General features: G+C 39.2%; 1 protein-coding gene across 5 annotated transcripts; it reads right to left on the reverse strand.

Annotated features, from left to right (window-relative positions):
- Nucleotides 1–1,446: 1,446 nt before the first annotated feature.
- Nucleotides 1,447–107,868, reverse strand: ATXN10 (ataxin 10). 5 transcript variants are annotated; one of them, XM_030040978.2, is made up of 12 exons: nt 107,716–107,733; nt 105,399–105,540; nt 101,792–101,983; nt 98,682–98,764; nt 78,564–78,660; nt 77,463–77,627; nt 64,996–65,076; nt 58,971–59,136; nt 53,909–54,017; nt 50,455–50,624; nt 21,012–21,075; nt 1,447–1,989 (listed from the first exon to the last, which is right to left on the reverse strand). In XM_030040978.2, the coding sequence occupies exons 3-12, from the start codon at nt 101,977–101,979 to the stop codon at nt 1,802–1,804; spliced, it is 1,311 nt and encodes a 436-aa protein (XP_029896838.1). In that variant the 5' UTR covers nt 101,980–101,983; nt 105,399–105,540; nt 107,716–107,733; the 3' UTR covers nt 1,447–1,801. The 5 variants fall into 5 exon arrangements, with proteins under 5 accessions (XP_029896838.1, XP_029896837.1, XP_029896834.1 ...); XM_030040977.2 differs by lacking the exon at nt 107,716–107,733 and adding an exon at nt 105,880–106,697; XM_030040974.2 differs by lacking the exon at nt 105,399–105,540 and having other exon boundaries at nt 107,716–107,868.
- Between the last annotated feature and the right edge of the window lie 22,015 nt (nt 107,869–129,883).

Consider the following 129,883-nt stretch of genomic DNA (forward strand, 5'->3'; position numbering starts at 1 on the left):
AATCATATATCCTTTTCCATTCATCTAGCAAAAGGCACCTACCTGCACAAGAAATTATTTTACAAACCAGCACTTAAAGACAACAGTTTTTAATATCTGCTGAAATGTTCCTGTCAAATTATTTTAAAAAAGCAAACAAAGCACTTTCTTTATATTTGTATTTATTCTTTGCTAAAACAAAGAACGCTTTTCTCCCCCATTTGTTTTTACAGTAAGAAGTCACTAAAAGCAAGAAAAGTTACAGTCTTTGTTCCTATTGCCATTATCCCTCTATATACATCCTTTACTTAATAAATGGCTAAAGACAGCAGTTTTGTATCATTGCCTTTAAAACCAAGAGGTAATAAAATCCCACTAGGTCAACTCCATAGTCCCACCTGATCAGCATGGTAGACACCAAAATATTATGGTTAACTTGAAAAGATCTTAGTAGTCCAGCTATACTCACCATCAGTTTTAAGTATTACTATATATTTCTCATAGTTCAAAGTACCATGTGTTTTTTTCATTTTTAAATGAAAACACGAATTGGAGGAGCAAAAACTGATGCACATGGCTGAATGTCTGTTACATGTACATGTAGTTTCAGGACATAAACTTGCCTTTCTGTTTAAGAATGGGATTAAATGACGACAACAAAACAATTTAACTTTTCTGGGACCTTCCTGTTAGACACAACTGAAGATAACCAAATGACAGCAATGATACACAAGCGCTAGTAATATTAAGCTGTAATTCTTGCTTTGCTTATGCACGGAGGATTACATTTCTTGGCTACCAGGGCAAAGCTATGGCACACACAGAGTTAACCATGCCCCCATCCTTTCTTCACCCCCCTTCTCCCCCATCTCATTCATGCCACATTCCACAGTGGCAGGGTCCAACAACAATATAGGAGGGTACCCAAAATGAAGAGGCAGGGCCTTCCATTCTTCTGCCTCTCTTGAATTAATTAACTGGAAATGAGTTTTGTCAATGTTTTGGAAAGGCAGAGGGGTGAAAAGAAACTGCTAGAATTAATCACAGTGAGAAACTACCTCTTCAGCAGTCTGCCAGAGTTCAGAAAACCCATGAGAAGTGCAAAATAAAAGGAAAGTGGGCTGACTTACCATCCAAAGGAACAAATAAAATTCAAACAAACACCCAAGTCTCCAAAACAGAGACATGCCCCAGTGCAAAGGAATGTAGCATCTGTTGCCACAACAGCTTCAGCTTTGTTTTTAATATACTTGTCATGAAGACTGAAAGGTAACAAGGTAGAAAAGATAATTTAATAATAATTTAGACACACAGGAGGCATGTTGTATTTAATTCACTACATATTTATGTACAGCAATGTTCCAGTGCAGAGATATTTAAGCACTATGATTGAAAATGAGTAACTTTCATTGTTTAGCCCTGACTCAGCATAGATCTTTTAAACAGAGAAGACAGACTGCAAAGCAGTTATTTCTTTGTTGAGTTTTTAATGATAGTTATCTCCAGATTCAGCAATGGAAATTATAACAACTCAATACCGCACGCATGACATCTTTCTAACAAAACAAGAAAGTAATGAAATTTCAACCATCTGAAAAGAAGGATTTTTTTCCATAACTTAATTTACCTAGGTATTTAGAAAATGTGTAGGTGTCCTTTTGTTTACAGCAGCGAGGCAGAAGTATCATTTGGCAGTTTTTCTGAATGCAACACTTCCAGCAGACTGGAACTAAAACTGAAGAAATCTTGATTGCCTGAGCAGGGAAAAATATTTTAAAAGAGAAATCCTCTTTTAATGATTCAACTCTTCTTAATGTTTTGTTCATGAGGGCTTTTTCCTGACAGATCTCAGAATTAACTTGTCATCTCGTTTCTCTATCTCTAAACCCATACTCTCAAGGGCAGAATTGTCTGCCAGCCCCTTCTCCTCCATCTGTGCAATAAGCTCTTGGTTTCTCTCATTCTGTTCCGTGAGATTTCGGATAGCATATACTGCCCACTGGTTCACAACTGTTGGACAAAGTTAAGGATCATTTATTTATTTAAAGATGAAACAATGCTTATTTTAATTTATTACTGCATTCCCCTCCCCCTGCTGCCCCCCCATCCCTCAAACCCAGAAAAACAGTAGAAATCAAGGGTTAGAAAAAGACATTTACAGGCAATGATTCTGAACCTGCAAATACTTGCATATGAGGTAATTTAAGTTTAAATGAGGTATGTCCGTTAACTTCAGGCAAGTTTACTAGGTTTTATCTTGAATTAAAAAAAACAAGACAAAACTCAAATGAACTGCAGGAATTAAAAGGACATATTGTTTTAAACCAAAATTACAGTTAATTGAAATGTTCCAATGATCTTCCTGGTGAGATTTAAGAAAAAATAAAAAAAAGTCAGTCACTGTGTTTATGATCTGAACACTTCAACACTGCAGTTCCAAGAACTGGCAAACACAATGAGCTATAAATCAGCTACAAGAAAGACGACAACTATTATTTTCACTGTACAAGCTGAAGAAATATAGAAAGAGAGAAACATATCCAGGTTAACAACTGAAAATAGCACAAATAACGTGGGAGACACTTAAAAATATTTAACTTTTAATGCTATCTAAATTCGGTTCTTTGTGCCTGGGTTCTTTTACAAACTTGCCAACGGAACAGACGCTAAGATCACCAGCAGGTAGCTCCTGCTCCTGTTTAAATGGGCACAAGCTGCAACTCATTCACCTTCTAAGGTGGTCCCTCGAGGCCAGGATTGAGGCACATGTCAGGGCCATAGACGAAGGATTTAAATTCCCAGGATTATCAGTCAGGCATCTTCCAAGTGAACTACAGTGTTCATTTTATGAAGTGTCAGAGATGTTAGCCCCAATTCTGCAGCTGAAAAGCTATGTTATGATATAATCTTTCCCGAGTTACCCATATGGGAGGGCAAGCCATTCTGAATCACACAAAAGTGGTTTGCCTGCAGGGCACCAATTATTTACTACATGTAGCTTCACATCCAGCAGAAGAATATGCACAATTTACTCATCTCCTTGACGTCTTTGGGGTTGGACAGTGTCTAAGCACAGAGATACGATAGTGTTCTTATGGGCATTTGCCAGGGGGTGACTGGAGGGGAAAACTCCTCAATTGGGGAAGATGGGAACTTCAGCCAGAACAGTAAAATACCGGAACTGGACTTTCTTACACAATTTATCATGACAGCATTTGGAAAATCCAGTACCACTGCACGCACATTCTTACAGTAGCAGTCTTGCCATTTTCTCTGCGCACCTTGCACTGACTGCTGCGCCTGCCTTGCTGCCACCTCCAGCTGGCCCTTCGGCTTGCACGCTTTGGGCAGAGGCAGTCTCTCACGCTTGGTCGTTGGATGCACCAGCCCATGCGGATGGATGAACAACCGCATGTAGCAGAAGCAGCTTTCTTAATATAAGACCAGGTCCTGCCTTCACAAGCTTACATTTTAAGAGCGGGGAAGTGATAAACTGAGAATACAGGAGACCAAAAAAAAAAGTTTATGACCATACCTAACTACAGCGCTACTTAGATGCCAAAGGAGAATACAGAAGGGACTGAAATAAAAAGCACACGAGGAATCCTCAACAGAGGGAGAAGGGCTTAGACGAAGAGTAGCTTGCACAAAGATCACAAGAAACATACATGCTAGGGAACAATCCTGCATTGGCATGCATCAGTAAAACAACCCCCTGCCTTTAACAGCAGTTTATATTTATTTTCACATTCAAGCAGCCCAGAACTGAAAATCAAAAACGGCAAAACAGTAAGAATTATGGGGCTTTTTTCTGACAGAGTTCTTCAAACTTTGTTAGGAAATATGCTGCACACCTCCTTCATTTAAAAAATTCTGGCATGAGGTAATGACAGAGGAGAGAAATTAAAAAAAAAACCCAAATTACGTATCACATCAAAGCCTTAATAGGTGAACGTGACAGAGAATATCAATGTATTCTCTTCTTTCAGTGCATCACTACTATAGTTAAGTGAGAAGACAAGTGCGAAGCTACATTTAAGTTATATAAACTGAGTATTTCCACTGCAGGTTATGTTTGAGTATGTAAAACAACAGTAAAATACCAAAGAAATAAAATCATGTATGAGCAGAATCTTACTCATCAGCTCTAATGGTAAGAAATAAATTTCAGAACAGTAAAGTATGCAAGCTGATGAATGCAGATGAACAAAGGCTGATACCCAGCAGGTCCTTCTGAGGTCTGATTTAGGGCACTTCACGAGTGCCAAAAAGTAACATGAAGTTCTCCCAATGGACTGTGAGAAACATGCTACTACTCTCCCTGGCTCTGCTCCTGGGACGAGGAGCAGACTTTTCTTGTGTTCCTAAAATACAGCTCTGCATAAAATACAGCACTTGCATAAAAGAATACCTCCTAAAAAAATAGAAGTAATTTTCAAAGAGTGGCAGTTCTTGATCACACAAAGTGCCACACAGAGAAAAAAGTACTCTCAAAATTTTTTTTTTCTGTATTAGCCTTAGCAATAATCCTGCTACCATCACCTTTATCTCCTTCAACACAAAAACACTGCTAAACCCCACAGCAAATGATGTTTTCCTACTATCGTATCCATTCATGCTTACATAATATCTAAGACATCCCCATTATCTTATGAACTCTATCATCATTATGGCATTTATCATTATTGACTACTGTAGCTGAAGCTGCAAAATGGTTTCAATAACGTTTTCACTCACTCAAAAACTCTTTTCTGCATGTAGGTTTTCCATTGTAAATTCAGTCATGAATATGCATGATCTCCCTTGTTCACATGCTGTGTGAGGCTAAGACCTTTGGATGGCTGTGTGCAGACCTAGACAGACTTAAGTGTCAGCAGAGATTAAAGCTAGTCCCCAGCTAATATTCACATTACCTTCTTGCTCCTCTCCAAAGATAGAGACAGAGAGAGAAAATTAAACATATTCTAGAGTCTCTAATCCTACCAACACTTTAAGCACTTTATTGTATGCTCAGCTTTAGAAAGAGAGCTTCTAAAGTTTCCATAGTTACTACAAATAAGAGCATGAGCCTGTTTGTTGTGAAACTGCATAAAAGAAAAGAAATGCAGCAAGCACAGTAGATCTGATTGCATAGACTTGTCTAGGTTTTTCCAAGAGGACATATTGCACTCTCAAATTAATTAATATTATAGACAAGGAAGTGAAGATTACAGTACCTCTGTCACAGTGCAGAAGGCATACAAAAGAAAGAAAAATTTTCATTTCATTTTTCAGGAGCCTCATTACAAGACTGCGTTTAGGGAATGAAAGCAAACATTGGTATGCATTTACAGCAACTCTTTTTTAAAATCCATCAGTACTGTATGCTATGGGATTCCTATGTTATTTTGACTTATACAAGCGATAACAAAACTGAGTCAGCTTGCCCTGTGTTCCATACTTGTGTAACATCTTCATACAGCAATTTAAAATTTATCATCTAAACTCCTCTGGGTCACAACTTCAATTGTCAGGGAGGGGAGCATACAGGGAGAAAGGAAGAGAGGTAGAGAAAATGTGCTGGCAATCTGCCCCAGGAGATGAAAAATTTTCCTATCTGGAATCAACATAAACCATGAAAATCTATGCTACTAAATCCTGTGGAAGTTTTGCCATTGACTGCAAAGGGAACTTTTCACAATTCTCTTGTTTCTTTTCATATGGATTCTGCTACCAGAGGTTGCTAGAGTCAATGCTGGCAATAGCACAGTGACTGTTACAAGTTTAATGGTGTATGAAAATACAACCACATACTGTCAGGAGTCACTAACCAATATCCTATTGTGATGCATTACTGGAGAGGAGGACTTACAAACCACTTCCCGAAGAGAGTATTCTGGCTTTTCATTCTCTTATTAGGAGGTCCAATTTGGACTAAATGTTATTGGCAAGTCTATTGCAGCCATCAGGACCCCTACAAATTGTTCTACAAACCAATTTGGATTCTACGGATGAAGGATAGTAGGCATAATTATTAATGAGGTTTGAATCTGATGAGATAGATATGCAGCAATGCATAAGTAATCTTGAAAGTATGTTGCTTGAAAAAGGCAAGTAGTAAGTTTTAAAAGTTAAGTATTATCATTAACTCATATAGGATACTGAAGAGTGGCGACAAGGAGAATGAAATACACACATCTGTTTTCTTAAGTCCCCTTGATAGTTATTAATACTGAGGAATTTTTAAATATAACATCCTTGGTGCAGAGTTTGATTTATTACATTGTGTAGATACTTTTTTTTTTTTTTTTTTTTTTTTTTAGTTTTTTTTCCTGCACTACAGGTGGTTTTCAATAATTAAATGATTTCTTAGGAAACTTTCTTCTTTAAGAGTAATTTGGCCTAATGAGAAAAAGAGGATATTCTTTGCCCAATTCCATTACCTCATTTAAATCAGATTTTTGACTATTTAAATATTAACTACATTTCAATCAAATATGGGAAGAGATACAAAACCTTATCAAGAAAGACAACCCACATGGGATGGAACCCTAGTCAAACGGGCTGTTTATGCAACAGCTAAAGCCACCCAACTTCTCTAAGAGCTTTTCTGGAACAGGTTTATAGAGCTAGAAACCAGAGATAATGCAAATATAATTCTTGTTAATTATATTTCTTTCTGGTCTTCAACAAGTAATCCAACTATCACTAAAACTTCTGCAGACAGGAGTGAAATACTAAAGCGTCACGTTAGAAGAATCACTTCCACTTACAGACCTGACTGGACCAAACTGAAAAGACATAAACCATTTCCCCTTCAAGTCTTTCAGTCCTTTTAAGTACTTTTGTTTCACAGCAACTTGAAGATAATTCTTCTCACCATTCAAAGAGGTCTCTAGACAGCTACTGCAACTGTTAAGTCACAGTTTGGATCAATGTGCTGTGATTGACCACACGTAGTAGACAGTCAGGATTTTGGTCCCTCGCAGTCAGCCAAATTACTTACAAAACTCTATAGGTTCCTTCCTGTTGGGGGTTTTAGTAGTTTTATGAAGTCCTAGAAGGCGTGCAAGATGATAGCAATTCTTTACAACTGCTTTACCTTTTTTACATAACTTTTACTTGTGCTTAAGACATTACCAAAAAAATAATCACAGGAAATGTAAGGAACTGAAGGTTTTATCTTAATTTATGTACTTAAAGAAGCTAATTCATATTTTTAGAATTAATGCTTTGGACGCTATTTATACCTGACATTAAATTATGAGCATCAGAAAGCTTTAGGAATTTAGCCTATACAAACTTAAAATACTCTGCCTAGAAGTTAGAATACAAAGGTCTAAAATATTGCAGTTGCCTGTATTTTTATTTATTCCATAGCAGTTATTATCACCTATGACTGCAGTCACCACATTCTGGGTTTAAAAGCTAGAAACAGGCAGTGCTGTTTTCAGCTGGGAATGTCCTTCCTTCCTTCCCCTGCCTGACCCGGCCCTTGCAGAAGAGACACAGCACAACCCATCTAACCGAGAAGCCTCCAAGGTGGAGAGGCACCACTGGATGCTGGAAAAGGCGTTTATTCCTGATCACACTTTTTAGGGATAAGATTTGTAACACTGGGGAACCTAAAGCAGAGGTTCATTTCTGCTGCAGGTAACTCTCACCTGGTCCAAGAGATCAGTAGGAGGGTTGGACCATCCACCACCAAACAAGCTTCAATCTCCACCACTACGTGGCAGCAAAGCTTCACTGGACAAGCATGAAATGAGATGCCTGCAGCCAGCCCTTTCCTACTCCTTACTGGGACAGGGAGACCAGGGTGGGCTGCTGATGCTTACTGTGAGCACTCCTCGTACAAATTCGCTGCCACAAAATATTTTGGTAAAGACAGAAAGCCTATCCCCAAAAACGTGAACTGGGGTTTGCAGCTCAAATTCCACTCTGTAGAAGAACATTGCTTTGCCAGAGGAAGATCTCAAATGATACCATCTCGGAATAGACAAATGGGCAAAACTACTCAGTTTAAAGTCATCGCAATAGTTTCAACACTAAGGCAACATTCTCTGTAATTCATAGCCTACAAAAATTAGGAAACACCCATAGCAGAAAATAACTGTAGATTAAATATATTTTTCCAGTTCCCAAGCCTTCACTACCCCCTTGCACCCGTAGTTATCGCTTCCTTTAGCAGACAAACACCATCTTTCTGGCTACCTGTGTTTCTGTCAGTCTCTAAACATCCTACCCATCATCTGCAATGATGAATCCATTTCTTAAAGTGCGCCTGGTAGGATACAGGTTTTTGGGCTGATATCTTCCGTATAATCAACAGACGGGCACGTTGTATCTCACGTATAACTTTCAGTGAAAGTTCATCCATTTAAGTATCTATGGGCAACAAATACACTTTAAGACCAGAATGGATGATTATCCCTCTTTTGCCCAACACTTCTGCACAGAACACAGACAGCCGAAGGTCAGCCACTCTTGAAATCAAGCCTGTCAATTCTGTTTCATGTACAAGATATTTTCATGCCTTTTTCTGAAAGACATCCAATGTTGACCAGGAGATTTCACTGTATCCCTAAATAAATTGTTCCAATGGGTAAATCTCTCATTCATTACAGCCTGTGATTTATTTCTGGTTTAGATTTCTTTAGAATTGTTTCCAAACACTGATTTTCATTATAGATTAAAAAAAAATAAAAAAATCCACAGATCATAATCAAGGCACTCAGTAAGCATCTTCTGCATGAACTGAAGAGAGAAACTGAGGGAGATATTCCAAGCTTTGCATAATTCTTGTACCTCTTCATTTATATTTTTCAGTGTCCCTTTTGAAGCATAGGCACCAGAGCTGTCACAAATTCTGCCAAAATTTGCTACATGGCTGATTGCAGGTGCAACACAGTTGCCTGCTCCTTCTGGCTATTAATAATTCAGAAAAAGTGAAAAACAAAACCTCAGAACATTCAGTTGCCCTCTCACTCCTAGCTATGCTCCCACAAGTAGAGTCCAAGCTCTCCAGGTCATTCAGAAACACATTTTCAGCACTGTCCAGTTCTGACATCCAGAGCCAGATCATGAGGGCTCATTTTTAGTTCCAAGGCTTGACTACTTTTAACTACATACTCACTTCAGTGACAATCAGCAAAATGGTACCCAACGTTCATTAAAGTGCTGTTTACTACTACAGCAATTTGGGTTACTAAGACATTTCTTACCTAGAGCAATGTGGGGATTTTTCTCCCCAGATCACTAGTATTTCTAGGTTAACAGATCACACAAGACACCACTGAAAAGTATTATATACCCAGATTGCTATTAGTCTTTAATGCCTGCCAGCTAAACAACATTTAATCCATATCCTATGTGCCTCCTCTCATGCTCTGTGGGACTTAAAAGCACAGTGCCAAGACACCTTAGTATACTATGAAATTAAACACAAAATTTCGGTCAAGTACTCCAGAGCTACAAAAGCCATAGTACATGTTTAGCTATGTCAGGCTATTTTTATTATAATGTCTCTTATGCCAAAACTTACAGAACTTTAAAAAAAAAAAAAATTAAGCCATAACCTCTAGTTTGTTTTACTTTTTCCTATACTCAGACTTGTAATACTAGCTTAAAACCATGAATATGACACATTCATTTTTGCTGCTTAGGCTGCCAATTTTTTTTAAAATTATGACTTACATTTTTAATAGAAACCCATAATTTATGAGTAACTATAAATCATCTGGTTTTAAAACAGAAAGAATCACACTCTTGATCAATCTCAAGCTAATGCTCCACAGTTACAATATTCTGTTCTTGCAGTCCCTTCTATTACACTAATCCCATTTTAAGAATTAATGACAACTAAATCTGTTAGTTATCTGTAAGAGGTACCAGAGAGTTAGCAGGTTGTTACATTAAAAAGAAAGAGCTTCAATTGCTGTTACCTAACTGTTAAAAATGCCTTAGCTTATCTTCTTTTCCCAGGTACAGAAAAAAATTGCAAAATTCCATTAAGTTGAAACTCATGTATCAAATTACTATCAAAACCTACCACAAACATTGAGCTGTAAAGCACTAAAGCATAGGGGGATGGTAACTGTGTTCACAAACTGACTGAGTGTCAGGCAGACTGTAGGAATTCTAAATTTCCTTGGACTTGTAAAGAAAAAAGCTCCACCTACACAAAGAAATATATTCATGTATATTTATATGCATACATATAGAAATAAACAGCTTTTCTAAACCACTTTAAAATGGGAATTATAGAAGTCAAATAAAACTTTGAAAAATTTGGCACTAGACTTAAAAACCCAACCCAGTTAATACCTGAGATGTGGTCAAACTAATTATAATTTATCACTCGAAGTACATGACAAGGTAAGCTGACTCACAATTTGGACAGAAGCTCTTTTTCTATTTATAATCTCTAGAGATTCATCTATTTATATAGATTCAACAAGGATCTGTATGCCATCTTATCTTTCAGCATTGTACTTGAGTATTTTATTGATTCAGGGTCTTTGAATAACTTACATGGCATAACTCCCACCCCTGCTGCTTTTGGTGATTTCAAACATTATTTTATGACAAATAATCAAAACAATGAAGGTAAATGAGACTCCAGCTCCAGTCTCACAGACACCAGATGATGTCTGGTGCATCCAAAAATAACAACAGTTAAATAAATGGGTGTTTGGAAAGATGCAACTAAATTATAACCAACTAACGTTTTTCTACCATGTTTTGCAAAATAGCCATTAGCCACAATTATATCTGCTACAATTTCAGGAAATGGTTGCATCTCCTTGAAGAAATCTCAGAACATCAAGAGACAAGAACAAATCAACAAGGTCAGTGGAATGGACTGCAAATATATCCTTAGTGAGAAAGGAAAGGTTACACTTTGGAAATCATTTTGGAAGTAGAACCAAGTCTAAACAAAGATCTGGGGAAGTGAGGGAAAACGATTTAAGGATTAGGAAGGAGCTACACAGGACAATGCATTCACCAGCTGAAGTTACAGCTTGTTTTAATAATAGTGACTGAAAATGGGACAACAGAAAAATGTCAGAATAAAGAGATTATGCAAAGCATTGGCCATATGACATCTGAATATTCTCTGGAGGCATGCAAGAAACAATGTCAAGAAGACAGACTGAAATATGATAAGGTGGTTGTAGAAGGCATTCCATTCTCAACAATATTTTTGAACCACTCCTAGCTTTATTTAAAAAAAACAAAAACCTTTGGGTCTCAAATTTCTAGTGCTTCGTCTCAGCCCAGAGGGGAATTTTTCAAAAGAAAGTCTACAGAAAAATCAAGCAAGCTGTTTGAGCTATAAAAGCAGTGAAATATTATATTTTCTCCATTTCTTCTTTTTTTTTTTTGGTGCTCCTGGTAACTACAGATCCGCTTTCTTTCAAGAATTCAAGCCTGTCATGGATTTAAATCCACCAAGAGGATTAGGGCAGAGGACAAATATGACAATATTTGGTTTAGAAATAGAGTTATTAACTTTAATTCTTCACTTTTACATGCATGAGTTGGTGCCTACAGAGATTACTCTTCTCAAAGGATTAGAAATATTATAATGTAACATTTGAAAGAGCCTTCCTGCACTCTGTATACCTCTGTTAAACTTCCTCCAGCTCTAAGACAGACCCTGTACATCACACATGTTTCTTAATGATGGTAGTTGTCACTTACTGGAGCTGGCTAGAAGTGAAATACTGAAGAAGAGACTTCACATTTACATCTCTGCAAATCTGCTTTAGTATTTTATATACCGTCAAGAAAATTAATACTCTCCCCCCTCCCCATGAACTCTGAATTTCAGTGTTTAATCATCCTACATAGCATGATCCTACGTCCTGCATAGATGCACTAAATAAATTGTATCCTGAAATTATGGCATCAGCAACCTGAAATATACCATTAGAAATTATAACTTTGTTAAATGTCCAAACACAAAATTTAATCTGTGGTCATTTCTGGAAGAAAAAAAAGGAACAGTGCTTTCATTTCACAGAATATCTTTTCCTGTACTGCACACTGCATTCCTTCTGTGGTCTTAAAGTCTTTTTCATATTAGGAGAATGTTACATTTGACAAGAGAAAATTTGTTCTTGGGGAACAGTGTGGATTACTGATACAGCTAGTAGATGTAGAACACCTCACAAGAAAACTTCACACTTTTGTTTTCATTCTAAAGTAAACATTTTCTTGTAATCAACATTTCAGAACTGCAGTCTTTGGGTCAGAATTTAGATCTACCAAATATCATGCTTAATGTGGTAGGGTTTTTTTGGTTGGTTCCTCACCTTTAACTAAGTTCTGTTCCAAAGAGTTTGCAACATACAGAAAAGATAAACAATGCGTTAAGACACGGAAGTTGTATTATCCCTACTCTTCAGCTGTGAAGCCAATGTCAAGAGTGAATTAACATAAAATTAGGTTACACAAATGCCTCCTGTACCCTTTTCAACCGGGAGCATGCACCTAGATCCTCCCCCTTCAGAGCTTTACAATAATCCCACTCAGGACACTTTACTCAATATCATACAGAAAAATCCTACTTAGAACGGAACCCAGACCTCTTTAGTCCATTAACACTTCTGTAAGAACAAGACTGGTTACTTGCAATGCTTATTTCAAGAGTGTAAAAACACCCTGACACATAGTGACAGAAATAGGCATTGGTGGGCAGATGACCTTCCCACCTAAAACCAAAAGCAGTATTTGGGAATAGCTGTGTTTTTCCCCCTTCACCATGAGAAGTAACAAAAAAGGTTGAAGCCTCTTGGGAATCACTTAGCAAGCCAGCCCACCACTGCAGCCAAAAAAAATCCCCTTATCATACAATACTGAGGGATTCCCTTGTGAGCCACACAGACCCCTAGGCTCCATTAGTATCTAACAAAATATAGCTATAAAGAATTTGCAGCAACTTGCAGGAACAGGATAGGATTTGGTCTGCTGAATAAGGTGAAAGGAATAAGCCCCTCTCAGACTGTTCTTGCTCAATGAATAACCACACTTGTACCTGTTCCAGCTTCTAGTCTGACCAGTTCATCTGAATATAATTGTAAGATACAGAGAAGGAGCTAAGGTTTGTGCATATGCCACAAACCAGAAATCCTCCCACTCTCCTTAAAGAAGAATTCTCAGCACATTGGAGTTGAATTAGTCTGAATTGGAGTATGGCAATACAGCAACTTCTTCTTGCTTGACCATTTCTTTTCATCCTAGTTCCATCTATGGTAGTTGGCTTCCACTCAGCTGATATTTTGTGTTGTCTTTGGCACTATGAACCTAAAGGTTCAGGCCAACAAGTTTCTGCTCTTTACCTGTGCTGACAAGTCCCATTCTTTCACTGCCAACCTCAACCACTGCTGGGTCACTAAAAACTTACTATCTACCTTTTTTGTTAAAGTCATAGTAACACAATCAGTACTGGTTTATAGAAAATAAGATTCTAATAGTGCTCTGTGTCCAAGGATATGGGTTGCAGCAGCAGCAACCTGCAATAAAGCAAAACTGAAACCTTCTTCCAAAGAATACACTTCCATTTAGCCCAGGTAGACTCCAAGCCTGTGCAGCAAAGCAAGTGTCGATAGGATGAACAAAAGGGCAATTTCTTCCAAGTGGGCAGAACTTGACTGGGCATGAGGAGGTCATTACTGTTTTCATCAGTAGTCTAGGTCCTTTGCACTGACCATATCCACTGAAATAACATGATTTTATGTATGCTTATGAAAATACAGAATCAAATAGGTCACCTCAAACTACTAAATGCATTGGCAGTGCCTGAAGTGAGCTTTCCAAAGAAAGGCAACCATTACTGATGTAACATTATGCTGTATTTTCTTGCCAACATACATGAGATAGCCACATTTACGTGAAAATGCTCAACTGTATGATGGTTTACTCTAAAAAGTCAACTCACACTCTGATTTTTGCTTTCTACTGGCTGCTATTCAGCTGTGAGGCTTTTTTACAGTATGTGGCCTGTTTTAGGTTGCACTCTGTAACTTAGAAACAAAATGTCTGTCAGCTCCCCCAAAAGTCTTTGCTGGCATCTCACAAAAACAAACTGCCATTGTTGTAGACCATAGCAACTTGATTTCTTCTAGCTTTAGCCAGAAGTTTCATGAACCACAATTATACTTGCTGCTGCCATGAAGTCAAAAGTATTTTCAATCTACCCCTCAGATGACTTTCAGACTGAATATCATAGAAGCAGCTTAGGGAAGGAGTATCTGAAAATTAACTTATATTTTCTACATTTTCATCCATTATTCAAACTAAGGGGCCTATGTATGGATATCCACAGCAACCACAGGTTTTCCTTTCACAACTGCTGAAAATTCTTACTCCTAAAACATAGCCAGCTGGGTGTTTCCTCATATATATGTAAACATTTTAAAAAAGGGAAAAAAAGGAAGACCCAGGGAACTACAAGCCAGTCAGTCTCACCTCTGTGCCTGGCAAGATCATGGAGCAGATCCTCCTGGAAACTATGCTAGGGCACATGGAAAATAAGGAGGTGACTGGTGACAGCCAACATGGCTTCACTAAGGGCAGATCATGCCTGACAAAGTTGGTGGCCTTTTATGACAGGGTTACGGCATTGGTGGATAAGGGAAGAGCAACTGATGTCACCTACCTGGACTTGCGCAAAGCATTTGACACTGTCTCGCATGACATCCTTGTCTCTAAATTGGAGAGACATGGTATCCTGGTTTTGGCTGGGATAGAGTTAATTTTCTTTCTAGTAGCTGGTATAGTGTTATGCTTTGGATTTAGCATGAGAAGAATGTTGATAATACACTGATATTTTCAGTTGTTGCTAAGTAGTGTTTAGACTAAGTCAAGGATTTTTCAGCTTCTCATGCCCAGCCAGCAAGAAGGCTGGAGGGGCACGAGAAGTTGGGAGGAGACAGCCAGGACAGCTGACCCAAACTGGCCAAAGGTGTATTCCATACCATGTGATGTCATGCCCAGTATATAAACTGGGGGGAGTTGGCCTGGGGGGATCACTGTCTGGGAACTAACTGGGCATCAGTCGGCAGGTGGTGAGCAATTACATTGTGCATCATTTGTTTTGTATATTCCAATTATTTTATTATTATTATTGTTGCCATTTTATTATTATCATTATTATTTTCTTCCTTTCCGTCCTATTAAACTGTCTTTATCTCTGCCCATGAGTTTTACTTTTTTTCCCCAATTCTCTTCCCCATCTCACTGGGTGGAGGGGAAATGAGCGAGCGGCTGCATGGTGCTTAGCTGCTGGCTGGGGTTAAACCACGACAGTCCTTTTTGGCACCCAACGTAGGGCCCAAAGGGTTGAGATAATGACAGATCTGACCAGGGCGGGTCCATCCATTTGATGGATGGACCACTTGGTGGATAAGGAATTGGCTGGATGGTCGCACTCTAAGAGTTGTGGTCAACAGCTCGATGTCCAAGTGGAGAACAGTGATGAGTGGCGTTCCTCAGGGGTTGGTATTGGGACTGGCCATGTTTAACATGTTTGTCGGCAACGTAGACAGTGGGATTGAGGGCACCCCCAGCAAGTTTGCCGACGACACCAAGCTGTGTGGTGCGGTCGACACGCTGGAGGGAAGGGATGCCGTCCAGAGGGACCTTGACAGGATTGAGAGCTGGGCCCGTGCAAACCTCACAAAGTTCAGCAAGGCCAAGTGCAAGGTCCCGCACATGGGTCGGGGCAATCGCAAGCACAAATACAGGCTGGGTGATGAGTGGATTGAGAGCAGCCCTGCAGAGGAGGACTTGGGGGTGTTGGTTGATGAGAAGCTCAAAATGACCCGGCAATGTGCGCTTCCAGCCCAGAAAGCCAACCGTACAGTGGGCTGCATCGAAGAAGCGTGACCAGCAGGTCGAGGGAGGTGATTCTCCCCCTCTACTCTGCTCTCATGAGACCCCACCTGCAGTACTGCATCCAGCTCTGGGGCCTCCAACATAAGAAGGACATGGACCTGTTGGAGTGAGTCCAGAGGAGGGCCACGAAGATGATGAGGACTGGAGCACCTCTCCTGTGAAGACAGGCTGAGAGAGTTGGGGTTGTTCAGCCTGGAGAAGGCTCTGGGGAGACCTTATAGCGGCCTTCCAGTACCCAAAGGGGGCCTGCAAGAAAGCTGAACTTTCAAGGGACTTTTTCAAGGGCATATAGAGACAGGACACAGGGTAATGACTTCAAACTGAAAGAGGGCAGATTTAGATTAGATGTAAGGAAGAAGTTCTTCACTGTGAGGGTGGTGAGGCACTGGCACAGGTTGCCCAGAGAAGTTGTGGATGTCCCATCCCTGGCAGTGTTCAAGGCCAGGCTGGATGGGGCTTTGAGCAACCTGGTCTGGTGGAAGGTGTCCCTGCCCATGGCAGGGGGGTTGGAACTAGATGATCTTTAAGGTCCCTTCCAACCCAAACCATTCTATGATATATGTGTGTGTGTACATACACACACACCCCCCCTCAGCAGGATTTTTTTTTTCTAAGTATGACTGCACTTTTGGCTAACAGAAAAACATGCCTGATTAGAGGTTAATATAATATGGATGCTTACATAAGGTCATTCAAATTAAATTCAGCCATTCACAAAATCAACTTATCGAGACACCTAATGTAAGAATCTCAAAAGGGCAAGATTGGCAAGCATCCTGAAAAAACAAGAATATTCCATCTTCAAAACTGTATTTCACTTCTGATTTTCAAGTTTTACCACTAACAGCTATTACATTGAAGTACTTTGGATAATATTTTTCCTAAAATAGCAATAAATATTTCCAGGGAAGCCATTAAATTAAAAAAAAAAAAAAAAAAAAAGGGACATCTTTGTGTGTTATTCATGAGTGTAAATGTTAGGAAGTAGCAAAAAAACAGACAACGTAGTTAAGGTAAACTGAAAAGTCTTCAATAAAACAGGTTAGTTTAAATAAAGTCTTTCATAAGCACCTTTTTTCTATGATTAGAGTCAATAGTCTTTTGATCGGAATGGGCTGGCCTCCCTCCTTATGTCTGCAAGTGGAAATCTGTGAAAGGTCAGAAATGAAGCTGGAAGAAGCACTAAGAGCTTAGGATGAGGTAAAACACAAGAACAAAAAGAATGGCTCTTGTCTGATGCTAGAGCCTGTCAGAGATGAGGAAGATAGGGGCTCAGAGAGCAAAATAGAAGATATTTTAATTTAGAACACCTTTTCAATCCAAATAACCTGAAAAACAGGATCTAGAGTAAATTTTTTACTGGTATTACCCAGATGGGGATCTCCAACCCACTCTGCTGTTCTGTGGCAGGTTTAATTCATTTGTTTTTAAACACAGGTTACATAAGTAAAGCACAATGCTTCCAACTTGTCAGAAGCAGAACAAGAAACTGAATTTTCAAAACCAAAAATTCATCTAATGAAAGAACCTCTCCTTAATCTAAAGGCAAACAAGTCCACTTGCATTTTGAAACACTCTTTTTTCTTTTGAATACAGAAGGACAGTTATGATTAGGATACAGGCCAATCCAAGATGGAAGATTTAAAGGGGACAGAAAAAGTTAAAGTGACATTCAACCTTCTCTGAAGTTTAATTCTTCAGACCCCAAGGTCTATAATGAACTGCATCTCCTCATTCTCACTCTGTTTACCTTTTCCCTTGTGCTAAAAGCCTAATAGCTAACAGCTGAAAATCTGGTATCTTTCAGCATTTCTCCATTGAATTTACTTGGAGCCATGCAAAGTTATAGTAGCTGAAAATTTAAAATACCAATTCAAATAATTGCAAGAGGTACAGCAAATTTGCTCTTAACTGCCCATAATCATCTTCATACCTGTTACTAACAAGGGTGGAGGGTTTTTTGTTGCTTTTATTCATGAAATATCCTGAAGGAAAAAAATACTATTTTTAGTATAAATGTAAAAGATTCAAGTCTGTCTCAGATGTAATTAGACAAGATAACAGTTCTCCCAAACTGGGCACTGAAAAATGAATTCAAACCTAAAAAGTTAAAGCAATGCAAACATGTCAGTTGAATTTCAGCTAGCAATCTCATAAGTGACGAAGATCCTGATATTTCTATGCACATTACAGAACTGTTTAGGATCTCAAAGGATGCAATTTTAAGGTAATGACAGGTTTACAAAGGAATTTATTTTAGGATAAGAGCAGACCCACTTCCTCTTTCAGTATGCTTCCATACGCTGCAAATAAAAAGATTTATCAAAGGATTTCAGCTCTCAAAGGTAATAAAGAGCTCTTTTAACATCTAACATGGCAGTTCAGCTTCTCCTGATGGATTGCATACTTTAGGGAAATGATTTTTTTTTTTTTTTGTCCAGAAAAAAAATCCTATCACTTTTACCACAAAAGTTACATTTTTCTTTGGAAAATTTTGTATGTGTGATTTGGAGGCAGAACTTAGTAAAATATAGAAAATCAGTATATCAACTCTGTTTTCAGTAGAAAACATAATGACATCCTAACTGTAGAGCTTGGGTGTCTCCAAAACAGATAAAGATCAAACAAAAATGTGCATCTACAAACACTTCACTAAGAAATCTAAGTTGTTCTTATATAAAAGGAATCTGGATGAAAATTCTTCCAGTCAGGTTTATTGAAGGAGAAATCCGAGTAACACAGCCTGAAATCACAAAACCAGGCACTAGAAACAAGAACACAAAGAGAAGCTTCTGGACCCGACTCTCTGAAGGAACCGTGGCTGAAGAGCTACACCAAGCTTTTCCTTGCAGGTTTCTACATCACCTTGGCAAACTGCAGCACCACTGAGTGATCCTATTAGAATTTTGGCAACTCTCTCAACAGCCAGCTCAAGAGTTGCCTAAATACTTGCTTTTAGTTAACCTTCCTTGAAAAGAGACAAAATATATTCACTCTGGATCACAAAGTGACAATACAGGCAATTTTAGGATGTTTCCATTTTAAGCAAGTAGGGTTTCAAATCTTAGTAAGAACATTGCTCTGGTTTACAAGCATCACAAAATGGATTTGTGCCAGACAGGACTGGGTGCACAAAGGGAGGAGAGAAACAGTTGAATCTCTTCAGAGGAATGTTATGCAATGGAGTCAGGCACCTACATGCTACTAAGGACTTGGTTTGTGGTGTCTAGAAGTAGCAGAATATGCTGCGAAGTAGATGAAAGAAGAGACAGATAATAACTGCAAACTCCTCTTCTGCTTCCCTGCGTGAGACATGCTGAGAACGCAGCAGATGAGGAACGTCAGAGGCAGGAAAGAAGCAGGGCAGCATTCACTTCATGTAGCACAAGAGCACCTGGAATAGCTCTAGGTCAAAATGATAAACCAAGTAGTGGCTAGCAGCTGTGCTCCAAAAGCTGATGCAGCAAACTTTGTCACAGCAGGCCAAGTCCCCCCTCTGCCCACGTGCTACTTACTTTTTCGTATACCTGAATACTGTATGCTATGGATCAGTGGTGAAAGCTCATATTAAGAGGTGTCATTACATGTAGTTAGTCTTTAAAAACCAAGTAAGCAAAGTTTTATCCTCTGGTGAGGAGTTTATAGTACAGCCATAAAACGTCAGCCTGTATGAAGAGGTGTAAGAAGTTCCACATTGCTCAAAATGCAGTAAAGGTTCCCATGGTATTTTGCTTTCATTTCATTCAAGATCGTAAATTACAACTCTACCCTTTGAAGGCCTCAAACTTTATCCTCTTTTACTAACAGCTAAAATGAAGGATTAATCCTAGAAAGAAATTCGAAAAGTCGCTGCACAGCTGTGCTTTCCAGCAAAGGAAAAGTGACTTGGGATCAAAACTCCTTACTAGGTTTTCTCAGGGCTGCTCTTCCGCTTAGGAAAGGTAACTTTCCCTGCCCTTCCCACCGCACCCAGCAGTGCCCCTCACCAGAATCAGACTGTGGAAGCACAACTCTGCTACTCGGTGCACTGTCAAGAGACACACAGTCAGGTCTCCAACTATAGGAATATGGTGAATGCAAAAACCTTGCATATAAAGCAACAAAGTGAGTAACTCAGAGGATACTTAACATCCATTGCTCCTCCACCCAGCTTATTAACATTTTGCTATCATCTGTCCCTACATTATTTCATCCTTTTAAGATATATTTATATGCAGATGATGTTCTACAGTACACAATTATGAGAACATGTAACATTTTCACAGCTTTTTTTTTTTTTATGATACTTGTTAAAAAGTGAGCTTTTTTTGACAAATTCATTTTAAAAAAATCCATTTCATGTGTTCAGTATAAGAAAGCTCACATTACTCTAGACAGGAAAGGCATTTGATTTCCAGATGCACTTATCAGAAACTTACAAGGAGCTAATGACTAGGTGACAGAAAATAATAGCTCACCCACTGAACACACCAGCAAGATTACTATGCGGTTCATGAAGAGATGGATAAGTCTGCTTCACAACTGTTTATCTTCAATATAAAGTTTTTTCCCTCTAATAGCAATCTATCTTGGAAAGTGTCTGCTCTTAAACCCTAGGAGAAAAAAGTCCCAAATATTAAGTACAATGCCATTTATATTAAAATCTCCCCAGCATTTCAGTAATCTGCATCATTAATTCTCTCAATTATACACATTTTCATTACAGCTTGCTAGCCTTAACTTATTCTAAGCACAGAGACCTCTAGTCAGATTTAGTAAGCATATAGAATTGATGGGGTACTTATTTCAGTCTACTGAGTAGACTGCAGTTGAAGCAAAAGCTCCAAGATCTCATACAATGACCAAACATAGTCTTAATTCAGATTTCTATCACAGTTAGCTCTCCGAATTAACATTTGTAAAGCAGTAATATTTGTTATTTTAGGAAACAAGAATATAACCACAGTTCAGCTTATTTAGAATCCAGTTCATGAAAGTGTATTTATGAGTTTTCTCACTTCTAAACCAAGCACTTAAATACAACCTAGAAACTCATGAGGCCAGCTAGAGTTAGGTACCAAGTGAAAGCAATGCTGGCATAAATACATTAAACCCCCACACCTTTTCTTATAAGTCATGTTCAATAATTAGAATTCTTTTGTAAAGGATACAAGGATTGTTGTCATCAATGCTGCAGTTGTCCAGGATCAAGGGGATGCCATCTAACTCATAAACCTAAATATAAACAAAAGTTTAATTTAACAGATGTCTCAACAGTACTAATGATGTTTCATGCAAGAAATATATAAAAACATAACAGGGATGTTTGTTTCACCAAAAATATTGAACATGTTAACATAATTGCAGAGTAAATCTGGTATTAACAGCAGTAAGTTTCACAAAATAGCAACACAAGCAGACATTAATTTCACATTCTTCCTTCATTTAGCATGTGTTTGACTGAGGTATTTTCTATGTTGTGCTTCTCACACTGAGCCAGAAAAGCTATTCTTATTGACAGCTCATGCTTGCTTCCAGAAGGAAGAACCATGAAAAACTACTGAGTGAAAAAAACAGGAAAAAAAAAAGTTGAAAAATACATATACACATGCACAGAAGTTAGCATGGAGTCACGTGTCTTCAGTACCTACGCAACCTTCAAAAGCAGTGTGTTACCTGTATGTACCTAAGCACAAATTCTTTATATCAAGTATGAGCCGCTGACTTTTTAACTGCGATAAGGTGTTCATTATGTTATTAGCAAACCAGCAAAGATGAGATCTTTTTTTATTTTCTATATTTACATACACATGTGAATTCATAAATTACACTAACACATTTGTGTGTGTGGATGAGATAATAACATATAATCCTAATAGATTCATACATATATATCCACACTACCAAGAACTCAGGACAAGCTGTATTGTTAACAATAAATATGTAGCATAATTACCTTAAGAAAAGTATATCCCATAAGAAATTTATCTAGACTTCTAAGGTACACTGTAACACCATACATCATCATGCATATTTATAGCTTTAGAAAGTGTTACTTATTTAAATGAAAACCTGTTCTAAATTATCTGCAAAATTTCAACCTTGGAAATACCTTCTTAAGACATATAAGCATTTTTTTAAAAATTACAAAAGTAGTTTTAAAAAGACTTGAAAGCATGAGGATTACTTTTTTATATTCTCATACCCATATATTATTTATATTCTTCAAGCCACCTGGACACAGTCCTGGGCAACCTGATCTGCAGTTAAGCACGGGGTTGGACAAGAGGTTCCTCCAGAAGTGCCTTCCAACCTCAACCATTCTGTGATTCTGATAGCCAAACCGTACTTGTCCAAATCTTAAATTCTTCAATTCCTTAAAATTTAATTTCAAACTGGCAGGCAAAGGAATTTAGACAGAACACCAATTTAGGTTATGGCTTGATGATGGGATTCTGTTCCACCTTTTTTGCCCCAAATAAGATGCGTTTTTATAAGATGCGTTTTTATATACCACGTGAAACAACAAATCACAACGTTTACACTGCAGGATTGATGAGCTTTCTGAAATGCAAGTTCTATGGTAAAAGAGGAAAGTTGGGTAGGAAGAGATTCAAATGCGAAATATGAAACAGACTACCGATGAGTAAAGTTGAATTCAGAGACAAATCTGAGCACACCCCTCTTACAAGTTCCTTTTCAGATAATCTTATTTCAGAGTCTCAAGTTATAACATGAGAAAGTAACAGTAACAGAGACAGATATACAACCAGGCAAGGCTTGCATGTAAGAAAAACAAAGAGCATTGCTAGCTCTTAAAACCTAACTGGCACATCTGTGCTAACATGCATAACTATACCTACATGAAATACAGTTAATAACGCAAGTTTTAAAATATCCATTCTTTCCATAAAATTTTTGTGTTTTCTCCAAAGGTCATGCATTAGGTATGATGTCATACTTCAAAGCTTGAACAAACAGTGACCTTTCAGTAATACAGTACTTGCATGTGCTTGGGAAACATTTCTTCTTTGATTTTCACACTGTAGGCAAACTCTGATATGCCTCCAATGTCACCTTTTATTTTCCATCAGTGAAATGCTGAACTGTACAAATTAATCTAGATTAAGTGCTGTCAACTGAAATAAACCATGCAATCTGTTCCAGTTTGATTCAAATGAGACGTTTGGTTAACAGAGTAAGTAAGTATTTGGGGAAAGTAAAATCTTAATTAAAATCCACACATGCTTCAAAAAGTTACTGTGGGAAAATAATGAGATTCCTTTAAAGTGGGAACAGAAGCAGCAAACCACAGCCTTAGTGATACCTTAATGTAAAAACCAGTTACTAACTACTGCTGCCTTACACACCCACTGAGAGTATCTTGAACATTGTACAATTAAACTGTACATAAAATTTGACCGAGTTAGGCATAGCTTTTGTCACCATGACGCCAGCTCTAGTATGTCACCTGTGACTTACTACGCAGTGAAACGAAGCAAGGAAAAGAAACCTTACAATGTACCCACCCAAGACAAATCTATATACTTCTTAGAGTGATCGATGAGGTGAGGAGCTCTGATGCCTGAGCAACCACTACTAGAGAAGTTCCAGTCCATGCCAGCTGCTCCTGAACCACCGGTGATCCACTGAAACAGTGTTTTATGGTAACCTGAAATTCATGCCAATGTACTGTAATGATCTGGGTTGCAATGGGAGCCAGTTCAGCAATTGCTCTGCGTGTAGCAGAGCCATTTCTGCAATGAGAGTGCCACAGATAGTCCAAGGAAGGAATCACTGTCCCCCACCAGGCTGTCCCACTTGCGTGCTGGGAGTCTCTCAAATCTTCTCACTCTCGTCTGCCTGTAAACTCCCACACCAGCAGATTTTGTAAAGATCGAGAAACCACCATCCTAAGTCTCAACCTCTCACACAGATTTATTGGAACTATACTGCCCAATACAAAGAGGTTAGTGAATTTTTGCAACTAATTATTGGCCTCAGAGCTTTCCCTTTGAAGAGAAATGTCTGCGAAATGCACAGTGCAGAGTAAGGCAGTGGACCTTTTGCAGGGATGTTCTGCAGGGCTTGGGAAAGGAGTCAATACTGCACAAGCCTCAAATCTCACTTTAAATAAGGTGCAAAAATGTCCTGTGAAGAAAACGTGTAGTGGCTGGTGTAAAACTGGCTGTAATCCATCCAGATTTTGGAAGAAATTACAGACAGAAACTAAGGAATAGGACAGTTCCGGTGTCTGTCTTGTAAACATAATTGCTCACATCAGCCTGTGTTAGAAAAGATAACTAAAGCTATTCTCCATTTACGTTATTGACAACATAGCTGGCCAATAACATGGAACTGCACTGGACTGTAACAAAACCACAAGGTTATTTTATTCTGAAGAACTATAATACTTTATTCTGAACTACACTGAAACTACTAGTAGGCTGAAATCTCAACCACATTTAAGTTAATTACAAAGGTTAACTAAGACACATTTAAAATAATAATAAAAAAAAAAAATACAGCTTTGCGTTAGTGATCTCTAGTGCTTCAGTCAAGCCAGTACCAAAAATTTTGCCCTAATGTTATTATGTCATTTTCCGAAATTGTTTTCTAAAAAGCAGAAAAACAGAACATCCAGCATTCAAAGGCAGGTATCCTGCCACTTAAAAAAAGATACCTTTCACAACACAGCTTTATATTGCTGTCCCACTTGTTTTCTGTACTTGCCTTTGAAACATAATGAAGATCAGTATCATGCCAGTGAGAAATTTAAATATATTGCACTTAAAAGAAAATGCCTTCCCCGGTGACAAAGTGACTGCTAGTTTTTTTCCTCTTTCTCTGTACCTGGAATTTAATAATCAATTTCAATTACCTAAAGCAGACACGAAAGGGAAGCCCACTTAGGCAGAGGTGCTATATAAATATTAAACAAAAGCTTATGAAAGTGACCAGCCCAGACCATACATGCCCACTGCTCTCACAGCCAAGGAACAATAGAGTGGTCTATTCGGATGGTTTGGGACATGTCAGCCCTGAGAAAAAAGCTATGCTTTTTCTCTTGATAACTAATGAAAATATTCAGACCAAAATTAAAGCTTTTATATTATCTTACCAAATTCACATTTATTGACCAATATATAAAATAAGGTCACTAGCATCATTAAGGGTATCTGCCTGAACAGAATTACTTCTGATAATCCTTCAGTATTTTCTTATGAAGTTCACAGAAGTAATTATCATTAACACCATCATTCACAGCAGAGCCCAGAAAAAGTATAAATTAACTGTAGACTATTTCTTGAATCTTTCCCTCTAGCAGCAATGGAGCCAAGCTCAGGGCTAAGAATGCAAATTCTCCGAGCATGACAGTGCTTGTTCCTGAAGCTGCGTGCATCTAGTAAAATGCAACTACAATCTCCAGGTCCGGCAACTATACAGACAGTAAACAGAAAACCTCCAGCAAAAATAATCTCTTCACAGAATCATTAATACTTCAGGCATTAGAAACATTACCTAGTCAACTAAACTAAAAGAATACTATTATGCAAAAAGAGCATTTATGCCTTTAGATAGCAACTGCTTGAACATAAATTATCCTTCCACCATAATGCAACCAATTCTCAGTTTTCAGTTGATGCAGAAGGCAGAATGAAAAACATGTTTGTTTCAGTCACAGAAATACTTCTATTTCTTAAATGTTCCATTTGGTCTAACTATAGACAAGCAAAAGGAAACACGTTCTCACAAACAGAAGTAGACTACTAACAGTTTGAGTAATCCATGCTAACACTCACTCTTTTTACATGTTGCTGGTAAGTACATTGACAAATAGAAAGACAAATTTCTAGTTTAAAAAGTGGTTGGGGGTGGGAAACCCATACTCTAGAAATAAGTCAAAAAATGGGAACAAGCAGGAACCATTTATATGGAAAAACTCCAGATATGACATTCATTACAGATCACCAGTTTCCTACCAAGAAAAAGTCTTGTCTCCAACAACGTTTAGCTCCAGAGTCTTAAGTTTCAGTTCAGATCATGGAAAAGAAAAAAGGTTTCTGGGAGCAACAAAACTGGCAAACTTCACATTTTTATGGAGTTGGCACTTTCACTTCACTCTTTGCAATGCTCTTAGTTCCGTCACGCAGCTAAAAGTGTTGAAAAACATGCAAGTAGCAGCACATGGTTCATAGGTACAGGTGTGCTGATCGGTTGTCAAATGTTAGCCTTAGTTTGCAGTGGATCAGGGATTAAGCTGCCACTATCCAGCTTCCCCTCTCAGGACCACTACTTTGGGTTTCTCATTTCCCTTTTTGCTGATTGTCATGAGGTGAAAAGTAGTATAACTGTTTCTGATACCCGTATTTCTCTGACAAATTTGATTTAAACTGGGTAATGGATATAAAAGCTGGAGGAGGGCAAGTAAGGGAGAAGGGGAAGAACAACACAGCTGGGATAGCACAACCACAGAGAACCTGAGGAACGTATTAAGGTCGCAGAAAACAAACCTACTGACTATATTTTCTGTTTTCTCTTAGTGCCCTAGACTACTGAAATGATAACATTTCAACATACTTCTCTAGAGCTGAATCACCAAGATATTAACAACCACCTTACATGAAACAACAGCATCCTAAACTGTATCAACAGGAGCATAGCCAGCAGATCAAGGGAAGCAATTACTCTCCTTGGTACTCATTAGACAGCAACCTACTCAAGGGGCTGAAGCTATGCCATGCAAAGAGGTTGAAGGAACTAGGTTTTTCTAGCCTAGAGAGGAGAAGCTTTCAGGAGAAGCTGATGGCAGCCTTCCCGTACCTACAAAGAAGTTACTAAGACGACAGAGCTGTTCTCCTGACTCAGGTTCACAGTGGTTTAAATAGAGACAATACGGTCATAAAAATGAAACTGAGAAGGTTCTGACTGGATACAAGGAAAATTTTTTTACTATGAGGATATGGAGCAGGTAGCCCACAGACACTGTGGGGTCTCCATCTTGGAGGTGTTCAAGACTTGTCTAGAAAAGCCCTGAGCAACCTGCTCTGAATGCAGCTTTGAGCAGGAGGTTGGACTACAGACCTCCTGAAACCCATTCCAGCCTAAATGACTGCGCGAGTCTAAGACTCTTCCACCTCACTCCAACATAAATAAAAGAGCTAAGACCATGGAAAGGAGCGTAAGTCCATTCTTTTCTTCATATTAGTTCAAGACCAGATTCCTTCTACCCTAATATGCCCTTTTCTTGGTTATAAAGCTGGAAAAACTTGTCACAAACAATTTATCAGGGTATGTAACGAATAGAAACAGTTCTAGAAAAAAATATGATTCTTGCCCATTGGTGGAATAATCTTGCATATTCACTGACTTCACATGACAGAGAAATCTTAAAATAATTTGCATTTTGGATGCCAGACTGTTCATATAAATTTGTTCCTATAAACTCACATTAACTTTGAATTAAAAAGGATTCCTCAACTGTACAAAGACAAATTCATGTTTTCTAGAGTAAAAGGTAAGAATTTTGCACAAACTAATATACTGAAGAAGTATCTGGGCTGACTGGGAAGAAAATAAAGGAATAAAAGGTCTAAAAACCACAATTCATGGGAAAAAAAAAAAAAAGAGCGAGAGCATAAGCAACATGGTTAACCTATGGCAGAAGCTTGCTAGTGAACACAGAACCTTTAATCAGCTTCAAGGAAAAAAGTATGTTCTACTACCTACATCCAGGAGGATGAGAATTAATGGGCCTAACGAACAGAATGCTCACATTACACATTCATAAAACATTTTTACCAGTAACGGTCAGTCAAGCACTACAATACACTGAAACACGAGTCTCAGACTCCTGGAGCAGTCTCCAATATTGCAAGTCTCCACGAATGACCTGACAAATCTTAACCGTGAGTACTCTAACCAGATCTGCTCTGGACAGGTGAATGGTTATGGCCCTTTGAATCCCTTCTGTCTCTAAGTCTCCATGACTTTCTCAGACAGAAAATCATACTAGAATAAATCATGCCAAAGAAAAGTGATCCAATGGTGATTTGTTGCCAATCTTTGGTCATCATTAAAGATATGTTTATTCTTATTCTTCTGAATGTACCACATGAGGACTACATAACAACTATGTAATGAGAAATACATCCTTCAGGTCCTGCCACCAAACAGGCTGACCAACAGGAGTCAATTTTCCTCCAAGACCTGCTCAACAAGATAGGTAATTAGTAATTAGACATCTGGGCAGAATCCAGCATTCAATTTGAGTAACAGAGCAGCTTAATAAGAGTAGGAATATATCAACTAGTTAGGTTCACAAATTGGCTCCTCTGCAGCTACAATGGTACTGAAAAATGTTATTTTTTTCATTTGTGAGTCTCACTTTGAGGGTGTTTTTTTGTTTGTTTTTCAAAGCAGCAGAAGTGAGAGGAGATACGCAGGAGATTCTACTTCAAAGGACAAAAGAACACTTTAATCCCTTACTGCTAGTGGATTCCTAGGTCTACTGCAGACTACAGGCACTTTGGCTTAGAACAGAGGCAGCTGTGGCTTGTGGCAATCAAGTCTATTATTGGAGTTCACCACATCCTGCAGATCTACTGAAATACTTGTGGACAGAGGCTCCTTTCTCCAGGACATCACAGCAGACTTGCTTAGCTAGTTTGAAAGCTCCTTGCACCAACATGAATGACTTTGATCACTAAGAGAGATCTTTATGTCCACCTCAGTCAAGGTAGCGTCCCCAGAATACTCTTCCACCTACTACACTGTTTAGGTAAGCATGTATTTAATATTTTAATGTTTGAAATTCAGAAATCACGGCAGCAAAACTTGTTCTTCCTGCTACATTAATTTAACATATATTCTCCCTCTTTCAGCATTATTCCCTGGAGAGACATGAGGTTTATTTCCACTCTCCCAAAAGAGGTGACCCTTGCCTCTTCCTGGGAGATAAAAAAACAATTTAAAAATATATCTTAGAATCTAAAAGTGGGATTCCTTTGTGATGTCCTAAAACTCGCCAAAGAGAACTGGTTTAGAAGATGACGGTTTTGGCCTTGCTGAGGGGGAAGGGAGGAGAACACGAAGGTACCAAGCACACAGTCAGGACTGAGCCAAAACAAGCAGAAGCTAGAGTGTCCAGCTACTAGGAGAGGGTAACAAGCCATCTCAGTTGCTTAATAATTTTTTCCACTAGTCTTTCCAAGAGCAAAACGCAGGAGTTTCCAGCCATTGAGATGATAATATAAACACTTGAGAATTCAGAATAGGTTCCTGCAAGACACAGTAACACAACTGGTTCATCTGTTCTTTAAACAATTCAGCTTTCATCACTCACTTATTTACAGTTCCTGAAACAGAAGCCACTTTTCAGTAACAAACAGGTGCTGCTATGAGGAGCAGGTTCTTAGCTCCTTTTAGGTTTAGATCTGCTACTTAACATGGATAAAATAAAGTAAGGTCCAACACAAGACGGATTTCACTTGAAACACACAATATTTGCTAGCATGGCCATTGCCTGTCCTGGCAGCAGCAGTAAGAGAAAACAACGGTGCTAAGCATCATCCAGCATTAAAGCCCTGTGCATTGTATCAGTTGAATATGTACAAATTTGCATCAGCAACGTTGTCTATGTTTCTCTACTACTACGTTCTCTACTTGTAGTCACTCACTATTTTATTCTCAGTCCACTAAACCCAGTAATCAGATGGTCTTAGTTTGCTGATTTCAAATCATTGCTATAAAAGAGGTTCTCTTAATTTTGTTCTTTCATCAGAACAAAAAAAGTTAAAGGAAATTAAGTGAAATTAGCTATGTGACTAGAACTGGGCTGAGGACACGACTCATACAAGATCATAAAAATTTCAAAATTGTATTCTGTTCCAAAGCAGAGTGAAAACTGAAGACTTCAAATCACTCCAAAGTTCTGAAAAAAATACAGAGATAAAGGTTGGGTAAGTCACATGATTAATTTCAGCTGTTTTAATCACCATTGCAATAGGAAGTTCCTAGTCATTCTGGCAAGCTGCCACTGTTTTGGTGGCTACAGTATTTTTGTCTTCCATGTCAAGATTAAAGCATTTTAGGCATCTCTCAATTAAAATGAGGGACTTTTTGTTGGTTGAGGGTTTTTTTTTTTTGGGGGGGGGGGGTCCTTTTCAGTTTCACATTTATTTTATTATGTTGGAATAGATTTTCTTCTGGAACCAAGTTTCAGGCATACCATAAAATACCCCAATTTTGAAAATCACTGACATTGACAGAAAAGCAGATTACCACAGAATGTTTCTGTTCTAGGTTTCCTCATTACCTTTCTACACACAATCACACAGTCTTCTAGCCAAAAATCAGCACAACAGTCTTGTGACTTTCTATTAACCTCTTCACTCTATTACTCATGCCAACTTTGGTACTTAATTCATTTCTCCCCCCAACAGCCTGCACACCTGCTTTGCTGCTACCTTCTCTCAACATTCCAATTGCTCCTTGAAACCTAGTTCAGCTGAAACATCCCTGAAAACCGCCAGCTGCTTACAACTTGGAGTGAGTGGGAATAGAAAAGGAGGAAAAGCAATTCAAATTCATGCCCTCTTTTGATGAATACACACCCTCACTGAGGCCACATGTGTCATCGCTCTCCCACATTACCACTGTACTCCAAAATTGCTTCCACTCCCAACACCAAGGATTGCAACTCTTCCTTGGAAACTTCCAAATTCAGCAAGCAAAAATAAATGCCAATCAGATGTTCTGTGCCCCAGTGATGACTTTTGTTGTGTCCAGCATTACTTACCATTCTCCTTTTGTTTCGCTTTGAACTAAGGGTTTAAAAAAATTCAACATCAGACATATAAATTCACCTGTGGCAAAGACAGCAACACACAATACTCAAGTGATGAAAATAACGTATGAGAAGAGATCTAGGATGGTTTCAAAACATACAATGATTTGTGCTGGTGATTGCTGCACTTCATGGTAAAATTCTGCAGCTAAATACAAAAGCATGCCACATGGAATTGCAGCGCTTGGAGTGCACTGACAGACTCAAGACTAAAAACAAAGTACCACAACCACCCAAGTGGTGGCAGCTTCCCATAATTCCCCAGAGTTTCCTATTGCAATTATGAAGTGACTTTAGTAGTGATAAATTTTTTTAAGGAACCGTAAAGAATAAGTTATTGAGTATATTTATATCACCTCAAACTTCACAGCCAAGGGCGGGGTGGAAGGAAAGAAAAAAAGGAGAAAGCTAGTAGGCTAGAAGATTGGAAACAGCACATAGACATTATTAATGGCATTCACTATTCTCTGTTTCCCCATTCCCTTGTATGCAGAGCTTTTATGCAAGATTTTAGTGACGGGTCAAAGAACAAACCATTAATTTTCTAGTACGTGTGTAAAGGACGTGCACTCTATTACATGTTAAGTATAAAACTATCCTTGACGATAACTACATTTTTCACTAGGTTAAAGCATAGTAAAATAAAGCAAGTGTTTCAGGAAAGGATTGTAAAATGCCCTTCTAGAACTCTGCAGAAATTATAAATGGTAGACTGCAGGACCCTGCTGACTACTTAAAGCCAGAAGACCGTTTAATGGTGTTTGCTGCTTCTGTTTTAAATCAGGCCAGTCAGGGAAGTCTTCAGAAGTCTGCAGCCAGCCATACAACTCCATCGCTTAATACGGCAGTAAATAATACTTCTCACTGAGCAATGCCAATTTCACACTCCATTTTATACGAAATGTTACATCTTCCAAGAAATGTATAAAACACAGAACTATGGTCCTTTTGAAAGAAAAAACAACCCCCAAATCTTGCAATTACCATAATTGCTTTGTTTCAGGACTAACAGATGTGGTCTCAATTTAGTGCAGAGCAATACATACAGCCTACTGGGGATGGTTTCAAAGGAGGCTAATGCAGGTGCAAATCAAGTCTTGAGTTGGGAGGAAAGAAGCTTTAGACATGTTCTGCTGAGACTGATTAATTTCTTCTTCCAAATAACTTTTTCCTTTATTATACCTTTGAGTCACAGTATTCTTCATCCGAAATAGAACAGGTGGCATGTCATTTCAAATACAAAGCAAAGCAAGTATGCTTTCTTTAATTTTTCAAAATTCATTTGCTGCCTTTTCATTTTATAATCCTGTACAAAATATCAATCCTGGTCTAAGTACTTCCCTGTAAAACCTCCAAGTAATTTTATAACCAAATTCAGTACAATTTTTATTTATTCAATGCTCAGTACACAAACAAATCCCAACAACTTTCACTGGAATATTCAGGAAAGGTTAAGAGAAGGCTGAAGTGTTCAGCTTAACTTTATAGCGAGGACTGGGTCCTCTTCTAAACATGATCAAACATCAAGATCCTTTCAATCCTCTTTTACAAGCTCTGTGTACTTAGCTATCAGTTTCTGCCTATGTTACCTAGAAGAACAGCGATTAAAACCTACCACATTTACCTCATATGTAGCAACAACAGACTGACTGACAGGTGCTGGGGTTCACATATTTAAGTTTCTTATGCCTCCTTTTGGTATTGTGCTTTTGTAGAAAGAATCTACTGCAAAGTAAAATTGTTTGTAAGCAGTGTCAAAAATAAGACAGTACCATAAATTAAGTGATTATAAAATGAACAGAGTAACTTTTGGTTCAGTTTAGCATTGTTTACAAGTCAGATCGAATTTATTTCTTCATGACTGAAATAATGCCACAAACTACTTCAGCAACATTTTTACTGAGACAACTATAGTCACATATTTTATGAATAAACAGCCCTCCTGGTTAAGAACTTCCCCTGAAGAAGATACTTTCTTGAAAACAGAGTATCCCAGGCAGACTAAATGATTTCTCACATGCTGAAACCAAACATTAAAAGACAGAAGACTTTCAGTGACATATTTAAAGATTTCACAGTATTAATGCAACGGAAGCTGTGGCATGAGACAAATGTTTTTCAATGGAAAAAAGTGCTCAAATACATTAAGAGAGTCTTTATTCAAGTTAAGAATCAGTAACGTGATGTATCCAGTCTTCTCACTTTATGGCACCCTGTAAAAAACAATGACTATTTCAACAAATGTTATTTTATAAATTTGATTTTTTTAAATCAAAATTGATTTCTCATCAGATCCGTCTTACATAAACTAGTCATGTAATGAGAAGTAGAGATGTACTAATGAAGGTGTTTTGAACTGCCAACCTATTATGGAGTAGCTAGCAGCACTGTATGCTAATATGGAACTTGGAAAATATCAATGTCTGGGAACATTACAAACCAGCTTCTTCTGTGGTTTAAAGAGAAAAATATTAACTTAAGGTTTGTAAATCAGTATAGTTGCATTGAAGTGTTATTCTTTATCAGCTTAACTAAATAAGTAGGGGAAATCCCTCTGCACGCATATTATTCAAACATTTAATGTTCCTCACACTGCAGAACAAAAAGAGTTTAACTTTGGTTTGGGGTCTTTTTTACAGCTTTTACACAAACAGAACCAAATCCTCAATAATTCCAGGATTTTGCTAGCAATTGTTTCATTTTTAACTGAAAAAGAAATCCGAATGTTGATCTTTTAATGACTGTTCATCATTCTTGATACTTGCAATCTCTTTTGCTAATGTAACTGCAGTTAAAAATAACTGCTAGAGAGTTTTCCCACTGACAATCATTACGAAGTGTGATTCTGGCAGCATAAAGTTTTCATAACTTCTCCATTATAGTTTTGGAAAGTCCCAAATTGCCAAACCACAAATGGATTCAGAAAGTAAGCCAAATTATACTCTAGGTTACACTAGTGTAATGCCCCTTCCAGCAGTTATCTACAAACATACCAATATGTAAGAGCAGAATAAACCCTTGCACCTTACACGACACCCCCATGACAGCTGAGGAAATCAGTTATCAAATGACATGGTCCACTTGCTTCATATAACCCAGCTCAACTGCATTCTGAAATGCCACTGCCGACTCCAAATACCTCTCCCCCAGAGCACCCTTTGACAAACAGATAAATGCAATACTTAACAAACCTCTCCTGCAGGTTGAGAGCTATCTGTGTTTTGAAAACTATTTTCAAGGAAAACAAACTGCTGAAAAGGTTAGGAGCTAGAGAATGCCATGAAGTTAATACAGGAGCAGGGCATAACAGCTTCAAAACCATGTGCTGCAATTCAAGAGATCTGCAAATGAACTATCAATGAGTTGCCCAAGGTTTACCTACACAGAACGTCTTGAGGTGGGGTCTCCATGGCCCAAGCCAATGGGACCCAAAGTCTAATTCCTCTTACTGTGGTCAAAACAAGTACAAGAATCATTACAGGAGATGCAGAACATAGGGCAGAAGGAAGGAAAAGAATCATCAGCCTCATCTTAGGTGAACAATACACTAGTGAAGTCTGAAGGCTGCAACAAACTTGGAACATTCCAACTCATTTCAGCAGAGCTTCTAATTGCATTAGTAAGAAATGCAGAGCCAGGATGCCAGGCTTCAGCACTGGCTTGCGGTTGCCATTTCTTGCTGGCCTTTCCGGACGGTCCCTGAGGGACTGTTCGCTCATGGCAACTAGCACTCCTCTGGACAACATTCAGGAATGGTTGGGTATATAGCGTAGGCTATGGGCTCTTCCCAAGGAGAGGTATGGGAAAGGCAGTTCTGTGATTTGATTTTGGTGGGGGAAGGCTAAGTTGAAGGAAGAGAAGCCCATAAAGGAGAATGCTGCCATGTGGATGTGAGCCGTGCCAAACTGTGCAACTTGCCCTCAAGGCTAGAAATGGTCCCTAACACATTTTACTTGCTGTACCCACTAGGGACTAGCCCAGTCCTCATGTGACATTGACTACGTTTCTTTGCTGACAATCCAGTCTTACAGAAAGTTGAGCAGTTATTCTCCACATTTACCTGAAATTCTAAGAATACACATTTTCTTTTAATGATTCACCAAGCATAACCTTTGCACAGGATCAGATTCTCTTATTAAGATAAATTTAGCCACCTTGTTGAGATTAAGATCAACTTTACATTTAGAAAACACAAGAATCCTGATGTTGTGATTTATATGTCTATAAAAGCCATATATTTAGTATGCATGATATACAATAACTCAGGTATGCATGCTGTAGCACTAAATTTCATGCTGAAAGCTTGCTAATGCCTCAGGCTATTGAGCGAGATGATACATGAAGCTGTACATAAGGAGATTGCAAACTAGCTTCTTAATTTACCTCTAAATTACAACTACCAGAGGTTTTTTCGAGTATTTGTGTCTCTAAATGTCTTGCTGTCTGGTAATAACAGCTGCAGGTACTATGTAAGTAAAATTCCCAGCTCCTAGCTGAACTCACATATCCATGAGGAACAGAATTCTAAGTCTTTAAATTTGTAAAGGTGTTGTTTAAATTGTTTTAAAAATTCCATAATAAATGTATCCTTTCATACGGCCAATTTACATGAAACTATTATTGTGCAAAACAAGGTGTGTGTATATATATCCTCAGGCACTAATCCAATTGTTTATAAAATTTTAAATGTTCTGTTTAGCTTTATTTATATTGTTATTTCCTTTCTTGCAACAGATCATTAATTTGATTACAGGTCTGTACCTATAAAGTCGAGACTGCAGGTTCTAACTGAAAACTAGAAGAGTTCTTGTTTCAAGATACAGTTTCATTACTCTACATTAAGTATACATATATACACCATGTTATTAAAACTTCATTAAAGGAAACCTACACATGCACAGCAACTCTTCCTAGCTAGTCCATTAAGGAAAAAAAGATCTCATATGAACAGAGCTGGAGGGTACATTTCAGTAGCTGAAATTTGTACCAAAATAAATGCAATCATAAAATTAGAAACATTTTTTTTAAATTCTTAAGATCTACAAGTCACTATGGTTTGTTTTGGTTTTTTTAAAGAACAAAGAAAACCTCTATAGGAGTTTATTAATAAACGCTGTTTTCTTTGAAGTTGATTTTCAAAGGGACAGGTCGACACTTTTATAGAGAAGCCTGCAGGAGCAAGTTGACAGTAATGGTGGGTCAGAAGGTGAGAGGAGAAAAAGCGTTGAATCAGAACCTCAATCAGCTGCCACCAGTTGATCTATTGTAGGGGCATTAAAAATGACATTTTTACTTCTGAAATTAAGAAAGCATTTTTAAGCTGTTTTTTCCTCAGCAGCTACAAATTCTAAAAGCACTTTCAAAAAATGCATTAAATGATGAGGTGCTCACGAAATTCTATGACTCAAGAGCTGGAATTAAAAGGCGACACTCCCAACCACCAAATACTCCAACTGGATCACAAGTTCCAGAAGAACTGGCAGCAGTGAATGCCCTCTCAAATTGCGTCAGCTTCTCATGACTGGAGCTGTGGGGAACAGGCAGAGCTGAAACAACTAAATAGACCTGGTTGGAAAATACCAAGATAGTGATGTCTAATTAAGTTCAAGGTGACATATGCTAGATGCAAGTTCAAGGGAACTTAGCAGTTTATTATTAATTTTCACTGAACTGTTTCCATTTTTGTTGCAGGCAAAACACTGCATTTTTTTAAATTTTTTTTTTTCCCCTACAATATGAACAATTGCCTGTAATAAAGCCCTTCAATATTTCCAAAGCCAAATGCACAACATTAACTTTGCTGGACTAAAGGGTGAAAGGATTTTTAGAAAAGTTGGAAATTGTCCTATGGAAAATTGCAAGCCCTGAAGAGCTCCATGGGTAACACCCCTCCTTTTCTAAAAAGACAGCTAAAAATCGATTTGGAGGTAAATGTTGCTGTTTACTCTTACTAAAACTCAATAGAAATGTCACCAACTTCAATATGAATTCACTGAGCTCCCTAATTGTGCTCTAGAACAGTAATTTCTAGACCAAAATCTAAATTCTTCTTATTCTGTCATAGGTAAGATTAATGTCAAACCAAAGCAGACTGTAATGCCAAAACACACACAAAAAAGCAAGCAACTCAATACTTATTTTAGTTTATGAAGAATGCAAAAACTTATTTTTCTCAAGATGAAGCTAATCCTCATATTAAGTCCAGTTTCATTGTTTCACTTGAAATATCAGTCAGATTATAACTTAAAAATATTAAAGCAACCTGAAATATTGCACATACCACCTCAAAAATTATTAGACTGAAATGAAGCACACTGGGTATTTTTACTTTAGAGGCAGTCAACTATCTAAAATTTTTTGTTACTCTTAAAAGCAGCAATATTCTATTTTTGAAGTTAGACAAGCAGAATGAATCTCAAACTCAAATTAAAATACTGCAACAGTCCATTCATACTGCAAATACCCCTTACACTGGGTGTTCTGTTCCTCAGGAAACAGTCATCAGGGGAATATCATTTCCATGGTTTGTATCATATCTAAATTGCACAGTGGGATACACACATTGTTCAAGACTCACACTTTTTTGGCACTTGTAGTTTTCAAACTGCTAGCTTACAAAGTAAGATTTTTTTCACCCTCTGTAAATTCATGTAATTTATGTTCGTATGAAATTTTTCATGTTTTGAAGTATCACTGTTGTTTTTCTCTTTTCCTTCTCAGTTCATTAAGACTGCTCCATAGCTCATTTTTTAACAAAGTTCATTGAGAGATGCCAAAAGACAATATCTTGCCACGAATGAGAGAGATCTAACAAGGTACAGAGAACTTATTCTGTTATTATTTTTTTAAAATTAAACAATACAACTTTTTTCCCAGGAATGGAACAAAAGTTATGATTCTTACTCAAGAGATTAATTAGTCTCATATTTGAAAATCTCTTTCATAGTATATATGAGTAATACAATCTAAACACTGCTTGTGGGAAGACTAGTAAATCAAAGATGTACAATGCAATTAGTTTCAACCAAAAATAACACCCCTCTTCTGTATTTTTTCCCGAAGAAGCCCCCCAACAGTAGTATATGGAGACAACTGATCAGTTTGTATGTGTGTGTATACGTATGTATGTGTGTATACAGAATCATAAAATAGTTTGGGTTGGAAGGGGCCTTTACAGGTCATCTAGTCCAACCCCCTGCCATGGGCCCGGACAGCTTCCACTAGACCAGGTTGCTCAAAGCCCCATCCAGCCTGGCCTTGAACACTTCTAATGATGGGGCATCCACAGCTTCTCTGGGCAACCTGTTCCAGTGTCTCACCACCCTCATCGTAAAAAAACCTTCTCTTATATCCAATCTAAACCTACCCTCTTTCAGTTTAAAACTGTTGCCCCTTGTCCTGTCACTACAGGCCCTTGTAAAAAGTCTCTCTCCATCTTTCTTATAAGTCCCCTCTAAGCATGGAAAGGCCACAATAAGGTCTCCCCAGAGCCTCTCTTGGCCTGTCCTCACAGGAAAGGTGTTCTAGGCCTCCAACCATTTTCGTGGCCTCCTCTGGACCTGCTCAAACAGGTCCATGTCTGTCTTGTGCTGGATGCAATACTCCAGCTGGGGTCTCATGAGAGCAGAGTAGAGAAGAATCATCACCTCCATCGACCTGCTCGCCACGCTCCTTTCTTATGTATATATTATATATTTATATTCATGAATATATTTATATACACACAGAGGCACCTATATATATAAAATGTACACATACACACATGCATATATATATATATGAAAAAATTATAGACTACAGATAGTAAACCAGAAAATAGCTGATTTCTATTGATTATCAATTTCCCTATTCCCTATAATTATGGAAAATATTCCATTTCATAAATGAGAACAATGAACAAGACAAGAATACCATCTTGAAAGAAAGGCTATATTTGCAATTTCAGAAACAATGTTACAAGTGTGTGGATTAGTGCTCAAAGTACATGCAAAACAAACTGCACCTCCTCAGATCACTAAACTTTTATACCTACAGGACATTTATGATAACCCACCAGAATGATTACATACTAGTTGTTATATTGAACTTCAATCTTGCTTTATCTTGCAAAGAATGACTTTGGTCAAATCCATCCCTTATTTGTGTATCAAAACTGCCAACAGCTTCTATACCTATTTTAGCCATTTGAAACCTGCACACAGACATTTGTTTTCTCTCAGTCTTTAATCAGTGGCAAAGTGCATTTCAGAATTTCAGACTGTGACGATGCATCTGAAAATTTATTAAGTCAAGTCTTGGAGATGAGGATTGTTGGGGCATACGATGTTTGTATTATCGCTTTCCTTTTCCAAGAAGATACAACCCCACTGGAGTCCAGCGGAGCCTGTATCAGTGTCTGGAAGGTGGATAAACAGATGTGCAAGGCTGCTGTCTGTTCAGTTACTCTCTCTCAAGCTAAACCCATGGGGATCCTCCACCTGAATATACTCCGATTATTAGCAAGCACTTAATCTTACCCTACTGAGTGATAACCTGACAAGCAAGAAGAAAAATCAGACTGGAGGCACAGGTTTCTTCTTTCCTCAAAGAAGAGCTTCGCATCGGGATATGTGATGCAAGCAACCAGTCCTGTGGCATTTTCTGGTGGAAATGCTTGGAGGGAGGATGGAAGGAATCTTCCTAGCAGACTCTAATCAACTAAAGCTTGATACATACAAGCAAGCCATCATCTTGGCTTTTGCAAATTTAGCTCATTCTGCATTTCACAAACAGCAGAGGATTAATTCAAAATCTTGGTGCTCTGACTTTCAGCACAGAGATCACTTGACATAGTTGACTTTGATGTTGCTCCCACTGCTACAGCATCTAAATATAGGCAGTGCTCCATCCAATGAATTTAAACTAAAACCCAATTGTTTTTCCAGTGTCTTTACTAGATCTTTGGTCAATGTCCCTCTGAAATCCTTCCAGCAAACTACTTCTGCCGTAACAATCTGAACATGTCTGACTGCAATTAAGATGTATGAACTTGGAGACATACAGTTCTAAACATTTAAATGCTCACTAATGAGGTGATTTTTATCTTTGCCACTTCTTTATGTAAATACTGAGCTTTTTTGATTAAAGAATAGAAATTTTTCAAAAAGCACAGCTGATGTGAATCACCAAAATAAAGATATCAATAGACTGTAAAAGGAATATTATTAACTCTGTTCTCCCTCAAAACACAGACAGAAGATCCTCACTATTTATGAAGTCCTTAAAAAATGTGAGAACTGAGATATTTTTCTAAAATCTCCTTAAAGATTACAAGAAGTTCTCTTTTCTCACCTGTTCTACCACTGCATAGATAAAAGAAGGCATGAAAACTAGTTAGGTTTCTTCCAATAATTGGCTGTTGATAGCAAGTAGATTATCTAATCTACAGTTAATAAAAGGATGCAAAAGTGATCACCACTTGGTTTTGTATTATTGCAGCCCTCTAATAATATCGGGGCTCTTCAAAGAGCCCTGCATTTCAAGTAGAAAAGATAACGGAATGGAATCCTGCAAATAAAAGCTAAACAGGCAGAACCTTTGCCTACATGGACATATGTATTGTCATTCCTCCCCCCTGCCCCACTCTGCTTCTGCAGCCTTTAAAAATTAGACTATTCAAGTACTTTGGTACCCTTTGGGCACCGGAATCACCAAACTTCACTCAAGCATTTCCATGCTGAACAGCAAGGAGCAGAATACTGCAGGTCTACAATTTAGAATAAACAGCATCACCCAATGGCAGAAATTCAAAACTGCAGATGACAGTCACTGCACTTTCCTTTCTCTTCCCAAAGATATAAAAACAGGAGAAAGAGCAAAAAAACCCTAAAAAAACCAAATGCTTGGTCTCTATCTGAAGACTAGGTGCTCTGATATGGCCTCACATACTTCAACGGTTTTAGCAAACAATTTTCAGGGCTGGTAACAGAAATTATACTGGCTCAAAGGCACACAGGCAACGAGAGCTGAAGGCTCACTGCTGCTTTTTTGATAAGGCAAAGCCAGGCTGAAGCCTGCAAGACATTACACCTCTACTGAACCTGATGACTGGCTGCCACAGGAGTGGAGGTAGTTAAGTAACTGAGCCCCACTGTGAAACAGAATGAAACAGAAACTGGACACCACACTTCTGTAAGCACCTTTGTAAGCTTCTGTCTAGCTCAATGCTTCTCTGATTTGGTGGGAAAGTTAGTATCAGGACTCAGTGGCGTGTGTTCAGCACCCTGCTTGCTGATTGCTGGTAAGGGATCTTCCACCACCTCGTTCCACAAGCCTTCACACAAAGCTTCCTTCATGTCCTCCTCACCCTGAATGTAGCACAGAGTACCACTAAAGCCAAGAGTTGCTGCAGTAAATTCATCACAAAATGTAGTGTATCACATATGTCATGTTCCATTATTTCCTCAATGAAACTATTTTACTGGTGCTTCCAAAATGTGAACTGAACTGACAAATTACAAGTAGTGATGGCCAAATCTCAACACCAACAAAACAGAAAAATCTTCTTTTTTTTTGCTTGTACCTATGTTTATAAACTTCAGGATAGTCATAAAAATACAAGCTGAGAAACTTTAATATTTCACAGTAGCCAAAACTTAGTAGCTACCCAGGAAACAGGTGGAAAGACAACTGATTCCTGTGCCTCACAGGGTCATTAAAACAGCAAACACAACCTCTTGTAAGTGGAAAGGAAGAGAAAGTTTTATGTATCCAAAAGGGATCGTGTTCAACACTCACAGCATTATAACATCAGCCCACTGTGAAGTCTGGTGCAGCTTAAAAAAAAAAACAACTCCCCTCCCCAAGAAATTGTATGTGGGATGGCAGTTAAAGAAAAGATGGGGAAACTCAAAGTTCATGCTGAGGTTAGAAGAATGAAAAACAACATAGAAAACTAATGAAATTCCTTGTTATAGTAATGGAAAATGTATGTCACTTGCATCTGACACTAGTAAAAGTGGAAAGAATTTGGATTAACAGCTCAGATCTGAGCTGGAGAAAAGTATTCAGAAAGGTAGACATTCTTCCACATACGGTGGTCTTGCTCTCAGCAATCAATAACACTGGCAAAAAAAGCAGGAAACACAGATAACCCCCTTCCTGCAATACAGGGTACAGTATGTCTTCTGAGACTTTCTTTTTAATATTAAATTAGCCACATCAGAAGGTGGTTATTTTAGTAACGGTTTTCCTAACATTGAGTACCCCCAAAAAATTCAGTTCTTCAGCACCCAGTAAACTAGCAAGAAACATTTTCTGTTGATATGGTGCTCTTCACTTAACTGAGAATGATACTTTGAACAACAACAACAACAAAATCTCTGAATACCTCAGAATATTTTGCAAGCTACTAGAACTTCAACATCCCATGTCTTACTAAAGCATCTGAATCCAAGCTGGAGAAAGGACAAAAAAGTTGTCACGACTCCCAGACTCCTTTTTCTAGAAGCTAGGCCACATCACCTCCCATGTTTATAGGCCTCAAAATATACATCCAATAAAAGCAATGATGATGATGATCAAGATCGCTGAGGAAAGCAAAGGCATTTTCTGATTTCAGTGGACTTCAAACCAGGGCATTTGCCCAACAGATGCTGAAGCTGTTCTTGAAGAGAGAAAGCTCCCGCAAAGCCCAGGAGAACACTCCTCTGTTCTACAAAGGAGGTAACACACCAAGAACCACCTGCAATATCTACCGCACAGCATAGCCCCCTCATATGGTTTACGCTGGTGTTTACAGAAATTACTCCAAGCAGCGAGGACTGCCACACAATACACCTTTCACGTAAGTGCTACATCAGGCCATTCAGCAAACCCACAGGTCTAAAAAGCCTGCAACAGGATGAAACACCCTCTGGTGAACACCAAGTTTAATTCACGTCTGCCACGTGTATAACTACTATTCGGCCCATCAGACCAGGTAAGGAGTTGCAGGAACCTTTGAGAATTCTTCCACATAAAGGTCAATACCTTATTTTCAGATTTCAGACTGGCTTAAAATGAGTATTTTTACAAGAGCTGCTCATCTTAAACAGACACATGAAATATCAATGCTATAGATGGAGTTTCAACACTTACTCTTAAGTGTTTACTGTGAGTTTGAAAAAGGTCTGGAAATGGCTGTTTGACAACAGCGTGCTGAGCTTTCCTTTAAAAAGGGCTAAAGTCCTATGCTGTGCTGCAATGGTAATAAGGTTCAACACCAAATAGGGTTCAAAAAACTGTTCAGAGTCAAGAAGAGGCCAACAAGCCTATAAGCTGGTACTGACTGTTTGGAAATGTATGCAGAGCCAGATTGTTTTAATTTTGAATGTTAGAAGACATCTAGTGTTCTTACTCTTTTCTATCTTCTCTCTCCGCTATAAATCAAATCAATTAATTTAATTTCTAGAGCTATCCAACATCTTAATTTAAAACACTATTAACTTCACAAGACTAATCCTCCTCCCACAATCTTTCTTTTACTCCAAAATGCCCAAGTCCTGTTCTTGCTTTTGGCAAGTGTATGTTGCACAAAATCTTTCTACAGACATTTTCACATTGGCTTCTGCCAATGTAGTTTACATTTATGTATATTCAAGGTTTGGTCAAAGTCTCAGCCTGTGATTCATGAGAACATAATAATATACCGATTGATCTTTATACTCCCTTTATCTGTTAGATGGTAATTATGGTAATCCTCCATGTGAAGCAGGCCAATAATATACTAGAAGGGAAGTATAGTACTGTGCGTATGTCAGCCTTCACCTAATCATTGAGGATATCCAGACAATCAATATGTAAAGATATCTCTACGTAGCATGCAATTTACATATCAAATGGAAACTGTTTAAAATAAAACCTAAAGAAAAACAAAAAAATTAGCTTATTGCAGTACTAAAATTGCCTTTAATATGAAACTTTGACTGTGCCTAAGTGCATCTACATTCCTCGCAAGAACAAACTTTCTACGCATTATATGAGCAAGGCTTCAAGTGAAATTGGTCGAACCGGACAAGTCACAACAAATGACTGGATCAACTGTATCAATTGCCAAAAATTGGTGGGGCGGAAGGGGGAATAGGAGCAGGACAAGGGGGAACATCAACTTGTTGCCTATAAAGGAGCAGATGGGTTTTTATTATTCTCTAACCGCAAATGAATCACATTGTTATAAAAATCATTCAGCGCCTTACAAACTATACTGCATTAGGCATACATCTCTGACCTCTGGGCAAAAAAACCCTCCACACCAACCCTTTATTACTCACATTGTCCCACCCCTTAGACATCTCATTATTTTTTTTGTTTAACAGTCTCTAGCACTTTGATGAAAATCTTGGCACTTCGTTAAGTATTCATGACTGCAACAAAGCTGAAGACTAACATAAAATCCATATGGGACCAAGACTAGAGACAAGTTACCTTATATGTCGCAACAGATACTTTCAAAGACACTCTTGAACCACAGACACTTTTCTACTTTGGGGTATCTCTATACTAGCTAGGTATAGATCTCATTTCCACAGCAAAACCTAGGCTTTTAAAGGACTTCTGTGAGAAAGTCCTTTTAAGCTTTACTGCTGACTTTTACAGGGCTAGACCTAGACAAAAGTTACCAATTAAAGGGCTCAGGCCTGCAACACCCTGAATGTTTTGTCCTTATCTAGCAAAGCATTAAAACATACAGATAGCTACAACATTAGAATAGCCCCATCAAACAGTGGAACCATGCAGAACTTTACAGTTAGGTGTGCAGGAGGTCACCACTTCAGAGCATCCATATCCAAAAGGCTCCTCCTTTTTTGCTCAACTCTAAACCAAGAATCTCTTCCATTTTAGGCTTATGCTTAACATTAGGAAAATATAATAATCACAATTATGTAGATTTCTAATGAAGAAATCAAAGTGGTTTATTTCTCTCCTCCCTCTCGCAACAGCATACACAGATAAATGTGGGACGATCTTCACTGCGAGTAACTCCAAATCCTGCCATGCCAGGAAGAATGTAATTACACTGAAAAGTTAAACTAATCTTGAAGAAAAAGGACAGATAAGCTCATGCAGTCTTTCTGAAAACCTTAGGTGAGAAAGAGCCAATTGTTAAACAAAACAAAGTATTTGTCTTTAGTTGGAAATTTTCTATTTTGTAATCACTACAGCAAGATGATTAAGTTAAGGAGCTGAATGGTGACAGTTTGATCTATGGACGCGGGCACCTTTTTCTAACTGTATTCTAACTGGACTCATTGTACACCCTGCCCCAGTGAAAAAAAGAATGGAAAACTGAATTCCAAACAAGTTAAATCTTGTTCATACTTTCAGGCAGAACAGTCTTCAAATTAGAGAGCTAGTCTCATATAAAACAATTTGGCTTGGACGTATATAAAAAAATAATCCAAGTTACATTAAACACATTAAACAGTATCCAGATGTTTTACTTGCTACTTTTATTAAGATTGATTTTAACTGCAGAAGCTCCCCCCCCCCCCGGCCCGTTTCTCCCAGAAGACTTCCTTTCTCAACTCGGCATTGACAAAAACCAATATATTTGCATTAGAGGAAGCAGTGCTGCCATCTCAAATAAAAAAAGGCGTGTGACAAAGTTTCCCTCATAAATTGTTCACCGCATTAGAGTGATTCCATTTAGGTAAGAAGATGCCAGGTGCCAATACCAAAAAGACAACTCTGTATTTAAAGTTTTTGCCCCTACATAAACAACAGAACCACTTTACCAATGAAACACACACATTCCAAGATTAACATCCTATCATTGGGTCCATCAGCATCCCCAGTATCTAAAATGTTCTTGGCATAAGGGTATGGATTGCTGAGGGGATCAGTTTTGCTTTTGCTGATAAAGAGACACCTCAAAAATATACTTGTGTGTATTCACTGTTCTGCAGGGGATAGAGATGTCTCAGCGTGTATCAAACTGTCCCAGCATACTAACTGTATTGCTAGACAAAGTAAGCAGGTAGCAATAAACTACCTATCAGCAACAAGAGTCAAAGACAGTGAAGCCAACGCAACCAGATTACAGCACCAAACCCAAGCTCTTTGTTCTTACCAAGTTAGGCTTAACTTGGCATTCGGAAATGTCACAATTTTTCCCTTTGAGATCCCTCTCAAAAGGCAACAGTACAGCATGATCTCAGCACGCCAATGTTCTGCCAGCTGGCTGGTCCCCCATTGCAAGGAATGCAGCTCATGTCTTGCATCTAGCTTGTTCCAGACAACGCTACATCCTTTGGTAACAGTTTTCACAGGACAGAACCTCCAGGCAATTCAGATTCCCAGTTTGATCTCAGAGGTAATAGTGAACTGAAGTGAATAGTGAATAAAGATTGCAATTAAATTTTGTCAAGCTTTCTACTTCCTTTCAATTCCCTATTTACTAACTCCAGCAAGGTTATGTGATTTCCTCTCTTTACAACAGAGGAAGGGAAACAATGCAGAATAAGGTCTACATTATTCCGTTGCTTATTCAAGTACTGATGACACTTGTAATTAAATAAAGTATTTTAAACAAGTCATACTGCATAAACACCTCACGACATAAACAACAGTTTTAGGGAAAGGTAATAAGGTTGTGCAGAGCACTGCTATCTGTCACAATAAGGCAGAGAATAGTCATCTCACCTTCCAGTACATATTCTGGTAACTGAACAAAGAAATAGGGATGCAGATTAATTGCTATGACCTATTCTGTATTTGTTTCATTTCTACAATAAAGAATTATGTCCTCTATACCTCACTGATTAGGTTTCTTTCATAAGTTTTATTCTTTATTAAAACAGTTCTACTACACTAAACCAGCAGAAAGAGCTGCACTGAATCTATCACTTCATAGCTTTAAAAGTGAGAGTGGAAAATAAGTGCCTAAAGCCCCCCGCCAAGAAAACAGTACAAATTCTGTCCAGATGATAAAGCTGAGGTGTTTAGAAGGTAAGTCAAAGAAGGTGAGGGGACTATGGAGGAATTTTCACTTTTTCCTTCTGATAACTTCATTCATCAACTACCAGCCAAAACCTCCACTCCTTGCTCAGCCTGAGAACCCACCTCCTTCCTTCCAGTGTATTTAATAAAAACATACAATGCATCTTTGTGAAGGAGACATAACAAAATACAAGCCACAGGACTGCCCCACATGTATGACAATAACTCTTGACAGCTCTTCCTCCTACAGAGAGAGAAAGCACAGGAGAACAGCACATCCATTGCAGGCTCTTGGCAGGTTCAACACGGAACTAGCTCAACACTTGGTGTCTTAAGTACAGCGCTTTTATTTGTTCTTCTCTCCTCTTTATGCAAGAGTGTGTGCAACTCAGGACATGTATATACCAAACTTTTATCAGTTCAAAATGAACATTTCATCATTTTATCATTACTTTTCTTACAAATACCAACCCATCCAGCCTTGCAAAACATGCAAGTGGGCAGTAAGCCTGGCAAGACCCATTTTAATAACTGCATCTCAGTTTACGGCTTAAATGTCTGCCCACTCCCTTATATCTTAAGAACTTATCACAATAGTGTAAATAAAACTATGAGGAAGAGAAGATGTAAAGAATGCATTCCTAATGCTAACAGAGTACAAGCTAAGGAATGCTTTTTAAAAACAAAGAATGGTTTTAAACAGAAAGTGAAGACGCAATAAAACACTAGTAAGATATTTCTCTGATCCAAAGCATTACAAGATTTTTCACCACTGCCAACAAACCAGTGCACTAATCCCCTGCAATTATTGCTCTTATAGCAGGTGGAGACCATAAACAGAGATGGAGAAGCAGCCTTTGCAGAGCAACTATCCTCCCACTACAAGCATTCTCTGTTGCTTTAACTCTGTCACTAACACCTCATGCAGTAGGACTGCACCATCGTATTGAGGAGACACGCACTGCCTGAGGCGTAGGCTGGCTCAAGACCCACTTCCCAAAGAACAAGCAGGTTGTCACTCGACTGTCAAAGGTCCTGAAGACAGCGATGCAGCTCTGTTCACCCAGAGGGCTTAGCCCAAGTCACTGTTCAAGCCCCAGGTCTTGGGGACTACTTAAGTTTTCAGGACAAGTCAGGCAGACCAATACCAAGCACTAAGGTTATATTCTAAAAATAGGGGCTATATTTTTTTATTATGTGTTATTAGTAGTGTGCTATTACTCCATTTACTAATACGTTATCATTGTTACTGGAAAAAGAGCTCTACTGGGACTGGAAATTACAGAAAAATATTAGAGAAAACAAGTGTGAAACCGTCAGTTCATTAAAGAGTCAGAATACTAACAGTGCTGTTCGAGAGCCTTTGGTAAGTGATACGCAGCCCTCTCACACCAGGCAACCAGCTAAACTGGGTGAAGAGAAAGCCACTTCCCCAGCTCGTGCCTACAGTTCACATGGTAAGACATACAAAAGCAACAGCCAGTGGTAAAGCCCAAGGTCTCTCAGATGCGTTGGTCGGTTGGCTTCTTGTGTTTTTTATATAATCTACCCTGTATTACATTAATTTGGATTGAATACAGAAAGTAAACTCTGTGTAAACCCAATAATGGATATAAAATAAGACCTATATTGTGAGATACTACTCTGAAGAGAGATATGGGAACCCAGGAACTAACCCTATTTTCATTCAGTTCTAGGTCTGACCCATGCACCACTTCGAAGAATTCACTCTCATCTCAAAACTTCAGTTTTCTTATCTGTGCAATGATATGGGCTGCTTGCCTCGTCCTCACAAGCACGTGTTTATGTATGGAAACTGCCTTAAAAATGACAAGTGCATTTATTAGAGCCAATTTAAATGTATGAAATAAACTGAAGGTACAGACAGGATATCATACTATTGGCATTTCTAAAGTTTCAACGGCACTTAAATAATGTTCCATGATATCACACACAAGAATCTAAGTAATTTTCAAGACAGCATAGAGCAATAATATTTGCAGGCAATTTAAGGCAAGTTAATACCCAACTTCCATTGAAAACACTAAGCCTGCATGCCTAATTGCTCCAGGGGCCTTTGAAAAGCCCAGCGAAAATGAACAATAAGCAGCAAATCAACCCTTTCAAAATGAAAGCAAACCCCTCCTCTCCACTATCGTAAGGTATTTCACAAAAATTTATTTCACTTACATATACACATATTACATCATAACAAGTCAGAGAGAGATATGCAAGTGATTAATAGGATTAGTAATATTTTTCAGAAATATTAAAATCTTTCGTTATATACCATAATATGAATGGGGAAAGGGAAGTTCATTACCATATTTCCCATCTACGTGCCCACATTATTAACATTTGTCAGACAAAGAGGGTAGCATTCCTCAGATTTTCCATTTCTCTACCCTGCACAAAAAACCCCAAGGAAATGGGAACGCCCCTCTTATACACTACAAAATGCCCTGCTGCCATTATAAAAGTCTAACTTGGTAGCCACTGAAGCAGTTGGAACCAGATTTGATGGCATCAGTACAAAAGAATCTATTATCTTTGTAAAACGAAGTAATCGCCAAAAAAAAATAATTTAGGAAACAGAAGCTTCCAACAAGGATTGATTTTTCAGTACTCAGTCTTGATAGCTCCTTGGCAACACAGAATTAGACTCAAGAGTATCTCATCATACGTAACTTCCTGCAGAGTAACCAATATTAATTACTGTATTTTTGGTACTTGTTGACATGGGCCTCATTTGACATCATAAAAGAGAAGTAAAAATACTACATTATCTCTTTTACTCCTTCTTTGATGCAGTCCTTCTTCTGTGTTTTTAATTTTCCAGCCTAAAAATTGCTTCCTAGAGAACAGGTGAATACTTTGATTCAAATCAATAAAGAAAGGAAAACAATCCCAAATTTCCCTGTTCAGTAACAAATATGAATAACAAAGGCTACTCAAGACCATTTCCTTCCAGGACAAGGCTGCCATAAGGAAAGACACTTCTAAGAAAAGGAAGATACAGGAATCAACAGAGGGTTTCTCTACAAGAAACTCACAAGCAGGAACTAGAGAAACAGAAACCTTTCACTAAGCTGAAGCTACTGTAATACACTATATGGCCAAATGAGAAAAGTAACCTACTTGATTTTTGTTAAGTGCTTAGATAAACTGTAAGACAACATTATTTCATGACTGCTTTTCTTGTTGAAATTAGGTTAGTCTAACAAAGTCCTGGAGGAAAACCACATCTTTTATCACTCTAAGAGAAAAAGGCTTCATTTTTAAAAACATGCTGTTGTTTCCCTCTTTTTCCTCATTGTGGAAACAGAACTAATTTTCCATACAGGAATTCTAAAGATAAAGGGTTCAAAATCCCTACATTTTTAAAGTGGCATGAATTTTTTTTTTTTTTTTTGGGGGGGGGGGGCATTAGAGACTAATTCGAAGATTTAAAATTAAGTTTATTCAACAATTCTCATCCATTTCCCTTCAAAGTGAAGTTGAGGTTTAGTCTCAGACATTTTCTTTTCAAAGAAAGTGCAAACGTGAAAACAATAAAGGAATTAGCACTAGCTTGCATTCTACAGGACTGAAGTAAAAGGTGGACAGGCACACATTACATTGAATTATTATCACAAGTATGCAGACTTTTTAATAACAAAGACACTAAAAAAAAAAAATTTACCTCCTTTACCTGACCAATTCCAATCTCTATTTGTAGATCAACAATATATTTTCATCAGTAAAGCCATGGCCAGGCATACATATCTGTTCACATGTCAGAGTCCTGCCAGAAAAATGTATAAACTTACCTTGTCTTGGTTTTCTTTATTTTTATAACACAAATTTCCAATCAAACGAATGAGATGAGATTTAAAACCCACAGCTGGATGCGAAATTTCTTCCTGCCCTGTCATAGTATGTGTGGCAGTGAAAATATTTACAGCTTGTTTCCCAGCAAGATGAGTTAATCTCAGGGTATCTACAGAAAACAAGAATGTTTTCATTAATTACCACATGAAAATTAGTATCACTTTGCACAGAGCTTTACTACTAATTATTAGGTTCCAAGTTAATCAAGATCATTTCAGATATTGAGCAATAGGTAAAAAGAACCTTGAGAGTTTTCTTAATTTCTTAATTTGTGCTAGTATAACTATAAAAGGTCAGAAGGCATTTTTTGCATCCTTTTTACATTCCAATATGAAGTCTGAAGGCTGGTGCTATCGGTCTCTACTTGAAGAGTCAGAATTTGTAGGCTGTTGATGATTCTGGCACCATAAAAATATTGCTAAAACCACATCTTTTAGTTCGAACTTGTCACAGCAACACATACTAATCACAGAATTACTTTTTTCTCTCTTCTCCAGTCTGCTCCTAGCTCTATAGTATAAGAAAAGATTTCCAGTACATCTAGCAACTTGACACATCTTTACAAATCCTTCAGTGCCATAATCTTGTCCACTAAGAAATACTAATGTTCCTGTATGGTAAATGCTATTACAGCAACTAGGATTTTTCCTACAATGCTTCAGAGAGAAATCAGGGAGAAGTGAAACTAAAATCTGTGAAAACAACATTCCACAGAGACCACACCCAGAAGGAAAGCTGAAATCATGTGAACCCCTGAGAGCTCATACAGCTGAGAAGCCAATTCACTAAAGACTGTGCCTATATTTAAATATTAAGAAGTATTTGTCCTCTAAGTGACCAGCAATACTAATAAATACCCTGGCACGCCATTGTCCCCAAGGTGCTTCACGCAACTTACATTGGAACAACAAAGACGTAGCAAAACCAGGTTATAGCACAGGGCAGTAATTATGCTATATGCTACGCTCCTTCTGCTCTAGATGTGACAACATCCATAGTGGAACGGGCACCAGATTTCCTGGATTTAAATTAGAAGAAACTTCATAGGTCCTCATATTATAGTTTCACTCCCAGATGGCTGATACAGGAGAAGAAAGAAAAAAAATCTCGGTGCTGATAAAGAGGTAACTATATTTTTTGGAGTTTTTTTAAAATATGAAACGATAATAGCGCCTAGAGGCTTCCTGTATGACAGCTACCACTTATATTTGTTCATATTTTGAACTAGGAAAAACCAATCTCCTGATTGCCCCTAAAAAATGTCATAATAAAATAGCTTTTAACACCATCTTCTTTCATAGAAATTTTTTTGCTTTTGTAAATTCATAAAAAACAGCAGTGTCACATCCTTCTCATAGCATTCCACTTTATGTGCTTCCCTGCCTTAAAGTCTTAGTATTTCCCTGCCCACAAACACATAAGAGGGAATTCCATGGTCTTCCCAAACCTTCTGCCTGCCCTTAAGAGGGACCACTGAAAGAAAAGATTATGAACAAAAAAATAACACTACTACCCTCCAACCCCCCAAGTAAATGAAACTCTTTAAATTTTATTACAGTGCAGAGAAAAATGCAATGAGCAGTGCACCCACCTGGAAAGAGAAGTACAGGAAAAGGAAGAAAAGCACCCATCTTCCATCCATGATACCAACCCAGAGAGAACAGTGCTCCTCTCAAACACTGCACATCAACACAACACAGCAACTGCTCCCACGATGTCACCCATGCTCTCAACTAAAACACCTGAGTCTGCCATTCTCTCATTATCCAAAAGAGCAATTCTTCCAAAATGCCCCTCAATCCAAACGACCATTTACCTCCCTGGTGACATTCCCCAAACACTGTCCAATCAAGCTGTTAACAGTGCTACAGATATTAACAACACTGCAGTATTAATGCCTAAATCCAACAATTACTGAAAATAGCAAAACACACTCCTTAGTTGATACTTAAAAGATCATTCAGATTTTTTCAGATCTTTCAATCAATTTTTTAGTAATTTCCAATAGGAAATTTCTCATGATATAAACTGAAGAGAAGAACTACTTCATCAAAAGATCTATTAGATGAAATCTTTTGCACTATCTAGCCTTATTCTTCTGGTCTTCAGAACTAAGTACTGAAGGTGATCTAACACATCAATACAGTTTTTCACCCTTTTTGCTAATCCAGGATTAAAGGAGTCTTGTAGCCAAAAGGTAGTCTTAAAGAGAAACTATACCAGTTGATAAATTCCTGTTGGCTGAGGGCATGTGGGAAACACATAGGATGCACATGGTAGCAATGTTCTAGCCTGCACCCATTTCATTAGCCTGGAGACAGCTGCAGAAAAAAGTCAGTCTGTGCACAGCTACAGAAAGGAGGACTGGCCTATACGCTTCTGAATTTAACTGATCCGCAGCTCCTTGAATTCCCCATTTAAGTTGTAAGACTTATAGAAGCATTCAGATGATAGAACGCATGACTGAGTTTCCTCAAAACACACAAACACATGCACAAAACAGATCTTGTTGTTAGTCATCTTACTGTAAGCAATAAAACTATGAACCTGTCATCAAAAAATAAAGGTTTGGTTGTTTTGGTTTTTTTTATTTGTTTGTTTCTTTGGGGTTTTTTTTTGGTTTTGTTTGTTTTTTTTACAGCAAGGACCCTCTAAACATCTCAAAATAGTCATAGTTAACAGCTGTTTCAGCCTTTTGCTTTTTAGCCAAAATATCACATATTTCTCTTTAAAATCCATAAACTTTTACAATTTTCTCATAAAAAGGTGGCATACATCAGTCTCAGAAAGTGCTAAGATTTAGGAAAGCACAGGTCAGTGTGCATATGTACACTTCCTTCTCCTTCCTGCCCAAGTATATAGGGTCTCTCTAGACCATATTGTCTTAATTTTGTGTACAGCCTTTTGCTTGTGGTTTCTTCGCAGAAGAAAGCCTCTTTCAAACTGACCTTTAAAAGTCACTGAATTTGGTTAAGAACATTCAAACTGTACTTAGTTTCAGTTTTCAGGGATTTGGGAAACAGAAGGGAACAGGCATGGAAAAGTCCTTTTTCTACTTCTTGAGGAAATTCTTCCACACACATTCAGCCAGTGGAAGAACATAGGAAGCAGCTGTCCTTTGCACAACTCCTACTGTACAAATAGCACATTGCTGACAGTTGAATCAAGGCTCTGTTAGGTAATAGGAGCCAACAGAGCAAGCGGAGAAGCAGAAAAATTCCAGGAACAAAACAAATATTTGAAAATGTAGATTAACTCAATCTCCTATTTATTTACTTTATTAAAAGGTCAGAATCATAATTACCACCAGTTGTGAAAAACATGTTTTCATTCACAGAGCAACATGATTTGGAGCAAGCCAACAGTTAATAAACCTCGTGGCTTTTCACTCACCTATGGCTGTTTCAAGCAAACCAGGCAAGGCCTGTAGATGTTCTAGCTGTCCATTGTTTGATGTCATTTCACAAAGAACGTCAAGAAGACGAATTGTAACCAGTGCTTCCTGTAAATGAAAATCACATTTCTAAAAATGTCTTATGAAGGATACCATAAGAACATAAAACTGATGATCTAAACGGAGGACAGGAACTCTCAGCACCTCAGGTGTTCTGCAGGTCTTCTAAACTACCAAGAATAAATTTATATAAAACGAGGACATCTTTCTACAATAACAATACTGTATTACACTGCAATAATTTCTTTTCTACAGTCAAAGAGTGTTATATGTGCCCTGAAAAATCACGGGGAAGCCAAAACAGAGCCATAAGGGATAAAATTTTAACAAAAACACAGTAGCTTCCAAAAGCAGAAATGCAGAAAATTACTAGCTGAGAAAATTATTTCTGTATAAATGTTTTCTTTGAGTTTATTCAGTAGGAGCGTCCCACTTTAAAGACACAAACACCGCCTGCAAGACACCAATTTGTTTTCCGCAGGAATTCTGTAAAGTTCTGTGGTCAAATGAACTTTGGCTGCGAGAATTTACATTATTCTTGGGTAAATAGGATTGGGATCATAGATGCAGCATTTTGGTTAGGTACGAGACACACAATTTTATTTGCATTTTATTTATTCAGCCAGAGAACTATTTTTTCTCACAGACTATGTTGATGCATGCTTATAATGACAATCCAGCACTTACAGAAACTACCTTAAGAGCGTATGGGATAATTTGGAACACCACATATTGCTCAAGAACTGGACTGTGACTGCAAGATGATTCCACAAAAGGTGTGGTACGTAAACTGCAAGCAGCCTTGAAAAGACTCAGACATAGGTCACAGTAACTATTCCTGCCTTGTCAGGTCCAGGACAAAGAGACATTTACTTTCCATATAATGAATATAACATAATTGAAATCATCAATAATAGTGTTCAGTAATTAAGCACTACGATTATATCCATTCTATGCTCCTTCCAGGCAACAAATTGGTATAGGGTCCAAGTCCTAAAGCTGTATGTGTAGGAAGGTGCAGGTCTTGCCTTAAGTTATTCAATAAATTGTTTTCAACAGCACAAAACCAGCCTCTGAATACACTGGTCATTGTCCTGTCACAAAGTAAGAATACCCCAACTGTATTTCAGAGACAGTAAGCAGGTGCTTACAATTTTTAAGCCATTTTGCATTGTTACAAGACAGTAGCTTAACCAAAAGCTCTTCAGCTCATACACTTAACACTTTCCTTTGCACAAGAAAAGGTTACCTGCTTGGCAACTGTAAAGCAAAAAAGTTTCAACAGGCAACTATAAATCACACCAATAAGGTACAACAGGCTGCCTATGTGTACCCCGTTACCCACGTACATAATGCAAGCTCTGCAAGGGCTGATATTATGAGGTGTGGCTTTTCCTTTCTGAGCCTTATCCTTTTTCACACACACGCACACACCTGCACACTCCCCATTTTCTTTTAAATGCCTTTCTTCACTGTCCTCAACAGATTTCTTCCCAGGATTTTATACTACCATCTCTCCCTTTCTCTTATCCCACCATCTGGCCCAGTTCAGCAACTGTTCCATCTAGATTTGAGAAGAGGAAAAGATTATTTAAAAAGCACAAAAGAACCCCCAAATTCTTAGCTACATTTGAAATTTGATCCTTTCAAAAAACTGTTTAAACTTCTCTGGCTGGGTTCCCCCCTCCCCAACTTTCCAATTTCTTTTTTTTTTTTTTTTTTTTCTTCACCCTCCACCTGTACAAAAGAAAGGCAATAAAGCAGAATACTTCCTTTTTCAGTTCAGCAACAAGATGCTGTTCAAACCCCAAAATATTCTGAAATCTGACAGCCATCTTGATATGGATATAATCTGAAAAGTAAATAATGAAATAATTGAAGAGTTTTTAAATAAACATATTTCGAGAGAGACTCAGAAAAGATGTTCCTTATAAAAAGATGAAATAAGAACTTAAAATCCAGGGAAGGGTTTTATTTGCAAGTATGGTTGAAAGTTAGTGAAAGCAAACTGATGCTGAAGTCAGGCTTGTAATGGAAAAGCTATTTTAAAACATTGGTTTAAACACTGCAGAAGCATATGATTAGCTTTTCATTGGTTTGAGATGGAAGCTACAAGACCTGAGGTTCGTTAGGGAAAAAAGGCAGTGTGTACATATAAAAAATTAAATAGTGGATGGGACACCCAGACAACACTTTGGGAGTCAGGCCAGTTCAAGGACTGTTCCCAAAAGGCAGTTTTCAAATGTGGCCTCACAGTTTTGGAGGCTGAGAGCTTACTAGTACAGACATAGCCTGACCAAGGCACTTGGCTTCAAGGCCACAGAAAAGTCCAGGCAGAGTTTAGTTTAATATCACAGATGTTGCCTAAAGTATTTTTAATGACAGACTCCACATGCATAATTGCATTTTTTTCAGTTATGCAAAAACTAAAATATTTTTATAATTCAGGAGAGATTGGTGCAATTTTTGATCATTTCTAGTAAGAAAAGAAACAGTTTTATGAATTTAAGCTGGAATTTCTCTTTTCCCATGGCAAGCGTATGTTATGAATAAAAGTATACACACAATATGCATATACACACTTTTTTTGTCATTGCTCTCCAATTATTAAGCTATTATATTTTGTGCTCATTAAATGATCCACACTTCCCACCAAATAGTGATACTCAACTTATCATACATCATGTTTATGTGAGAGAAGGATAAAAAGCCAGTGTCAAACAGAGCAAGTTATACAGTAATATTCTCAATACTGCTGTCCCAGCACCTTCAAGCTGGACAGAGACCTCCTCCTGCTAGGCGCAAACAAATGTTTTTTTCCAAGAACTGAAACCACAGAATACTTGGAAAGTAACCACATAGGATAAAGAAAAAAAAAAAAGGGGGGGGGGGGGGAGTGAAGGAAAAAAGAGAGCGACAGAGAGAGAAGCAGGGCAGGGGGATAGAAGGAATTGTCTCAGTATATGTCCTCTTACTGCCAAGCTGAAACCTTTTCCAGAAGTCAATTAAGTTTTCTAACATAACTTAGACTAAGCAGCTGGGGTGGGGGGAAGCTGTGCTTCTTGGACAGATAAGAAGAGATGGCTGTGTGGTTGTTTTTATGCATCCAACTATCATCTCCTCATAAAGTGATTTTTTTATATCTTTTCGTAATACCTCTCAACATACATTTAAAATTCTTGTGTCTATTTAAATAAACAAAAAAAATCAGCAAGTAAAACACTGTGTAACATTATCCTATAAAAGCATTTAAAGATCAATATTTTTTTCACTTTGATAGTAAATTAGTTATGACAGCCATTCTCAAGAGTTTCTACAAATGAAACTTACAGGTTAATTTTGTTTTAACAATAAAATGCTTCCGACTACACATACACTGGGTAACACAATTTCAACATGCCACTGTGGTCACTTGGCAAGGTAGAAGCTAGATGTGACTTTTTTTAAATATCTTTTAAAACATCTTATTAAGAAAATATGTTAATTACACTTCTGAAACTAAGCATGATTAATCAGTGAGAATCAGTGATTAACTAATTCTATGTTTGACTAAAACATATTAGATTTCTCAGGCTTTTACTTTTCTGGCTACTCGTCTTTAAAAACAAAAACAAAAACCTCACCCCTAAATCAGCTGAAAACATTAAAACTTTATCTATATGAGAGGGATCGAGAACTGAGACCAATATGACCTGGCACTGCCCGCTCACAATAGGATGACCCAACCCAGCACAAATAAGCTCACTTCAAGTTACGGTGCAAGTTGCCTCCTGTATTCCCAAAGGTGGTGTTAGATCTTCAAGCAGCTTGTGGAAAGTAAGGGGAAAAATAGAACGCCAGATTATTTTAAAAGACCTCTACCCTTAGATGGCCTAAACCTCCTTACTGCACTATATGGTGTGGCAAGTAGCCAGCAACTCTTGGATACTTCATAAGGAGGAAATAAAATAAGGCCATCCAGGACTCAGCTCTGCATCAGAGGTTCCCAAAGTGCAACCCACAAACCATCTGTGACCCATAAAAGCCTTCCTATTTAGCTTGCAAAGGGACTTCATTGTGGCCATCCTCAACAGAACCAGTTCATTAAGTCTGAAGCAATAACAGATTTCTTCCAAGTGGAGTGGAGTTGGGGCAAGTGTCTGGGTGCTCGGGAGACAGGAGCCGTCTGCCATTAAGAGCCCAGCAAGCTCTGCAACTTGATGCTGTGGACGCTAGCTGGCACCAGGACTGCCGCCTTGTCAGAGCCATGCAAGGTCCACCAGAGAGCCCCAAATCACTGGAAAATGGGGAAGAGTCAGTAACAAAAGCCCTCGCTTACAGGGAGGATCGCTATATATTTCAGACAGCAACCCTGCACTGAGCCGATCACGCACACACCACAGCTCCCCACGATCAGAACTTGCTGTTCCAGGTCCCAAACAGATCAGGAACACCTGCCTTACAAGTAGCCAAATGCATCTTCAAATAACTAGTATTTGGGACCTTAATAATGTATTAACTATCAAGTTGTCATCAGTTATTTAAGTTTAAAAAACAAAAAACCCCCCCCAAGATTTACTTACTTTAGTACTGCTAGGAAAAAAACACATTTACTCCATTTTTACCCCAATTTTAAGGGGGGGGGGGGGGGGGGGGAAGAGATGCTGCTTCCCACCTATAAATAAAATAAATATTTAAAGTTTTGATTCATATTTGAATAAAATACAATGCACAACCCAAATAAATTAATAGACGTGATCCTTAGTAAGAACATAATAAAACACCCAAACACATGAAAACTTCAACATTGTTAAAAATCTAAAAATTTAAAAATTGCGGTAGATTTATTTCTATCTCAAAGTACCGTATTCTTTGTCATCCTCAAATTAAAAGCAAAATTGGGCTGTTGTCTTACAGATTCTCCTGTGAACTCTGTCATTGCTTTCCCAATACAAAGTAAACTGGGAATGTACACAAATGCCACTTGGGATTCTATACTATAATGCTTTTTATCCGTCATACCTCATCTTCTGTATCTGCCGCAGAAGTTAACTTGAGCACAGCTTCACATTTCTCTTTGAAACAGCCTGCAAGGAAGTCGGCGTGTCTCATGAACAAATTAATTTCTTCACTGGTAACTGGGTTCTTCTCACTTACTTTCTCCATTATCAGCTCTAACAAAGTAACTCTAGAATCAGAAAACAACTTGTTATTCAAATTCACTAAGCCATATAGAATTATCAATAGAATAAGCAGATACAGTTGTTAAAAACGATACAAACTATTAGCATGCTAGTAACAGAGCTGATTTGTAAAAATTAAAAAGTTTTATGAACACTGGCCATCAGTTCCTGTTTGCTGGTTTTTTTCTGCACACCATTAATTTAATTCCTCATTCAATTAATACAATCTGGCCAGACAGACAAGTCAATATTTTTCTCAAGTCTATTTCAATTTCTAATTTCTTATGTCCTAACATAACATTACTGTAAGTGCATATTCCGTATGTCTAAAATTTCCACCAAAACCGCTCTTAAAAGCTGTTGTTAATTTCAGCAAAATAAACCCAGACTATTTGACAGCTTCCATTTGAAAAGATCAGCTTTTCACAGCCCTTGCCTTGCACGCAGTCCTTCGCTAACTCTTCTCCCCAACCCCAAACCAATTCTGAGCAGAAACAGAAGAAATAAAAATTGGTATGTACGCTCGGTTCTTTACAGCTGTTTTATAATTGCCACTAGATGGACTACAGTAAATCCAAGTTAATTACTCATACACCCAGTAAGAGTTATTCAGTGCATTAAACCAGCAAGTAAGTGGACACATAACGAAGCTGCTCTATAAAATGTACTTGGGTCATTTATTTTAACAGCTTTAATGTTGTTTTATTTCTGATATCCCTTCATGTTGTTAGGGCAATCTGGGAGCATTTTGTGGAAGCAGGACTTCAACAGGGCAGGGGCCCTCCCACAGCCTCCCTGTTCAACTCCAGCGCAGAGGAGCACATGGGTTAGTGAAGTCCCACTGTAATTCTCTCAACCTGAAAGAGCACTATTTATTGAATGAATTCAAGAGCAGGCTCAGGGTTTTCTTTCACTAAAATATTTGCAATTCAGATGGAAGGACTGACATTTAAACATGTGGAATAGTTCAAATGCTTTTTCTTTTTTTTAAATTTACCAAGCAGGTTGTCACAAGGGGAAGAGAAATGTCTTTTTCTGTGGAAAAAGCACGGTCACTGCTTTATTAACCTCCAAGAACCCACCCCTATTAATCACGTAACAGCTACTCAGTTCTTGCTAAACTCAAGCCTCAATGTCATTAATACAACTGCATTAAACAATTATCTGAATGAGGACAAAAAGCTTTTTCAACACGGTAGCACAGAAATGCGCTCAACACGTTTGGGAAAGGGTGGACTCCAGGCAGAAGGCTGTCAAACACTGGTAACCTCTCTCACAGGCTTCGCTTACGCATGTGACGCAGCACCGACACAGAACAGTCGTTCTGTTTTTCTGCAGGTTACAGCTGGCTACCACACACTTGCCCATCTACAAACTACCCGAGTCCAGTTACCCAACATCCCTAACTAACGAAGGCTTTCAGATTTGGCGTACTATACAAAAATCAAGTTAAGTGCACAGACGTGTCATTCATCCCCAAGACAGGGCTAGATTTTATGTGTCAGTTTTTACCAAGTTTAGAGCCTTTCAAGCGTATGCTTAGCTAAGAAAACAGGCTGCTCACAGATTTTACGCTTACAGGAATTATTCCGATAAAATATTATCTCCTGTGTAACAGAATTCTAGTCAGCTATTGTTGCACCAATAATCCAAGTAATACACGTTTAAAAATGGCAAGCAATCCTTCTGTAAAGAAGTTGGAGGGTCACTACATACTTCCACAAACTGAATTAGTGAGATGAAATTCTTGCCAATAGGGAAATTTTTTGCATTACTCTTCCCCTTGCAATATGATCGGGTGCCCTTTTAGACAGCCACAATCCTTCCAGAGAAATAGGAGTGACATTAAAACTCCACCTGTATATAATTTCTTTTAAAATTTTCTGTTCTCTTTAGGCATTCGTGTCAAAACTGTTTTCCTGAGTTTTCTTCCAGGCACAGTCATTCAGGACATGCCCATCTTTCCCCTGAATTTCAAGCAAGTCTTGCCATTCAGCCAACAACTTCCTGAGAGCAACGCTTTTTGTTCTGGTGCAAGTTCCCTTACATTCCTTTCTTCTATTGTTTCTCCCAGTTTTCTTCTAAGACTCACCCAAAATTTTCCAAGTTAGTTCTCCCACACAATGCAATTTGGTCACTTCTTTTAAATGATCTCACAACTGTTTAGCCATTCAGATGACAGAGTTTGCTCCTACTTGTTTGCCTATAGCTAAATACAACAGATATGACAACTGTTAGTACCAGTTTTAGCATGCCTCATCATGAATTTTTGTAACACTCTGTTCAATATCTAAAATATAATTTTGTATATTGTATTTATTATTATACTTCTATTTGGAAATGATCATGCCATCAGTGTCATCTTCCTTTTCTTTAGGCACCACTTAAGAAGACTTTTTGTCAGTCTCTTGGGTTTTTTTTCCCCTAGCCAAATTTAAACCAGTTCTTCCTGAAGTTGACCAAATTGGCAAGAACTTAGAACAACTACTGTAAAGTATATGCAATCATCAGTAAAACCCCTTGCTGTCTCCCATAGTCTGCAAATAAACCACAGAATTGAAGTGCAATTTAAATCTGGAAGCTCATTATTACAAAATAAAGTGAAGTCTTGCTAGGCCTGTCTAAAAATAGTATTGTATAATTCTATCAATTGTTATTGCCAAACAATTTTTGCATCAAGTGTGCCTGGTTTATAACCTCTTAGCAAGTGCCAGACACTTGGGACACTTTTTCTCTGCAACTAGGACTTCTCTTTCCTGAAATACTTCACTGACAGCAATGGTTCTATGAGACAAGTTAGGTCCTTCCTTGAAACTTTCAATTCTTTCATCTTTGAACAATATGTGTAAACATCCTATTGAATGAAAATTGATAAGATCATGAAGGACTATAAACCAATGCTACCTTCAGCTATTCTGTATTTGTGAGCATTACCAAGAACAAAAACCCACCACAACATTGACATTAGCAGCCCTGTAGCTGAACATAAGCAAGAAGTGGTGCCACTTACACTACTTGAGTGCCCATTTCCCAGCTGGTAATTCGATCAAAGGCTACATCATTCACTGAGAACACTTCACATAAAACAACACAAAAATCAAAACTAAAGATGGAAGTAGTTGAGCATCTTACAAACACCTGAAGCTATTCAGTTGCTATTCAGTTGCATTTTTGTTGCTGTTAATTAAAGCAAGACCCCTTCTTAAAAGGGACAACACAGAGGTACTCATTTTGAAGATTTTACATTGTAATTCAGACTATCAAGGCATTAACTTATATTGTCCATGCTCAAGGCTAACTTGGATTAAAGCAATGCAGGCTTTTTCTAAATACTTCTGCCAAATACTTGCACACATGTACAGGGAAATCGCAAATCTGGCAAAGAATTCAAAATTCTACAATCTTTTGGCTCAATGCGGTAGCCATATGTTTCTGCAATAATCACTTGCAGAGAGACAGCAGGCATTGTCACATCATCATATACTTTTCAAAGCCAGAATACCATTAAAAAAGCTGATCATATTATCACAGTATTTATTTCAGGCCATTTGCAAACTCAGACATGCAACACCAACCAAAGTGCTTCAATTTGCTTGGAAATTAAAGTTGTCCAGAAGTCAGGAATTTTATTTGAATTGAAAATTCAGATTCCAGATCCACTTCTACAAGAACTACTTCATGGCACGCACCATGGCCACTGTTTCACAAATGCACTAGATTTCAATTACAGGAAATAGTTTGAATACTGCGAATACTGTGAATAGTGCAAATAACTGCGGTTATGCAACTGCATATACTTTGGTTATCTAAGGCAACTGCCAACTTTAAGAGTCACCACTAACGTATGTATTCGCAAACTTTCTCAGCATAGTTAATTTCGTTTCAGTAAATACATTTAAAGTAAGCGTATTTAATGTGCATGATAGAGAATACTGTAACTGAGAGTTACCATATATTCATGAGCTCAAGCTGCTTTCCCCAGACACCTCAATACCACATCTGTCCTTTCTTCATTTATATGACTTAGTCAGCCTTACTGGACACCCAATGCGGCAACTCTTGCGGTGAAGGCTCCTTGTCTCGTTTTGAAACAATGAATTCCCTATGCTTTGGTTTATACGGTTACTTTTTTCTCCAGTTAATGACAGTCAAAATGTTTTTATCTGAATTGGATTTGTCTCCTCATATATCTCAAAAGAATGCATTTTTAAATATGCTAACGTTAGAGAGGAAGATGCCACGGCAGGATTTTCTTCTATAGCTCAGATGCAAAAGGACTATTTCTACACCACTCACTTCCATGTTTGACGTAAATTAAGCAGTATCAAATTCATAATAAACTGTACTGTGATTATGTTTTTAAAAAACTTAATTGAGTTTACTTGATTTGCAGAACTCTTGGGATTGATAATAAATTCAGTGAATATGCTGTGACTAGCCATCCTGCACATGATCATCCATATGATGCCTATACCAAAAGCCTTTCAGTCAAGGTAGTCCATCACCATCTGTAGCATACTGTGTACAACAAATCCAGCTGAGACCTTTCTAGAAACAGATTACATCTATTGCTGTAAGTACAACTGAACACCCTAACCGAGTCCTGGCTGTCCTCAAGGGGATTACGAAAACATACAAACAAATTGCCATTCATGACATCCCCCAAAAGAATTAAATCTAGCTTGCTCGCTCAGAACAGTCTTTCCCACTAACTGGTTAAGGAGCCCCTACCTCCAGGTATGCACACAGCTCATATTCATTCCCATTTGGTCAACCTGAATAAAGGAAGAAGACAGTATTTCCCTCCTTATCATTCCCATCCCTTGTTTTCCATCCCATACCTATACATTAATGCTATTTTGTGTATGGTTCTCAACCTATCATATACTCTTTCTTTGTCTGCCATCCCTTTTGCTTCTTTATAATCTCTGATCAGCATCTGTACCCCCATTGGTAATAACACCGGCTTTAGTCACAGCAAAAAACACAGGAAAAAAACCATTAAGGGACTGCTTTGTTTCCTGCTTTATCTCTTACCTGCAAAAACTGTAGGGGGAACTTGCAGTTTCCCTGGGCAAATGGGGAACAAAGTAGCCATGTTGAATACATAAACAAGATCACAAGATCTTCAAACAGTTGGAGGACCTTTAGAATTATAGTACAGGATCTCCTAGAGTTGATTATTCTAACAAAATAATTTTTTATCTTCCCCAATTCTGTATTAAAGCAATTGTAAATGAGCATTTTCCCAATTCTAGGAATGGCCATTTCCCATCAATTCAGCATACATTTATTCAAACACTTGTACGAAAACTAGCTAGTTTCTTTCAAGGTGAAGGTTTGTTGAAGTATTTTATATTTACAGTAGTGGAAATACTAAAAGATTAAGTAATCACGGGCATCTGCACATCTACATTTTTTAGGTTCTGCTAACCAGTATTAAACACACTTCCAAGTTCAATAAAGGCTTCCTTTTAATTTCTTGTAATTACAACAGGAGTACGAACAGCTGAGGACATTTCAAATACAGCTGTAAAACACTGCAGGGTGTGGTGCTCTTATGAAATCAAGACACAAAGGCAGAGGCATGGTCTTGTCTTTTTTTTTTTTTTTTTTTTTTTTTTTTTTAAGTATTTCTTTACCAAGTAATGGCGCCAACCTGGATTCTGCAACCCTACATAAATCACTGCCAGTTGTGGCTAAGCTGTAATGTTAACCAACCAATTTAAAACCATTACTGACATAGAAACATGTATTTAGAGATTTTGTGCCAACTATGAAACCACACAGTTTTTCAATCATGTGAACAGGATACTCTATATGGAATGCTAAATACTAAAAGCCACATTGGGTTTTGGGGTTACCTTTCTTGATTGCTCAGTTTGGCATAGAGGGCTTTTACCAACTCTGGACATTTCAGCAAATGGTCTGTAACAATCAAGAACCTAAAGAAAAAAAAAAGTGTTACTGGTGCTACAAAAACAACATCTACATTTACTCCAAATGGTGCTGGTTTTGTACAGATTTTTACTTGTAGATGACTGTGTGACATGCTTCTGGCCCTATTTGCTAATAAATACAAATTGTCACAAAATAATTGTGCATTGTTCTGCAGTACTTTTCCGAACACAGCAATGGCCATTTCCCATCAATTCAGCACACTTTTACTCAAATGCTTGAAGTTGGTTAGAGTCTTTTGCCAGTTATACAAAAGGCACACCACAATTCAAATAATAAAACACTCACTGAATTGTTCATGCATCTCAGCAAAAGGCCAAAGTTCAAGCTTGAAAACTATTATGCTACTCGTCATGACACTGTTTTTAAGCCCACCAAGCAGACAAAAAAGTGCCCAAATAATTTATCTTTTAAAAAAATTCTAACAAAGCATCAAAGCAAATGGAAACTTCTTTGTCAGATGCAAGGCAGCAAAATACTGTTCTCAGCTTACAAAAAATATCCTCGTTAATAGGAATCTAAGCTGATAACCAAATCTAACTCCTTGCTCTACAAGGCAGGTAGGTATGGTCAGTCTACCCTTGCGCTAATGCTGTTATTGACACTGATCACTTTCCCAAGCACCATTCACAGCAGTCAATAGCAGATGCTAGTCATTTAATTTCAACCCAGACATGTACTCTCAGCATTATGGGGAAAAAACAAAGTAGGTAAAAATATTTTTCTCCTCAAATTACATTCCTAGGAGTACTGACAGTGTTATATATGCTGCAAAGATATATGCATACTAAGCTACGCATTTTTAAAGCGGCATGTCTACCTATTAAATATAAAATAATTCTAAGTCAAATCTCAGAGCATCTCCTCTGAGCTGATGAAGCTACTGAGAAAGAATAGCTAAAATATTATGAAAGCCAAGCAATTTCAATATTCCCTCCACCTCCGCCCTACTTTTTACTTTGCTGACAGCCTTTTATTTTGTGTATCTGTAATCCACCACATAGCTAACAGGAAGATCACATAGAAGCCTTCCAGTTGCAACGAAGTATTTTTGGGACAAATGCTCCATGACAACTGGGGAAACAGGAGAACAAGAGGTCCAAAAGATTAATAGCTCTAATGTTTCTAACGGTAACTGTGGACTTTGCCAGCATCTGGTTCAGTTACTGTAAACTAGACATTTTTAAGAAGGGGAGGGAGACGAAAAGCTATTTTGTGCTGGTTTTTTTTTTTTTTGCCGATATTTGTACACACATTCAAGCAAAAAAAAAAAAAATAGCACAGGCATAGGAAATCATCAACTTAAAATTGGCATTCTGAGCAGTGTAGCATTGACTCAAGAGTTTCTCAACACAAATTTGAACCTACAGACTTCCCCAAAGTCAACAGCACAAATGTATTCCAACTGAGCAGTGCAGACTCAGCCGTAACAACTGAATCAAGCCATCAGCAGGGCAGTCAAGGGGAACATTTCTACAGTTCCTGAACCAACAATTCATGGCATACAAGCCATCCACAGTTAAGCCTTCAGAATGGTAACAACTGACTTTATTTTTCAAGGATTTGAGTAGAAGCAAAGGCTTTTTATCTGGGGCTGCAAAAGAAAAAAGCATAATAATCAGAGTTGTACAGAACATAATACTTAGCCTCATAATGTACAAATTTCAGCTGACAACTAAAATACAGTAAAAGTGCATTTAAGTTGACAAACTGAAGCCTGATTTTTCAATTCTGCAGTTGGGACTACGAATTTAAATCTTAATTTTCATGACTAACATTACTTTGAGGAAATCTTCTTGACTATTTGCCTTGTACTTAAAAACCAATCAATAATTATCACAAAAAGATCTAATGCTACTAGGTGCACATTAGCGATGACTATTGCAAAGTGGAAGACCTGCATTTTAGTCATTACTTGGGTCTACACTCTTGTATTTATTCACACACATCTTCCACGTTCTGTGGACTAGACCTCTACTGCCTGAGGAGCTTGCAGTATTTCTGAATAAACTTTCTGCTTACAAAGAAGCATAGACTTCAGTATGTGCTTCTTACCCTTTTAATTTCATGAGGTGATGTAACACCTCAGAAATTTCTGCTTCTGTATCTAAGTTTCTGTTTTACCTTATCTGCTTCCTCCATCACTGTATCATAAATAGAGCCCTAGCATATTTTACAAGAGCACCACCAAAAGGTAACAGAAGAATTAGTAGTGGAGTAAAGCACTTTCAACTCTTGCTACCATGCCCAGAAATCTTGGTGGTAGTTAAGCAAGGACTCAGCAAATTAAATCTAGTATCTTTAGCCCTCAGCTCTCCTGTTTTTCATTTGAGGCAGGGGAGAAGAGGAAAAGTAAGACCATCCACAACTCTGAAATAAAAAAAAAGACATTCAGTTTTGGGTTTCTGACTGAATATGGCATTTCAGATGCACACAAAAGGCTTTGGTAGGAGATTTAAACTCTCTTTGGGGGCCAACAGCAGAACCACTGGGATAAACTGAGGACCACTGTAATTTAGTGAAGGAAATGGTGAAAATTAAAGTTGTTATGCAAGCGTAACACAGTAACAAATGAACAGTGTTAAATATGCCAATTTTCCTGACTTTTTAAAAATTGTTTGGCTAAAATCCTAAAAAAATCAAGTGCTTACATAGTAGATAAATACAGGAGGAGATGTTCAGTTCAAAGACTTTACAATAGCACAACGGCTGCATTGTACCAAATTGAACTTGAGAAGCAGCCAAGATGAAATGGTATAAGCTACATTTGCGCTCAGTATATTCCAAATGACCACTAAGCTTGCTCCAAAGCCGGGTGTAAGCAATCAACGTTATCATCAAATGTCATGCTCCATATTAAGTTGATCTGATCCCATTAGCAACTTTAGAGAACAGTGTCCTCAGTCACAGAAAATGAGGAAACCCCCCCAAATGTTTTAAAGAAGAAAAACGACACAGCAATTCTCTATTTGATCAGCAAACTTCTCTTCCTATCTCAAAACCAAAAGCATTTTTCATTATCCTACAATAATGCCACTCTATTAAAAATATTTAGTAAAAACAAAATAGCTATTTTTACTGTAGTTTAACAAACAAATGTACCAAATCATCCAAATTTTGAAGAAAAAAAAAGAAAATTTAGACAGCTAATCTTTCAAAGCCGTATCACCAGCCTTTTTAGATGCTAAAAAAGCAATATGCCTCATGAGGAACTGTTTGGGACCAGAACATATTTTAGGAGCAGAAGTATTTTTTTGTCTTTTCACAAGAATATAAGCACCCTATCGAAACTATTTAAAAAACAATTACAAGTATAGAGCTATTTAATAACAAATGGAACAGATGTGCTGTCACAAAGACCACTAGAAACTAGATAATTTATGCCACTCAAACACCAGCACTTCTCCCTCAAAAGAAGAATAAGGAAACACATTTCCATATTTAAGGCTCAACCCCACGCATCAAGCACCACAATACTCCTCTCCTGAGCTGAATCAAGCACAACAGTGAACATCCTTCCATCTTCAAAAGGCATTACCCATGATGAATGTATCATCCTTGCAGGCCATGACACTGTCCACCAAGTCAGCTCAGGTCTAGAAAACTGAGTTTAGGTTTCTGTATTATTTCTCTGATTCAGAAGACACGCCCATTCAATTTGATAGCTACATCTGAAAGGCACTAAAAAGAGATTTATTTTTACTAATGTGCAAAGTTGGAATAATTTTTTTCTGAAGAGCTACCAAGAAAAAACTGGAAGACGATTAGCATTACAATCACTTCCTGCTCCCCCCTGCTCCACAAAATATATAAGAAGAAAGAGGTGACAAGGTAAATAAATGTGTGAGGCTGTGCTTTGAAAGATTGAAGAAATCTGTGCCAATACGCTGCTACTGCAAACAGAAAGTAGAAGCTACTCGGATCTCTACAGTTAAGGGAACTTTTCCAATTGTCAGTACTATTTAAAACCACAGTTGAACTTGGAACCTGCAACATAACTCCAACTTTCCTGGAATTAAAAATAAGAATTACTTTCTGGAGATTAGAAGAAGGGGGCAGGGGGAACCCTAAATTGTCAGAGAGAAGAGATAGAGTTGCCAGCCCAAAATGAAGGAAAAAAAAAAAAAGAAAACAAAAAAGGTAACATTTTCTGGTTTCTCCACCACATGCATACCAACTAAGCAACAAGCACTCTACTGAGGAGTTCCATCTTTGCCTTTAAATCTGTGCCCGTGGGTGAGACTCCTTGCCACAGGAGCACTAGTTTCTGTCCACACTTCTTTCCATAAGCCAGGACAAAATAACCAAAGGCAAAAAATGGGGAGGGGGAGCCCCACATCCTAATCTTTACAGTCATCATTGAGCTGTGGTTTCAAAAAGAGAAAGTTGATGTTCAGAAAATCTTACTTCCAATGCCAAACAGCTGACCACACTTTTAATATCGTTTTTCTGGAAGCCAAAATGCGTATTACGCCTCTTATTTTAACATGGAGGATTTTTGTTCCTTGCTCTTCAGGAATCAAAAATACAACCTGTTTTTTCTTTCCATAGTAGCTACACTGCCCCATGCACCCACTTGGAAAAACTGATGACACAAGCTATACTCCCATCTTTAATGGAACCACCAAAGTATTTCTAAAATAAACAGGTTTTAGAACACACATTGGTCTCGGTTAGGATAAATTATAATGTAATTTTGTACTACTTTTTCCTAATTGTTTTACAAAACACATATGTTTGCAGGTTCAATATTCTAAAATAGATCTCATGTGGCATTCTGTGCTGGTTTCTCGTCTAAATACAGTAGCTTCTGAACTGTGTGACACGCTTTTCTGCTGTTGATTAATACAAACCCAAAAGGGAGTGAATGCGGATGTGTGGGGAAACCCAGAGGAATGACTTTTTAAAGGCTCCACAATTTTCCAGAGCCTAAGGCATAGCTCTCTGCATGTTTTAAGAAAAAAAAAAAAACTTTTACCAGAAAAAAAAAAAAAAAAAAAAAAGGCAGTGCTGGGCAAGGCTTCGGCATACTGCACATGTGACACGGGATACTGCTTGTGCTTTCTTCTTCATTTGGAACTGCAAGGGAGTTTGTTACAGAGGACTCTTCAGACCTTGGTAGTAATCACACAGAAATAGAGTGAGTAGAAAATACATTTTAGTTACTGAACAGTGTATTCCAGCTTTGTTCCCTAAAGGAAGGATATGTCCAATTCCTTGATAGCATGCTGTCATAGGCAGCAGCTGTTGAAAGCAAGCAGCACTGGAAAAAGAGAATTAGCTTATGGAGTAAGTATATTTGCTTACATGTTTAAGATATGTTCAACTTAGTATATCAACACTTCAGAAGAATTAAATCAGCATACCATTACAGAGGTATATTGGAAAGATGGAAGATACACCGAAAATAAATTATTGTCTCACAAGGGCTTGAAAACCATGCTCATTCATTTGAACAGAAACAGAAGATGAACATTGGGCGGAAGAAGTGGAACCAAAAGATGCATTATGTAGAAAGACTGATCACAGTTTGAGAGACAGATCTTCTGCTGTTAGGGAACAGATAGAAAGGAGATACTTTAGGAGATAAATAATACGAAAAGAAAAAAAAAAAGATCACAAGAGGGTGGAAGCAACAGAACTGAAGTTGAGAGGTTTAAAACCTTTCCATGTGCGGGGAAGTATTTTAGAGGGAATGCTAATCCCACAGCTGTGATCATGAGCAGAGCAAACTGGAAGCAACAGATAATAACCAACCTCTGAAAGGGGGGAGCCTACAATAAAGGACAAGGTGTCAGGACCAAAGATAGGACGGGAATGGTCACCCATGCACCAGGCTGTAGCAGCACAGAAGTTTTTCACCAAAGTTAGAGGGTATTGATTCTTAAGCTAATAGCCTAGATAGTAGCTGCATGTTGCAAAGAACAACACGTTTTCTAGAAGACAACTGCACAGCAAAGAACCATCAAGGAGATAGGATCATTTAATTAGCGTACGCCATAAATCAAATCAAAGAAAGGAAACTAACTTGTTTCTGCAGAGCCAGTGTCTTTGCAAAGACATACACTTTGAAGTATATTCTGTAACATCATACTCCTTGAAACTTTCTGAGAGCAGCAAGCTCTGGGCACTCTTCGCAAGCCCAACTACAGATCCAAACATTCAGGACAAGACAGGTAAGTTTCAACGGCTTTCAGCCCTGAAAACTTCCAGTTTCTTCTTGCTCTAAGAATGTAGCCAAAAGCTATAAAACGAAGGGGTATACAGCCAGTCAGGCAATGTTTTGAAGAACCTCAGCTGGAGATACGCAATCTGCCTCCTCAGATCATTGCTCCTGGGAGTTAGACCAGCAGCAGCAGCCTCAGAAGAGCTCCTAGTATTCAAGATTACAGGACTGCTAGCCTGAAACAAGTCCAGGAGCTGTGCTGACTAGAAGTTTAGAGGCAGTTTAAAAATACAATGTCTAATATATGTTAATGAATACTATTTTAAAATGCCACTCAGCATCTAGTATTAAAAATGGCAAAGGTAGGAACATTAAAAAAATCTTGGAGCTGTTTAGAGGATCAAACTTCTAAAAGAGAAAGAGGAGGAGTTCTTAAATCAAGAGAATATTTATTAAATGTGTGAATTACATTCTGCAACTTCACAGATTTCAGAGATAGAGCATTTCTGATGCTTACAAGTAACCACAAGCTTAATGAAATGAACCTTCAGACCATCTGGTCTGGATTAACAGGTATGATCATACAAGGACTGAATACAAAATTTGACCAGGGCATTCCTTATAGAACTGACTTGCTTCCTAAATTTATTAACTATTTCTTAGCTCATAGCATGCCACGGAAAATACTTAGTAAAAAGCGTATCACTCATGAAGACACACTTAAGTGTGCATCACAGCACTGTTACCTCCCTTTCTTCCAAGTTCTGAGGCAATTTTTGTTACGCTGTCAATCTACAAACACGTTTTAAAAATGCATCAGTGCTTTAAGGTCTCAAAATCTCACTATACTGATCTGAAGAACAGCTCCCTGTTTCAAAAACTGCTTAGAAAGCAGATGGCTTGCCTTTCCATCACTGACTAGATTCAGAAGTCACTAAACTGAGGCCTTATCTCCCCTAACCCACCCCTCTTAGGAAGCATAGCCAACACTTCAGACATTCCTTCTTCCCCAGTAGGAGGAGATCCTTGTCTTCTACCGAACGTCTTGTGATTTGAGAAGTAGGCAAATGTGACAGGAAAATTCCAGAAAGCTATGTCCTGCCTTTAAAGACGCTTCCTCTGCTCTCTTTAACTGGGAGAGGGTTTTATGGCAGACAGAAGAGGAACTGCAAAAGGTCTGCTAACAACAGCTGCTTCTAAAAAAGCAGCTCTGAGGAACCGCTCAGATTTTTTTCAGATTTCCTCTGACAAAATCTCCCTACAGAACTGCTGTGAGATTGGAGGGAGAAGCCAAAGGCATCACACTTGGAAAGAGGTTCGTCCTGAACTTTCCCTAAGGACTTTTCCAGCTTGGAGACGGAAAACTGGACTCTAAACACGAATGTGGGATCACAAACAGAAGAGGAATTGCCAATTCACCAAGAAAAGATTTTAAAGATGTGCTTGCCCTCCTGCAATAGGTGAAGAGTAGAAAACCCAACATGTGCTAGCCGAATGGAGTAGTGAGGACCCCATGGGAGAGACTACAGTTCAGCCAATGGCCTTAAATCCAAATATTTGTCCTGGATGTCCTCTCTCTGTCCTAACGGTTCATGGCAGAAACTACAAAAATAACTTGAGCATCGTAAGTGTTTATTTGTGGAATTCATTGGATACTAACTTAGAGGAACATTAAGTCATAAATTTCAGCGCACAATAAAAGGGAATAAAATAATGAATAAAAGTTTTGCCTATAACCAAAACTCGCCTGGTTATTCCAAGAAAGATTTTCAATACCTAAAAGCAGCATTTGACAGCAAGAAAGCCCAGCCAAGAGGAATAAACACACGTGGCATTCACTTTTTATTTGGTGTAATACGAAACCAGATACTCCAGCTGAGAGACAAGAAGGTAGGCAGGAATTAAGCAATATTTTTAACTTTAAAAGTAAGAACATGTTAATTTTAGTCATTCATGAGCCCAGCAGTGAGCATAACCTTCTGGAAGAAGAACAGTTTGTATTTCGGCTCAGCCATATAATGCTGTAACAGCCGCTTAAAAATGGTTGCTGTGCACTTTGTTAGCTGTGGCGCAAGGTACCCAAATCTTTACAACAGAGTACTGGCTCTGTTGCAAATACCGCGGGTATGTAAATTCGTTTAAGCAATCCTAGTGGTATGTACTTCAGTGAGAACTGAAGTACAGCTGCAAATTCTCAATGAATTGCTGACAAAATATTTTTTCTACAGTCCAGCCAGAGAGGCGCCCAAAGATTAGCTTTGACTTCATAAGAAAAGGGACAGAAATCTTTTTATGCACTTTTACCTGACTGCATCTCACACATACTCTTCTGTATCAGAAAATAACATAGTCCCTCAATGGGGGGGCAGGAAGTGCTTTAGTAATGAACCAAGAATTAGTTCAAACCAGGAAGATTATATGCAATGATAAAAACGGACACCAAAGCAAGAGCAGCAATACACCAGGGTCTAAACTTATTCTAAACATACCCTCAAAGCAGCAATGACTATCTTTCACACACCTAATTGCAGAAAACTGCCATTCATTAGTTATCCAAAAATGTTTCAGAAATAGAAGGCTCTAATGAAAGAATAGCTATTATCAGCACAAGGCACACGCAAACCTACACAATTTCAAAAGCTGTCCTAAAGAGACAGCATTACTACATGTCAGGACCAACGCTGACCCAAGGACAAAGCTTAGCTTTCCACTTATTGTCAAAAAAGTGTTCTTATATTCAAGACAAGAAACTTCAGCTTTCTTCAGCCAAAGTAAATAACATTACTTCTACCAAAATAAGTAATCCTGTTTACTGTTCAGCTTTTCTGTTCACAGCTAAGTAGTGTTAGGAGGCCATTTCTGGACATTGCCTGCTCGATCTGATCACAGGAACAGAGCAGCACTTTACACTACTAAATGGAGAGCAGCGAAAAGTTCACAACAGTTTCCTACAGAAAACAGATGCAACATGACTGGCATCAATTGAGCTTTCCCCTAAATTCGGAGGGCCGGCAGAGAAAACTACTGGAGTAGGCAGGACACAAGAAAGTCAGCACAAGAGCTGTCTAGCTTGCTTCCTGCTGCTTAGCAATAGGAAAAAGGTAAGAAAGCAAGCAACAGAAGGTATCACCATTATATTACATGATTGTATCCATCCACATTTATCTTACAGAAGGATTAGTGCTAGTAAAAGAAACAGGCTTTCAGACTCAACTCGAGGCTACCCTCAAAACAAACCACTTCTAATATTCTAGCAAAAAAAAAAAAAAAAAAAAAAAAAAGAGAAAACTATTTGGATTGGGAGGTTCAGCTGTGTGACATCAGGTGTATTACTTGTAAATGCTCTTACAGTATGTGCTTTACAAATGGAAGAATGATAGAAAAATGCAAAGAATCCGAGATACAAGCTGCAGGTACCTTCTGAAAATGTAGTCAGTTATTCACAGGACTCAGTGAATATCCTCTGTAATTAAAGCTAAACTAAGAACAACTTGTTGCCTATAAAATACATGCTGCATTAATACTGCCAAGAGAACAAGAAAAAAACCACTCTTGATAATTTGGAAAAAAAAAAAAAAAAAAAAGATATTGCAAGACTTAGCAATGATTGTTCTACTTGTAACAAGACTACTAACTTTGTAGGCTCTTCCAAACCTTTAACTACACAGAAACACACCATGCAGTACAGGCTCACAAGATGCACATATGGTCTAAGAAAAAAGCATTACATTAGTGTAACACACTGACCTATGGCTAACTGGAAGAGGGAAGAAAAAAAAAAATTGAGACAGAAAAATCATAACCAAAACCAGAAAAAAAGACTTTGTTAAAATCAGTGTTGCATAAGGAATAGCATATGCTAGCAGATTTCCATTGAAAATACGAAAAACAAACCTTATACCAACCTTTTTTTTTTTTTTTTAAAATAAAAAAGGTATCTGATAATTTTACTTTCTTACCTCCCTCTCTGCACCAAGTAGACCAAAGATACTACATGTATTCTAATATATAAATATCATAGTCTCTTTCAGGATTGAAATCACTTCCTTTTTAAAAAAAAAAAATCTAATATGAAGAAAGAACATCTTTTGCCATTTAAATTACTCTCATCCATGACAAATATTATCTCACAATAAGAACAGATAAACACAAGGGAGAACCAGACAGTAAATGTGTTTCTTGAGATGGGAGATATAAGAAATGGAGTATTAGAAGAACAAATGAAGTGAGGATCAAGAAACGGGGGGAAACGGGTACCAGGTGAATCACAAAAAGGCTCTAGAGCTACAAAGAGACAGAAAAATCAGCCCTTTCCTAGCAAGGAATTATCTTTTTTTACTTTCAAGGTAATGCTGTTTGAGTACCTATTCAATGCTTGATATTGCACTCTTGCAATACACTTTTGGTTTAGATTTTGCACTTGTGAATGCACTTTACTTGTGTTGACTTGAAAATGGTGCCAACATTATTGAAAGATTTCCATTTATGATTTGGTTCAAGACGACTGTATAAAATGCCAAGAATTGTACACTACAAACTCATTACTTTTTCTTTCAGTTAGGAAAACTGGTAACAAGCTTTGAGACTTAACTAGCCAATGTTAAAAAACTACGAATGAAAACCAAATGTATTATTTTCTTAATGCCTGGAAGATATTCCAATGCTTTTTTGTATATTCCATGTATGAGGAACTCAGCCTTCTGACAGGAATTACAGGACAAACATTCTGCAACTGCCTTATGGCAGGAGTAGGATTACTCTTTTCTACCCATCTCTCTTCCTTCATCACGGTCTTTATATCTTGTACAGAAGTTTGACCCTTTTCAATTTCAAGACTACTCTGAAGGGAGACCGTTTCTGACCCACATCAAACATCCACAGTGGAGGCAAGACATTTTCATTTTAACATCAACAGAATACACTTCAGACTAGAAAGATCAGGGAAATGGATACCTCAGCATTTATTTTGATGCTGCATTTTTTCTGCAGTTACCTTCAAAATATAATTTTAACACCATGACAACCTCTTCCAGCTCTCCCTGGCTTTCATATCTCAGTCAAAATACATTTCAGCGTATCTTCAATACATAAAGAAAATTAAGGTCAATCAAGAGAATTACCTGAAAAGCAATCTTTCACATGTGTTTATATTGACAGATGCCAAAACTAAAGACTCAGTTTGTCACTTTTGAAATAGAAGTCTGGTCACCTGACCCTGAAACTTTAAGTTTGCTTTCTGAAAACTGTTTATGTCCTAAGCAAATTGACCTGGTTATGAAAAAAGGCCAGCCACAAACAATTTTTTTTCATTTTTTCAGTACAAAAGCAAACTGTTAAATGACATTTGTTTTTCATTCAATCATCCTAACTCTGTTTAGAGACTTTCCAAATAACTAGTAAACCCCTGACAATTCTTTCTAACAACATTTTGAATTTAAACATGACCTTCAAAAGAAGGCTACAAAAACATAGAAACTATCCTCCCCTCCCTGCCCCCCGCCCTTGGAATGCATCATATAACAATTAACTGAATGTGCATCCTTACTGATGCAGGGCAGAACATTTCTCAAATGCATAACTGACAACAATATTTACAAGAATGGCCATTAGCAAAAAATATAAAAGCTCAATGGAACAAAACCACTGATTAACCATTCTTAAAAGTATAAAAATGAAATGTGCAAGATTCACAAACAAAACGTCTTCTCTGTTTTGGTATAAAAGTGATTGCATGTTGCACTAGACAACGGATCTGTTAAAAAAAAAAAAAAAGGAGAAAAACCCCCACATTTTATGTAGTACTCACAAGCATTGGTCATGCAAGTCTTCCTAGCATGACCCAATAACTGAAGTCTGTTAGACTATATTCTGCGTTAACTTTATCTCCAAAATCTCCACAAACCAGCACACAAGTATAAAGTAGTTTATATTCTAGAACCCTGTTTCACTAAACAACAAAAAACCCCCAACAGACCATGATCTTAAAATTCCTGTCTATATCCTCAACAAATATGTAGTCTTATTTTAGCAGCAATCAAAACAGTCAGTGAAAGTATCATGAAAGTAATCTCTATACCAAATTACTAACTTCTAAATAGATCTTCATTTACTACTTAGCAGTGTCACAAATTTAGACATTTTAATACAGTGATTTACACTAGAAAAACATCTAATTAAGAGGGGAAAAAAAAATCTAAAGATACATACGACCACTCAGACTCCAGCTGCTCTTTGTAGACTTTCAGGACATGAAGAGCCACAGTCAAGTTCCCAGGATACAGTAGTTCTCTCACTTTCTCTGAATTAAGGCAAGTGAACAGTACCATACAACAATAGGCAACAATCTTCTCATCACTGTATGTTAGGCACGTCCTTCAAGAGAAAATAAGGAGTTAAGAGAATAAGTTAAAACTGACCCTGGAAAAACGGACTAGTGGCATTCAGCTCGTTGAGTTGTTCTTTGCTGTCTTTTAGAGAATCATGAGTTTGTCATTGCCTAAGAGGGATAGGAATCATCTGCAAACAAAAACATCCAACTCCTAGCTGAAGGTCAAATTTAACAGATGCTAATGCTAAACTGGAGCTAACTAGAGATCTAGAGATTGAATGAAACCATAATAATCATCTGCCTCTACTATCATAAGGTCTTTCTACATCCAGTGCTGACAAGCAGGCTCCAAAAACACACTCAGAATGATTATCAAATTGAATGAACGCCTTTGTTACTAGCTCAGTATGAAAACTTTGGCCAAACTCATCAACAATATTGTCGTGTGTCTGCACAAAATCGTTTATGTAATATTTCGTTACACATGTGTCATCAAACCTCCAGCAAGATATTCTGGTGAGGTTAGGAGGGGGACAAAAGTATTGGAAGACACAAAAACTAGGTCACTTTTGTAGATTCCAGCTGATGCACAAGTACTGACAGGTCTGCACTGCAGCAAAGTGAATAAAGAAAAAGCTATGATTCTTGGAAGTGAGTATAACTACTTGAAAACGCCTCTGAAATAAAGCTTGTGTTTGAAGCTCATAATTTGAAATAGAGTTTTCTTCCAGTTTCTGTTAGATGAAATCAATTTACTGTTAGTTTAGAACAAGCAGGTTTTTAAAGGTCCTGACCCCTGCGGTTGACTACCAAAAAAAAAAAAACCAACCATCTACAGGATATGGTCTCAACCGTCCCATTCTCACCAAAGTTATTTTTCAAAGCTTCATGGTGCTAGTAGAGGCACAACTATCATGTACAAAAGATTTGAATACAACCACAGAAATTACATTAGAAAAAAAACCCGCATCCATGCTTACAAGAAGAGATCTGGGAAAGCACACTTCCAAATGCTATTCTGGGAATCTCCATTTCCTGCTGCAATGTTTCCAAGAAACTGGAGACTACAACGAAGAGCTGAAAAAAAACCCCAGAAAATATATTAACAGGAATTCAAAGAAACACTAATAAATTTCATATAAATGACAAACTTCATGACAGCTATACACTACAGAATCCATCTAAATTAAGATTTGGGTGCTGTATTTCACTGCTATTGTACATAGATATTTGCATTTTCTCTTGTAATGCAAATAGTTTTACAAAGTATTCTAGAATTATACCCAAAACAAATCAATTTTTTTCCTCAGTTAGACTTACAGGAATATTAAACATTGGTCATTAGTGATTACAAGAACTAATTGACTCTGTCAAGGTTTAAGACAGATTGAAATTAGTGAAAGCTTGGAGCTACAGTTAGCACAAACTGAAGCAGACCCATGCTGAACCAGTGGCTGCCCCATGGCAGTGGCCATTTTGCGTCTTCCAGATCTGAGATGGCTTTCTTCCTTACATTAAATTAATACAAATAGGCTGCCTGTCATCACCTGAACTCTGCAAGAGCAGCTCTGCCTGCTACGAAGAGAGCTCCCCAGGCACCCTCCCTAACCTGGCCAGAGACGGCTTGAAAATTTTGTTGTAGCAGGTAGAGCCAGAGCAAGAGAACTGAATCTGTTCCCTCGCTACCCACATTAAATTCTATGTAGCTGGACAAATCATTATATAATATGATGATGTGCTTAATACTTTCTGATTTCTATCCCAGAAAAATTAAAGCCAGTACTCCAAGTAACTTTGCCTCCAATTTTAACACTGGATTTAATACAGCAGACTTCTACTACTACAAAGGGTTTATTCCAGCCTCCTCTCAATACAGACTTAAAATATGGGAAGATGACATTTCATCATACAAGCTAATATCCTGAAGCGTGCCAAAAGATGTAAATTCATGCAAAATAAAAGCATGAACCCACAGACCTCACAAAATTAAAACACTTTTTTTGGCCCTATTGACAGCTCTCAATAGCCTGGCCCTTATTAATAGGTTGGCAAAGAAACTTAAATGTTACAATGCAGTTTAATAGATATTACAAACACCAGCTTATTACAGATGGAGGTGGCTGATATTGCCAGGTTCTGAAAATATAAAATTAGGTCTCTTTGAAAGGTGCTGTGCCAGCTGGCAGCCAGATTTCCTACAGAGGTCTGGGCATATGTCCTCTTGGGAACAAAAAGAAAGCAAGTCTAAAATGAGGTCACTTGGGCTTAGGGAATAGTAACTTTTTTTTTTTCCATATATATTTTTTTAAGCCCGAAATAGGTATGTCCTCTCCATAATGCATTTTGAATCATCTTCTCCTTTATGCTTTAGTTCTTAAGATCTCTGTTCTCTCTCACTGCACATCTGCACTTCTTTATTATTTTCTGCTTGTCGTTATGCTTCTGCTTCTCCCATCCATCTGGTTCCCATCCTGCTTACTCAGAATTCTTCTGAAGGACAGCAAGCATGGGCACGCTACTTTTCTAGCAGACATTTTATGGAAATACTTCCCTGCTAGAAGAAACTAACGAGGCAGTAAATCCTAGGAATAGGGTATTATTTCTCTGCGTGAATGCCTTACCTACTCTACTATGAGAAACATGAAGTTGGTTGATTATACTCCAACCTTTACCTGAATTTGCTTGACCTTTTCCAGCTATCAATCACATTTCGGCCATTAGAGATTAAGCTGTCAAAAAAATACTACAGACTAGGAAAAAAAAAAAGTTAAAGATCTTTTAAAAAGAAGTTGCCATCCTTACTGTAACAAAGATGAAATGCTATGAACACATTTGCAATACAACAATAAATATCTACAAATTCTCTATTAATCACACATTGGAGTCTTAGTACTTGTGAAAGCAACCAACACTGCCCTTGTTCAATCATGATGTTTTGAACAAGCAAGAAGGATCCAGGAAAAGGTCACGATTCTGTGGTTGTACTATGGAAAAAAAACCCGAACAGTTTAATCTGTAAGTACTGGGTTTTAACCAGTAATGGTTAAAATTTTTCCTTTAATTAGAGGACACAATTCAATATATGGGCAAGCAGATAATCTGTGAGAAAAGCTACTGTTATCTACTCACAAGTAAGCAGAAAAGATGTCCTGATAATGCAACATTTCCCTGTGCAAGTAATCTCATGTGATGAATCTCAGCAATTAAAAAACAGATGTGATTCTACAAACACCTGAGGTAATTGAGCTACGCCAGGAGTACAGATTACACACAACAGGACCCAGTTCACCATGCATGCAATCAATTCATGTGCTCTGTCACAACTACAATGTAACTGCTGCAGTGCTGCTGCAGTGCCTAAACTCCTTTTCCCTATTAAAAAAAAAAATGTAATTCCTATTAAAAAAAACTGTAACTCATTTCAGAGTACTTTGTGTGATGCCAGGTCAATGACACATGGCAAATACGGCTCACGTACTGGAGAGCAAACACTCATGTTTTGGCTTCGGTGATCAGGATCTACCTTTGAGAAGCCAGGTCTGCTGGGAGCTGAGGAGATTCTCCTGACCAAGTGGGACAAGAGGGTCTTCACCAACAAGCTGGACAGACTTACGCAGTGAGACCCCACCTGGAGTTCTGCATCCAGCTCTGGGGTCCCCAGCACAAGACAGACACAGAGCTGTTCGAGCGAGTCCAGAGGAGGCCATGAAAACAGTCCAAGGGCTGGAACACCTTTGCTGTGAAGTCAGGCTGAGAAAGTTGGGGTCGTTCAGCCCGCAGAAGAGAAGGCTCCCAAGAGACCATATCGCAACCTTTCAATATGTAAAGGGAGCTTATAAAAATGGAGAGAGGGAGACTTTTTACCAGGGCCTGTAGTGACAGGACAAGGGGCAACAGTTTTAAACTGAAAGAGGGTAGGTTTAGATTGGATATAAGAGAAGGTTTTTTTACGATGAGGGTGGTGAGACACTGGAACAGGTTGCCCAGAGAAGCTGTGGATGCCCCATCATTAGAAGTGTTCAAGGCCAGGCTGGATGGGGCTTTGAGCAACCTGGTCTAGTGGAAGCTGTCCGGGCCCATGGCAGGGGGGTTGGACTAGATCATCTTTATAGGTCCCTTCCAACCCAAACCATGCTATGATTCTATGTGCCATGTCCATCAGTCACAGATGGAAAGTCAATGATGAAGAGGAGCAAAAGTCATTATAGCACCACAACTAGAGTAGCTCATCACAACATGTTCTGTGAATCACATCACAGTAGTATCTGCATGGTTATGCTTAATAAAAAAACCCCAAACAAATACTCCCCCTCAAAACTCCACAGGTGCACCTGCTGGTCTTGGAGTATGCAAATGTCTCATATGCAGTGTTTTTCTCCAAAGATGATTCCAGATAAAATGTACTAGCCTAGCACCAAGCTACCAAGTGACACTGAATTTTGATATGACCATTGGAAATCTATACTTTGGTATTTATGCTCTAAAAAAAGAAACCCGCAAAAAATCCAACTAGAGCTGTTAATTCACAGCAAGGTATGCCTGTGTTAAAAAATGCAAATGTTACAAGTGAAGTATTGCATTCCCAACTATGGAAGTCTCTTCTTCGCATTCAATTGCCATGTTTCTTTTTTGTTTTGTCTCTATTGGACTTGACTGCTGCAACATATGATTCAACTGTGCTTAGAAATCTGTAGAATACAGATACTGCTTTTCTCCTCTCCAACAATTTCATTGTCCTTAGAGCAAAAGCAAAAAAATCTAGACACCAAGACAGACTTCATTGCACAGTATACCAGCTGAAACTATTTTGCCATCCATTCAATAAGCCATGTGCTTTCTGAAAAGGGGAAGGAAAAAAAAGAAAGAAAAAAAGGAAGACAACAAGACTATTTCATTTTTTTACCTGAAAATGTACAGATCTTTAAGAAGCTAAAAATAATTGTCAACCACTCTTTTCCAGCTGCATTAGCTAGTATTTGGGAAATACTACTCATAACAATTATAAAAAAAGTATGTCTTTTCAATACGACTGATTTATTTAACATCTTAAGTCCACCCCCTAGCTGCTGGTGTCTATAAGCACTGACTTTAACAAATATTTCTGTAGCTATCAGCACAACTAAATTTTAATTTAAAAAACATTACGCTGTGTGTGGTCACAAGACTATTTTTAACCTGATGGTCAACCACTGTGAAATTACATGTACTGAGATGTAACTTCTGATACACAAATTGACCCTAGAACTGAAGAAATTTTTCCCCCATTGAGATTTCAATGGTTCCTATAAAAGCAGGATGTTCTTTTGCAAATGCAAATACTTAGATTACATGTTGCTTTCACAACCAGCCTGCAATGGGTTATGGAGAATTTTCTAGGTTCTACAAAAATAACCTCTTTATACAACAGAGCAACATGTACAAGGGGAAACACTGACACTTTTCCTTATGAAAAACATACCTTTCTGGTACCTAAATGTCTGTCTACATGTAAACTGATCTTTTAGAGTTGCTCAATGCCACCCATGCAAGGTGAGGCAGCTGATACTTTACAGCCCTGCATGAGGATGGCTTGAATGCACTCCAGCAGTTCAGCATCTTCAAGATCACAGCTCCATTTCTTCCTTTCAGTCTCTTACAATCACACACTAACTGAACCAAGCTCTAGCGCACACTTTTCATTTCACAATTATATTGCAATACTACCCAGATGGTCTGAAGGACAAACATGAACCCTTCACAGGCCTGACCTTGCATCTTGCTCCTCACAAAGACGTCATTTCACACAGTGTCATCTGCAGAATCAGATTGAGTATTAGATGAAAACTTAAATCCTTGAAGTTACTAGGACAAAGATTTTAAGCATTATGATTTTAAAATGCAATACATTGTTTCCTTCTGTTCCACATGGTTAGGTGAAAATATTTTAAAAAAAAATTATTAAAGTTCCAGTACTGAAGTTAGAAGAGTTTATTGCTGGTAAACCTCTATCAACAAGATTAAGTGCAACTTCTCCCCCCCAGTATCTTTCCTGATTAGATTGCTACACACAACCATTATGTCATTATGCAACATATTTTGCTATAGTGTGTATTATTTAAATGTTCATATTCATACACATTTTTACATCTTCCTTACAGAATATGACTTTTTTCCTGGTGGATAATCAGACTTACCTTTCAAAGTCCTACTACAAGTTCTCTAGTCAAGAACAGGAGGCCATGAACTTGCTCACCAATCACTTTGAAAAACCTTGACCTCAGGTGCAGAGGCTTACAACAGTCATAAGAAGAGATTTCCATTCTTTTTATTTGAGACAGACAGCACAGAGATAGTTATAAGTACAATTCTCTGCCTTTACTGGAGTTACAGAGAGATATAAAATAAATCCAATCAAAGCATGTATGAAGCTGTACAATATCACATGTCAGACTGCAAACATAAGGCTAGGAAACTTGCATATCTCTCTTTAATGCTTTGCTAACCATTAACTATGCATGAAAGATATTGCTGGAGTGCCCCCTCTACACTGGGGGCATGCACAAAGGTTTACAAGTACTTATACCAAATCACAGCCTCCCGACAGCCTGTACACCTTTTAAGCCTCCTGTGAGCTTTGCGAATCTAAATTGTGGACTGTGAGCCATTAGACAGACCACCTTCCGTTGTTTGTAAACAATGGCAGAATGTTTTGTGATATATTGCCATCCCTGGAAAAATAAAACCTTCAACTCAGCATAAGGTGTAGACCTCTATTACTATAAAATGTTAGTTTCCACCACTATCATCCGGTCATTGACTTGTTTCCTTGTGGCTGCAAGTTAAAGCAACTTCCAGTCATAAAAAAGAGTTATTTGCCTCTTCACCACCATGAATCATACCACAAATACTGATGAAAATGTATTTTCCTTGGAAAACAGTCTGTCTAGACTACTCAGATTGAATGTACAATACATGTATGGGCTCTATCATTTAAAGTTATTTAAAATAGTGCTTAGTATTTTATTTCTGTAAATAAAATGAACGTCTAGCTACCGATTATATTTCCGCCTTGATCATACTGCACTTGCTGCAGCGCAGACTAGTAACCCATTTTTACCATCTGTGGAATACCAAGAATGTTGTGTTTAATAAGTTTCTGTTCCCACTCCTCATCTCCTCCACCTCCAAAAGAAAGTAACACTCTTAAATTTTTTTTCTTTCCCTTCAGAAATGCCAACTCTAATATTAACAGAACATTATGTGCAGTGACTGGACAACCATTCTGTACTTGGAAGATAAACATCTAGGCAAAATATCAACACTTTGTTCTTACTAAAAAGGGCAATTTGACTCAAATGCAAGAAAAATCCCCACCACGCTACCAAAAATGTGGAGTTAACAAGCAAATTAGAACAGAGCTGGAAGAAACCATCAGACCACTCATCAAATTAGCCTCTGATGCAAATTAAGTTCTAATGAGATCTCATAATGATAGATTTAAAAAACTTATTTGTGCATTTACCAGGAAAAGAGTCAGTTTGACAGCCCGCTGCCTAACTTGAGGTCAGTTTCATTCTGATTCAGATTCATACAGCATTAGCAATGCTTATTAAATACAGTAACAGGACTGTTCTCTTTATCTTCTGGTATTTTAATTGCATCATTTTATTTTAGAAAGTAAACATCAGTGTGTTCTTTTCTTTAATAAATTATCTATTAAAGTCTAAAGGCATAATAAATGGGACTCCTGTTACATCCCCACAAGTAGCAAAAACACATGCCTAAGATTACTCTCCTATGTGAAGTAAAACACGTGTAAGTGCTTGCAGACTTGGGAACTGCATTTATAAGCTTCCTGCATGTGTTAGGATGTAAAATCTTTTTCTTGAATCAACCTAAAAGTTGAGCCTAAATCTAACAGACAATGTCTCTTTAAAGACCCCGTTGTAGCAAAATCAGCAAGTTTGAAGTACTGGGGAGTCTCAACCTGGACTTAAACCATGCCAGGAAACCAAGAAAAATAACAAAAAGGACTGGCCACCCACTAAGTGTTATTCGTGGTATCTAACCATATGACACACTACTGCATGATACCTTGTACAGGTCAAAAAAAAAAAAAAAGGGGGAAGAAAATTATTAACATGTAACCAAGATTATGAGCAAATTTCTCCAATTATTTTTGATGGCATACTGTGGATGTTGTTTCATTTAAACCAAAATTTCCACTGAAGTGCTTATATTTTCCCTAGAAAAGCTAAATGATCTTCTTCGGTAAGTCTGTGGAAAGGATATCAGACTTTTCTTTTCTCCTCGGACCATTTATATTCTGTATCTGGCTAATAAATGGATGATGGTCCTTTTGCAATAGACAGAGATCAACAAGTAAACTTACATTTAGTATTTTTACCTGCATACCCACATTATATTATACAGCAACAGTTTTAGCATCCACACTTTTGGGCATTACTGTTTATTTTTATTTGGTTTTTTTATACCTAAAAAGGCAGCTTGCCTCTTCTCATTGCCTTGTTACAGTCCTTCCGTATCACAACGTATGCCCAGAGGACAGAAGAAAGGGAAAGAACTTGATATCTCCTGGTACAAATCTCATAACTTATCCTTTCTACACTGGCAATATTCCCTAAAATTCTTCCTGAAAAGTGAAGGACAGGCACGAGGCATTTCTCTCCAATCCCAAAGCTGCTAGCAAAAAAAGATGCTGCAGAAAGGAGAAAACAAAAAGTCTTGTAGCTTGTGTCTGGAAAGCCACAGTTACAGGCAGCCCCCTCCTTTTCCACCAGAACAACGCTCACATAACTGAAGATCTGGAAGTTGTGCCATGGCAATGATAATCCAAAGATTGAGAGAATGCCATGGTGAACTTCTACATAATTATAACTACTTGGATTTTTATCCAAACAGTTTACCCGAAGACAAGCAGATGCCTCACATTGATCTCTTTGCCTGGATCTTCCTCCAGCTCCTTTCCACCCCCCTTCCATCTTCACTTTCCCTGGAGGAAGAACTATAGCACTCTCGGGCCTCTGGGGGAGACTCCTTAGTACGGGCATTTCCTCTCCGTACATGTGAAAACAGTTAAGCTTCTCTCCCTACATTATATTTAGGATGCTCTGTCTTCAGGAAGCTCTCTGCATTAAAAGGTTTGTTTACCCCATTCTTCCCACCTTGATCTTATGGTCCAGATGTCCCTGCTAGGAAAAACAAAAACAACCTAGATCTGGTCATATCCTGTAAGAACATAATGTAATCTTTACAACAAACATATCCTTTAGCTCTTCTCCTCCATCACAGCCAGAAGACAGGGAAGAAGCATGTGACCTGCACTATGCCCATCACTGCCAATAACAACAGGTTCTATTAGGGACAGTATATAATTGGCAAACCCCATTGATGCCCACCCTTTTCTGGCCAAAGCCTAGCAGCAAGTTATGAGATGAAGACTGGTTTCTCTTCCTGCCTTTGATGTAAAGGGAAGCTAGAAACAGCCACCGAGCAGCTGCTGCAAGGTAAGATGATCAGAAATATGATGGCCATGCTCACACCAGAGCTGCCGATTCAGCACACAGTGTCAGAGCAAAGCAAAACCACCACAGCCTTTCCATTGAAAGAAGGCGGCAGGGACCAAATTTTCCATCCGTAATAGAACAGTAATATTTTTTTTTCCCCACACCTTTACAGTCAACCAATGGCAACCATCTTAAATCTACAGATATTTCTGCAAGTTTTGATTCACATGTATTTATGTAGATTAGAAACCTGCCTCATTATGAATCCTGTTGACATTATTTGCTGGTAGGGTAGGGGACAGTAAAGAGCAAGGAAGGAAGGAAAGGGCTTACAGAACACTGTATTTAAAGGTCCACAGAAATACAGGCATTACTGTTCATTTCAATCCTCAACCAAAGTAACCAGAAACCATTCTAATTAAATAGACATCAGCAAACTCCCATTTCCTTTGTGCTCCAAGTGGATATCAGTCCACATTATAAAACCACTACGCATGTGTCATAAATCAGCAACATCTTGGCAGGCTGTACTAGAAAGCCTCCAAACTGCAGGAGCAAGAAAAAAACAAAACAGCTATACACACTGCCTAAAAGCAGTATCAGCAACAAGAAAAGGGAAACCTACAAGGCAGCCCACTGGCCTGCTAATTGTTATAACTTAAGGATATTAGCTCAGGTTAGTCCCTCTCCTAGAAGGAGCAAAATGATTTATATTGACTCTGAGACAGTCACTGCCTCTGTCTCCCAGTACAGCAATCAAAAAAAGTTTTCCATGAGTACCATGGAAAGGACAGTTTTGATCATCACTGCAGCAAACGTTGAACTGTTGGAAAGCACCAGCGTTTTCGTCACTATTTCAAAGTCTGCTTCCAATGCCATCCATGTCATCAGTATCTGACAGGTGAATGAACCTCATTAGGCAGGATCTGGTCTGTAGTTCAAACTGTACCTCAGCAAGCCACTGCAATAATACACTTTTACACTCATGCTCCATGGTAAATAAAGTAATTCAGCTCAACACAGCTTAAATCAGTCAGTCACTACAGAAGCAACAGGACTCAAGTAGAGAATCAAGCCCAAGGTAGGAAAAAAACCACTACCAAGAACCACTGGATTCAAACTCAGTAGGACATTTAGACCAGAGTTAGGAAAAGGTTTTAAAATAAGAGGGGAGTCTTCCAAAGGACTAACAAGGGATAAACGCAGCAAGCTAGTGCTTACTATATTCAGACACAAGATCCTACAACTACAGTTGCCTGTGGTATCAGGAGTCTAGTAGTGATGATCCAGGGCCTGCTGGAAGCCCCATTCCCTCCTTTTTTTTTTTCCTCCATTAAGATAAGAAAATGTTGCATTTAAATAGTGTCCCTGGTCCTAAAGCTGCCCTTCTTCAGTGGGTCTGAACTTGAACTTGCTCTCCTCAAACTTCACTCCACTCCAGATGTTATAAAATGAGAAAAAAATTAAGGCATGTGTAGTTTCCATATTAATACCAGAAGTCACAGCCAAGCCATGTGCACAAACAGAGATGTGTGAGGCTGAAAACAATAACAACACTGGCATTTACTCAAAATGACAGTTACTGCTGTATCACATAAATATAGTTTACTGTACTAACCCTGCAGGGCACAGTTAGTTGTGCCTGTACACACTGCACAAGATTCAAAGTGTGGGACTCTTAGTGCATGGAGTAAGAGTTAACCACTGCAGACAGGGGCAATACTACACGCACAAGAGCTAAAGAGAATTCGGTGTTTGCTAGCTAAGGACAATTCATCAGTTTGACTTATCTTAGTCCAGGTTTGGCTCTTTTCCTTCTGCAGACAGCTGAAAGAGATGTAAAAGTTGGCTCCCTATTTTGCAGTTTCTGAAAAAAAGCCCAAAGAACAAAGACCTGGAACAATGACCTGAACCAAGGCCCACCCAAATCAGAGTCTTTCCACAGCCTTCAATGGATTTTGGACCAAACTATGAGGACCAAGAGAACCTTCTTGCCCACAGAAGGTGGCATCACGTTGACATGCTTAGCAAGGGTGAAGCTTGCACGGCTGTAATCCTTACTGTAGATGTTTTGAAGACAGTTCATTACAAAGCTATGGCAATATTCACCAAAACACAGCTCAGACAGAGCAGCTGTAAAGTTAAAACTGCAGTATAGGGCAGGACTGAAGTATTTGTGCATCTGGTAACTTACCATTGCCCAGCAGCAAGAATGCCTAAGTCCTTCCTGTACCATTAACTAGTAAAGGGGCAACTGTCTATTGTTAAAAAACCTCATAGTTGCTTCCTAGGATAGATGTTTCTGGGAGATGCTCAGAGTCACCTTCCAAAAGCACCCAGACTCACTTTCAATTAAAAAAAATAATGAAAAAAAGAAAAAAAAAGAAAAAAATTAATGAGCTAAACACAAAAAGGAACCAAAAAAAAAAACCAAACCCCAAACAACCCCAAATGGTACCAAGAGAACAAACCAATTACTTAAAACTTTCCTGTTTGGTGAAGTAGTAAAATGCTCTGAGCTATAATAATTAGGGGATAGCAAAACTCAAAAAAAACACAGGATTTTCTTAAGCTATGGAAACATGAAACCAAAATCCCAATACAAGTGCAAATAGCAGTTTACTTCTACCAGATAGTGTATCAACTGATTGTTAGGGCATACACTCTGCAAATGCTACAAAGACCATGAAAATCCCAATATTATTTTTACAGATTGGAAAAACACAAAGGCCAAAAACAACACCAATAACTCAAATAAAAAACTCATGCTTATGTTTACATAAAAGTTTGATGAGTATAATATATTCGTCACACTCCCACAATTATTCCCTGAAAATACTATAAATATTATTTTGACAATGTAATTATAGTTTTTACTTTAACAGTGGCAGCAAAGTACTGGCACCAATCCCCCATACAAAAAGCCTAGACAGACAAAGCAAAGATCACACATGGAAACTGGCAACTCTTAAGATCAGGGCTGTCCCTTATTTATATGGCTAAAAAAAGTCTGTTTAAATTAGCATCCCGTTTATTTAAGCTGTAAAACATAAGTAGTTTAATTATGCCAGCAGTAAGCAAAAGGAAACCCCAAATACAAAAATAAATGGAACTGCAGATTTTTAAATTGTCTTTTCTTCCAAGCAACTCAGGCATGCTCCTTTTATGCTGCTTTTTGGGAATTAACCCGATGGACTGTGGGTCCATTCAGGAACTGCTCTCTCCCACTTCCTCTCCCTTGAAAGAAACGCTAATATGAATATGAGCGTAAATTGACAAATGTCACCTATTAACAGCTCATGATGTTTTGACTCTGTGTGACAAGTAAAACGGTTCAAGCTTTATAACCACTTATTGCCTCATTCCACGTAAATCAGCACGTAACATATGACTCATACAACAAATCTGCAGCGTAATAATTTACAGTATTTGCTCACAAAATAACCATCAAAAACAAACAAACAACAACAACAAAAAAATTCCCCAACAAAACGGTATGCATTCTCCTCCAGAGATAAATATAGCTGGGACTGATGTGGGAACAGAGGAAGGATTAACTTTCCTTCCTTAGTCCTGTCGGTTTAAATTTAGTAGCCATTGTGTTTGAGAGTCTCCAGGATACAATTTAAAAGTCACATCTTCCCCAACTGTAATCACATTACAATCAAATCCATATAACCAAGCCTGTGTGGAGACACTTGTTGTTCAGACAGCAAAAAAGACCTCTGTTTATAGGTAATAAAACTTAGCATTGGTTTTCCAAATGCACTGGGTGAGCTCTGGATATTTGCTCTGCTATGATGTCTGTCTAGTAATAAATGTACTGTTCCATCACACTTTACAGGTATATTTTAAAATATTTATTTTTTCATATATAAAACACAAGCAGTAATTTGGAAATGAAACCATTCAGTGCAACATGATTAAAGAACTACAAAAAGCAGCGAAAACAGAATGCAAATTTTTTAAAGATTAAAACAGAAACATGAAAGATACTGAACAGGAAATAAAAAAGAAGCACAAAAGATAAGAGACAGCCTCCTTCAGTCAATATTGGCATTCGTTAAAGAATATTTAGGTTCCGTAGTTGACCGCTCTGTTTCTCTTTCCTGTTAATTCAAAATACTTTGCTGAATGTCCAGTCATTCCAAATGATAAGGTACAGAAAAAAAAGAAAGTATCAAAAAAGGCCACAGATTAGACTCCTATGTCAGTACATAAGCCCTGAATGCTCTCATTTTCAAACTAACTGGTTCTGCAAAGGTACCACGCAGATGCATTCTGAAAAGGTCTGAGTATTTACTTCTAGCTCATTTTCCTATTGCCAAGATACAATTGTTTTAATGGGACCAAAAGTAACAGTGCTGCTGGTGCCATTGCCTTCTAGGGGAAGAAAATAAATAAATAGATAAATAAATATTGACAAGAATCAAGAAATGGTTAAGGACACATGGCTGCCCATTTAAAAAGAATAAAGGAAAATCAATTTAGTGTTCTTTGGCAGGTTTGAGACCACCACCACCTCCCCCTGCTTTTCTATACCCTCAAAATTACCCAGTCTCAGTTTTCCAGTGCAATTCCAATCTGCAAATGGTTGAGTGCAGAACTAGGAACAGGTCAGAGCAAAGAAACATCCCATGTTTTGTTTCACTGACTGAGGACAGAACTGAAAGGTTTACTTCTCCTAGCCTCTCTTGAGGAAGTAGAAATCACATGAATCACTTAACTGGTATTCATTCATTTTTGTTTTCAGGAATACTTTTGCAAACATAACAACTCAAAGCTCCCAGTTTTGCTCAGATTCTTCTTCAGGAAAACAAAAACATTTGATTAAACATCTCCTTTTCTGTAAACCCTTGAAAATGACCCTGAATTAATAACTTTTTAGAAAGGATAAGCCACCCAATGCAGCTGCTGGGAATTTCTGATCTCTCCCCATTTCTTTTCAGGGATCTCATAACAAAATGTCAACATCATTTTCTAGTACTACATTACCTCCTACAGGTTATAATTCAGTGGCTTTTTGAACACAGCATGCCTTCACCTTCAAGAGTTTACAAAGAAATCAAGTATCCTTCTTTGCTCAATCATGTGATGTTCTCCTCCTGCAGACCTCAGGAGAAAGTTTTTGTCTTGTTATTTCATCAAAGATGAAATGCTTCCATCCCATCTGGCTTTTGCAACAAATAATATCTCTGGAAGCTATATATAGCCTAGGTTCCTTACCTCTTAAATATTTCTGAAGCACACGCACACCCTTATGCTTTTTTTTTTTTTTTAAATGTCTATGAAGGAGTGATATTGTTTTTATTTTTACAGAGTTCTGAATTCCAAGGTTACTTATTACCATTTCTTCTGCAGAGTACTTCTCTTCCACACTGACAGACTATAAAGTACTTTCCAACACACTTTCTTCCTAGACCACGATCAACCCATAAGGCAGCAATGGGTCAAGAGCAACTGTTTTTTCATTAACTAAAAGAAAATACACATGATAGCTGACCAGGTCCAAATCATTTTATGTACTTAAAGAACAGTAACTGAACCTGAACCCAAGTTATTGTTAATGCTCCTGGCAGGCAGAGAAGGAAAAAAAAAAGCACTGAAGAAGTTTCAGATTCATCGTGGTCATCTTTACCTGAACAGCATCACAGGCTTTCTCCTCTTCTGCTCAAAGCAAGAAACATTTCTGCATAGCTCCCTTGTAAGTACATGGCATTTGAAGTATTTGGAAAATGTTTACAACAAGATATTCCGTATTTCCCCACACATCTTCCCTCAAGAAAGGAGGTGTGAACAGGTGTTAGACATATGATATTCATGTTGCTGAACATCCTACCAGAAAATGCTCAAGTTTCTATAATAAGCACAGTATTAAAAAATTTACATAGAGCCATCTTTCATCACTGCTTTTACAGGAATGTTTTAAGTTCTGTTCTGAATAGAGTATCTGTAGCAGTTTAACTACACCTGAACACTTTTCAGAAAATTGGAAGCAAACTCAAATTCCTGTTCAAGGATTCAAGCTTATCATCCACTATAATTTACCCAACGTTTCTGGACTTCATAACATTAAGAGCAGTGAATGACCTAAACCTTTGTATAACAGCTAGCACATCTGGAGCCTGATTTTGACCAAGATCTCCAGGAGTACCCATGACATGAACATAATGCTGTTAACATTCTCCCATTAACGCATTTTTATGCACCTTCACCAACTAGGGTAAAACCCCTAAAAACTTAGGGGGCATGGCACCAGCACAGCATAACAATACCTGCACTACTTGGTTTAAAGCTAGCTCAAGAATCACCAGCAGCCTGGAACAGAGGAATGCTCGCGCAATGCTCAGAGCACCTCTCTCAGGCACTCACAAACAGCGCAGTACTGCTCTGCCACTGATACGGTGCAGTTGCACTCAGTTCCGCTCAGAGAGGACAATCAACTCATTCAGAGAACTTGCACAACAAATCGTCCCACGCAGGGCAGCTATCAGGCATTCAATGCCTTTTCATCCTAGAGGAGAGAAAAGTATTTTGGCAGATAAATACTTTTTAAGCAATTATGTTGGAATTCAAAGCACATTCTTCAGCATCGGCAATATTTTGAAGCGGTGAAAGGTTTGAGAAGATCTATTTACAAACAAAAAGATTAAAGCTCCTTCTGTCCGGGATGAGGTGGGAATCAATGAAAGGATCAAATGGGACACAGCCTATTGAACATAAGCTTGCTTCAAAACAGGCATGCCCTCACTGCATTTTATTAAGGACAAGCAAAGCTACCTGTTTTTTCCCAGATTTCAGAGATGAATCCTAAATCCAGATCTCGCACTCTGGAATCTAAAGATCCATCATCTTGACAAACCTCAATGTACCTTCCCAAAGGTCTGCTAGATTCTGCTGGAAAGCTTAAGATTTGCCATAGGAAAAAGGAAAAAAAAAAAACCCAACCCCACAACCAAACCAAGACACATGCTATGAAGTGAAGGAGATTTTCTACTTGGGCTTCTGACAAGGATATTTCCTATGTCTGCTGCAATCCCTAACATACTGAACTACTTCTTAGCTCTTAAGAGATCTGGGTCTGCTTTAAGTTCAGTTAAAGTTCATCTGGCAGCTTCATCAGCCTGCTCCTCTGGCAAGTGTTCTTGGTCTTTGTACCCACAGCAGAAAAAAAAAAAAAAAAAAGCTTGTTATGATGTTTTGTTTTGTTTTTTTTAATTAAAAAAAAACCCCAAACCTAAAACAAAAGGAATATGGAGAGGGTACTACGAAAATTCCATTAAATCTATATTCTGCAGAAACTTAATTTTTTTCCTAAGACTCAAAGTAAAATTTTGAGTATCTTGCTAGCTATTTTTTGGAAGACTGTGGTCTCAAATCAGTTAACGAAGAAATGTAATGGACCTTCTTGCATGCAGCATTTCTGCAGGAGTAGGTACAGTTCCTGCATCTTCAATTCCTATTCAAATTAATTCTAAACTGGGGAGAGGGGCGCAGCATTTGTCATCTTCTCTATCTTCCCACCAGGAATACCCAAGCTCTGTAATCTAAAAGGTTAAGTATGTCCTTACACAATCACCCACTTCCTAGACTTTCAGCATATATAGTTGTAACCAGTTTTCAGATACTGTCACAAGAAGTGTGGCACTTGAATTTTTCTCTACCTGACCGGGAAGTTCTATCTCTTGCAGAGAGAAGGAGGGAGGACTGCTGGAGCAATAAGAAAACAGAGCACATTTACAAGTATGTGTGACTTATCTGACACAAATCAGTCTTGACACTGCCCAGAAGAAGGGCTACAGTTTGTTAACGCTTGTTAAGCATCATTGCCCATCAACCCCCTGCACTCATCTAGCTGTTGGCTTTCACTCTGCAACTCCTTCGAGCAGGTTCCATTCTCCAAGTACTACAGAATATGAATTGCTCAAGACAAATTACTACTATGTATTGTAAGCAATTATGAGAAGAGAAACTAGGCTATGGAATGCAACTACAACTAACTTGGGAAATAAGAAGGGAGGAAGAATGGTGACGAACAGCTATCTGTAGCAACACCATACAGTAAAGGCCTAAAAATGTTATTTCAATATATGTATTAAAAAGAAAGATGATTATTACAGGGATGGCTGGCTTGCAGTTGGGGTTGGACAACCTTTATATGCCATATGTATCAATTAACTAGTTATTTTTAAACCTATCTGAAGCCTTAAAGAGCTATTCCAGGACAGACATACTAACTTACCTTCAGATTTTCTGCCCCATTGCCTTAGTGGCATATCATGTACTCAAAACAACAGCTTTTTCCACATCTGGCTGGGACAAGTATATTACAAGCATACAGGAAGTTATCTAACTTTTTATAGCATTAAGAAAAAAAAAAAGAAAAAAAAAGAAGAGATATACTGAAAACTTACAGTAGAGTTATTTCAGTAAATATACTGAAGTGAGGAACCAAATTAACCATGTATGTAACACTTTGGCCTAAGATAAAGTACTAAAAAAAGTATTTCTCCTAGCAGAGATGATGTAAAGGAGTCTGAATTTAATTGAATTAATCTAAGCAACAGTTTTTAATCACACCACTTTGCACAGCACCTCCTTTTTTGCTGCTTTGATCACTAATATATTGTTAGAACAGGCAGTTTGTCCCCTCCCTTAGAACCACCACACTGGTCACAGTAGTGGCCAGAGAATATATACTTTATTTCATTTATGGTTTTATCCATTACAAATTGTACTACACTGAACCTTCCTACAAAAACTACCACACCACTCAGAGACTTACAAGTCTTAAGTTACCAACAGATAAAAGAGTGAAAACATACCACAGATCAGGTTAAAATAAGTTTGCATAAAGAATTTTCAATCTCTCTTCTTCATAAATATAATAATGTTGCAACTTCAAATTTATTTAGCCTACAATAACTTGCTCTGGGAATTTGTCACAGGGACATGAACTGAAACATTATTGTTTTTCACTTTGCAATACAGCATTACCTCTTTATCCTTGTATTTTGTTGCTATGGACGCAACATGAAGGTATTTAAAATACCTTAAGGATATAAACAGGCACCGAGAGGGATCATCAAATCCAAGCAGCCATTTAAAGGAGGAAACGGGACACATATCCAAATGAACAACCTGAAATATTCCACTTAACACCTAATTATCTGCTGGAACAAAATACACATGCTATTCTAGCCTTGCGACCCAATTTCCTATATGAAATATGAGGAGGAGAATCATGAAGCAGAAATGTAGTTAATAAACACAGTAACATTTACTAATTTCATGGCTTTCTTCTGTTTCAACAGTGCTATCCAAGTCCAATTTGCCTCACTTTTGAAAGTACGACTAATAATCTACAGTTGAATGTAACTGTTAACTTCTGAGATATACCCTGTAGAAGGAGCTGGCGCTCTAGGCACTAGCTTAATTTTCACTTAGAACAAAATTAATCAGATCACTCAGCAAGGAATTAGCAACACTTGCTTGTCTATTTTTTGTTGTTGTACTAACATAAATGGAATACCTCAGCCATGCTCATCACAGATGCTTCCCAATGAGATCAATACTACATACACTATCAAACTATCTATCCTGGGTCAATACATCAAATTTTAGTTACAACTCAAACCCATTTGTTGAACAGCTACATAGAGTAACAGCCACAAAACACTTTTTATTGAAATACTGTTAAAAACTTTCTGGTCAATGCCCCCCTTAATTTTCAATGCTGATAGAAAGAGATTTTACAACATCCTCTGGCTAGGAAAAGGAGTCTGAAGCAGTTAATCAAATTACTGGGTTCCACCCCCTCCTTTCTTTTTTGTTGAGTAACATTCACTGCTGCTTCTTCAGGTCCCAGCAGCAGGAGAACAGCATGCACACATATGATAACCTATCAAGGAGGGGTCAGCAGCCACAAGACTAAGGGGGAAACCTCAGGCCACACATTTAACCAGCAAGGGGTACATCCTGCTCACTCTCCTCTAGATACTGGGAGGCACCACTGAAAGGTGGTATTCTCACACCACCAATTCCTGATGCCTTGAGTAAGCTGAAGGTGGGAAGTCCACTTGCCCAGGACAGACTTTCGAGCCTGAAGTTGTCAAGGACCCTAGCAGGGACAATGTCAGGCTGGACAAAACCAGCATTTCAGTTCCCATAGCTTTTCCTTTTCTCTTAGTGGTCTACGGAGGGGTTCACAACTGTGGGGCAGGACATTCTTGCCCTCCATGCCTCTTCCCAGTCCTCCCTGTCCAACCCTGTGACACAGCTTGAGAGTCACTCCTGCGTTCTATCAGTTCCTCCTCTTTATGGTCACCGAGCAAGCCCTCTTTTTGCCACCCACAGGGTTTAGTTCTCGTCCTCCCACACTGAAGGGCTGTGCTAGCATCACTGATCCTTCCGTGGAAGGAGGATTCCAGCAACGGGTGAAGGAGTGAACGTTGCTTAAGCATAATACCATCACATGCCTGAAAGGCTTCATTTTGAGCCAAATATAGCAGCAAAAGGAAAAACTGTATCCTGGACTTCACTGCTCTTTCCCAGCTTCATAAAGGTGTTTGAGGGTAAGTTACTGTATGACAGTAGTTTCACTTGCTTTCGCAAAATGATAGAAAAGCAGCAACAGGAACCCAGTAAAAACCTCATCCAAGTAATGGGAGTGAAAAGAAATAAAAGTAGCAAGAGAAACCAAATGTTCCCTACTCTCTCCAACCACAGACGGTAAAGACTGGGGTCCAATGCCCTGTATCAAGCTCCACATGCATACACAGGGAAACGCAGATTGTGAAGAGGATTACTGAAAGTGCCTTAATATCCAGTGAAATGAGTTTGGTAGAAATTGGTAGCAATAACTGCCATTAAGAAGGAAGGATACTACAGTCAGATTTTTTCTTCACTGCATGAAAAGAAAAGAAAAACACTCATTCATTGAGGAAATGTGAACACTACTCAGATCAGTACTTAGTTCTTGGCAGATATTACCCTGACTGGCCAGCAACTACAGCACAGAAATGCAAATTAAAAAATAATTTTAAATAAGTCGCAGCCAAAATTTGTTTCCTGGAATCAGATAAATTATTTCAAGTGTCATCAAAATAAAAAAGCAGTATTTCTTCATTTCACTATGTTTGCAGATCAATAAAAAGACAGTAAAATAGCAGATAAATTATTTCAAGTGTCATCAAAATAAAAAAGGAGTATTTCTTCATTTCACTATGTTTGCAGATCAAATAAAAAGACAGTAAAATAGCAGAACATATTTTGAATGGAGGTATTACAGGAACTTTTCCTTTTTGAAGTTCAAATATCCTAGTTAATTTTAAAGAATTTCAACATATCTTTCCTTTATCAATCTACAGGGAACAGTTGAGGGAAAATATAATTGGACTAGACTTGGGGCTGAGATTTTTTTCAAGCAGCATAAGAGAAGGCCCCCCCCCAATTCTTAACTGCAATTCAAGAAACAATTAAGCTTATTTATGAAAAAAAATGCATCAGTAAGGGGACATCATACTACCACAAGACCTCCCACGTAAAAAAATACAGCGCAGGCTATATATTTAACAAAATCCACAGCCTTACCAGTCAATAACAATTCTTCTTTGATTTGTATTCCATGGAGCAATTTGATCAAATGGACAGACGTAGAGATGAGACCCAAGTTCCTATTATTAAATTGGAGAAAAAAAACCACAAAATAACCACACTTGATTTGAAATACACTCAAATAAGGTGAAAAGGCTTTTCACTGAAGTTAACAGCAAGTCTTTAACATCTTCAGAAACTCTGAAATAAAAAGCAGTTTCTCCTGCTTAACTGTTCCTGACTATCAGTAGCCACACCACTACCATCAGAAGCAAAACAAACAGGTTTACTCCATCAGCCTGCATATTAACAATTCTGGACATAGCACCTTCAGAGCTAAGTACCCTTTCCTCTCTTTTTGCTACTCTTCTAAATCAGATGTTCAAAATTAGCAGGTTATTCCTGTAATTTAAACAGCTTTATTGGTGTAAAACCTTTGCTTTGTTTGAGGTTCAAGTGTTCAGGGAAAAGTGTCAATGTACATTACTTAGTAATAAACTTTGAGGATTTTAAATACCAATAAAGTGATTAGCAGCCATCTGAGGAACAACAGGGCCAGTTCAAAGGGAAACATACAAAACTCTCGGAGGAAAGCAGGGAAGGTCAAATAATCCATTATCCTTCCTCCAGTGAGAAGGAATCAGAGGTAGAATCTCAGAATGGCTTGGAAGAGACCTTTAAAGATCATCTAGTCCAACCCTTGCGCCATGGGCAGGGACACCTTCCACTACACCAGGTAGCTGAAAGCCCCATCCAACCTGACCTCGAACACTTCCAGACATGGAAAAATATGGTCATAGTGAAGATAAACGAGTCAAGTGAAGCCATTTGGAATCAAAAACACCAAAATAATTCTACAGCCAGAGATCAGCAATCCTGGAGGTAAACAACATACATGCCAGGATGTGCATGCAACAGGAAATGAAAATCAAAGAATACAAGCAGTACAAGCAGATGAAGTTTTCAGCTTTTAACTCATTTGTACTTTAGTAGTCACACTTTTTGAGAAGAGATCAGCCAAGGCAGAGTGGCATCAGCCAAGACAGAATGGCTGAAACTGCAGAACATGGCAATACCATCTCTACCAAACCTCCACACCCATCCATCAGTTACTTAAAAAAATATATCATCACATATGAATACTGAATAATTGTCCTCTGCAGATGTTTTCTGACAAACACATACTCCTTCTCATTAAGTTCTAACAGAGAAGAGAAGCCAAAGATACATTTATAAATATATAATACACACATGCACACTGGTATACATACAATCTATTAAGGCATTTCCCATTCCTTCAGACCCCAAATTTCTTCACAGCACACAAAGAAGAACTGACCCTGGAAGGAACAAAGCTTCATATTCCCCAATAGTTTAAAAGCTGTTATGCAATCCATGTGTTCACAATCTTTCCATTCTTTCCTAGAAACAATCAGCTTCAATTTTGATCAAACAATTTGTAGTTTGGGGTTGGTTTGTTTTTTTTGGAATATCTGAATGTTGCACACTTCAACATCAAAGGCACATAATTTTCCTTCCATTCACAACTTTTGATCATTCAGGACATTTAATTCCTAAACAAGTCGTGCATTTGCAACCATTTAAAATCAACACAAACATATGGCTAATACACAGCTGGCTCAAAGCACCCAGTGCGATGTTAAAAGGAGCATAAATTGTTATGCTGCTACAAAGCCAAAAGAGTATCCAACGAGTGACCCACTGAGTCCTTCACTGTTAGAGACATGGTCACAGCTTTCTACAGGCCTTCCCCCTCCTGCAGTCTAAAGGATAGCACAATTATTAGCATTCAGCTTCCTACATGAGCAAGGCTATGCTAACTGCCTAGGAAGGGCAAGTACGCAGCACAAGTATAACCAGTGCCGAGTACATTTTTGTTCAGAAGCAGGTTGGATATCTGAATTCCATTAGAAAGTAAAACCTAATTTTTTACTTTCTAATGGAACTCAGGTATCCATAACTAGGTTGTATTTGTCACGCTACTGAAAAAGGCAACCCTACCAACTCCCAGCCATGCAATTCTGTTCGCCCTGTTTTAACGAGTAACTATGGAGCTACAGTAAGTTACAATAAGGAACCCAGTCTGGCTGAACATCCACCTAGCAAAAATTTATAAACAAGCATGTAAATTTTCTGTCAGATCGGTTCCTTGACCCACAACCTGATCACAAGTGCTAGCACTGCCAGGAACATAAAGGTAAGAGCCTGAACTTACATTTACCTTATTCTAAAACTAATGCCTTCAACAACAGTTGCAGGACTTTTTGTAGCATTAACAGAATTCGGCCCCAGCACAGAAGTTGCAACTTTGTGCCATGTCAAAACTATATTTAGTTCAATAAACCAAATCTGACAATTCCCAAGAAACCAAATTTTAAGACTGTACTCCACAACAATTTTTTGTTATCTAACAAACTTGTAATGGGTTTTGGGGGGTTTTTTTTTGGTTGGTTGGTCAGTCTTGGGTTCTTGGGGGGGAGTGTTTGTTGTTGTTTTGGGGTGTGGGGTTTTTTTTTTAAAAAAAAAAGACAGCATATAGAGTACCAGGTTTTCAGGAACTACAGCTGGTTCTATCCCAAGCATCCCCTCAACGTTGCAACAGATGCAGACAAAAAAACCCCTAAGAGGCTAAATAACTTAAGGAGCCAGACTGACTACTTATTATCCATTAATATCAGTTTACCTGTATACGTATCAGCGTTGATATGCACAATTCTACACGCTATACTTTGCCATGAGTACCAGACAGCTCTAAATGTACCTTAAAAACCATACTAGTCCTGTAACTGGTAATTAAAACTATTTACTTATTATGGTATCCAAAAAAATTAAAGAAACAAGAAAAAACTCATACTAAGGACACAAACACTTTGTTCTATTATTCAGCAGTGCCCCAAACTCTGACCTACAAATAGGTCAGCTATTTTTGGTTCTTGCATACTTCATTTCAAGTGATTGCATCAAGCAGGAAATACCAGTTAATACATCAACTAACACAGCAGTGTAAAATAAGAATCTCTATATAAAACCACACAAACATCAGAAGGTTATATTTTTGTATGTGTTAAAATGGATCATAACTATACCTCATGACATGTTGATTCTTGGCACACTCAACACAGGCATTCCTCAGACATCTGAAACACTCTGCTATGAGCAGCAGGCAGGTGTCTCGATCTACCAGTTCACAGGAGTCCTTATCAGCCTGCTCAATTTCACTTGAGGCGCCCGTCAGGATTTCCAGGAGATCCCGAAATATACTTTCTTTTGCCATTTCTCTGAAATAAATAAATAAATTCATAGTGAAAAAAAAAAAAATGCACTGCTATCAAAAAGCCTATATTATGACAGTTATACTTCTTACTGTAAACCCAAAGATGTTTCTGCAACAGTCTTTAACTATCTATAGTATAGAAGGTCCTTCAAGTAGAAAGAGCAAAATATATGCGCACAATCATCCCACCAGCCTTTTCAGAAAAGGGCCTGTGAGAGAGTTGTATATTACTTGTATTCCTCACAGCTCTCCAACAGCTCTTTGGAATCTTAATTTAAAAAAAAAAAGAAAGTCTCCATAATGCATATAGCTAGCATGTTTATCCATGACACTGCATGTTGTTTTAAGAATTAGGAATTGTTTTAATTAATGAACACAGTTTAGATGTCCAGCACTAGATGTTTCAGAAGAAGGTGGTATCGGAAGCTCTATTATAGAACAGCCTGCCACAAATTTCACCAAAGGGAGAAAGAGAAGCTGTGAAGAAAGCCGGTGGCTGCACTAGCATCATTCTGAAGTGTGTGAATCAAAGCCAAGGGAGAAAGTCAACTCTGTCTACTTCAGCAGTCAACTACCCCAACACAAAAAATACCATGCCACTTCTTAGAGTATCAAGACGTAGGAAAACAACACTACAAAACCATAAGCATGTAGACAGATACTATATGAATGGACGAGAGAGCTGATGCTGCTGCATCACATAGATTCACCAGACTCTGCAGGACTGACATGCACATCTGCAGATGTGTCACGCAGATATGCACAACATTTCCAAACCACGGCTATTCACATACTCTCTCCCCTGATTCTACGTTCAGAAAGGATCTGAGGGCAACACATCACAAACATTGCTAACTCAGTTTTGATACTAAGTGCTGGTGAAAAAAAGCCACACCAAAGAGTGTTTATGGCATTGCTACAGGAAAGTTCAATAAAGTTGCTCATCCCATACTTCTGACCAGAGTCAAAAAAGGAAAATCCAGACACAGCCTCCTTGAATCTTAAACAGACTTGTCGTGTACTCAAGATCAAACAGGAAGGTTAGGATCTGAAACACAAGGTTGAGAAATACCTCCTAAACTATGAACAGAAGTGAGATGAAATGGAAAGTAATATTAAACAAAATATATTCACACAGAACACTCTTCCTAAGGGAGAGTTTAAAAATTTCTTGATCAAACATTAGTGGATGATAGAGTATTACCCATGTTCTGCTGCTCGTCCAAATGTCTAAACATTTACATCATTAGAAATTCTACCCACTCTTTATCCCAAGTGATCACATGTCCATAAACCAAACCATTGAATTGTAGAATCATTTAAGTTAGAAAAGACCCTTAAGATCGTTGAGTCCAACCGTTGAACTAACACTGCCAGCTCCACCACTAGACCATTTCCCTAAGTGCCACGTCTACATGTCCTATCTGTAACACCCTTAGACATGTCTGAAGACTATCGTATTTCCCACCCTTGCTCCTGCCATGTTCTTTTTCCTAGACTAAATAAAACTGATTCTCTCAGCCTTTACTCACAGTTCACATTTTTTACGCCTCTTACCACTCTTGTTGCTCCAATAGTGACACTTGCATGTTCATCTACATCTTACTGACAGTACAGTGCATGCAATATCGAGGTCTGTTAGGGTGTGGAGTAGACTTACAAAGGGAGAGCACTTGCATTGCAAGAAATACAACAATGTACACAAATGTCATCACTAAATTACAACAACGTTAGATTTCAGATCTCCAGGAAATATGTATTTCATTCTACAACCTCACTGTTTATCAAGACCAACACACTTACACAATCTCCATCTACATTAAAAAACCCACCACAGTTTACACTTTTTACAGTGGTGTAATACTGAGGGGAAAATACCAAAGTGGCACAACAAAGACCAAAAGCAGAGCTGGCCCTCAGCCATAAAGAAAACAGTGGAGCTTCTAGAAAGAGAAAGAAGGTTTGGAATTTGGGGTGTTTTTTTAAAGACATAAGAAAAAACATTCATGGGACTTGAACCTTTAACTTGGAAGAAGTGGTGCAGCTCCTGCCATTCCATGACAGGCATGCATGCCAAAAGAAGATTCAGTGGCTGACGCACCACAGTACCCATGGTAAATGCATCCAGACACAAATTTTTCTAAACATCAGAAGAGCTATGGTCTGGTAAAGGAGCACCCAGCCAGGCCCCATCCCAAACACACAAAAGCCATGTCTTCTCTATTGAGTGAAGATGCCATACAGAACCATTAGCTGTTAGTCAGATGAGTTTTTAAACACTGAAATTATTCTAAAATAGGAAAACTCTCAGTCCAGCTCCAGTTTCCTTTATATTTGCCTATGCCATGTGTTGGATTATCACATGAAACTGGTCATTTCCTGACCCAGCTTCAAAATACAGAAGTCAGTGGTCAGTGCAAGACATGTACTATTGTACAATATTCAATTATTTGAAATTGGTAAAACAGAAGTGAAAAAACTGCAAGTACTTTTGTGCACATTCCTGTGACTCCACCAGTAAAAGGACACCTTAAAGTTACTCTCATCCTGGAAAAGTTTCCACTCTTGTTACCTAGTTATGCAGCAGAACAGTTTTAGTCAGTAACTGGATCACAAGCATACTGGGCCGTTGTGACAACTTTTCTCTTAATATTAGATTGAAAATAAATAAAAAAAAAACCTAAGAGTGCAGACGTTTCCAGTAAAATATGAAGATTAAACTCTTGTGTGTCCTAACAGAGCAAGTGTGAGGTACACAAGGAAGTGCCTGTCCTCACTGTGAATGTGGAAGTAGATGTGGATTTTTACATATCAGTGAAGACAGAGAGAACTCCAAATCTCTCTCTCTGCACACTATGAAAGAAAATGAACGTTCCTAAGCCAGATCTTTTGGGGCAGAAATCAAATCTCTTCCTACAACAGAAAAGAAAGCCTAAGTGAACAAGCAAAAGTTATTCCAAATGAACAAGGAATGACTTAAAGGTTGTTTGGTAAAGCAGGATTCTATTCAGAGAAAATTTAAGTGCAACTCTTGTACTTAAGCATTTATACATCATTGCAATTTGAGTGTGTACTACAAAGGAATTTTAATTAAAATCATCTTTCTGCACAAAACCCGAAATTCTCAAATTAGCAAGGAGGGCATGAAGTGTTTAGCTAACATTAAGAAATCTGTCAAGGGTGATTTCAGGTAACTGGTCCCCAGCAATGCTTACAACCATTGTTTAAAAAAAAAAATAATCTTTTTCCAGCAGTACAACAAAGATTCACATACAGATAAAAATAGCAGCTACAAGTATTTAAAATGTATTTCTGAAAAGGAAAAATATTTTCCTCCCATAACCTTTTCCCTAATCTTTAAATATTGATCTATAAAACTAGCAAAGAGCCTGCTAAGTAGCTTTTAGATTAAAAAATACCTTCTATTGTAAACAGGCCTTGAAATTCATTCAGAACTGCTCTGTGGATATTCCATAAACATGTTTCCTATGTTTTGTTGCCTAAGACGGGATCTTCACAATTTGCTACTGCCACCTGTCCTTGATTTCAGCATGAAGTATTCTGCAGGAATACAAAAAGAAAGCAGAAGCAAAGGGTACAGCAGCCCAGCTCTCAGACAAGGAAGACATGCACAGTTTTGTATTAAGTCAAAACAGAGAGTCAGAATTCATGCATTCATGCCAAAAGGAAGATTACTGTTGCTCCTTGTAAGACCTAAGTGCTTGATTGTTAAAAATAGAAACTGTACGCAATAACATCCTAGTGAATACTGAGTTAAAAACACTAATGCAACCCTGTTCAAAAGATGGGGCTCCAAAAATCATTAAATTAGGCAGGAATTATGCGAACAACCCAGAAGTTTGCAATTCTGCATTACTACTCTATGTTTTAGGTACTTACGCAATTCCACTCTTGTAAGCAGAGTCCCTAAAAAGCCTTTAGAGTATTTAACTTCACAATATTCCTGGTAGTAAAATAATGCCATTTTCTTCCTTTTGTAGATTAGTCATGGAAGCATAACATCTGCTCAAAAGCACTGGAAGTCCCAAGTAAAGCACACAGCTGAATTCAAGTCTCCCAAATTCCACACCATGGTCTCATAGTTGGGGCGTTATTTCCTCACCTTATTTGCTTCTGAATCACAGACCACTAGAACTCACATTTGTAAATTATTTTGTTTCCACAAGCACTGAACAATCACATAACAACAAAAGAATTGTCACTAAATACCACAATTTCGTATACCAAACATCCATTGGGTTGTGTCTTCTGGTTCAACAGCACCAACAACAGTATTTTCCACAGTTGGCAAATTTATTGCCAAAGCTGCTCTCAGATCCATTCTGTCACATCCTATAGGATGTAAGCTAACACTACAGCTTTGTCCTTCTGGAAGGGCAATTACAGTGCCTCTCTTCCAGCCCACCTGCACCCGCAAAACTTGGCTGTTTTGGGGAGTATCTACTCCTCTGTAAAACACAGTGGCAGAGATTTCAGGGAGGAAGGCTAGAAACAGGCAGAGAAAGCATCAGCACGTAAGCCCAAAATTTGCACAGGTCCTCCTCTCTTTCTTGAGAAATTGAAATTGAGATGAACACCAGAAGAAGGTCTCCTGTACACACAAAGATCACAAGAACATGTTTGTAAGTACGTCTTACCACCACCACCACTTTTAAATAGGAATTTAATTAACAAAAATAGTATTGGAATTAACAAAAAAAAAACCAAAACAAAACAAAAAAACCACCACAATTTTATGCTAAACTTAGAAGTTTGATTTCTTAGTTCTTAGGTGCAATAACCTTCAAACAGCTACTGTTGGGAGGAGCAAGCACAAGCTTCACACCAACCTATGCCTCCTCCCACCTTCCAGAAGAGCAAAAATGACTCCAAGCCCGCTCATGCAGCTGAACCTCTCCCTGCAAGCCCAACCTCTGCTGAAGCCAAGTGTTGTACGGTATCGCAGAGGTCCCCCCGACTTTACAGGCACAGCAACACTCTACCAGCCCCTTGCTTTCTCCGGTAACCCCACGCTTTCTTTCCCTATCTTAAAGATGCTAAGGGGCACCCAACCTGTCCCCCCACCGCAGCCCATCCAGTGCCCGCCATCGCCGAGGCCTACAACCTCCACCCTCGTCCCCAGGCCTTGGTCTCAGGCCGGCACAAAACCGTCGCCCAGCAAGGCCTCACACGGCAGGCCTTGCCCATTTCCAGCCACCCTGCAGGGCTCACCGTGGCTTTTTGCCCCACAGCGGCTACAACCCACCTGAGCGCACCCGCCTAGGAGGGCAACCTGTCACTGGGGCGCACAAACCTTTCTTTCCCCCCTGCCCTGGGCCTGCCACAGGCGCAGGGGCACGAGCGGACTGCCAGGCCCCCACGGGACCCCGAGGGAAAGGAGGGGAGAAGGGACGAGTCACCCCCCGCCCCGGTCCCCACAGGTGACCCCCGAGTCCCACACGAACAGCCCCGGGGGAAGCAGAGACTTCACGGCGGGAACCGGCGGCACCCCGCCGCTCCTCCGCGGGCACCGAGGGCCCCTTTCGTAGCGGAGCCCGCAGCCGACGCCCCGAGGGCCACGACGGCGTTCGGGGCACAGCCGAGCCGAGCCCAGCCCAGCCCAGCCCAGCCCTGCCCGCCGGCAACACCCGGACCACCCCGGCCCGCCGCTTCCCGCTGACCGGAGCTCCCTCCCCCGGCCCACGTGGCCGCGGGCGGCCCCACCTCCCCGCTAACCTGGGCTGCTCCTCCCGGAACAGACCCGCCAGCGCCCGCACGCTTTCCAAGCGGGTCTCCGGCGCGGCCGCCACGGCCCGCCTCAGCCGCGCCGCCGCCGCGGGCAGCGCTCCCGCTCCCGCCGCCGCCATCGCCGTCGCCTGCCCCGGCGCGACCCAGCTCCGCCCCCCGCCGCGCGGAAATGGCGGCGGCCCGGCCCCGGCTGGGCGGGCGGGCGGTGCGCCTCGCGGGGCCGGCCCGGAGGGAAAATGGCCGCCGCGCCTGTGAGGGCGTCGGGGCTGTCGGCCGAGGGGGGTCGGCCCCGGGTACCCGAGGGCGCGGCGGGGAGCGGAGGGGGCCTCGCCGCCGTGCCGCAGCTAGCCCTTCCGCGGCTGAAGGACGTACCCCGCTTTGGGGAACAAACTTGCGTGTCCTGGGCTGCCAGCGGGGCGGACTCTCTGTTATGTCCGCTGTCAAAGTTGTTCGTACGCTAGAAGGTGGTGTTCCCAGGCCCCTTCCTGGTCGTTATTGTGCATGAGTAACGCACCAACGGCCAGCTCTGTAGCAAAAATAGCTTCAAGTAACAAGTAGAAATTAAGTAAGTGAAAGATGCTGGGCAAGGCCTCTTGCAGTCGTGCAAGTTCTTCCTTCTAACAGTTTCTGTTACTTCTGAGAATTGCCTGTTCGTGAATAAAGAGTAATTTGTTTCCAATGCAGTGAAACTCAAGACTAAGAATAGCGAAGCATCAGAAGAGTCCTGGCTGCGGCCGAGTGTGTTGTGCGCGGCAGGGATGGCTCCGGGGAAGATACGGCTATAGCACCTAACAACTTTCTTCTGCGCGTCCTCGCTGACCGCTGATTCAGTAGGTCTGGGCAACCAGCAGATCACAACTTCAACGAAGGAAGGAAGCAGTAGAGTACACTAAAAGCCAATGAGATAGTCACGTGCACTCTGTGAAAATTATCTGCAAATACATAATTTGGTATTTCGTTATATCCTACCCTGTTTGGGAAGGGACGCAGTTTGCCCAGCGGTCCAGTTTAACTCGCTGTCTTCATCTTGTAGCTGACATTTTCCCTGTCTTTTGTCAAACACAAATCTTGTAAGCAACAATTTTTTATTTACCCCTTGTAAACATATATGTTTGGGGTTGGTTTTTTTTTTTCAAACATCTGATGTTATAATGTGACTGTTAACCAGCTTTTACTCTGTTAAGTATACAGATTTTTCATGTAGTCTACTGACGAGTTACATTGCAAAATAATTCAGATCAAATAGCTGAAAATACAGACTAGACCATAGATGTCCAAGACATCACTATGGAGATGCACTAGTTCTCTCATTCAAACTAGTACGTTGTTAAGGCTTCAACTTAACCCCAGCTGACATAAAGGAAGACAAAAGTAACTCATGCTCACCCTGGGGCAAGGTTAGATAGCATACAGCAGCTCCATGTATAAATATTTTCTTTTTAAGAACACTTAGAAAGCAATGCAGAACAGAAGAGTCTTTTTTTTCCCTGGCAGTCTTAACAGAGTCCTGATCTTGGTGATATCTTCTTCCAACAATTTTCATAGGCCAGCTTTACCTTGTTTAGACTTGCCTCTTTCATCAAATGCCTCCTCAGTCAGTATTACTGATTATTACTCAGGGATCCTCGTGAAAAATAGTTTTGCCTATGATTATGATCTCTTTTGAATTTTTTTCTACCTTAAACAGCCACAGCGGTTTTGGTTTTCCTCATTTTAGTCTTTCCATGCTTTCATTCATTCTCAACAACATGCTCGAAACCATCTTTATTACAAGGCTATGCAATATTTTGAGATAGGCTTCTTGTAAGGGAGTTTTGCAGGGTCTCAGGGATATCGATTATAGAATTTAGTCATTTTTACCAGATTACTCACAGATGTTATATCTTGAGCTCATCTGATCTGCCTGATTCCGTGAACACAGGCAGATCCCTTAAAGATCCAGTTTTGCCCCAAGAGCTTACAGTCTAAATAACGTTCTTTTTCTTAGCACAGATTTAGAGAACTACAAGAAGGGAAATGATCCACCTAGAGCTGACTACTCCATCTGAAAAGAAAATGATGCAGAACCTATTTTTAAGAGTTCTGTATCAAATTATTTAAGAGGTAGACCAGTCTTTTGAGGCACCGGTGTTTGAAGCTGGATGCAGAGAAAGATCCATCCCAGCTGAGACTCTGGAGGGAGACAGTTGCCCAGTTTCAGCAAACGCTGGCTCTGCAGGAGGCAAAGCAGGTCAAAGACTTGGAATCCCTCACGTCTCAAATGTTGAGAGATGGCCACACGTTCTAATCACAACACGTATACTAGCCTTGCCCTTTTTTATTGGAGGTAACTTCCATCAGAGGATAAAATTTGGGCTCTGGAAAAAGTTACTTTACACTAAGGAAGCAAATCCCACAGCATGTTACGTTTCCGGCATAAATATTAGTTTTCTGTGTCTTATTTTGGGCCTGTGTTAGATTAAGCATGACTTGGGCCACAGAGCTTTGAAGCTGTAGACCAAAGCTTTTATTTTTGGTCTAGTATTTAATAGGATCCAGTGAAATTGATTGATGCACTCGGGAAAATGCTTTTGATTAGCCTTTGTTGCTGAGCAGTGAGCCCCACGGCTGATCCACTGAGCTGTGGAGCACACAGTACCCTCATGCCAGTCCTCAGTTTCCCACTTACACCAGGAAAATTACAGTAATTGGCCAAGGAACTCTGAACACCTATGTTAAGATGAGGAAGAGCACATCTGAGAGGAGGTAGCACCATCTTCTTAACCACCAGAGGTGGAACACAAAACAGCTTTTACGTTTTTTAGAGGTATTGAAAAGCAATGAAGAATCCATATGAAATGGATACTGCAGACTGTCTTAATCCCAAGAACAGCTATTGCAGCCCCAAGCCAACAACTCCAGAGGTTATTTGCCTTCAGATGAGATGTTACACATGTGTCCAAGGGCCATAAAAGAGCAGTTGCATTTGATGTTGAGATGTACATGTCACTCCTTTGTTATGTAATAGCGGAAATAAATTTAATTCTTCATAAGAAAGAAATCCATCCATCTGGAAAGAAAGCCTGCAAGGCCCTGGAGATGTTCAAAGCACTTGCAGTTTGTCATGGAAATGAATGGTGTCTTCCAAGAAGTAAATACAGATGAAATGCTGTCCGCTGTACTGTTGTCAGGCTCAGAGTCACTGCAGATATTCTCGCCTCATTTCTTAGGTGCAGTCCAATTTCCAGAGTGAATGAGGAATTTCGTAACTGTCATCTGCCCTTCACAAAGTTTTTATGCCACATCTGCATGGAGTGTTTTTTCCAGGATCAGCATTATCATCATCACGTTGGGCAACTGCACAAATGTATGGAAGGACACAAACCTTGCCCCGTTCAGCTGAATCGGAGAGACGCTACTTAGGATATCTGGTACCCAAAGTCTAGTTCCTTCATAACCTGGAGAATTTCATGGTACATGAATTTCACCTCATTCATGTAACAGTTGATTTATATTATGTAGAATTTAATGTTGGGTTTTGGTTTGGTATGGCAGCTGAATTGAAAGAAGTCTGGTGCTAAGTTAAAGGAGGCTATGTGTGTGCTAACATACATAGTCCTGCAGTTTTCTGTGTGTGAGGGACACAGAGGTTGTCTTACACATCAGTAGAGTACCTGTCAGCCCTGGGAGTGCGAAGGCTGCATCCAGCCCTGGCTCATCACCTCTGCAGTTCTCCAGCATTCTGATTTTAAACAGTAAACACCCAGGGAAGAGTAATTTTTTTTTCTCTGCTTGTTATTAGCTTTTTCCCTTGGCAACAGCTGCCTCTGAGGACAGAGGAAAAGCTCATACTATTTTACCACCTCTTCCCCTTCCCCATCCCAACCCGTATGTGCTGTGCACAGCTCTGCCTGCACCTTCCATGCATTTCCCAGCTGCCGCCTCTCCTGTCCTCCAGCTGAAAATACCTCTTTGGCTGCTTGAACTTGGATGCGAGTTGGTCGGGCATCCTCCAGAGATCCTAACAAGTGCCTTTCCACTGGCTCCCTTCCTTGCCGTGGCAACCTCTTCCCTCCCAGTCAGTTTGTAGTTGTGACAAGAAGCAATTGCCATGCTGCGAGGGCACAAGCAAAGCAAAAAACCTTGGTTAGGAAGAGGCCTCCTTCTGTTCAGAAATTTATTCTCATGGATAGAGAATCTCCCTATTACAGGGTTTGACATTAAATCCCATGTTTGGGATTTAATTACCAGGACTGGGAGGAACCCAGAGGCAAAACCCGTAAACTCCTGTGTTGCAGGAGCAGCGTTGCATACAGGGCTTGCCTGCTTAGAACCTGAGCGTCTGACGGGCACGACAGGATCCCTTTTGTCTGCTGGACACAGCACCCACCTCTGCAGAAGTGGACGCCCGGTTCAGTTTGTGCATGTGTGCTTGCACCTGCTTACATGTATAAAACCGTGGCATATCAGAGACAGGGAGACCGGTAAAAAGCACGGGGAGTTATTCTCTGTTATTGTACAGTACACGCTAAATTAGGACTGAGATTGGCACATGAGGAGTGATGTTCTCATTTTTGTGAGAGCCAGGATAAGTATGGATTGGGACGGCAAAGGAGGTGGGCGTAGCCAAAATAGAAAATCGATGCATAGAGAAGAAAGTGGGATACAGTCCACTTCACTCTCTATCAGACCCTCTGTATGACATTTTTCTTTTTCCTGTATGCTGAGGTAGTGCAAATTTGGCTAAAACTAAACCTTTAAAAAGTCACTGATTTTTCCTTTTTGGGTGTCAGTTCACAATAATAGAGTTTAACACTGTGGCTGGGAAAAAAATCAATTACTGCAGTTTAATGTCTGTAGGAAAGGACAGGGATGCTCCAGGCAGTACACGAAGCAGGGAAGGACATGCCTCTCCACAAGGCAGGCTGCCGTTGACACTGATCTTGAGACTAAAGAAGAAAAGATGGATGTAGGGAAGGTGACAGTAAGCAGCGGGTTTACAGAAAGGCATGCCCAGAAATGTATCATGCTACATAAGAGACAGGATATCTGAAATAAGTTGCGAGCATTTTGTTTAAACTTTTGTGGGAAAGGAGGATTCTTGATGAGGACTGTGAAGGTGAGAGTGTGCAGTTACTGGTCTCCTCTTGTGACCTTTTCAACTATCCAATGTTATTTTAAGTCCTAGACTCCCATGTGAAAATGCTCCCATGAGCAGTGCTAAGTTTGAAAGTTGTGCCATATAATACGGATTTCCCATACAAATACAATCGGATCTCATCTCTCAAGTGAAAATCTTGGCTTTTACTGTGTTTTGATAGCAGCAACAGTTATTCTGGACTCCAGCAGCCTGGACAGCTGAGCATCCAAAAAGTTGCTATTAAGTACGTGCACATAAATCACTCCTGTGCTCTATACTGAGCTCACCAGGCTTTTGTGTATATGCGGAGTAACTCTGTGTCACAGGACAGAGTTCAGGCAGACTCGCTGCCTTTGCGTGCAGTGTGTAGTCACTCTCCACATGCACATTAAACCTGACATGCTGGGCTTGCATGATGTTTACAGAGCTGCACATGGGAAACTTACCTTTTGGGGGCTGTGGAAGCCACCGGTTAGCATCTGTGAGCAAAATCCTCCAAAATCCTGTGTACGGTCCTGGAAATATTATCCTGATTCTGCTGCTTGGGAAATCTAATTCATCTGCTAAGCCTGCAGTCCAGTCTGGCTCCTTCAGCTGTCTTATAAAGATACTGTTGGAGTGATGAGAATACTTTCAGAAATTATGTCTTCTCCCGAGAAAATAAAAATAAATATCCCTACTAAGGAACAGAAATAACCAAAAGGCTCCTCACCACCTGGTCACTGTCAGGGAGTAAAAAGGCATGCACTTAAATATTTTTGAGGAACACACAAGTGAAGTAGTCCTCTTGAGTAGATGTGTCAAGCCTGGCCCCTTATGAATGGATGAGCGAAGGGAAATGCCCACAGGGAATCCCGCGTTACTCGACGCTGCTCCCATTTATCAGCATTTGCGGACCTTGTCAATGCTGAGAAATTTCCTGGAGGGAAAAGACAGGGGCTAAAAGAGCAAAGAACAAGAAAAACCGATACAGTGACTCAGAGTATCTCCTATTTTGGGTTACTGCTGGTGACTGGAAGTGAAGAATTGTAGCTGTGATCCTGACCATGCTCCTTACTATGAAATAGGGATTAAACCCCTCCAGCTCTGTCAACAGACTGACATCTAGTGGAGGTAAAATAATGAGCTGCAGAACTCAACCTAAAATCGTCTCTCTGAAAGACTATACTGAGTTCATATTATTCACTGCAGATGTTCAGTTCATTTAATTTGTTAATTCCATTTGTGAAATATAAAATAATTTCATGAGTGAATCTATGAGTCTTTATTGTAAACTAAAATTACAGGAGATGATAGGTAAATTTGCAGCATTTCATTTAGCCTACACAGAAATAAGATTAGGATCTAACTAAATCACGTAAAGCCAAGACTTTAGAACGTTTTCTGTACTTACAATACTGTGTCAGCAGATAAGCTTTGTAAGATGAGGGCAACAGGACTGGGATTTGTATCTTAGGTGTTAGGAAACAAATACCTATAAAGTTTGGTTTCAGAGCATTTATGAAAGCCAGACGTATGTCACCTTAAGAATAATATTTGAGAAGATGGTATTGGTTAACTCGGAAGTTGCCACATACATTATCTGTCCATCTCTAAGGGCAAAATATATCCAATTATATAGAGAGAGTTGTTTGACTGACTGGCAGATACAGAACTGAGAAATGAAGGGTTGAAACTTCAATTCTCCAGAATCTTTTTCTTTTAGGTCTTTGTCAATTTTTGCAGCTATACGAAAAGTTTAATAGTCATGAGAAGAGGGTAGTGAAAATTGTATTAATTTTGATGTAATACTATGAAACTCATGAAGATCTAGTTAAAAATCTCCGATCTCGCTGTCCTACACCAGCTTTATATTCCTTTGAAAGAAACATGCAACCTAAACTTTAAAAAGGGGAACAAATACTGCTCTTAAAGTAACATCTTCAGAAGATTTGTGGATATGAGGATATTTTATTGCCTTTTAATTTCAAAACTTTAACACACTGAAGAAATATCTGATGAAACTTTGCTGTCATACCTGTGGACCTGAAAAAAAGAAAATTGTGTTTCTTTTAAACCAGTATGTAAAGGCTGTCCAAAAAGTTTGCTTAATTATCTATCTGAAGGGAAGCTTTAAGCCATTCGTGTTTTATGTTTTTTTCCCACAAGATCATGTCAGTAGACTAAAGTTAAGTGATATATAGATTATTATTTTTTAAACCACCATCTTAACTTCCTTAAGCAGCCACGAATATAAAGGACGTTAGATAATTTCCTTCTGCATGTGCTGATTATAAGATCTGGCCTCTGCAGAAGTCATTATTTGTATTTACGTGACAGGATTCTGATTTTCTAAATTTAAAACTCCCACAGTCTTTAATGACTGGGAGTAATAATGCTACGGAGCTATAAATTTCCCAGCTCACTTGGAGATAAAAGCAAATTTCGAAGGAGGGGGTTGTCCATCTGTTCACCTGTGCAATGTCCTCCTTAAGCCCAAAACTCATACAAATAAAATTAGCCCACTGTGTCTGCATCTGTCTGCCACACGTTATCCACTTGCTAGATCTAGACTACATCGGTTTTATTAGCCTCTCCCCCATCATTTCCAGCCTCTGGATGTGCCTGGCACCTCAATAACACTGCATGCAGTTATTAAGTAATATAAATTAATAATTAAAATAAATATTAACTATTAATACCGTGCAAACACAGACATGTTCAAGACACTGTCAGGGATGGGCGAGCCCGCTTTTTGATCTGAGCAAGCGTTGATATTCACCGAATACAAATACCGGTTTCACTGGAGGGGTAAATAAGGAGAAAACCCAGTGGTGAGCTGGAGGTGGAGCCTCGGCTGGCAAGAACTGGGTCTGGGATTATGTTAGTCTAAAGCCCCTCCTGACTTCTCTCTTCCCCTTTCTCCTTGCCCATCATTTTTGTTACCTGGGACTCTGCAACTGCACAAGACTCTGGGTCTTCCCATTAGTCTTGGGAAAACATCTGGTTTATCTCCCTTTCTGTGTGGTCTGATTTAGAGGCAGGACGGGAAGGGCAATAAAGCAGAATATGGCATTCGTGTCTGCTAGACTTCATTTTTGTCTTTTACCCGTGCTCTCCCCACACGGATGAAAAAGCCATCCTTGCCCGCAGGGTGAATCGGCTAGCAGGCTCATCAAGCCCCTGGGGCTGTGCTCAGAAATAACAGGCATCGGGATTCACACTGTTCAGTGCCCTGGTGCAGGGGAACATGCAGGATGAGATATTTCTCATATAATTAATGCAAGGTAAGAGTCCTGAACTCCACGGGCCACGATCTCTGCTCCTCTGCTTCTGTTTTATGCCAACATCATTGAAAGCCAGAGACGTAACTTAGACAAAATCTGTGGACTTGTTTTCCCAGCTAGAAACTCCATCCAGCTACATCTGGTATAACTTCCCAAACTAACAACCCTTGCCTCCTAAAATGTTATTTACACCTATGTATGCCTGACTTCTGAATACGATCTGTAGTTTCCCAGCACTGTCACACTCAGTTGGACAAAAGAGGAGTCACTTGATAAATCAAGAGCAGGTAACAGTCAGTTTTTCCTAGCAGAAGACAAAGGTTTATAAGACCATCATGTTAGGTGAAGAGTCTGAGTATGGTGTGCACCTTCATTCCTGAAGCAAGGAGTGCCTCTACCGAGGAATCTGTTATAAATCACATTTTTAGTGAGACTGGCAAAGCTGCATAACTCTGGCCTCGGGGAATCTGTCTAATTTGTCAGCTAAAATTCAGCCTCCTGATAGAAAACTAGTCCATTCATGCTTTGTGAAGGCTAATTACCCATGGAAGGAATCTGCTCAGGGAACTGTCAGCAGTGATGTGGTGTGGCACCATCATCCGGCCGGGAGCTTCCCAGGGAAGGTCGGCAGAGTTCCCCCTCCTCCGCGTGCCGAGCCTTAGCCACGCAGCTGCTCTCCCGCATCTCTCCTTTATACGTGCACATCGCTTCATGGCACGGTCAGCGGGATGTCCTGAGAGAGAAGCGTCCCGATGTGGCACTTCTGCAGCTTGCACCCAGTAGCAGGTTGTCCTCTGCGTCTGGAAGTGGTGGGAGCTTGCTGTGGTCAGGATGGTCTAAAAGAGGCAAAATTTGCAAGAAAAGGTATGTTTTGTTAGACCTTTAACAGAGTTGTAGAAACCAGAGAGGTTCTTCTGTACCCACGTCCTTCTTCAGACCTGCAAGAGAAGCTGCTTACAAACTCGCTGTCACTTATGCCTCAAGACAGAAGGGACACAAGTAACATACAGCAAATAGGAGCTTCCAAAAATAATCTTGGGAAGAAACACTACTTAAATTCGTAAGAACTTATCTTTTGTAACCATTCAAAGTGCATTATGAACTGTAGAAACTCCAGCATTGAATAAATTGCCACAGATTTAACACTCCCCATATCAGAGAAGACCTTTGTTTCTCTACTGGACCAATGAAAGTAGTTACAAAGATTTTCTAACTATAGATCATAGTTTAATTCCCTTCCATATTTGTTAGGTGTGCAGTGTATTCTTTTTCTTCTGGGAAATAATCCTCTGTTGTTGGTCATAAACTTCAATGAGCTAAGTACCTCTAGCTCTATTTGTTCCATCTTAGTAGCATATTTAAATGACCATGTTTTAGCACTGCTAAATATGTGGCCCAAACTTTGAGTGTGTCGCTAGAATAGCGATGAAAATGGGAAGAGATGTTGGAACAATGGTTGGATCTTGGGTAAAAAAATTATTATTCACAGTTATTAGCAACCATTAGAAACCAGAGGTTCAGTACTTGTCAAGGACAAGTCATGATCCTGTAAAAAATCTCTTCAACTGACCGTTTAACTTACTTTAGGAGTTATTCATCATGCAGTTGCAAACAGGTCTCCTGTACTGGATTAATTGTATTAAACAAGGAAAATAGGGTATGAATAATAAGATAATTACTTGGAAAACAGTTATGACCAGCCTCAACCTATCTGTAGCTGCTTTTTCATTTGTTATTATAGAAAGACTTAGTTAAAAAATACTGTTACTAAAAATTGTTCGCTGCAATTAAAAAGTGTAATGTGGATTGACCGAGTAAGCTTGAATTCAGCAGCGTGCTGTAACCAATGCAAGTTTGCAAGAAACTGAGCAGTCTTGGGATGGTTAGCAACCTTCAAATAACACCCGTGTTTAAGTTTCTTGATGTACCAAGGCCCCTCTGTTCTGTTTGGCTCCACCAAGTTTGTGTGTTTGTTCTATTAGATAGCATCAATAACCAGTCTCTTCTCAGAGTGCTGTGTAGAAAAGGGAGCATAACTGTCTGAAAAGAGGCCTATTAAGTGTTTGCTTTTAAATCAAAGAACACTTTTGAAATATTAAATAAAGAGGGACTACAATATATAAGTCAATCCAACCATCTCAAAAATACTGATACACATTAATGATTTACTTTGGGCTTATACATCTATTTGCTTTCGTATTCAAAATGCTGCACTGTTACCTTGGTAACCCAAATATCTCACAGAATTTAGCTTATTCGCCATCTAAAGTACACCCTCTTAAGGAAATTCATACAGGTTCTCATGAGAGCACTTTTCCCTTTTTTACCCATTGTTTGTAAAGGAAGAAATAATGACTGGTTTTGTTGTGAATGGGCCATTTTTGTCTTTTTCTTCTTCCCCTCTCCCATCCCATTAATGATAGCTGACATTTAAACATGACGGCACATTCAGCCACTGTGTTCACTGTTTAACAACGTTCCCAGTCTTGAGTTGGGCTGCTCTACTCCTGTATTGATGCATATCGATATGCCACAAAGAGCCTTTCTAAGAAATTCCTCTCCTTATTTTAAAGGATACCTTCATTCTCAACAGTCTGGCCTCTCATATATTCCCTTAAACAAGAGCAATGTAGCTGTGCTCTGGTACGCTGGTATTTTACTGGGGCATCATTAACTGGGGCATATTTCAGCCCTCCTTACCATTCAGGGCCCTTTCAGCCCTTGGTACAATGGCAAACGTCAAGAAGAGGTTGCCAGTGAGCCTCACAGCCCCGCTTCTGCCCAACGGCATTCCCTGGCAGGTAGACAAGGATGGGGGAAAGAGCAGTAAATACACTGTGGGACACTGTACCTCTCAGAAGCCAGGGATGACTTAAATTGTCTGCCTTAAAATTGTCTGGCCTCCCTCCTGCACTGGTGGTGATCGCTGATGATCCAGCTCAGGGACTTGAGCCAGGCGAACATGATGGCCGCAGACTGATGTCGGAGCTGGCAGCTCTCGGAAAGGGGCAAGTCCTGCTTTGTCCTGGGTGCCAGTTCCCATCCGCGCTCTGTTTTTTGAGGTCTAGCGGTCACCCGGCAGAAGAACGAGCTGATCCAGCAGGAAGGCTGGAAGCCGACTCCAGGACTCTGCCCTCCTTCCTCCCGCCTGCTCTTGGTTACTGGTGTCCCACACCTCCCCATCTCCCACGCTGTGCTGCTGCGAGTGTTTCTGTGACCACTCATCCTTCTGGGTTGGTGACCTAAACTGACCATTCCGCTTTTGCCACATCATATCCATATGCGTATTCTTGTCATTATTTTCATTAGTTCCCAGCACCAGCCCACCACGTGGTGGGTCAACACTCGCCTTAACGCAAGGGAGGAGATGGGGACCTGCAGGAGTGCGGGACGGGGACTGTGAGAGGGCAGGACGTGATAACTGCCATTGCCACCCCTCCCGCAAAGCGTGACAGGGCAGGTGATTTTGGGGAGACAGGTCAGAGCTGGAAAGGAAGATAAACTTTGCAATTTGTGCTGGGCAGACGGCCACCTGTAGTGCTGTGACACAGCCCAGAGCTATGGCGGACCTAGCCCAAACTGGACCCCAAGCAAGTCACAGGCAACTCCTGAACCAGAAAATGCCAGCCGCATCCCTTCTGTCCCCTCCTGGCACAGGGCAGCCTGGGGCTGCCCGCACCCTTCTGAGCACAGGGCAGAAAGACGCCAGTTGACAGAGCTCTAGAGAATTAGGTCCAGGGAGGAAAACCTTCCCGAGAAGGGGTGGATGGAGAAAACCCCACAGAGTCCATCCGCTGTGCAGGTAGAGCGCGGGCTCAGCTGCACGCTCACCCTCAGCACTCTGCTAATGCCAGAAACAACAAGACGGCTTCTCGAGCGCTGTGGTTTACATGACAAATCAATGTTTGTTCCAGATGTTGATTTTTTTAATTAAGAAGATTTATTCAGACCGATGTAGAATAAATGAAAGAAGTAAACGCAAGCTTAAAGCTTCAGAAGAGTTTCAAAGCTCATTACTCAACATTATTTACTTGCTGCGTAATCTCTTCTCATCACTCATTGACCTCTGGCAAACAAAGAGTTGAGCTGACAGCAACTTCCAGCTTCCTTCCTCAAGCCAAGATTCTTAAAAATACCTTCTTTTTATAGTTGTATTTCAACTTCTACATACACTTTGTCCAATAATCTCTCTTAAAAGCACTGTCCTACTTGTCTTTCACATTGAAGAAACTTGCTAAGAGGACTTCACAGTAAGCTATCTAGGTAGATAATTTTTTCGTAATGAGAGTAAAGGGGGAAATGATTCCAAAAGAAATTAAGCCAACCTGCTTGTACAAAGACAAAACCTCTTTTCTTGATTTTTTTTTCTTTGATTTATAAACACATTTTGTTAATCACTGCAGGGTTTCTGAGGGAAAAAAAGTCTGAGATCCCTACACAACAATGTAAGTTAGACACACACATGAAGCAGAGAAGAAAAGATTGACTGATTTAATGATTAAACAAAAAGAGAATGTGTAAATGACTGAGGAATGTATTAGGGAAACATATTAACTGCAGTTTCTCAATGTGTCTACCTTTGTATTCTTAATAATTCACTTAGAGGAGATGCTGAGGTGGACTGTCTCAGTTAGCTCTTGCTAACAGTAAATGTAAAGAGGTTATACCCATTTCAATCACAAACCCCCCCCACCAGGCTGTATCCACTTCGTGACAGTTTATAAATCTACCTGTCTCAGAGCTCATGAAATCTTTCCAAATTTTGGATGACATTATCTTCATAACATTTTGAATTCGGATGAAATAAAGTGTTTTTCAGATTTTTTTCAAACACAGTAACAATTTCTTTTTTTCTCAGATAGATAATTCTATGAAATTGTCCAGGTTTTGAAGTGGGAATGAAAAATGTTTATAAACATTTTAATGTGAAGGAGGAAAGAAATTTTCATTAAGAGCTTTGCAATGCTTGGATAAAACCAGAGGAAATAGAGTACATCCTAATCTAAGTAGAAATGACAACACACAACTACTTTTCAGTTTAAGTATGAAACTGCAAATACTAAGTGCCAGCAAGATAGCCTCAAGGAATATTGTGGAAAAAAGTACAGATTGAATTTGCTGGTTTAGCAAAAGAAATACTTAGTTTCACTGAATTAATTGGTCACATGAGCTGATTGAGCTCAAGTGATGGTATTTTTTCCGGTCACGCTGCAAATGAAGGTATTTTGTAGGAGTTACCTCCAGCAGATGAACAACCTTCTGCTGAGCACAGATGGAAAGTAAATGGCTTTGAAAATGGAAGTTACTCGGCCATCTAGAAGCTCCCATTGACCTCAAACAAGGACAAGCATCTCTGTGATCCCTGTGCACAGGAGCCATTCCCTCCTTACATTCTGATTGCCTCCTGCAGCTCCGAGCATCGCTGTTAATGCACAGGGACTGAACCTGGGCTAGTTTGCTCTATAGTGACTTGTCCTTGGAGGGCCCTTACACTCTAAATCAGATTTGATTTACGTATACTAACACAAACTTCATCTCCTCCTTACAGCAGTTTGTGAATTTATTGGAAAATAACGTCTGGGTTCTCCCTTAGAATGAGTACAGCAGGAATACCATCAGGGCAGTATCCCAGGAGCTTTTCCTGTTCTAAGGGACAGAAACAGCCTGGGTCTCGGCTGGCATTCAGTTTCTAGCACTTCCATTGACGTCTCTCAGCGAAGGTAGAACCGTAAAATGGTGCCTGTTGAAACACGACCAATTACCGGCTCGGTTGGCACAGGACCAGTCTATCTCAGGCAAGCTACCAGGAAGGGAGGTGTTATTTGTATTGGGTGTTGGGGCAGCAGCGAGAAAGCCACGATTCCCTGTGAAAGACGACCAAGAACAGGACAGTGTCTGTCTGGGGGAGTTTAGCTGCTACCAGCTTGGGTGAGATCTGAACTGATGACCGTCAAGTCAAAAGGTTCTGCAGTTCATTAGCTGCTTCACGCGCCAAACTGCTCTATCGCACCATTTCGGATTATGCCACACTACAGAACGCGTCTTTGTATAACGCAGTGGAGTTTTGCTCACTGCAACGTGTGAGTTACTGCTAGCTAGGGGCTAGGGGCAGAGCTACTCCAGGAGCACACCAGGGATAAAACTGGGATATAGAGTTATAATTGCCTCCTTGGAGTAGTCTCTCCTCCTTGTTCCAGTTGGGAACATGCTCAATTACTACCCATATTAGGGGCATAATATCTTCTCCTCCATGAAAGCTTAGCTGTGTTGCCTCACAAATTATTGGAAAAAAATCCAAAGCACCATCCATTTATGACCGCTTCCATGTTCCTCTCCTCCCGCCCCTGCAAGAGCCGTCCCACAAAGCTTGCTCAAGCAGCCCTGACCATCCCTAGCACTGCGAAGTGGTCTCAATGCGTGCCTTTCCAGAGTGGTGGGATGTAAGAGAGGAATACGTGGCTACAGGTTAGAAAGGAGAAGCTTGAAGTGCTCTTTCCTCCTTGTTTTATCGGTTTGGAAATGGAGGGGTGGGGAAGAAGAAGTAGTTTCTGGTTGTAGCACGCATTTTCCTAGCTCAGCTTAGCTGGAGTACGCATGCTTGTGGTTCATCCTCACAAATGCCGTGTCAGGCCCTGGGCCAATACAAACACCAAGGCTGTCTTCAATATATGTAGTGAAAAAAATAGTTCCAGCTCACTCCAAATTAGAGTGTGTTTGCAGAGAGAGGGAGGAAATGAAGAGGGCTCTGGTAGTTGTAGCAGAGTAATGATGATCTCTGCCCTTAATAGGTTATGTTGCGGAAAGCACAGCTATTTTCCCTAGCTGGCATGCTTTAGAGTTGATTATAATACAAATAAAAATGTATTCAAACACACCAGGCCAAAGACCTCAAAGGAATGTATCTTAATTCTGTATGGTAAAAGTTTTGACAGGACTGTGGGAATTAAGGTGCCAGCACATCCGTAATTTGAGGGAGATACAGGTGCTTTATGCCACATGCCAGTGTGAAACCTCCATGTTCATTCCTGATAAAGACATGTTAACAAGTGACACGATATTTGTTGATTTTGTCTTTAAAATATTCCCATGTTGTAAAAGTCTGCAAAACCACCTCCCCCAAACTCAGGTGTTGGTAAAAACATTTAAACCTGACATTTAAATAGGCTAAGATCTTGAAATCTTTTTCGTTTTCTTGCACCTGGAGATCCAGTCATCCATGCAGCTGAAATAGCATGAACAAAACAAAACAGAACAGAATAAAATAAAACAAGACCTTTGCAAGAAGGGCAGCAACTGAAATGGATCTTGATGAGTGTTTGATCACAACAGAAGATAGGAAGAAAAAAAAGAGAAAAGTTAACTTTGTTTGTGGGTCACTAAATATTAAATTGAAAACAAAAGACAGCATATAAATTAATAAACTATTCATGGCAATTAGTTTGCCAAGCATAAATCCATGCAATTTTCATTGAGAATAAAGATCCCAGTCTGGTTTCCTGGCCTGATTCCAGATAAGGTAATTACATTGTGCCTACTTAAATTTCCCCTTCAGTTCAGCATGATGTATGTGTCTTCCTCTCTGAAAACTGTTGTCTAACAAATCTAAAGCCTGCCACTCGCCTTTCGATGTCAGATAGCTTTGGGTTTTGCCACAGGACTCTTTATACGCCCAGTAGGCTTCATATTTCTTAGCCTGATAGCACTAAAAATAGAGCTCAAGCTGTAGCATTGCTAAATCCTGATATTTCTAAGGTTTTCACACGGTTAAATATTTTAATGCCCTTGAGTGAAAAGTTTCAGCCATGCCAATAACACACAATTCAGCCCAGAAAGGGCACTGACTTTGCCCAGCCTCCACAAGCTGCTGCATGTTTTTATCATTAGTTAGGAACCAAATTTCAGTCAGGCTACCCTCCGCAGATATGAACCTTGCATCTTAATGCTTCCTTGTGGGCTGGGGATTATCCACAGGTGACTTCAAGTTTCAGAGCAAGCTTAAAAACAGCTCAAAAGCAGCTGAAGGCTGTTCCTGCAGCTCCACCTTTTGGGAGCTGGGGATCAACCAGATTGCTTGAGTTGGTTATTTCTTTACTAGAGAAGGACTTAACCTTGTTGCATTTGTGGCTGACATTAATCTCTCAAATAGAAAGAATAAAGCACCCTGGAGGTTTTAAAGATGTGTTGATTCCTCACAGAAAGCCCTAAAATGCATTAGGCTGGAGATATTTTTATTACAAGTGGTTTCTGAAGGCTACTCAGTATCAGCAAGGACCCCAATTTATATATACACTTATCATCATCATCATAAAAACATTTTCATCCGTCCTTTCTGCTTAAGATTCACTCAAAATCATTGTGCCAGATTGAGATGCGCTGTAGGTAGACCATGTCAAATATAACAGGATCTGGTCCACATCAAATTCAATACTATTCTTGTACATTTGAGATGGATTTGGTTTCTAATCACCCACTTGGACCCTCACAAGCGATTGCAACCTAGAGGCTTCATGCAGTAAGGTGCTGAGTACTTTCAGCACTGTTAGGCAATTTCTGTGCGCCGGTGGGAGGTCAAATTATCCGGTCCCTTTCTAAAGAGGACCCAGCACGCAGCAGGAGGAGATGTTACCCTGTACTGAAGGGCTGAAGACCTTTGAAACATGCAGAAAGCAACCTGGATGCCATGAACTTCCAAAACACCTGGATCCGGACTACAGCACAAGTCTGCCTCTGCTGGAAAAACCAGGGGTATGTTGGAGACTGCCGAAGGGACTGATCCAGAGCCCGCTGGAAGTTTTGATACATACAGCTTCTGCTGGGACTTGAATCATGTCTGCGGTGAGCTTTAAGATGCAAAGACACTGCAGCGGCCAAGAGTGACCTTTAAGAGAGGAGAATCCCCCCAGAATAAATATCCTCAATTCTGGTTCCAGAAAGTGAAGGGATGAGTGGAAAAAAAAAAAAACCCAAACCCTCACAGATCAACAACATAAAAATCCTTTTTACCTCTTTTCACTACTCAGCTGTGGATTAAATTGCTTTGATGAGTGTCAGACATGTATTTGCCTTTCATCACTTTTCATGTTCTAAATCTTGCCCCCAGACTCGGCATCTCTTTTTCAGACTACTAAATATTGTATGTGCACAGGAGCAATTTGGTGTATATAATGATAGGCATGATTGTTAAATTGGTTTCCAGTGTCTTTCAGGCCGCGTCCCTGCAGAATTGCAATTAAACACTCGACAAACCACAAGGCTATGCTAATCCCGCTTCAAAAAATCTCTGATGGCAAGGATGGCAGTCTGCCTTCCTCCTCCACTGAAAGACAGAGAGACCCAGCGTTACTCAGGCTCTTCATAAAAATACTGGTTTTCCCCTTTGGCTCCGTGGTTCATGTTTCAGCTGTTACATTCTGCCCGAGTTCGCTATTGCCATGTAACAATCTCCTCTTTGTTTAGCCCTGCTACCTCATTTCTCTCTATTAGCCTTTAATCCCTGTCAGGGTTTCACCTTTGCAACGATGAGGTCACAGCTCACGTTGATTGGGAAAGGAAATCCTGATGATTGTTGCTGACAGAAAGCTGATAATGCTGGTTTGGGCAGCAATAAATTCTCAGTCTCTAAATGAAGACTAATCTTTGAGCCAGAAATCACCTCTTTCAGTAGTTTTTTGGGGCCTCATTCACAAATATTTTCCCATGCTCAAGCTGCTTGACCTTTGGGGCATTCAATGCACCTATGTTATTGTGCAGAACTGTTTTCCAGGGATCAAAATAAGCAGCCATCTATCAGTGAGAGGCAGGTGAAATTATGAAATAAATCAATGATGTTATCCTCATCGGGAATGCAGCACTTGGAGCTCTCTGAAGCCTCTGCAACCCTAAGTGCAAAACTGTTAACTGCTGCTGAGCAATTCTGTCCTGTCAGCATTTTTATTTCTTCAAATGACTGTTGTCAGGACCAGTGATTTTGATTTTTTCAGGACAAGAGTACATCACGCAGAGGGATAAAAGAGGTGAGCAGGAGGGGTTTGTGCTGTTAAATTCATGTTGCTGACCCGATGAGTGATTCAATAAAGATAGTTCTTAAATAACCCTGAGCAATGCAGATGCTTCTTTTACGACATCATAAATGCTGTCTTTGGTGCCGTTCACCACTTTAAATCAAGTATGGCCGCTGAGCTGGCCCTTCTCCGCTGCAGTATACATTATATGCAAACTCCTTGCACCTCCTGCAATGACACAGCTCCTTGCCAGCAGCGAGCAGCGGGAAAGTTCACCAACGGTAGAACAAGGAGAACTTTACTGGAAATGCACCAATTCAAATCATTGACGATACTGTCAAAAACTTAACTTCTGTACATTATATTGTCGTCTTCTTTCTGTTCCTCCTGCTGTTCTCCAAAACAGATGTTCCTTCAGCACACTGCAATCTAACTACTCCGTGTCTTACCTACCTAACAGAGCCTCTGTGCTCCCAAATGCGGCTTCTTTGCACGCTGTTTCACTCCTGGACAGCTGTATCCAGGTTCAATACTCCAAGAAATGGGAAGCTGGTGGTTGAAAGCTTCAGCTCGCTCTCTGCCAGTCCAGTCGGGCTATTGTTTTTTGTCTCTGCAGCAGGCTATACTCACTCCTTTGATCAAAAGAACCCTGGACTTTGGTCTGAATGCAGATTTGAACTTTACAAATTGGGTCTCCCCCAACTAATAAAGTGGGCATTTTAGTCCCTTTCCTGCTAGCGGTAACAAAACTCCCCACTCCCGTGCACAGCTGGTAGCATTTTAGTCAGGCAATCCCTATGTAATCTATTATAATTTTTTTCTTCCTTCCACAGTGTGCTGGTCTTCCCAATGATGAAAATCCACTATTGCCTGGCCATAATTCTCTCTGAATACAGGCTCCAGCAGAGCTCCTGAGGGGAGCAATTCAGGTGCCTGAACACAGATGTGCAGCACTATAATAGATGATTTAGGCTAGCCGAGATACACGCACCAGCCTGGCAGATGTGATGTAGGAGCTATGGAAGATCTGTACCTTTCAGAGGGGCAGCCAGAGCCCAGGCAGGCTGTAATACAGTCTTGAAAAGATCTCAGCTGATTTCAGACACCTGCAGCCTGTCCAGGCAGCACCGTGCCATCAGAGGGGCGGATTGCTTCTGTGCTCATCAGCTGAATGGATAAGTAAGTTTGCCCCAAACAGTATCAAGGGTCAAAAATGGATCATTACATGATGGTATAGAAACCAGCACTCCAGCGTTTATACTGACATTCCCACCTTTGCAAGGACAAACATCAGTATGTTGGTATTATAATCCTTATGCCTACAGGTAACTACTTTATGTATCTTACACATGCCTGCATCTGTCTGCATGTATCAGCTTTTCCAATCCTTTTGTCAACTGTATCTACTGGCCTGTGAGTTAAACTCTTCAGAGGAGAAAGGGAAAATTTGTTCCTTGAATTCTTTTGACTTTAGGATTTTTTCCAATCCTGCTTTAGTGAAAACTCTAGCATTAGCTACACTTTGTTTGTGTGCAAGAGAGATTTCTCATTAGAGAAATTTGGCTGGACCCTAAATCTGCCTGCCTCACATCCCAGCCAAGAAACCATCTTCACACATCTGCATCCCACTTTCTGTCAGGGACAGCTCAGGAGCTAAATGACAGCAACAAACACAACGGCTGTGGGTCGGACCAGAGGTCTAGCTCTCCGTCGCGGACCACGGAGCGCAAGCAGATACCTGGGAAATGCTTAGGGGTCCAGGGAAGTACCGTTCTTGGAAAGCAGAGGCTGAGGAGCCAGCACACGCAAAGCAGAGACCCAACGTCTCCTTGGGGCTGGGGGAGAAGTAAGGGAGCAGGAAGGGTAAAAGCAGGAAAGCAGCTGCGATACAGAGAGCGCAAGCAGAGACGGTGGCCTGCTCAACCTGGTCTCCATTACCTGCCTTGGCTGAGTAAGAGTGAATTCCTTAATTGCAAGAACATTATCTCTGCAAGGGATTGAGCTGGAGAGTCTGGCTCTTGTTTCTGCCCTTCATTTTTATGGCCTGGGATGCTGGCGAGACAAAATACTGCATAAATGCATGGGTAAATACGCTGCAGTGTGGCAGTCAAACTCAATGGGACCGCGGTGTCATTGCTCCGGCGCTCCCAGGACTCTACTCCGGATTCCAGATCTCACTGTTTTGTGCTGACTCCTTTGAGCATCTGGCCGTTTTCTGCCCATGCTGCACAGCTCCATTTCACAAAATTTAAACCTCAGACTGAAAACGGGCTTAGTAATACATCCTGGAAGGGAGATATGTGTGGAGATATGCTAATTGCAGATGGATAAAGTCCCAATAGATGGCACTTACTTCTCCCAGACCAGATCACTTCCTTCCATGCATTGCAAACAGCTTTTCGTGTGCATCCCTTTACAAGCAGCTCTTAATAACAGACACACTATCCTGCTTTTCATACAGATCGGTTGCTAAAATGAACATGTATTATGGTTTTACAGTCACTTTTTTGGCATCTTACATTTTATATATCACTATAACATAAAAGGCAGAGAAAAACAATGTAATCCTGATATTGCTGAAACATTTACCTAACCCATCCAAATTGGCATCCCGAATCTTATCACAAGGAAAAAATAAGCAGCTCAAGACATGGAAAACCCTTTAAGGAAGAAAAATCGGGATGTCAAGTACAGTGCAATGCCATTTTAATCCAGTTACACAACTAGAACTGAGTAATTAAAGTCACCACAAAGCTTTCTTCAGCTCTGCCCTGAATTCATTATTCCCATTTCAAAATATAATCGCTTAAGCTAAAGTAACCACAGTATTATTCTCACAGCTCTGTGCCACAGCAGCTAGATAGGATACATTTAATCTTTCTCAAGCAATATAGCTGAAGGCAGACTCTTGCAGCAGAACAGCTTGAATGCCATACCACAATTACATGACAACCTTTGGGACTGAGAATTGCTTTGGGTTTGGGAGGTTTTATGTAAATAAATGCTCTTTCTTGAAAAACAGTTAATTTCATCAGTATTTTAACCCCATTGGTTGCAGGCATTTTTCCTTCAAACCCCATTTTCCATTTTAAGATTTCTTTTTATCTTTTTATCACCTCTTTTTGTTCAAAGGTTGTATAACAATTACAGCCAGGTCCCCTTCAGAATATTTGGCCTAACCTAAAGGTGGCATATAATTAGTCTAGTCTAGTGCCTGAGAAGAAAAGGGGCTGGGACACCTGACAAGCTGGGTTTTCTGGGGAACTGAGAGTCTGCAGAGATGCCCGATCCATGAATCCCTCATGACCTAAGGCAGGAGGCAGGAATTTCGAAGGTCAGATTGACACTTCAGGGCATGCTCCATGGCACAGATTTAAGCTTCTAGTGCATTTGGTGATGAAAACTTAAGATGATTCAATACCAAAAAGCCTTAGTGAGATCTGGTGGTATCACCTATAACAGATGTGCGCCTAAATTCTACCTGCTTAAAAAGATGTAGTGGTTAGGTGCTGAAGCCTAACATATCCCTATTGACTGAGCATTTGCAGGCTGCCGGTTTCCAAAAGTTTCTTAGTTCTTGTATTTTTGTAGATTTTCTTGGAGACGGAAAAAGTTGCCTGCCTGACAGAAACACCATCCCACCTGGGAACTAGGGAGCACTTGCTCAGCAGCCCGAGAGCATGCCAGCAAAAAACCAAAACCAAACAAGCAAAAAAAAAGAGGGAAATCCATGCTTACCTTAATATAGGAAAACTGCAAATTTAGGCTTT

This window comes from Aquila chrysaetos, chromosome 17 (assembly GCF_900496995.4).
Source record: "Aquila chrysaetos chrysaetos chromosome 17, bAquChr1.4, whole genome shotgun sequence".
NCBI lineage: Eukaryota > Metazoa > Chordata > Aves > Accipitriformes > Accipitridae > Aquila > Aquila chrysaetos.

Excerpts from the sequence above, each read along its gene's own strand:
- ATXN10 (XM_030040974.2), bottom strand. The coding sequence starts at position 107,846 with ATGGCGGCGGCGGGAGCGGGAGCGCTGCCCGCGGCGGCGGCGCGGCTG. Across the intron at positions 65,077-77,462 it reads CAGCTGGAGTCTGAGTGGTC|GTTCTTGATTGTTACAGACC; the intron begins GTATGTATCTTT and ends TTTTTTCTTTAG. Across the intron at positions 21,076-50,454 it reads ATAAAGAAAACCAAGACAAG|GTTTATGAGTTAGATGGCAT; the intron begins GTAAGTTTATAC and ends GTTTATATTTAG.